Source organism: Sarcophilus harrisii, chromosome 4, assembly GCF_902635505.1.
Source record: "Sarcophilus harrisii chromosome 4, mSarHar1.11, whole genome shotgun sequence".
Lineage (NCBI taxonomy): Eukaryota > Metazoa > Chordata > Mammalia > Dasyuromorphia > Dasyuridae > Sarcophilus > Sarcophilus harrisii.
In genome coordinates, this window is record NC_045429.1 from 452,256,725 (window position 1) to 452,400,026 (window position 143,302).

The following is a 143,302-nucleotide window of genomic DNA, read 5'->3' on the forward strand; positions in this document are numbered from 1 at the left end:
GCTAGGAAGACTTGACTTCAGGCTCTTTCTCTGGTACACACTGACTGTGATAAGTGGGTAAATCACTTGTCTCTCTGAGACAAGTCCACAGGAAAGATAATGACCTGCGTTGTGAGTGGGCGTTTCCTTATCCAGAGTTCTCTCAACCTGAAATCACAGACCCAGTCCCTAACCTTCTCCTCTGGAGGGATAGAGAAATAGAGTTATCTTTACTCCTGGGACTCAGTCTTTACCAGGCACTGGTTCCATTGATAGCCCCAGTGATTTTCATGGCTGAGGGCGGGAGGGAACCTTGGGGCCTTGACTCTGATGAGCAAACATTGGACTCTTTTGGCCTGGCTGGAAATTTTCCCTCATCAAGTGTGACAAATTAGGCGACGTCTGCGTTGCAAAGCACGTTGATGTATTGGTGTTCTGTGGAGCGTGCACCCAAGCTGTAAGCGGACACTCCGGTGCCTCACTGTGGAGCAGTGGTTACTGGGGTAAAAGGACAAAGGGCTGGATTTGCATCTGCTGCTAGAAATGCGCATGTCGGTTTCTTAGGAGTGGGGGTGAAATGACAAATAAGGAGGCCCTCAGTCAAGGGTCTGGCCCTTCGTGGTAGCCCCGAGATGTGTGGGACTGAAAGCTTGCTCTGTTCTAACTGAAAACTCACCTGGGGTCCAGAATCATAGCTCAAGCAAGGTCCAATCTACATGATCCTTCTTTGAGCAAGGTTCCCACCCAGAAGTTTCTCCTGGGACCATTCATTGGTGTATGGCTCATCCCAGAGGGATGCCCCTGGGAACATCTGAATCAACCTCATGCTTAGATCTCCAAAAACAGGGAAATGATGCTCAGATTGCAGGTTAACGATCAAGTGAATAAGGGACCAGCTTTAGGTTACCTGACTGCAAATACAAACAAAAAGGATTTGTACTAGATCCCCCAAATGGTCAAGATAATTCTCCTTCCTGCTCAACTATGACCCACCTCTGTCAGGTATCTCTGGAGTCTGTCAGATTTAGAATATCAACCTAGGACTGAACCCCCCCTCCCAAAGAAAAAAAGTCTCCTTATGGTAAGACCCACTCACTACAAGGAGTGATACAATTCTCCCTACTGCTCTCGGGTTTAGGAGCCTCTACCCTTGGGGACTCTAGAAGGTGAACCCTTTTCTATTTGTTGGGTCCTAACATCCCATAACTGGTACAGACTTCCGAGCTTGAAGAGGCACCTTGATTGGGCCTTGCCCCCAAAGGCAGGAGAAAACACTAAAAAAAATTAAGTCAACAACCCTTCCTTTCGATAATATCTACACTTCCATGACCTACACTGTTTCCCAGACTTGTAATGCTACCCTGGCTGGGCTAGGGGAGAAAGGGACCTGGAGCTGATGGGAAAGTAGATTTCTTTCCCATAGACCTGATGAGTCCCTATAACAAAAGTTATAGGTTTATTCCTTCCCATCACAGTTCTCTCCTTTTCTATTATTTCTCAGTCCTGGCTCTTGTCTGATACAGGAACTTCATGTCTTGTTCTCAGGACCTTGAAACTTGGAGTTCTTGAACAAGAAGTTACTTTGTCAAGGGAACTTTTAAAGAGGACCTTGATGCTTCCTAGAGAAGAAAGTAAAGATTATAAATGGCTAGCTTTTTCCCCATGAAAGGTGCACATGTGTGTGCATGTGTGTGATATTTTGCTTTGTGTGCACGTGTGTGTTTTTTGCTTCTGTGAGTTATGTGTGCCCCCTTATGTCTGTCTAGATGTGACACAGCCTTTCTTAAGACTCCCAGCTGCTCATACTTCCCTTCCAGATTACTTTATATTTATATTATTATTAAAGAGGCGACTAGTTGGGATAGTGGATACAGCAGACTCAGGAAAACTTGAATTCAAATCCATCCTAAGTCACTAGTTGTTAGACCCAGAGCAAGTCACTTAATCACTGCCTGCTTCAGTTTCCTCATCTGTAGAATGGGGATAATAATAGTCCTACCCTCTGGGAGCTGTTGTGATGATTGAATGAGATAATAATTGTAAAGTATCTTGTAAATCTTAAAGCTCAATATAAATGCTAGCTATAATTGGTGCTGTTGTTATTATTAATTTGATGTATGCTTACAAATGTTCTTGTTGCTTACCTCCATTGGAATGAGAGGAAGGATAGGTGCATTCTTTGTATCTGTCTCCCTAGTGCTTAGCACAGTGCCCGGCACATAGTAGGTACTTAATTTGATTGCCTGATGATCAGAAAAAAATCTTTAAATTCCTCCATTTGATCAGAACCTTCTCTCCATCCCTTTTTTCTTACACCTCGATCTTCATCAACCTAGATTTGTTGTTTTCGGGGTGACCTCCAGGTATTGCCATAGCCCCCACATTTCATTTCAGTTTCTTCTCTCTGAAATCTTGACCTTATAGTTGCTGGTTCAATCCGACCCTGTCCTCTCTGCAATCCCTGGTCTGCTCCCCTGCCAATGGATATCCTTTGTCCGACTCTAAGCCTGGACAACTCCCATACACTTGCTCTGCTCGCCTTCACGTATTACTGACCTGTCTTGGAGGATTCCCATGAATCCTCTGAGGCTATCACCTAATCTCCACCTGACCCTCCCTGCCACAAAACTCTTACCACGCTTTCTTCACTTAATGTCTCTCCCATTTCTCATGACCTTTCCTTCTCTCCTCACATCCCACACCATAGTTTCTGACTTGCGTCTCAGCAGAGAACTTCACTTCCTACTCTCCTGAAAAACAGAAGCCAATGGCCATGGGCCACCTCCTTTCTCCTACTCTATATTCTCCAGATTCCTTGAAGTGAATTCTCATTCTCTTCTCCTTTATTCCAGTCTTTGAGGGGGAAATGCACTTTCTCCTTGAAAAGGCAGCCACTCTCCATATCTCTTTGAGAGAGATATCTTCTATTCCCGATTGCCCTCATAATCATCCTCACAGCACTTTCTAATTTTCACCCTCTCCTTTATCTATTGATTCCCTCTTTATCATCTAAAAACACACCTGAATCTCCTTAATTTTTTGTGTAATCTCCATCCCTAGCCAAGAGTCAAACTCCAAATGCCATGAATTTGCCGGCCAACATTCTGTGTCACTGGTCGTGACTGCTCCAGAGGCCTGAGGAACCTCTAGAGAGTAGGGAGGGAACACCCATGTGTGTTGGGCCATGGAGCTCTCCATTATGCCTGAGGAAAAGACCGAGAATTCAGCCGAGGGCAGTTCTTTACTCGTAGAAATCACCTGGGACAGAGATCTAAACTGGCAAAGGGTGAAGCTGACAAAAGAGGAGGCTAAGAGTCTTTGAGATCCAATTGCCACCAGAGGAGAGATTTCATGGCAAGTTGGAGAAATGATCATGGAGAGAGTAGAAGGGAATACTCGGCTGCACAAGCAGGAAAAGAGGAAAATTCCTACCATGGGGCAATATTTCTATCCCTTATGTCTGCTGGGAGAGAATTATATTCTCTCCTTCTGTAAAGGGAGGGAGAATGTAAAGGATTGGAGAAGAACATTTCTACCTCAGAAATACATATCCAATGTCTGCAATTTCTTTCTTTAAAGGATAATTGAGAATACAACAGGAAAAAAAAGGAGAGAGCTTGAACAGGGAGTGGGGGGAAGAGGGAAAGGTGGGGAGAATATTCAGTTTTATTAGAGAATGAAAATGCTTGCAGGAAATAATAAAGAGCAAGACTGAAAAGGTGGGGTGAGATCATCATGTGTGTGTTTGCAGTGGGGAGCTTGAATACCAGGCTAAAGTTTAGAGGCAATAAAGAAGATTAACTTTTTTTAAAACAGAAAAGTAAACATCAATAGGCAGGAAAATCAGCTCTGGCAGTATATAAAAAAGGACAGGTAGGGGAGGATGAAAACAGAAGCACAAAGGCCAAGGTATGGAGACTATTGCCACATCCTAACAGGGAAGTGGGGGGCAGAGAGGGGAGGTAATTGGGGAGATGGGATTGTTGGGATTTGGCAACTCTGAAAAGGGAGGTAGAGGAAGGACATAGGAGACTTGTGAAAATGGAAGGACAGACATGAAGTCAGAAGGAACTAAGTTTTAGGGGGAAAGACTTGGTGTGGGATATGTTGAATTAAAGAAATGTTGCTGGGATCCGTAGGGGAAATGGAGGGGAGTAGAAAACAGATTTGCAGTCAGCAGAGACCTGGGTTTAAAGCCAGCATCTGATACTTAACTGTGATCACAGGTAAGTAACAATTTCTCTGAGGTTCAATTTTTTCCCCAATAAGTCCTGGCTGAAAAGATTGTTGTGAGGAGATAATAGAAAGTCATTCTTGAGTAAGAGCATAAAATGGGGATAATAAAAAGTGCTTACTTCAAATGAGAATCAAATGAGAAAACATTTGTAAAGCAACCTGGTATATAGTAAGCACTATATAAATGCTTATTCCTTTTCCTCCTCTTCCCACCTGTGTGACCTTAGACAAAGTCACTCAACTTAAAGGGTGGGAGATCTTTAAGATGATGGGGTTGGACTAGAAGGTCTCTGAAGCCTTCCAGGTCAAAATCAAATATCCTGTGATCTCCATCTCAAGGTAGGCTTTCTTGTTCTTGCTGATGTCATTTCCTTGTTACTTTTACCACTTGAAAATATCGGTCTCGGTGTTTTGGTATCTTACATTTGATTCTATCCTGGCTTGTACTCTCCTCTGGTTGTTTTGTGTTTGTGATTCAGCTAGACCACCATGTCTTAGAGCAGAGAGACTAGGTCTTCTAGGATAGGATTAGCCACGCCAATGGGTCAGTACATACCAGAGAGAACAAACAGGATGATAAAAATCCCAGAGTCCATGTCATAGATGGATTGATTGAAGGAACAGGGAATATTTATTCTGGAGAAGAGAAATGGAGGGTATAGAACATGTTAATTGTGTTCAAATATTTGAAGGCTTGTCAAGTAGACCTGTTCTCTTTGGCCTTGAATGTCAAAACTAGGAGCAAAGTGAAAATTGCAGAGACAATTTTAGCTTTGAATGCAGGAAAAGCACCCTAATGGTTAGAGCTGCCCTCCCCTTCTCCCCCAACAGAATGTGCTTCTTTGGGAAACAATGAATTCTTTCTCTTTGCAAGTCCTTAAGCAATGCTATCCAATTCCAGAGAAAGAACTAATGAAGTCTGTATTCAGATTGAAGCATACTTTTTAATGTATACATATACATCTTGCTGCACAAGAAAATCAAATAAAACTAGAAAGAAATGAGAAAGAAAATAACATGCAAATAAACAATAACAAAAAGAGAGAAAATATTATGTTGTGACCCACCCTCAGTTCCCACAGTCCTCTCTCTGGGTGCAGATGGCTCTCTTCATCACAAGTCCATTGGATCTGGCCTGAATCGTCTCATTGTTGAAGAAAGCCAGGTCCATCAGAATTGATCATTGTATAGTCTTGTTGTTGCTGTGCACAACGATCTCCTGATTCTGCTCACTTCACTCAGCATCAGTTCATGGAAGTCTCTCCAAGTCTCTCTGAATTCATCCTGCTGGTCATTTCTTACAGAACAATAATATCCCATAGCATTTATATAGCATAACTTATTCAGCCATTCCCCCACTGATGGGCATCTATTCAGATTCCAGTTTCTAGCCACTACAAAAAGGGATGCTACAAACATTCTTGCACATTTGAGTCCCTTTCCCTCCTTTAAGATCTCTTTGGGATATAATCCCAGTGGTAACACTGCTGGGTCAAAGGGTCTGTACAGTTAGATAACTTTTGGAGCATAGTTCCAAATCACTCTCCAGAATGGTTGGATGCATTCACAACTCCACCAACAATGTATCAGTGTCTAGTTTTCCCATATCCCTCCAACATTTGTCATTATTTTTTCCTGTCATCCTAGCCAATCTGAGAGATATGTAGTGGTACCTCAGAGTTGTCTTAATTTGCATTCTCTGATCCATCATATTGTAGAGCACCTTTTCATATCACTATAAATAGTTTCTATTTCTTCATCTGAGAATTGCCTGTTCCTATTCTTTGGCCATTTGTCAATTGGAGAATGGCTTGAATTCTTATAAAGTTGAGTCAATTCTCTATATATTTTAGAAACGAGGCCTTTATCAGAACCTTTGCATGTAAAAATGTTTTCCCAGTTTATTGTGAAGCAGACTTTTAAAAAATTATTCTTATTTGTTTGTTTTTTGGTCTGTTTTCTTTTGCAATATAGCTAACATGAAAATGGTTTACCTGACTGCACAGTATGATTTCTACCAGATTGTTTTGTCTTTTCAAGGAGAAGATAGGGAATAAAGGAAACAAAATCATGCAACGTGAAAATTTGGAAAAACAAACTGTTTAAAAATGTATGTGTTATTGTGAAAAATAAAACAAAAATTAAATGTCAAAAAAAGGAAGTCCTTAAGCAGATGATGTTTGGATGAATGAATGAAGGAATAAAAAAAATCCTACATTTTAAAGCACTTACTATGTTCCAGGCAAAAGACTATCAAGTTAGATGGGGCCTGCCTTCGAGGAGCTTCCATTCAAATAGGGGATGACAAGGCATTAAAGGGACCTAAAGTTGGAAGAGGGGAGGGGAGGAAGAGTTTGGAAATGACTGGGAAGTCAGGTAGCAGTCAGGTTCCAGGTGTCCTAAGGTGAAGTCCACTTGTCAGAGTGCGGAACATTAGAGGCAGAATTCCCATAAGAAGCGACAAAGGGCCAGAGGGAGGTAAAAGAGTTTGAAAATAGCCTTGAAGTTGACTAGATTTGGGGTATGTTAGCATAAGCCTCCCTTTAAGTATGAGAGGCTCCCGAAAGCCCCTTCCAACTCTTACATGTGGGATTTTTTGGTCCATACAAAGCAAGTTAGACCTACACAAAAAACTGCGCGCGCGCGCACACACACACACACACACACACACACACAGAGTACTGGTCCTTGGCACAGTGCCTAGCACATGGTAGATGCTTAAGAAATGCTTCTTAATTTGATTTGCTGGGTTTGGAGCTAAAAGCCACTCTATTACTTAAACGTCTTAGATTATGTTCTCTGTGTTAAACATTTCCGCGGTAATTAGGCTGAGGGGAAGGGGAGCAGCTGCACAGGGGGCGATTTAGAGGTTTGAAAAGCTTGGAGGCAAGAGAACCGGATTCAAATTCTGCCTCAGACACTTACTCGTTGTGTGATGATGAGCAAACGCGGGGCGGTTAGAGGAACCGGGTTCAAGTCCTCCCCGGTCACTTTCTACCTGTGTAGAACCAGCCAGCTCTCCCTCCCCGCTTCCAGATGGAAGGTTAGGGGTGCCCTGGGGTTTGAAGTTCTCCGACCCGCTGAGCTGCAGCCGTGTGTGTGAGTGTGTGTGTGTGTGAGTGAGTGTGTGTGTGAATGTGTGTGCGCAAGTGTGTGTGAGAGAGAGTGTGTGAGTGTGTGTATGAGAGTATGTATGTGCGCGCTAGTGTGTGTGTGTGTGCGCGAGAGTGAGTGTGTGTGAGTGTGCGCGTGTGTGTGTGCGCGCTAGTGTGTGTGAGTGTGTGTGCGCGAGTGTGTGTGCGCGCTAGTGTGTGAGTGTGTGTATGAGAGTGTGTATGTGCGTGCGCTAGTGTGTGTGAGTGTGTGCGCGAGAGTGAGTGTGTGTGAGTGTGCGCGAGTGTGAGTGTGCGCTAGTGTGTGTGAGTGTGTGCGCAAGTGTGTGAGAGTGTGCGCGAGAGTGTGAGTGTGTGTGTGTGCGAGTGTGTGAGTGAGTGTGCGCGAGTGTGTGCGCGCGAGTGTGTGAGTGTGAATGTGTGTGTGTGAGTGTGTGAGAGTGTGTGTGTGTGAATGTGTGTGTGAATGCGCGCGCGATTTCTAGGGGACCAGAACAGGGCTCCTGGATCCCAAGCGGAGCCCGCTCTCCGCGGGCCTCTCCCCTCCCCCCGCAACCCTCAGTCTCCCATCTCGGGCCGTTCCCCCCCCCCGCCCCCATCTCCCATCCCCAGCCAATCCTGGTCCGAGCCCGGGCTACGTTCTGCCTTCTTTCCTCCGGTCTCCTCCAGGAGGCTACGGCCTGAAGCGCCGGCAGTGCCGGGGAGAAGGTCCCGGCTCCCAACCCGCCGCGGTCCCTGGGGGCTGCAGGTAGGGCTGCGGGAGGGGGCGGTGCCGGCTCCTCTCCGGAGGGAATCCCGCCCCGCCTTTCCTCCCCTGGGACAGACCGGCGGCTCCCGCAGTCCCGGACACTGAGGCGGGGGGCACTGAGGCGGGGGGGGCACTGAGGCGGGGGGCACTGAGGCGGGGGGCACTGAGGCGGGGCGCACTGAGGCGGGGGGCACTGAGGCGGGGGGCACTGAGGCGGGGGGCACTGAGGCGGGGGGCACTGAGGCGGGGGGCACTGAGGCGGGGGGCACTGAGGCGGGGGGCACTGAGGCGGGGGGCACTGAGGCGGGGGGCACTGAGGCGGGGGGCACTGAGGCGGGGGGCACTGAGGCGGGGGGCACTGAGGCGGGGGGCACTGAGGCGGGGGGCACTGAGGCGGGGGGCGGGGGGCACTGAGGCGGGGGGCACTGAGGCGGGGGGCGGGGCGGTTGGGGGGCGCAGGAGATGCGGGGGCCCGGGAGGAAGGAACCCCGGGACCGACCGACGAGCGGGCGGACGACTCCCCCTGCACCTGCGCGCGCGCGCGCTCTCACACACGCCCCTTCTGTGGCAGAGGATGCTCGGCTCGGCTTTCGCTTTCACCTGCCGGGCGCCCCTGCCGGTGTCCAGGTCTGGGAGGGGGGAAGGAGAGGAGTCTCCTGGGAGTCGGAGCCAGACGCGGGAGGGCCGGGGGCCAGAGACAGGGACGCTGCCCGGGGGCCCGGCCGGGCTCCTGGCTGGGACCTTGGGGGCCACGGCGAGCCGGGAGAGGACCGGGTTTAAACCCGCGGGCCCGAGGTGGAGGGAGGGTGGGGGGGTTGTAGAAGGGGCCAAACGCCACTTCCCAGGGTCCCGCTTTGTCCCTTGCGCCCCGTATTCCGCTTGGCCCCAGCCTCCTCGTTAAAGAGGAAGGGGAGGATGCGCCCGGACCCCAGGAGAGGGGGGGAGGGTCGCAGGGAGCCCAAGGCGGAGGGAGAACCTGAAGCGGCCGGGAAGGGGCTCGGGACCGCAGGGACGTGGGGCTGGGTCTGCGGGCAGGCTCGGGACAGGTGCTCGGAGGGGACCGGTCACGCGGAGCTCGGCACGTGCGCGGGGTGCGGGTGTGTAGGCTTCGGGAGCCCTTCCTCCCCCCTCCCCCCCATCTCAAGCCCGGTCCCCACCCGCCTGTAACGCCCTTGCCCGAGGCTGCTTTCTGTCCCGAGCCCGCCGCCCGGTGCCCGGGGGCGCGGGACACGTCTCCCTGGCGGGGTGGGGGCGAGGGAACTTCCCACGCAGCTCCCTTCCCTATGGTGGTTCACGCGGCTAGCGGAGAGCGGGCTTTTGGAGCCCCCCCCCGGGGTCAGTGTGAAAGTGGGAGCCCAGGCCAGGGGCCCCGCGCAGTCCCCCGGGACCCCGGTGCTGGGGGAGGAGAGGACAGAGCCCCCCTCCCCCCCACCGCGGTCCGGGGTCCCCGGTCCTTTAATCCACCCCCCCCCCCCCCCCGCCCCAGCTGTACTCTGTCCTTCGGCCTGCGGCCGGGCCCCCAAACTCCGGGCCCCTCGGCTGGAGAGGAAGGGGAGGAGGAGGGGAGGTAGCGAGGTGAGCGCCGGCCGCCCGTCCTCCCTCCCCGGATATTTGCATAACGGAGCGGGCGCCCTCCTTCCCCGCCCCCTCCGGAGCCTGCCTCTCCGCCCCTCCCCCGTCTCTCTTTGTCTCTGTCTCTCGCTCCGTCTCTGCTCCCCCCTCCTCTCTCTCCCTCGGGGTCTCCCGCCGTTTCTCTCCCCTGGCCTTTCACCCCCGGCCCGGGCCTCGCGCGGCCCAGGGCGGGGTGGGGGAGGGGAGGCGGGGTGGGGGAGGGGAAGCGGGGCCGATCCCCTCGGGCCGGGCCGGGGGTGGGTGGGGATGGAGGCGGGGGGAAGGGCCGGCCTGCGCCGGGCTCGGGCCCCTCCGACTCGCTCCCCAGCCGGCCCCTAACAAAGGGAAGCTCCTGGGCCCGAACCTCGGAGGCGAGCGGGCTGCGGCCCGGGACGGGCTGGGGGCCGCGAGGAGGGGCCCGAAGAGCAGCCGCCGGAGCCGCCGCAGCAGGACCCGGCTCAGGTGGTATCGTGGGGAGGCCGGCCCTGCGCGCCCGCCCGCCCGCCCGCCCGCACGGGGCACGGAGCGCGCGCTCTCGCCGGGGGGTGGGGGGCCTGACGGCCGGGCTGGGGGGCAGCCTCCCCCGACCCGACCCGGAGGCTTCCGGCGCGGAAACCCGCCCACCGGCGGCCCCAGCCTTCTCACTCCGCACAATGCCCGGCGCCCGCAGGCGCTTACCGAGCTCTTGCCTTCCCCCGCCCCCAGCCGCGGCGGCCCCCGGGCGCCTTCCCTTACACGCACGGTCCCTACGCCCACAACAAACGCACGTGGGCGCGGGCCAGACGCGCGCCCCGGACCCCCGGCCCGTCGCCGCCCCCGCTCCCGGCGGCTCCCGGGGGCTCGGCCCGCCTGAGCCGGGCAGGACAGGCAACAAACGTACCGAAACCGCTCTCTGGGCGGGCAGACCTCGGACTCGGCGCCCGCAGCCTGGGAGCGAGCCGGTCTCTGCCCCAGGGTGGCGACGCTCGGCTGGCCATCGCATCCCAGATGCCTTCCCCGATGCCTTCCCCATGCCTTCCCCCAGATGCCTTCCCCCATGCCTTCCCCTCAGGATGCTTCCCCAGTGCCTTCCCCATGCCTTCCCCCCTCCCCTCGGATGTGCTTCCCTGCGCTTCCCCATGTGCTTTCCCCATTTCCCCCAGATGCCTTCCCCCATCTTCCCCCTCGGATGGCTTCCCATCTTCCCCTCGGATCGCTTCCCCTCGGATCGCTTCCCCCTCGGATGCGCTTCCCCCCCCTCGGATGCGCTGGCTACTTGTGGCCGGACCTGGGTCCCTCCGGGGCGGCCCGGGCTGCTTTATCCCTCCCTGCCCGGGGCTGGGGGATCTGGGCACCCACCTCCCCGGCCTTGGGCTCCGAAGGGAAAGGTGCCCCACCGGGCCGGGCCCTGGGAAAGAGGCGGCTTCTCGGCCCCGGCAGCTCCGGGTCCCCGGGGCAGGGATGGAACCGCTCGGGAGGCAGCCGGACAGAGAAGGGACGCAATGACAGGAACAGACAGACTTTAGCGGGACCTTTGCGCCATCGAGTCTGATCTGTCCTTCTTTTCTTTCTTTCTTTTTCCCCCTGAGGCAATCGGGGGTCAGTGACTCGCCCGGGGCCCCACAGCCCGGACGTGCTGAGTGTCTGAGGCCAGGTTTGAACTCAGCTCCTCCCGGCTCCGACTCCGACTCCGGGGCTGGTGCTCACTGCCACCCGGCTGTCCCTAATCTCTCCGTTTTCTAGGGGAGGAAACAGCTCCAGGGAACTTGTGACAGAGGATCATGGGTTTAGAGCTGAGAGTGTCCTTAGGGGTGGCCCCTCTCCCCATTTTACTGAAGAGAAAACCGAGGTCCAGCGATCCCAGGGGGACCTCCGAGGCCCTTTAATGCATCCCCTTCATCTTACAGCTAAGGAAGCTCAGAGAAGTCAAACTTGGACAAAGCCATTGAGGCACAAGTGACCCGTCCAGAGTCACACAGAGAGTAAATGGGGAGCAGAGGGTCCGCCCGGCTCTTCAAACCCCTTCTGCTGATCAGTGCTCATGGAGGGAGGGGGGAGTGGTCAAGGTAGAATTAGAACCCGTCTCCCTGGGCTCCAGAATCAGGGTGGGAGGTCCGGCGTGAGAGAGCCTGGTTTTCTGCAAAGCCTGACATTAAAATGAGCCTGGGGAGTGTGCCTTTTGAAAAGCATGAGGTCACTGCGCTGGCAGCGTCCCCAGCACAGACAGGCTGCTGTCTCTCTGCTTGGGGTGCTGGTCCTTGGGCTGTTTCATCATTATTCATAAGAGCGGCCGAACTAACCAAAGTCACCAACTTCCCCAAGATTATGTAAGTGCTCTGTGGCAGTGGAGAGAGCCAGGACGCCTGCCTCCAGGGCTGGGCTCCTTGCCTGGGATCCCTGAGCTCAGGCTGGTGAGGCATCTGTGGCAAACCAACTCACTGCGGCCTGGGGCAGAAAAGCCCAAACAAAGGCACTGATTCAAATGAGGGCTGCACCCTCCTATCATCCACTCTGAGAAGTGCTCTTTATTTGTTGGAAGCTAAGAGGTTGCAGGCGTTTTGAAAAGGGGCCTTCTTCCCACCCACCCCTGCTCCCCATTCTCTTTTCCATAGGCTAGATGGCTGCTTCCTTGCCTCGGGCCCTGCCCTTTCCCCCAATTCTGGAAGTCAGGACATCTTTGCTTCAGAATAAACATCAGCTTGTGCTGGGCGCAAAAGGTTTCCTAGGGAGGATCCAGAATGGCTTTTGTTGTGTATTCCATCTGGTCTCGTTTGCATTAGAAACAGGTAGACTGAGCTGTAACTTTAGAATCCTCCTATTGGTGTGTAAACTTCTTGAAGACAGGGACTGCCTCATTTGCATTTGTCCCTTGTGGAGTTTAGGCTGTGTTGGCTCTTTAGAACTCAGTAAGTGTATTCATTCATCCATCCATCCATCCCTCTTTCCAAGCACTCAGTAAGTACACTCATCCATCCATCCATCCCTCTTTCCAAGCACTAAGTACACTCATCTGTCCATCCATCCCTCTTTCCAAGCACTAAGTACACTCATCTATCCATCCATCCCTCTTTCCAAGCACTCAAAAGTCACTCATCTATCCATCCATCCCTCTTTCCAAGCACTAAGTACACTCATCTGTCCATCCATCCATCTTTCCAAGCACTTAATACACTCATCTTTCCATCCATCCTTCCTTCCAAGCACTCAGTAAGTACACTTATCCATCCATCCATCCCTCTTTCCAAGCACTCAGTAAGTACACTCATCCATCCATCCATCCCTCTTTCCAAGCACTCAATAAGTACACTCATCCATCCATCCATCCCTCTTTCCAAGCACTCAATAAGTACACTCATCCATCCATCCATCCATCTATCTAAGCGATCAATAAGTACACTCATCCGTCCATCTATTCCTCTTTCCAAACACTCAATAAGTACACTCATCCATCCATCCATCCCTCTTTCCAAGCACTCAATTAGTACACTCATCTATCCATCCATCCCTCTTTCCAAGCACTCAATTAGTACACTCATCTGTCCATCCATCCATTTTTCCAAGCACTTAATACACTCATCTTTCCATCTATCCCTCCTTCCAAGCACTCAGTAAGTACACTCATCCATCCATCCATCCATCCCTCTTTCCAAGCACTCAATAAGTACACTCATCCATCCATCCATCCCTCTTTCCAAGCACTCAATAAGTACACTCATCCATCCATCCATCCATCCTATCTAAGGATCAATAAAACATATCCTATCATCCCTCTTTTAAGCACTCAGTAATACCTCTATCCATCCATCCCTCTTTCCAAGCCTCAATTATCCTCATCCTTCCTCCATCCCTCCTTAACACTCAGTAAGTACCTCATCCATCCATCATCATCCCTCTTTCAAAACTCAATAAGTACACTCATCCATCCATCCATCCCTCTTTAACACAAATAATCATCTATCCATCCATCCCTCTTTAAACACTCAATTAGTACACTCATTGTCCATCCATCCATTTTCCCAACACCACTCATCTTTCCATCTATCCCTCCTTCCACTCATAAGTACCTCATCCCCATCCATCCATCCCTCTTTCCAAGCACTCAATAAGCACACTCATCCGTCCATCCATCCCTCTTTCCAAGCACTCAATAAGTACACTCATCCGTCCATCCATCCATCTTTCCAAACACTAAGTACACTCATCCATTCATCCATCCCTCTTTCCAAGCACTCAATAACTACACTCATCTATCTGTCCAGCTATGCATCCATCCATCCATCCATAGTTGGAACCGATCTTACCAAGCTTCTCTTTGGGGGAATCTTAGCTCGGTTTGTATTTTACAGAATTTGGCAATTAGTTGGTAATGCCTAGGGGAACCCTTCTCTGAATTACCTTTTTAAATGATTAAAATAAAGTATATAGCATTATAAAGAGAACTAGGTACCTAGAAACACTTTTATTAAAATATTTAAAAAATAAAGTTCAGGGACCCAGGTTCAGATGCTCTGGTGGTCCAACTCCATAATTTGGCAGATGAGGAAACAAGGCCACAGAAGTGATTAAGGATTAATGATCTGGAGCCAGGAAGCCCTGGGTTCAAATGTGACCTCAGATACTAACTGCCTGTGTGATCTTGAGAAAGTCACGTGGCCTCTGTCTTCCTTAGCTATAAACTGGAGCTGATAACAGCATTCACTTGCTGTCAAGTTAAGCCAGATAAAGTCTATAAAGTGCTTCTAAACCTTTTTTTTTTAAGGGAAAAAAATAGATTGACTTTTTAAAAATTAAAACTTCTTATTTTCAAAACATATGCACGGATGATTTTTCAACACTGACCCTTGCAAAACCTTGTGTTCCAAATTTCCCCTCCTTCCCCCCACTCCCTCCCCTAGATGGCAAATAATCCAGTATCTTAAAAATGGTAAAAAAAAATACATGTTAAATCCAATATAGACACACATATTTATACAATTATCTTGCTGCACAAGAAAAATCAGATCAAAAAAAGAAAGAGAAAAAACAAAATGCAAGGAAACAACATCAAAAAGAGTAAAAATGCTATGTTGTGGTCTACACTCAGTCCCCATAGTTCCTCTCTCTGGGTGTAGATGGCTCTCTTCATCACAAGATCATTGGAACAGGCCTGAATTGTCTCATTGTTGAAGAGAATCACGTCCATCAGAATTGATCATCGTATAGTCTTGTTGTTACTGTGTATAGTGTTCTCTTGGTCTTCTCACTTCACTCAGCGTCAGTTCCTGTCTGTCTCTCCAGGCCTCTCTGAAATCATCCTGCTGATCCTTTCTTATAGAACAGTAATATTCCTTAACATTCATAGATCACAACTTACTCAGCCATTCCCCAACGGATGGGCAGCCACTCAGGTTCCAGTATCTTGCCACCACAAAACCTTAAAACTCCATGTCAATGCTCTTCTTTTCATAGAATCATAAATTTCAATCCTGGGGTGGGGAGACCTTTAGGAGTTTCAGTAACTTGACTAAGGTCACACAAGCATCAGAGGCATAATTTGAACCCATATCCTGAAACTTTAGTCAGTTCTCTTGCCTTTGAACCTGTCCAACTCTCTCATTTTTAGATGAGGAACCCAAGGCCTGGTGGGAGGGGATTTTGGAGGTCATTTAGCACAACACCCTCATTTTACAGTTACTATCTAGTCCAAATCCAGCCCTCTGCCTTCTGCAAGAACATGCTCCCCTGCCCCATCTCACCCCATCCTCTGGGCATATGTGCCTTTTCAAAGGGGGCTGGCAAACTTTTGACACTTGACTGTCTAAATAGTTGGCTGGGCTGCTTGTCCTCCTTTACATTCCCTGGGCACTATTTTTAAAACTCTGTCCTGGTGAGGGTCATATTTAGCTCATTCAGGGGCATGTCCTTTAAGTATAAAGCCTATTTTTGTTTTTCTTCACATTTCTGCCAACTCTAGATGCCCAGGTGCCAGCTCTGATTTTCCTACCCCCTCTTCTCTGGGCCACCTGACCTCTCATGTGATGTGAAGTCATTCAGTGAGCACTTTCCAGAGATAAGCTTGCCTACCTACCTTCCTTTCTTCCTCCTTCCTTCTTTTACCTTTTTCTTTCTTTTCTTCCTTCCTTCCTATCTACTTAACTTACTTTTCTTTCTCCCTCCCTCCTTTCCTTCCTTTTCTTCCCTCCCTCCTTTCTTCCTTCCTTCTTTTTCTTCCCTCCCTCCCTCCTTCCTTCCTTCCTTCCTTTTCTTCCTTCCTTCCTTCCTTTTCTTCCTTCCTTCCTTCCTTTTCTTTCCTTCCTTCCTTCCTTTTCTTCCCTTCTTCCTTCCTTTCTTCCTTTTTTCCTTTCCTCCTTCCTTCCTTTTTTCCTTCTTTTCCTCCTCCTTCCCTCCCTTCCTTCCTTCTTCCCTACCTTCTCCTTTTAAAATCTATTTTATTTTCATTAAATATAAAAATATTAGCATTCATTTTAAAAAAATTATTTCCAAATTCCCTCCCTTCTGTTTCCTCCATTTCTTGAGAAGGCAAGCAACATGAAATCATGTAAAACATAGTTTTATATTAATCATTTTGGAAAAAAATACAGAAAAAACCCCCAAGAAAATAAGGTTGAAAATATTGAAACATATTTCAATCAATACTTCTCTTTCTGGAGAGGAATACATTTCTCTTTGTCGTGGGTGCTTTGGAATCGTCTTGATCAGCATAGCTAATTCTTGCCCAGTTGATCCTCCTTACAATATTGCTATTACCGTGCACAGTGCTCTTTGGATTTTTCTGCTCACTGCATTTAGCATTAGTTCATATTAGTCTTCCCAGGTTTTCCTGAAGCCATCCTGCTCGTCATTTCTTATAACACAACAGTATTCCACCACAATCCTATACTAGGATCTGTTGAACCATTCTGAAGTTGATGGGGCCCAGGGAGACATTTCTCATGCCTCCCTCCCAGGCTGGAGCTTGTGTATGAGAGTGAGCAGTGCAGAATTGGAAGTCAGGAGACTGGAGGTTTTGTCTTATAGCTATCATAGCTCTCGAGCTACAACTTCAGTGGCCATATGGCGTAGCATCCCACCTCCAATTTACAGATGAGGAAACTAAGACCCAGAGAAGTTAAGTGATCTATAAGATCATAGATCTAGAATTGGAAGTAACTTTAGAGTCCATAAAGTCCAATCTTTTTTACAGGTGAGGAAACTGAGGCCTGAGGTGCTTAAATGACTTACCAAAACCACTCAAATAGTAAGCATTGGAGGTGGGATTTGAACTTGGGTTTTCTCACTCTACAGATGACCAGAATTCAGTGAGTGGGTAGAAAATAATGTCTGTTTTTTTCAGTTTTCCCATCCAAAGAAATGGGGATAATCACTTTTGCTCTTACAAAGAATGGTGGGGAAAAGGCTTTGTAAGAACTCAAGCACCATATAAACTTAACCTGTTATTTCTGAATAAGCCTTTCAGCCTCAACAGAGGAAAGTCAGATGTTTCATAAATTCACTTTATTTTAATTTTTAAAAGGTAATCAGCTTTGAAAGTTTCATGACTTCCTAAGTCTCAGAGAAAGAATGTTTTGTTCATAGGATTATAGATTTGAAACTGTAAGAGAACTTGGTGGATGTTTTCCATGTGGATTAAAAAAAAAAAAGAAACCTATTTTTCTTTGCTACAAGGAGGTAAACAAAAAAATCACCTATTTTGTGTCAAGCACTCTGCGAAGCACTGGGGCTACAAAGTAAGGCAAAAACAGCCCCTGCCCCTCAGAAGCTCACAATCTATTGGGACATATCTTACATACAAACAAACTATTAACAGTAGCACTTGGAGGTCCTCTCAGTGAATAGATACTAGCATTAAGGAGAACAGGAAAAGGCTCCTTACTGAAGTCATTTACTGGGAATTGATTGTGATAAAAAAAAAAAAAAAGCCAAAGGTCATCACAGGAATCTTCCTTTAAAAATCCAAAAACTAAGAACACCAGCATTTATATAGCACTTACTATATGCTTTACAAATGTCTCACTTAATCGTCACAATAATCCTGGGTGGTAGGATTATTATCTTTCCCATTTTGCAGTTGAGGAAATTGAGGCTTCATATCTGAGGCAGAATTTGAACTTCAATCTTACTTGCTCCAAGGTTAGCACTCTATCTAGTATGTCACCATCTATCTCAAAAAAAAGTTTGAAAGTAAAACAAGAAAAGGAAAGAAGGAAGGAATGAGAAAGGCAGGGAAACCAAGAAAAAAGGAAAGGAAAAATGTTACAAGCACAATATAATGTAGTATAGATGAAAAAAAAAGTCCTAGATTTGGAGACAGAGGGTCTGTCTGAGAAACCTGTAAAATGAAAACGAAAGGGCTAAGACCTTTCTTTCTATCACTTATCACTTTGAGGACATAGTCCTAGTAATGGGATTGCTGAATTGAAATAATATGAATAGTAAATTTGAGTAAGATTTTTTTCCCCATAGAATTATTAACTTTTCCTAAGAGTTCTTAAGTTTTTTTTCTAAGTTTTTCCTTTTTTCTAAGTTATTCTTTTCTTCTTTCATCTTTGCAAATTTGTTGGGGATGAGATAAGACCTCAGAGTTTGAATTTTTTATGTCTTTTAGCACAGATCTGTAGCATTTTTGCATGTAATTATTGTTCGAATATGATCTTTTAAAAGTCATTCATATCATTTGACCAATGAGGGAATGGCTCTTCATCTTTCATATTTGTGCTAATTCCTTATGTATCTTAGAAATCATATTTTTCTCAGATATTTGACACAACTATTTTTTCTTTATTTGGCAGCTTTTCTTCTCATTACTAGTTGCATTGTTTTTGTTTATGCAAACGGTTTCTTGCTTTTATCTCATTTAAATGGTTAGTTTTGATTTTTGTGATTTCTTGAATCCTTTTCTTGGTCATTATTTCTATCCCTAATCATACATAGTTGAGGAAGGTGCCTCTTTCAGTTATTTTCAAATTTTAAAAAATGATGTGACTATTAAATTTCTCTTGCTTCTTGTTCTATAGGGTATAAAATGCTAGTGTACAATTGTTTTCTGCCAAACTGCTTTCCGGTTTTACCAGCAGTCCTTATTGGATGGAGATTGCTTCTAGAAGTTAGTATTCTGTTCTTATCTCCTTTAAAAAAAGTTAAACAGCTGTATACAACACCAAGTATATGTCTTTTAAAGTAATACAAATCTTGAATTCACAAGAATTATACAACATATAGTTCCTTTGTGTGGATTTTGAGCTTGATACTCATAAACTCAGAGAGGAAAAGTAGTCCTTCTTTGATTTTATAGGAATGGTGCTAGAAGACATTCTCTCTGTAATTCCTGGAGACATGTTGTTGTGTCCTGTTGAATGATTAATTCATTAATTAATCCAGTCATTTATTAAACAAGCATTAGTTAAATATTTGCTATATACTAGTACAGACTCTCTATATCTATATATGTATATGTATATATTTATATTTACATTTATTTATTTATTTTGATAAATCTCTTTTCAAAGGGTGGATGAATGCAGTTGGCTTACTAAGTGGCACGGTGAATAGAGTGCCAGGCCCAAAGTCAAGAAAACATGAGTTAAATTTAGCTTCAAATACTTACTAGCTGTGTGACCTTGGGCAGGTCACCTAACCCTAGTTGCCTCAGTTTCTTTATTCGTAAAATGAACTGGAAAATGAAACGGCAAACCCTTCCAGTATCTTTGTCAAGAGATGACTGAATGGCATCATTTCCATCGCAACTGAAATGATTAAATAACAATAATAACAACAATCCTTCTTCATTGTTTGAGACACAGTTTAGGATAATCTTCCTAGTTTCTCTTCCTTAGATGTGGAGGATGAGACTTAATATAATTATTTTCAAGGTTTCTTTGTGCTACTGGAAGAACTTTGGAATTTGGGGACTTATGGGGACCTTAGAGATCACATAGTCTTCTTCCTTCATTTCAAATGAAGAAATGAGGGCCCAGAGACAAATCACTTAACAGACATGTAGCAGTTCATTCAAGGTTAGCAGCTAATTAGCAGCAGAACCCAGATCTTATGTCCTGAAGTCTTCTGTCTTACAACAATAACGAGATTTATTCATTATTAAACTCTGCTAAGGGGAAGTGGGAGTTGGTTAAAATAAAAACCAGTAGCAGGAAGCAGATGGTTAGAGAGGAGCAGTCCCTCTTCTTCATATTGAAAATACCCACAGATTGAACTTCCAGGAGCCAAGGTGGCAGAATAAGCAGTAAATCACCATAACTCTCCCATATTCACCTCCATACAACCATAAAGTAGTTCCCCCAAACAAATCCTGGAACAACAGAACCAGCAGACAGATGGTGTGAAGCCACCTTTTAGCCCAAGAATCTGGAAAGGTCACCCAGAAAGATCTGTTTCAGGCAAAAGGAGAACAGACTTCAGGATGGGAAGTATCCCAGTAAGTCAGCCACAGCCCCATCTCAGCAAAACAGTGGAGAATACTGTGAGAACACCACAGCCTTCACATCCCCAGCACAGCCAGGGGAACAGGCAGACTCCACTCTGAAAACCACAATATACTTTAGCATGGCAACCTCTGGGCAAACAGGCAGCCTCTAGTGGCCAGGCATCCTGTGCTTCAGGGCAACCCCAGCAAATGTAGGAGCCTCAGCACGTACAGACACCAGCTCTGAGATTCTGGATCAGCACCAGGTGAGTTATCACATCCCTATGGCCTCCAGCAGGGTCAGCCTCCCAGTGCAGCAATAGAGAGGAGGATTCTCTAGGAGCCTCAGGACAACATCAGTGCGAAACCAGGAAAACCACTTGCTTCCATCTGGGGGCAGAGTGGAAATATAGAGGAAAGGGAAAAGGTTAAAAAAAATGATCAAAAAACCCAAATGGAACAAAACAACAAAATCTGACCATAGAAAGTTATTGTGGTAATAGGGAAGATTTGGTAACAGGGATATGGTAATAGGTAAACTCTAGAGAGGACAATTAGTGTCAAAACATCTCTGAATAAGACCCCAAAGAAAAACAGGAAGTGCTCTCAAGCCTAGAAAGAACTCATGCAAGAGCTCAAAAAGGAATTTTTAAAAATCATGTAAAAGAGATAGAAAAATTGAGAAAAGAAATGAGAGTGATGCAAGAGAATTATTTTTTTAAAAAAGTTGAGGGGCAGAACCAAGATGACAGAGTAGACAGGTCTTTCTTTGAGCTCTTTGTGGGTTCCCTCAGATCAACACTAGATCAAGCCTCTGGATGGATTTGGAGAGACAGAACCCATAAATATATGGAGTGTAACAAATTTCCAGCAGAAGATATTTTGGGAGAACTTCAGGAAAGGTCTGACTTAGTTGGGCAGGGGAGGGGAGGTGGCCCTCTGCATGCAGGGGGATATCTCTTGGGAGGCTTTTAGCCAAAATATAGCAGCATTGGATACTCTGTCCTGGTTTAGAAGCCAGTGGATCAGCAGTCCAGCTGTGAGACCTCCAACATGGTTACAGAAGGCAAATGGTGAGTCCCTGAACCCCAGCATAAGGTGCTACTTGGCCATGTTCACCCAGCTAGTAGCCCTAAATAATTTTCAACATTTAACCTTGCAAAACTTTGTGTTCTGAATTTTTCCCTCCCTTCTTCCCACTCCCTCCCCTAGATAGCAAGTAATCCAATATATGTTAAACATGTGCAATTCTTCTACCCATATTTCTACATTTATCATGCTGCATAAGAAAAAAATCAGATTAAAAAAATGAGAAAGAAAACAATGCAAGCAAACAACAACAGAAAGAGAAAATGCTATGTTGTGACCCACACTCAGTTCCCACAGTCCTCTCTCTGGGTGCAGATGGCTCTCTCCATCACAAGACCATTGGAACTGGCCTGAATCATCTCATTGTTGAAAAGAATCATGTCCATCAGAATTGATCATCACATAATCTTGTTGCCATGTGTGATGATCTCCTGGTTCTGCTCATTTCACTCAGCATCAGTTCATGTCAGTCTCTCCAGGCCCTTCTGAAATCATCCTTTGATCGTTTCTTATAGAACAATAATATTCCATTACCTTCATATATCAACTTATTCAGCTATTCTCCAACTGATGGGCATCGGCCCAGTTTCCAGTTTCTGGAACTACAAAATTGTTGTACATATATGTCTTTTCTTTTTTATGATCTCTTTGGGATACAGATATACTGCTGGATCAAAAAGTATGCACAATTTGATAGCCCTTTGGGCATAGTTCCAGATTGCTCCCCAAAATGGTTGAATCAGTTCACAACTCCACCAACAATGTATTAGTGTCCCAGTTTCCCCACATCCCCTCTAATATTCATCATTATTTTTTCCTTTCATCTTAGACAATCTGAGAGGTGTGTAGTGGTACCTCAGAGTTGTCTTACTTTGCATTTCTCTGATCAATAGTGATTTAGAGCATCTTTTCATATGATTAGAAATGGTTTCAATTTCTTCATCTGAAAATTGTCTATTCATATCCTTTGTGCATGTGTCAGTTTTTGAGATGGGTCTGGGACATCCAGTTTGAAATGTCCAGTAGGCAAGTGGTGATATAGCACTGAAATTTGGGAGGATGGGGCTGTATATAATATATAGAGAGATAATAATGAAACCCAAGGGAACTGCTGAGGCTGTCTTTAATTGGAAAGTGATAGATATGAAAAAAAGGACATCGACACTTTAAAATTTAAAAAATGATATATTTGCTGACTAAAAAAGGAGAATGTGTTGCAAGCATAGTACTGCTCATGTTTGATGGGAAAAAGCAGATTTTCTATAAGAAACATAGGAAGTGGTTGATAGACGTTATGAGTACTCATTGACCAATATTGGTGAGTTATGCTCTGTACAGTTGTTCTCTGGAGAATATTTAAGTAGGAAGAATAGCTGTTGCTCAGAAAACTTTCCTTTGGAAATTTATTTCTGGAACTTTTTAGTCAAAAGCCTACAAATAACCCAACCCCTATAAAGTAACGATTTTATATTGATACTTACTTTTGTCACTGACTTAACTATGTGGGCAAATCACTTAACACCTCTGAGTTTCTTATTTGTCAAATGAGCAGGTTGGACTCAAAGATCCCTCAGGGTTTGTGTTTTGTTTTTGTTTGTTTTTTTTTTTTAGTTGTAATATTCCATTACTTGATTTGACCTTGTCATTGTTACTAGGTAGGAATTTCTAATTTTTAATTAAAAATAAAGAGCTGATTGGTTTTCTTAATTTAAGACTTTCCCTAACTCTGTACCTAAGAATGCCATTATTTCATTTCCTGCATTACAGGAATAAAGGAATAAAGGAAAAAAACCAAACCATTCATTCAACCATTCCTCAAGGGACTCCAATGAGGGGGAGCTCACTATCTCTCAAGGCAACCTTTTCTAACCTTGGACAGCTCTCCTTGTAGGGGAAACCTGGCTTATCCATCTAACTCTGGTTCTGCCTTCGTGTGTGAGGGTCTCTTCAAAGTTTCTGAGCTTCTCTTCTCTCATTGGTAAAATACTTATACCACCTACTCCTTCCTCATTCTTTCCCATCTCCATATTGCCAAGGTTTAATAGTGCTGTGACCTTTGAAAACCTTCAAGTATAATGTCCTTTTTGCTGTTCTTTTAGCATTTGGCAGCAGATAGAAATGGTGGGAAGTAGCAAGCATTTGGAGTCAGGCACCCTGGCTCTGGATCTCAGCCGGATCACCTTCCATTGCTAATCTCTTGTCACTTCATGGGCTTATTATCTTCACACGTCTCTTCCATATATGCCTTCTAAAGCTTGGAACATTTTAAGTGCACATTCAAAGCCTGTTGACCAATTGACTTTATCTTCCTGAGGCTCAGTTTACTTTGTTTAAAAAATAAAAAGTGGTTGTTGTTTTGTTTTTTTTTTAGTCTTGCACAACTCTCCATGACTCCATTTGGGGCTTTCTTAGCAAAGATAACTGGTGGAATTTGCCATTTCCTTTTCCAGCATATTTTACAGATGAGTAAATGGAGGCAAACAGGCTGGAGTAACTTGTCCAGGGTCACATACCTTGTAAATGTCTAAGTCTGAATTTCAGCTCAGGAAGTTAAATCTTTTTGACTTGCCCCGACTTCACCTTTGTAAAAAGAGGAGATTGGATGAGATCAGCTGTGTCAAACTCAAATAGAAATGGAGTCCACTAAAATACATAAGAATCCTTTGGGTCTCATATTGACATAGAAATTCACATATTAATGTTATTTATGTCCTACTGCATTTTTATTTATTTTGTCCAGTATTTCCCCATTACATACCTGTGTTTAACTCTCTAGAATAAATAACCTCTAACCCTGAAGGAACTTGTTTTTCTCCTTTTTGTTATCCACAGAGTACCTGGCACATAGTAGGTGCTTCTTGCTTCTTGTTGATTAATGACTTCTGTAGCTGTAATTCCTACAATTATTAGGAAGAGCTCAACAGTTTTTTTGTTTTTTTGTTTTTTTTTTTTTTGGTTTTATACTAATCTAGAGTCCAAACCAAAGGGAGCAGGGTGTCCTTAAAGCATATAAGGAGTACATTTAAAAATGTACAGCTAATATGATTAGTTGTATTATTAATAATAACGGGCACGATACTCATTGACATTTGGAGGAAGGTGGTGTAGTGTACGTAGTAGAAAGAGTGGAAAGTAGGCAGAATGAAACATCTGGACCCCTTGCTGACTGTGTGACCTTGGGCAAGGCAAATTACCTCTCATTGTCTCCATCTTTGAAATAAAGAGTTTTTGTTCTATGATCTGAGCATGGTCGTGAGGTCAAGAGATTTTTAAATTTAATTAAGGGAAAGAGGCAGCTGAGGGAAAGGAACCAGTAGAGGGAATGATTGAAAAAGAAAGACAATAGGAATGATTGATAAAGCAAGGTCCCAGATGAAAGGTGAGATAAGTGTTGCCTGATAGGAATAAAGGGATTCATAGATTGAGGACCTGAGCTAGAATTCTAATTCTACTATTTACCTCTTGTGTGATGTGGAGCAAGTCATTTTCCAGGTCTCGGTTTTCTCTTCTGTAAAATGAAGGGAATGCACTAGATGACCCCTTAATGGCATCTGTCTTCTGTGAGCTCAGCCAGACCACCAAGTATAACACTAGCCAAGAAAAGTAATGGTGTGGGATGGCTAGAACACTGGCTTTGGAGCCCGAAAAACCAGCGTTGGGATTTCTTCTCAGACACTTATTAACCGTGTGATCCTGGATAGGTTACTTTGGTTCTCTTTGTCTCAGCTCCCTTCTCTGTTTACTTTTTACTCCCAAATTTATGGTGCCTGCTGACAGACAATCTGTTCTGAAGTTCCCCTCAACTGTGACATTCCACGATCTATGTTCTGAAGTTTTTCCTAGTGAAGACATTGTGTATTCCGTATCCTAAAGTCCCTGCAGCTGTGGCATCCTATATTCTTTGGCCTAAGGTCCCTTTCTACTATGACATTCTATGTTCTAAGGTTCCATCTCTTCTGGTATCTTTTAAAATCCCTTCAAGACAAAAAGTTATCAAGCTGTGCATACCCTTTGATCCAGCAGTGTCTCTACTGGGCTTATACCCCAAAGAGATACTAAAAAAGGGAAAGGGACCTGTATGTGCCAAAATGTTTGTGGCAGCCCTCTTTGTAGTGGCCAGAAGCTGGAAAATGAATTGGATGCCCATCAATTGGAGAATGGTTGAGTAAATTGTGGTATATGAATGTTATGGAATATTATTGTTCTGTAAGAAATGACCAGCAGGACGAATACAGAGAGGATTGGCGAGACTTACATGAACTGATGCTGAGCGAAATAAGCAGAACCAGGAAATCATTATATACCTCAACAACGATACTGTATGAGAATGTATTCTGATGGAAGTGGATTTCTTCAACAAAGACAAGTTATAACTTAGTTTCAATTGATCAAGGATGGACAGAAGCAGCTACATCCAAAGAAAGAACACTGGGAAATGAATGTAAACTGCTTGCATTTTTGTTCTTCTTCCCAGGTTATTTCTACCTTCTAAATCCAATTCTCCCTGAGCAACAAGAAAACTGTTCGGTTCTGCACACATATATTATATCCAAGATCTACTGTAATCTATTTAACATGTATAGTACTGCTTGCCATCTGGTGGAGAGGGTGGAGGGAGGGAGGGGAAAAATCGGAACAGAAGTGAGTGCAAGGGATAATGTTGTAAAAAATTACCCTGGCATGGGTTCTGTCAATAAAAAGTTATTAAAAAAAAAAGAAACTTAGATTATCTCAGAATAAACAATAAAAAAATACATAAAAGTCAAAAAAAATAAAATCCCTTCAAGAACTGAGTCCTTTCAGGTGGGACATTCTGATCCTAGGTATTCTGCGTCCTAAAACCCTTACTAACTCTGACATCCTCGTTCTAAGGTCTCTACCAGCTCTCTAAACTGTGTTCCAAAGTCCTAGCTTTTAGTGTTAATCTTCTGTAATTCTGAAGTCTACTTTACAGTTACACTGTATTAGCCCTATTTGGGTCAATCATCCAAATGGTCCTAAAAGCGCACCGGGACAGTTTGGGACTTGTCCACTTGGGCAGTCCACGCCGTGCTTAAGCTTGTTCATGATTCTTCTCTCCCCCAGCCAATGGGGAAGCTGCCAGACTGCTGGCAGGCATTTGCCACTCCACCCTCATTCCAACCAAATCACAATCTTAACCGCTTTCTTCTCCTCCCCAGTGATGGTAGTGGAATGACAGTGGCAGTGGGAATGCCTCATAAAATAATCATTACAAAGACCTTTCCTCTTAATAACTGTAAGGATGATTATGGATAGCTATTTTATATATATTTTTAAAAACTTATTTTATTATGGCTTTTTATATACAAAACATATGCATGGGTAATTTTTCAACACTGACCCTTGCAAAAACTTCTGTTTCAACTTTTCCCCTCCTTCCCTCCCCTCTGTCCCCTAGATGGCAGGTAGTTCCATACATGTTAGATATGTTAAAGTATATGTTAAATACAATATATGTATACATATTTATACAGTTCTCGTGTTGCACAGGAAAGATTGGATTTAGAAAGAAGGTAAATATAACTTGGAAAGAAAAAACAAAAATGCAAGCAAACAGTAACAGAGTAGAAATGTTATGTTGTGATTCACACTCATTTCCCAGTGTTCTCTAGGTGGCTGTAGCTGGTTCTGTTCATTACAGATCAATTGGAACTGATTTGGATCCTCTCATTGTTAGAGAGCCATGTCTGTCAGAATTGAGCATCATATAATCTTGTTGTTCCGTGTACAAGGATCTCCTGGTCCTACTCAGCATCAGTTCATGTCAGTCTCTCCAGGCCTCTCTGAAATCATCCTGCTGATCGTTTCTTACCAAACAATAATATTCCATAACATTAATAGACCAGAACTTACTCCTCCATTCCCCAAATGATGGGCAGCCACTCAGTTTCCAGTTTCTGGCCACTACAAAGAGACCTGCCACAAACAGTTTTGCACGTACGGGTCCCTTTCCCTTCTTTAGTGCCTCATTGGGATATAAGCCCAGTGGGATAGCTATTTTATATTGAGGAAAATGGAAAATATTTTATATTGAGGTTCTCCAGCCAGGAAACTGGGCCGAGTCTAAAAAGATGACATTAACTAGGGATAAGTGTAGTTTTCTACTTGGGTTCAAGAAATTCACTTCCCAGGCTCAGGATGGCTGAGACAAAATGCCTGAATTTCCAAACTGGAGATTCATTCCTATAAAAAGTGTGGAGGAAGGATTGGATTTTCTACCCTGAAAGAGACAGCCACACATCACAGAAAAAGCTACTGAAGTAAATTCTCAGGGCCAGGGGCCTATTCCCGTTTTGCCACTATCTGTCTGTTGATAAAGCTCCTGGGAGGAAGGGACTGTGTAATTTTTTTGTGTACCTGGTACCTACCGCGTGCCTTGCCCAGAGTGAGCCTTCGATACCTGTTTGTTGATCGCTTCTGTTTCCTGGGGTTTAGCTGCCTCCCTCACGCATTGCCTTACAATATACCGGCTCTGGCTCCCCTGCTGGGCTGTGTTCTGAGCCACCCGATGCTTTGATGGCATCGCCTTCTGTGAGCTCAGCCAGACCAAGTGTAACACTAGCCAAGAAAAGTAGTGGTGTGGGACGGCTTTGGAGCCCGAAAAACCAGCCTTGGAGTTTCTCCTCGGACACTCATTAACTGGGTGACTCTGGAGAGGTCCCTCTGGCTCTCTTTGCCTCAGTTCCTTTATCTATGAAATGGGGATAATAATAGAACCCGCTTCCCAAGTGAGGGCCAAGTGAGATAATAACTGTAAAGGGCTTATCCCACAGCTTGGCACGCACGCTATAATTGTTAGTTATTATTGTTTCGTGGTTCTACATCTTAGCTCCGGACTGCCTGTGGGAGGGGAGGGACACTTGTGGGATTGCTGGCGTGAGAAGCAGCTGATTTGCGGCACGCCTGGGGAGGCAGACTGGGTTTGTGGGAAGAGGAGTGACTGAAGTTCTGGGCCTCATCCTGCTGCTGATGGGCTTGTGCCTCCAGCTGCCTCGGACCTTGTTTTACTCCTTTGTAAAATGCTGATAACAGTACCTGGCCTGTTGGGCTCCCAGGGACTCCTTCTCTTGTGTTCCCAGAGCTGGGAAAGGGCTTTGGAAAGCATCAGACCCAAGATGTGAGGGGTCAGTCTGACCAATGTAGCACTCCCCCTCCTCGAGTTCACAGGCAGCCGTAAGAGCAGCCACAGAGTGTCAGAACAAACAAGCCAGTGTCCAGAGAAGCAGCTGGGGGTGAGGTGGGGAGGGGGCAGTGGTGAGGCAGTCAAAGTGGTTTTCACAAACAGGTGGGAATCCCCACCCACTGATCTGGCTGAGAAAGGGCGAGTTCCAGGAGAAGGAGGGAGGATCCCAGTCATTTGGCTGGAGAAAGGGAGAATTCCAGGAGAAGGAGGAGGGAGGATCCCCGTGATCTGGCTGGAGAAAGGGAGAGTTCCAGGAGAAGGAGTAGGTAGGCTAGATGAGTATGGTCTGGTGAGGGATGGCGGCCAGGGAGAGGATGTTCCAGGGCAGGCCAGGATGGAGGAGAGCAGGTGAAATCTGCAGGAAGGCTGTTGGTTGTCGGAGACAGGAGCTCCAGTTCCTCCCTTGAAGTTCCTCCCTCTTCCTGGATTCTTGCCTGCTCCCTTTCCCTGCTTCACCTGGAATGATCCCTGCCTGACCTGGGCTGGAGGCCCAAAGACCATCCCCTCCTTTACCTTTCTTGATGGAGAAAATTAATTAGAGAATTACTTATTTCTTACTGTCAGATCATCATGCCCTGATTCTCCTTCATGCTGGTTATTATGGTTACAATCAGGTTATTAAAAAGTGTATATTAATATTCATAAAATGATACTATTTTATTGATAATTTGTTTTTTTAGAGTTGTCTGGCCCTGGGGAAATCATTAGACATTCCGTGCCTTAGTTTCCTCATCTGTAAAACGAGGGAGTTGAACTCGATGGTTTTTTTCATCTATGCTGCTCTGATCGTTTGACCTTTGTCGGGAGGTGGATTGGATCTAGATGAGAGAGAGTTGGACAAAGTCTCACTTTCTTCTCCAGAACTGTCTGGATCCAGTGGCCAGAGATAGATCATGATGACTGGAGAAGGCCCAGGAACAAAGAAAAATAAAGGGCGAAAGGTGATTAGGAGAGAAGATGGTTCAGCACAACAACTAAGTTTGAACAACATATTCATGGTCCCCAGCTTCTGCAAATAATGGAGGGAGGTGGATTTTTTTTTCTCTTCTTCCAGATCAAACTTGAGGAACAGAGATCTTAGAGTTGGAAGGGCCGTCCAGGGACATTGATTCCAACAGTTTCATTTTTTATTTAAGGAAAAGAAGTCCCAGAGATGTTAAGCCATGTCATAGGCTATAATTTGCTCAGTCATATACATATATGTACACACACATATTAGATATATGTATATAGTGTATTATGTATATATATATATATATATATATATATATATATGAATAACAATTTATGTTATTATGTTGTATATACACACATATACAGGTTTAGTGGATATGGTCTTCTGTGCTCCTCAAGGAAACATGAGATTTTCCCTTTCAGTATGTTCCAACTTACCTTGATCACACGAGCTGTCCATTAGGAGAAACTAGTGAAATGCATTCTGGGGTAGTGGAAGGCTCTGGAGAAACGTGTACTTTGTATAAGAAATTCTTGGTCATCAGTCTAGGAGAGACCTTTAGAATCTCAAGTACATTGAGGGGTCATCTAGACACAATCTTTCTGCAGACAAATGAATGAATGGGATTTGTTTTGTGTTGACTGGACAAGGAAGCATGCACAAAGACTTGTCCAAAGTCACGAGCTAGGTGGGGAAAGAGCCGGCTCTGGGACTTTCCAAGCCTTTTCCGACCTTGGCCCAAGCCTTGCTCCTAATTAGCATGCTTATCCAGTTTCCAAAGGTCTGGCTGATTAGAGACAGCATTACAAGGAGGTGACTGTCTGCTAGAGGCAGCCAAAAGGAAATAATGGAAATGATACCCAGTACGAGGGGAGATAATAAAACTTAACTAAGTTGACATGTTAAGTCAGAAATCCCCACAGTCTGAAACCCTTCAAACCAGCTCCTCCCATGTCACCAGACCAGAAGGAGCGACTCTGATAACGGGGACTCCTCTTCCTGAGGATGAATGTCTCCTGGGCATCTCAACACGCCCCACCTGTTTCTCTTTCCTCCTAAACTTTTCCCTCCCAAGCGCCCACCTGGTTGATAGCACCCCATCCTCCTGGTCACCTCTGCCCCCGACCTTTTTTTATCTCAGACTCTTCTCTTCTCTCCAAATCCAGTCTTTCTCCAGAGCTGAGAGACAGCACGGTGAAGGCCTTTGCTTTTCAGGGAGGGGACAAGCTTTCTTTCTGGTCAGGCTGGTCGTTTCCCTCTCTCTGACATTTCAGGCAAGAGACGCCAAGGATTGGTTGGCAAATCAAATGGGGGTGCATGGACATGTCCAGCAAAGTCAGCGGGGGGACAGGCTGCCCCCCATCCTCTGCCCTCCGCCTCCATCACTGTTCCCTAACACATACGTCTGCACCTTCTGCACCTCAGAAAAGGCATCGGCTCGAGGGGAGGGCTCAGAGCCCATCCACTCCAAAGCCCTCGTCTTACAGAGGGGTAGACTGAGGCCCAATGAGGGGGAGAATTGCTTCAGGCCTCACAACCAATCATTGTATGAGGCAGGAAAGGCAGGCTGAGATGGGAAGCCCTCGCCGAGGGTCACGGGGGCTATGAGCCTCCCAGGTGGGTTCTTGGTGCCCTGGCTCCAGGTCAGGATAGGGTGTTTTGGAAGCACTAAATCTGATATGGAAGCTGATGGTTTGTGGGGGAAGCTCTGGGGCTGTGATCCTCCCTGGGGAGCAGTGAGGAGCCTTGACATTTAGCAGGAGCTGAGTTGTGGAGAGAGGTTTAATCCAGAGCCTTGTGACCCTGAGAACCCAGAGGAGCCCCTTCATGATCTCATTCACCACTCAGTAAATATCCATCAGAAGCTGCCTCTGTCCAACATGAGTGCCTATATTTGGCTTTGAGGGAGACAGAAAAATAAATCGTGTTGAACCTAATTTTATGGAGGTGGGGTAGCCTGGGGGGGGGGGAAGCCATGGCTCTGGAGGCAGAGAACCTGGGTTCAAATCCCCCCATTGGTGTTTGGGCAATGTCAGCCCCCTGGTCCTCAGTTCCCTCACCTGTAACTGGACTAGGTGATCCCTGAGGGCCTTTCCAGAACTTTTTGAGGACCAGGAGGTTGTGACATTGCCCAGTCTCTTTATCTGTAACTGGACTAAATGATCCCTGAGCGCCCTTCCAGAACCAGCCCCAGCCTCCTCTGCAAGTACCTGCACTTTGATGCAGAGAATGGCAAACACACCCACAAAAGGGTTGAGTAATAGTTTTTCCTAGAGGATGAGATGCTGGTGGCTTCCCAGGCGCTGGCCCGGAGAAAGGGTGTTATCTCGTACCTGCCATTGTTCTCTTGGGTCGTCTCTGGGCCCTCGGGCCGCATTTTTCCTCCAGCTGCCAAGCTGGGACCTCACTGAGCTCTTCCTTCTGGCTCCTGCCCCGCTGCTGCACACAGAAGCCCGAGATCCGTCTCCTCTGTTTCGTTCCCCCGGTAACTCGGCTCCAGGTCTTTTGTCAGCATTAATTATAGAAACTAGCAAAGCACCCATGGGCCGGCTGCCTTCTGGGAGCTTTTTCCGTCTCCCCCATTGCCTTTGATGACCCGGCTTCCCCTTTGCTAGGTCCAGAACTCGGCTCTGTATTTTCGCTCATTCAAATGTCTTTGTCTTCGTCTTCCTGTCTCTGACATATTTGTTTGAGATTGTATTGTCGGTGCTTAGTACGGTGCCCAGTGTAAATATTATTAATCCCCTAATAAATCTTTCTTTCCTTTTTCCCCTTCCTTTGTCAGCTTCATTCCTTTTTTTCCTTTCCTCCATTCTTCCCTTCTTCCTCCCTTTTCTCTTCCCTTTTTCCTCCCGCTTTCCTCCCCTTTTTCCTTTTTTCTTCCACCTCTGTTTCTCAATCTAACACTGCTTTCCTTATCTCATTCTTATTGTAAGCTCTGAGTGACGGTCCCAGAGCCACAAGCTGGACATCAGCCATGTTGGCTGTTAAGTCAGAATATTCTAAATTCATTTCTGTTAAAAAAAAAAATACTCCACATTTGGGCTTCTAGATCTCCTAAAAATGAACATCCCTTAAAATGAAGAAGGTGGAAGTGTGGTAGAGTGGGTGGGGGGGATGGTGCTGGAGGCAGATCTAGTGAGACTTGCTACCTGTATGATCTTGACCAAGCCATTTCCTCTGATTCCTCGGGATTGGACTCTGAGATGCCTTCCCATCTCTGTGGATCCTATGGATATGCTTCAGGGGTCTCTCCTAGATTTAGATCTAAGATCCTAAGGAAATGACACCACAGCTTTCAAAGTTTAAAGAAGAGTAGAAATAAACCAGAGTTTTAATGCATTAAGCAAACCATTCTTTTTTTTTTGTTTTGTTTTGTTTTTGTTATTTGTTTTCCTTTTTTATTTGTTTTCCTTTTTTTTTTTAATTTAATAGCCTTTTATTTACAGGATATATGCATGGGTAACTTTACAGCATTAACAATTGCCAAACCTCTTGTTCCAATTTTTCCCCTCTTATCCCCCCCACCCCCTCCCCCAGATGGCAGGATGACCAGTAGATGTTAAGTACATTAAAATATAAATTAGATACACAATAAGTATACATGACCAAAACATTATTTTGCTGTACAAAAAGAATCAGACTCTGAAATATTGTACAATTAGCTTGTGAAGGAAATCAAAAATGCAGGTGGGCATAAATATAGGGATTGGGAATTCAATGTAATGGTTTTTAGTCATCTCCCAGAGTTCTTTTTCTGGGCGTAGCTGGTTCAGTTCATTACTGTTCCGTTGGAAATGATTTGGTTGATCTCGTTGCTGAGGATGGCCTGGTCTATCAGAACTGGTCATCATATAGTATTGTTGTTGAAGTATATAATGATCTCCTGGTCCTGCTCATTTCACTCAGCATCAGTTCGTGTAAGTCTCTCCAGGCCTTTCTGAAATCATCCTGTTGGTCATTTCTTACAGAACAGTAATATTCCATAATTTTCATATACCACAATTTATTCAGCCATTCTCCAACTGATGGACATCCATTCAGTTTCCAGTTTTTACCACTACAAAAAGGGCTGCCACAAACATTCGTGCACATACAGGTCCCTTTCCCTTCTTTATAATCTCTTTGGGATATAATCCCAGTAGTAACACTGTTGGATCAAAGGGTATGCAAGTTTGATAACTTTTTGAGCATAGTTCCAAACTACTCTCCAAAATGGTTGGATTCGTTCACAACTCCACCAACAATGCATCAATGTCCCAGTTTTCCCGCATCCCCTCCAACAATCATCATTATTTTTTCCTGTCATCTTAGCCAATCTGACAGGTGTGTAGTGGTATCTTAGAGTTGTCTTAATTTGCATTTCTCTGATTAATAATGACTTGGAGCATCTTTTCATATGACTAGAAATAGTTTCAATTTCTTCATCTGAGAATTGTCTGTTCATATCCTTTGACCATTTTTCAATTGGAGAATGGCTTGATTTTTTATAAATTAGAGTTAATTCTCTATATATTTTGGAAATGAGGCCTTTATCAGAACCTTTGACTGTAAAAATATTTTCCCAGTTTATTGCTTCCCTTCTAATCTTGTCTGCATTAGTTTTGTTTGTACAAAAACTTTTCAGTTTGGTATAATCGAAATTTTCTATTTTGTGATCAGTAATGATCTCTAGTTCTTCTTTGGTCATAAAGACCTTCCCCTTCCACAGGTCTGAGAGGTAAACTATCCTGTGTTCCTCTAATTATTAATAATTTCATTCTTTATGCCTAGGTCATGAACCCATTTTGACCTTATCTTGGTGTACGGCGTTAAGTATGGATCAATGCCTAGTTTCTGCCATATTAGTTTCCAATTTTCCCAGCAATTTTTATCAAACAGTAAGTTCTTATCCCAAAAGCTGGGATCTTTGGGTTTGTCAAAGACTAGGTTGCTATATTTGTTGACTGTTTTATCCCTTGAACCTAATCTATTCCACTGATCAACTAATCTATTCCTTAGCCAATACCAAATAGTTTTGGTAACTGCTGCTCTATAATATAATTTTAGATCTGGTACAGCTAAGCCACCATCATTTGATTTTTTTTTCATTAATTCCCTTGAAATTCTTGACCTTTTGTTTTTCCATATGAACTTTGTTGTTATTTTTTCTAGGTCATTAAAATAGTTTTTTGGGAGTCTGATTGGTATAGCGCTAAATAAATAGATTAGTTTAGGTAATATTGTCATCTTTATTATATTTGCTCGCCCTATCCAAGAGCATTTAATATTTTTCCAATTGGTTAGATCAGACTTAATTTGTGTGAAAAGTGGTCTGTAATTTTGCTCATAAAGTTTCTGATTTTCCCTTGGCAGATAGATTCCTAAATATTTTATATTATCAGTAGTTACTTTAAATGGAATTTCTCTTTGTAACTCTGACTGTTGGATTTTGTTAGTGATATATAAGAATGCTGATGACTTATGTGGGTTTATTTTATAACCAGCAACTTTGCTAAAGTTGTGGATTATTTCTAATAACTTTTTAGCAGAATCTCTGGGGTTCTCTAAGAATACCATCATGTCATCGGCAAAGAGTGATAATTTGGTTTCCTCATTGCCTATTCTTATTCCTTTAATCTCTTTCTCAGCTCTTATTGCTAAAGCTAGCATTTCTAATACAATATTAAATAGTAACGGTGATAGTGGGCAACCTTCAAACCATTCTTTTAAACACAAAAGCCTGGTCGTCTGCCCAAGCTAATTTATTCGCAAATTTGTAGTTTTTTATTATAGCTGTTATCACTTAGCTAGAGATAGGAGCTTTTCTCTTCTTTCTGAATAATTCATTAAGAGACTGTTTGGGTGGGACTAAGAGAAGGATGTCTGAGAGTGGGGGAATGAGATGGTCTGAAAAAATGGGGAGATGGGGTGGAAGGCAGTCGGTGGTCTGAGGGAGTGGGGGAATGGGGTAGGAGGCAATCAGTGGGCTGAAGGAGGTGAGGGTTTGGGGGGAAGGCAGCTTGTTATCTGAGGGAGTGGGGAAATGGGGTGGAAGGCAGTTGGTGGTCTGAGGGAATGGGGAGATGGGGTGGAAGGCAGCTTATGATCTGAGGGAGTGGGAAGATGGGGCAGGAGGCAATTAGTGGGCTGAAGGAGGTAGGGGTTTGGGAGGAAGCCAGCTTATCTGAGGGAGGGGGGAAATGGGGTGAAGGCAGTTGATCTAAGGGAATGGGGAGATGGGGTAGAAGGCAGTTGGTCTGAGGGAATGGGGAGATGGGGTGGAAGGCAGCTTGTGATCTGAGGGAGTGGGAAGATGGGGCAGGAGGCAATTAGTGGGCTGAAGGAGGTAGGGGTTTGGGAGGAAGCCAGCTTATCTGAGGGAGTGGGGAAATGGGGTGAAGGCAGTTGATCTAAGGGAATGGGGAGATGGGGTAGAAGGCAGTTGGTCTGAGGGAATGGGGAGATGGGGTGGAAGGCAGCTTGTGATCTGAGGGAGTGGGAAGATGGGGCAGGAGGCAATCAGTGGGCTGAAGGAGGTGGAGGTTTGGGGGGAAGGCAGCTTGTTTGTTATCTGAGACAGTGGGGAAATGGGGTGGAGGCAGTTGGTCTGAGGGAATGGGGAGATGGGGTAGAAGGCAATTGTGGGCTGAAGAAGTTTGGGGGGAGGCAGTCTGTGGCTTGGGGAATGAGGTGGGTGGGTAGTTGTGGCGGTTGGAAGCCAGAGCTGCAGGTGAGGGGCCCAGTTTGAAGCTGTTCCCTTGAGCAGCAGAAAAGCAGCCTGACCAGATGGGAGAGCTGCTGTTTGCTTTGTTCTCCCAGAGAGCGCATACTGCACACTGAAGTGCCCTCATTTTTTGTTCTGGTTCTTTTTTTCAGCAGGCAGAGGTGGAACTGGCTCCAGACCGGGCCGAGGTTGGGGGAGCGAAGCTTGGTGAGACGGGAAATCTGGCGTACCTGTCCCAGGTCTCCGAATGGTAGAGGAAAGGTAAGGCCCCCTCCTGTAATGTGGCTCAGAAAGGGAAACGGCTTGGCCACACAGTGGCAACATGTGGATCAGAATCCGTGGCTCCTTCCTCCTGGGCTAGTTCCCCTAACACCGGGGGGAAGTTTGAAGTTCTCCAGTTCATGGGCTTCTCCCTCTTCCTTCCTTTTCTTACTGAGGCTCTTTGTCTCTAAAATGGGCATTTTCCAGCTGCCCTCCTACTGGCCAAGGGAGGGACTGGGCGCCTTTGATCCGGGGGGAGCCTTGCCTTTGTCGGCCTGGCCGCCGGGCAGCAGGTGCACCTCAGAGATGTTTTGCGATGGTTTCTGGTTCAGCCAAACTCTCCCTCGGCTGCACTGTCGCTTTGCACAGGTGGCACTGTGCCCAAGGAAGCTCTTTGTTTTTCTGTCCTGCCTTTTAAATGCTTTGGAAGGAGGTTGGATTTTCCCAGCTCCCACTGCAGCCTGAATGGCTGGAGGACTCAAGGCGATCCCCTGGCAACAGTGAGCCAGATTGGGGAGGGCTTCGGCCTCGGCTGCACCTGCTCTGGTGGTCAGAAGGAGGTAGGTGGGGTGGGCTCTGGCTCCCCCAGGACCGGGAACGTGCCGACGATGGAAGCACAGAGCCAGGAAAGTGGCAGAGCATCCGGCAGCCTCCCTTGCAGCCCTTCTCCCGTTGCTGACACGTGCCTTTTTCTTATTACAGAGGGTTTTAGAGACAGCCTTTCCCACCTCCTCAGGTGGTTCTCTAGGATCTCTCCCCTCCTTTGTCCCCCAAAAGGGCAGTGAGAAATATTTTGGTACATGTGGGACCCTTGTGGTTGAAAGGTGTTTGACAAAACTATCAGACATTCAGATTTGAAAAGAAGCTCAGAGATCCTCCAGTCCAGTGAAGGTGAGGGGACTGATGGTCAGAGGAAGAAAGGAAACGTGTTTAAGCATGTACTATATGCCAGGCGCTGCACAAATAGGACCTCATTTGGTCCTCGCAGCAACCCTGTGTTTTAGGTGTTACTGTGATCCCCATTTTACAATTTGGGAAACTGAGGCAAAAGAGCTAAGTGGTTTATTCAGGGTCTCACAGTTATTAAGTGTCTGAGGCTGTTTCTAATGCCAGGCCCACTGCTCCATGCAGGTCCTCCAGGGGGCTAGTGGCGGATCTGGACCTGGGATCCGGACTTGGGATCCGGGCTCCTACATTTATTGACCAATGCTTTCCCCCCATCTGACACTTCCTCCCACTGGCTGTGCCAGAAGCCAAAAGAATTCAGTTACATTTGAAAAGAGAGGCAGCTCGATCCAGTGGAGCGGGCTGGAATCTGGAGCCGGAGGCCGAGGTTCAGATCCAGTGCTGGATCTGGCACTAACTGGGTGAGCGTGGGCGAGTAACTTCCCTCCTCTGGGCACTGGTTTTCCTCTTTAAAATGGAGAGGTTGAACTGGAGTCCTGTTGGAATACATGGGAGCCACCTGGCAGTGGCTGCTGGTAATCCAACCCAGAATGGATCTCCTGGTATGAGAGGGTGATACAAGGAGACTGAGGGGCCGTTGCCTTTTCTAACCTCCCTCCTCTTCCCTCTGTCTCCAGTTTATCTCATTCCCAGTCCCCAACCCCTGTGTCAGCAAAGGTTGCACCACAGCTCCTTCCGATGCTCTGATCCACAGCTGGGGAGGCTCTGACCTGCCCCTTTACCTGTGATCCTGAATCCACTGTGAGCACACGATCCCTCACCATGTGCCCGGAGCCTCGATCTCTCTCCGTTGGTGCAGGAAACGCCCCTCCCTCCCCAAAGCTTAGCTTACGGCCCGGCCGCAGGCCGCAGACTGGGCCCAGGAAGGCCCTTGGAAGTCACCTGGGCCAGCCCTTCCATTCATCAGATGAGGAAACTGAGGGCAGGACATGGCCGAAGGAGACAGGCCATTAATTAGAGAGCTGGGATTCCGGTCCGGTCTCTGCTTCCAGAAGTAGCATTCTTCGCTCTTGGCCATGTTGCCATGACGGTGGCGTTCAGTTTTCGAGCTTTGCTGTGTTTTCTCCTGGGAGACTTTTCTAAGTGTGTTTATATAAGATCCTCATTACCAAGACCAAGGAGAAAGTCCCCATTGTGACTTCTTCTCCAGTGTTCCTGTTTCCCAAACGTCACGGCTAATCACACGCAGGCTTCAGTTCTTGGTTCTAAAAGGGCGGGCCAGCTGGGTTCTTCTGTGGCTGAGAGCCCGTCTCCACCCATCACTGCTCTGGCTGCGCCGTGTTAGGACCAGACTCTGCCAAATTGTCTGGGGAACCAGCAGGGGACCTTCCAAAAGAGGCTTTCTGAGCTGCCTGAATATGGCAAAGGAGAAGTTGTAAGATGGGCTCCTCTAGGGTGAAGGAAGCCAAGCCATCAATTGGAGGGAGGATGGAAATCTGGCTCTTTGGAGAAGACCTTTGCCTCTCACCCTGGGCTGGGACTAAGGGGCCAGAGTGAGCTTTCGCTGAATGAGACTCTAGGGAGAAGGTGTCAAAATTGGCTCTGGAATGGCTCCGGTGCAGACAGGAGTGTCCTGGGTAAGGGACTGGACCATGGAGGCTCCAAGCCTTGTTCCTTCATCAGAATCTGATCCACCCTGGGGGTGTGACACCCAAACTACAGCCCTGGAGTCCTGGAATCACAGCATTTCCTGGTGGGAAGAACCTGAGGCTGCCTCCAAGTACTTCAGGATCTCCTCAGCCTCTGCTGCCGTCCCTGGGCTTTTCTTCTTCAGGCCAAACACCCACAGACTCCTGACTTATCACTGAGCTTACATCCTTCTCAGGGCTCTAGGTTATCTACTCCACCCGTGGCCCAACCCACCTTTTGCTCCCTGGTGGAACTTGAAGTCTACTAAACCTCTCAAATAAACTTCTAGCTAATGTCTCCTTTCTCGTGCTTGTGAGATTTACTTCTTGGGCCCAAGAAATAGCAGAGGGACCCAAAAGCATGGAAAAGGCTGAGGTTAACCCCCATCCAGTAGGACTGGATTCCTCTGTCAGGGACCCTGTTGGGCTAAGAGAAGCGAAGCTCAGACCAGTGGACCCATGGTGGCTTCCCAGCACCTAAAAGCTATGGAATGGGTGGGGACAAGAATATTCGTGTTGGGGTACTGCTATTTTCTACTTGTTTTTACCTCCAAAAAAAGACTGACGGTCTGGGATCTTTATCCTACAACTGACCTTCTCAAGTTCAGGAGAAATGGGTTCCCACACTGCTTGTGAACACTGGGGATTCCTTCCCTTTTTCCCCACTCCCAGTGGGCACCCGTTTGCTTTGGCCAGGTCACATTGGTGAATAAACTCTCTTCCATTGCCTCCTCGCCTCAGTGGAGGATTCCGATCGCCGAGGAGAACTTTCACGGGTCATGTGCCACATATATTATTCATCCACTTTGCTTTTCCTGTGTGGATGGTTAACCTAATATCTTTTAAATTATTAAAGATTTTATTGACTTGGCTTGTTTTGTTCCAGGATGTGATGCAATTAATACAATGTCACCTATGAATGGGGGCGTTTGGAGAATGTCACCATGAATGAGGAGTCCTTTTTCCATTTGGCCACCGTGCAGGACAGCTTCTGTAATACTGGTGAGTACCTTAAGTGAACTTGTGTCTTTTCTTTGGGCTTTGTTTGGTGTCAGTTTTCAGCCAGTGAAGCTTTTGTTATAGATGGAGTTGCAGCCATCATAGCTTCTTGGAGACATTTGTTTGAAGAGTGATATTAAAGGTTTTCCTATCAAATAAAATGATTTTTTAAAATCAACACTAAGAAGATATAGTGGGGAACCTTATTTTTAGTTAATTACATGCTTTTAAAAATGTAGTTTGCTGAAAGAAATCATCTCCAAAGACCTGGGCTTTTTTCAAGTTCTTATCAAATATATCCTTAATGTCTGTGTAGATCATTTTAGATATGTTTTGTAGTTATGAAAAAATAGACATAATGTTATAGTAGATGGTCTTTTTTCTAAAAGAAAAAATATTTCATATATTTTATTGACTTTTTTATACCATCTACTGCTTTTATGGTTGTATCCCTCTCACTCTTGTAATCAAGAGCCATCCTGTGTAATAAGAAAAAAAAAGAGTTTAGCAAAATTAATTTTTATATCAAAAAGTAAAACATTATATGTGATATTTCACACTCGTGGTCTGTAAAAATGTAAAGGAAAATGCATTATCATATTTTTGTGGGAGTCAAACTTGGTCATTGTAATTTTGAAGCATTTGTGTTATTTTTCTGTTCTTTCCACTTATGTTGCTGTATTCATTGCATATAAAATTTCCCTGGTTCTTTTAATTTCATTTTGTATAAGTTCATATGACTTTCCCTCTGTCTTCATTATGTTCTTTATTTCCACTGTATCAGTGAACCCAGATTAATTGAGCCATTCCTAAATTGACGGAGAAAGTAGAGATCCATCAGTTAGGAATGGCTCAGTTAATCTCTACTCTGTCTCTGTCTTTGTTTCTCTCTTTTTTTCTCTCTGATACTGTGAAAAGTACTGCTATATGTATTTTGATGTATATAGGACCTTTTTTTGTTGTGATTGATACCTTTGGGATTATATTTCTATCAGTGCAATATTTTTTAAAGAGTATATATATATATATATATATATATATATATATATATACTTTTTAAAAAATATTGCATCTGATGGATCAGGCCATCCTCAGCAACGAGATCAACCAAATCATTTCTAATGGAGCAGTAATGAACTGAACTAGCTATACCCAGAAAAAGAACTCTGGGAGATGACTAAAACCATTACATTGAATTCCCAATCCCTATATTTATGCACACCTGCATTTTTGATTTCCTTCACAAGCTAATTGTACAATAATTCAGAGTCTGATATATATATATATATATATATATATATATATATATATATATATATATATATATATATATATATATTCACATTCTAAGGATAATTCCAAATTGCTTTCCAGATTGGTTGGAGCAATTCACAGCTCCATCCCTGATGCATTAATCAGTCTGTCTTTCCACAACCTCTATAACACTGACTATTCTCAACTTTTGCTAACTTGCCAATTTTCTGGGTGTGAAATGCAACTTTAGAGATGTTTTTATTTGCATTTATTAGTGGTGAAGAAATATAAAAGCAAAGCAATGAGGCAAATTATTTTTTTTATTTTTTTTTTATTTAATAGCCTTTTATTTACAGGATATATACATGGGTAACTTTACAGCATTAACAATTGCCAAACCTCTTGTTCCAATTTTTCACCTCTTACCCCCACCCCTCCCTAAATGGCAGGATGACTAGTAGATGTTAAATATATTAAAATATAACTTAGATACAAATAAGTATACATGACAAAACATTATTTTGCTGTACAAAAGAATCAGACTCTGAATTATTGTACAATTAGCTTGTGAAGGAAATCAAAATGCAGGTGTGCATAAATATAGGGATTGGGAATTCAATGTAATGGTTTTAGTCATCTCCCAGAGTTCTTTTTCTGGTATAGCTAGTTCAGTTCATTACTGCTCCATTAGAAATGATTTGGTTGATCTCGTTGCTGAGGATGGCCTGATCCATCAGAACTGGTCATCATCTAGTATTGTTGTAGAAGTATATAATGATCTCCTGGTCCTGCAATGAGGCAAATTAAATAAAAAGAATCAAATAATTGAACTCAATAACTAATGTCTACCCAATATAAGTTTGAAAATATAAATTGCTCAGGAAGGAAATCCCTTTTTGACAAGAATTACTGAGTTAACAGGAAAGTAGTCTAGACAGAAATAGATATAGAGCATTTTACACCATGTATTACAATGAATAGCACTTGCTATCAGAGAGTTTATATTTTTTAGGCAAGACAATATATAGATATAGAAGGGTTTTATGTTCTTCTATTCTTCAAATAGCCCAAGTAAGCACCCTACCCACTACTGAACCATTTACCTTATTTAACCTCATCATAGGCTTTAAGATAGTGGGATAGTTTCTAAAGTTTCTTCACAAGTTACTAAAATTCTTTCATTTCTTTAATTAATCAACTAGTTCCAAGACTTTACCTCAGTTTGTTAAATACAATTTATGAATCAAGAGAAGCCGCTTTTCCCCATAAACTTTTATTCATCTCTTTATGTACTTTATCTTTGGAATAGATAAATATCAAGGTTACCGTCTATATGCTCTAATAACAGCATAACTAACACCAGAAGGAATATATAATTAATTTTAATTTTTTATTTAAAATTATTTATTATTTATTTTTATATTTTAATTTTAAAATAATTTAATAATTAATCCGAGGAAGGTTAGAGCTAAAGTCACTTATAACCAAGCCTAAAACTGACTACTACTCATTTCTGGAAGCATATTCCAACCACTCCATTCTCTCAGGATACCAATTAAAGTCTTTTCTCAAAAACTCCCTTCCTAGTTACTTGCAAGATAAGAGCTAAAAGTATTCCCTTAGGAAAGACGTTCTCTTCATCTTGATTGTTTTCTGTGTCCCATTCTGGCCTTCAGCAATGTTGACAACTTTCCAAAACGACAGGTTTTCAATTCTGTTGTCCTGTAAAGATATGGTAGCAGCATCTTGTTACATAGGTGAATTGGTATTTTAGGACAACTATCAAAATATTTATGCAAAAAATATAAGGTAAAATTTTCCATAAAGGGATTAGCTGCTGTCGGGATCAAGTCTACAGAATATGAGCCGCTCTGGGGATCTGGCAGGGCTCCATGAAGAACGTGATGCTTTAGTTGACTTGAAGGAAACTAGGAATTCTAAGTGACCAGAACATTGGGCCTGAACTCAGAATGGCTCAATTTCCTGAGTTCAAATCTGACCTCAGACACTTATTAGCAAATTTGCCTCATTTTCCTTGTTTGTAAAAGGAGCTGGGGAAGGAAATAGCAAACGACTCTAATGTGGGTGGTGGAGGTTAATGAACAACAATAACAGCCAGGGATTCTAAGAGGTGGAGGCAAGATTCCTGTTCTAGGTAGGGGGGAATAGGCCATGTCTTTGTGACTCTGGACAAGCCCCTTAACTTCTTGCAGTCCCAGGGAAGTCATTAAAATTATTAAATCGAGTAGACTAATTAAGTTGCAAAAAAAAAAAAAAGCCTGTCTCTATTGGTAGAGGGAGTTTGCCCACCGGGAGTCTTCTCTCCTGAAATAAATGGGCTTATCCTTCCTCATTAGAAACTTGAAAAACAAAACACGTATTTTTAAGAAGGGAAGGAGGTTTTAGGGCTGTGTTGTGAATGCTTGGTCTGTGATGACTCATGCTCAGGAGTAAAACAGCTGTGGGAAGAAATGAGTCCTTGTTGACTGAACCTTCAGGTGAAGAGAATGCTTGTCTACCCAGTTCCTCCCAGTACGCCGGCTGTTTCCCAAATGGCCCTTTCTCTGGGCTAAAGATGTTTTTCTCTCTCCTCTTAGTCTCCAGCATTGTCTTCCTTCCTAGGGGCTCTCAAGGACGGGGGGCTTGGAGTAGATATGGCCCTCAGACAATCGCACGTGTTCAGCCAAAAGAACTGCCTTCTCTGTGTGATCTCATGGCTCAGGTTGCCAATGATGAGATCACAGTTTGTCTGGGCCTGTGGAACTTTGGTCCGTAACCTCCCATCAGTTCTACGCGGGGGGTCCGTCCAGTACTGGAGGCCTTATAGGCCAGGGATACCAGTGGAGACCCCTCTCTTTTCTCATGTGACTAGTCATCCCTGCTTCCCGCCATGCATTGTTCTGATGGCAGCTCAATCTTTCTACCCTGCGGCTTGCTCACACCCACCATGTGCTGCTATATTTTCTCCTCATTTATTAAGTGCCTACTATTTAATGCGGTTCAGCACACTAAGTTTGCTGTTGGAATTGTTGGAGATACACAGACCAAAAAAAACAAACTTTAAAACAACCATTTCTGCCTGCAAAGGTCTTACATTAGTCCCCAGGGATGGGTGAGAGGGAACAAAACGTCAATAGAAAAGAAAATACAAAGTAAGAAACTTCAGGTGTAAGTCATTAGCTTATGGAATATTTGTACTTTGGAAGTTGGCAAACCCTACAAATCGAAGTGCAATTTATTATTTTGTTGATCATCTCAGACTCATGAAAGTGATGGAGAAAATGTTAATAATGCAAGTTGAGTTCTAAAATGTGTTGTGTGTACATGTCAGCCCCAGATGGTTAAAACGTAACCAGGTTGAACCAATCCTCCCAGTGAGGGGTTCGTGGTGTGGTGGTGATCCTGCTTCCTGCAGGAAGTGGTACCTAAGTTAAGGCTTGAAGAAAGCTGAGAATTCTAAAATGTCGAGGAGAGAGAGTTTGCCCTCCAGATGTGGGAGCTGTCTTATACAGAGGCATGAAGGCACAAGATGGTTTGAAGAGTTTGGGGAACAGCAAATGGGCCCCTTTGGCTGAAATACTGAATATGTGAATGCACAGAATGTCAAATAAGTCTGAAAGGAGAAGGGTGGTAAAGCCAGATTATGAGTAACTCGAAACACTCAGTAAGAGGAAGCCAATGCACACTCTTGGCTAGAACAACGGCAGGCTGAGGATGGTCCTTGTAAGAATATTTGGGCAATTATTGTTGGGCACATAGAAGAGAGCTTCTGAGATCCCTTTCCTGCCTCTGGGAAGCTGAGATTCTGGGAGTGTCCAGAAGATACAAGCTGGGTAAAAGGTATGGGGTCCTTCAGGTAATTTTCATGTGTGATTGATATAGCATATACATTGTTTGTTTCTATTGCAATCCTTCAATTCCCCTCTCTACCCCACCTCCATCCATCCATCCATCCATCTATCTTTTTCTTTTTTTCTCTGTCTCCCCTTCTCTCTCTCCTCTTTCCTGTCTTTTCTCCCCTTTCCCTCTTTACCCCATTTCCTCTCTCTCTTCTTTCCCTTTTTTTCCTCCCTCTCCTTCTATCTCTTTCTTTCTTCCTTCCTTTTCATCCTTCTCACTGTCTCTTCTTTCTCTTCCCCTCCCTCTCTGTCCTTCATCTCTCTCCTTTCTTTCTCTTTCTCTATCTCATTCTCTCTGTTTTTCTTGATGAAATTGTATTGATTTTTTTTTACATGACTAAAACTTCTCCCAGGATCCCTTTCCTCCTCCTGCCAGAGCTATCTCATATAACAAGACCTTTTTTTTTTTTTAAGAAAGAGGAATTAGAACAAAAATATAGCTTTTGCTGATTTTTCTCTTCCTCATTTTCTTTCTTTGAAGTAAATATGTGTTGATAGCCCCCCCCCCCTTTTTGGACACAATCTAGAAATCCTAATGGAACCCTTTCCCCCTCTCCTTTCAGAGAGTAGTCTTTTACTGCAATTTATTTACTTATTTGATATTCTCCCTTATCCTTACCCTCAACCCCCATTAAGAAACCACATATGAAGTTACGAAATAACAAAGGGGAGAGAACTTTGGAGGCTGAATGTGGATGCACCTTTTTTTTTTTAGTTTGCCTTTTTTTCTTGTGGTTTTTCCCTTTTGTTCTGATTTTTCTTTCAGAACGTGACTAATATGGAAATATGTTTAAGATGATTGTACATGTATAATCTATATCGGATCACTTGCTGTTTTGAGGAGGGGATGAGGAAGGGAGGAAAGAAGGGAAAAAAAAGGGGGAGCAGGTCAGCCAGACCAAGCGATCTATTGCCAGGACATGGAGTGCTCTGCAAAGAAACTGAGGGAGGTGTTCTGTCCTCCCTTGTCTCTGAGGCTATACTTGGGCGTTAGAATTCTGTAGCATCCTGTTTCTGATCATTTGTTGCTGTTTTGTCCATTTATACCATTTTCATCACTGTGGTATATGTTGTTTTTCTGATTCTTCATAATTTCAGTTCCTTAGAGACTAGTATAGACAAACATTTGGTTCAATTTAACAAGCACTGTGCTGGATATAAAGCATACAAAGACAGAGATAGACAATTCTTTTCCTCAGGGAGTGGCCATTCTATATAAGCACACATATTCACATATATACAATAGCTGTAGAATTCATCCATTGGTATATATTTCCACATGCACATACCACATTATAAATGGGAGCAAATGGCTACACATAGTTTTTTCAGTTAACAATTTTAAAATTTAATTAATTGATTAACAATTATTTAATTTACACAATTATAAAATATTAAACTACATAATTTAATAGTAAATTATTTAATAATAATAAAATTAATTAATTAATTAATTTTAAAATTCTCCTTTCCAATGGAAAAAAGTTAAAAAGCCTTTATTAAAAATATCATGGTCAGCCAAACAAATTCTCCTAGTGATTATGTCCAGTAAATTCTACATGTTGGATCTATTTTTTCTCTGTCAAGAATGGCTCTTGGTCATTGGCTGGTTCTCTCTAAAATCATACTTGGCCATTGTATTGATCAGAGTTCTTCATCCATACAAATACATGTACCTAATTCATCTGCCAGCATACATTCACATCCTTCCCCTCCAATGCACACAGGTTTTTGTTGTGTAGTCATTTTCAGTTGTCTCCAACTTTTCATGATCCCATTTGGGGGTTTCTTGATAGAGATACTAGAGTGATTGATCATTTCCTTCTCCAGGTCAAATGGGGTGGAGTGACTTGCACAGGGTCACACAGCTAGGAAGTGTTTTAGATCAGATTTGAGCTCAGGAAGATGATTCTTCTTCACTCTGCGCCTGGTGTTCTGTCTACTATGATGCCCCCTCGCTATCTCACACAGACATGAAGGTAGTTGCGAAATTCCCACACAATTCCCACACAAGCACATGTGCCTACACACATTTGTGAGCTCCTGGAGGACAGAAATTGCCTTTTGTTTGTTTCTGTATTTCCAGTGCTTTGCAAAATGCATGGCATACAGTAGGCACTTAATAAATGCTTATTGATTGAACTATGTCCACCATCTGGTTCAAAGACCCAGACCTAGAATCACACTTTTGATTCTTATGGTTAAAAGGTTTCGTTTTTGAAGATTATTTTTCCCTCTGTCCTCTTCATTATTTTAATATTTCAGGGATTTGGGGCAGCTTCTTTGGAAGAATTGTATTCTCTTTCCTGAGGATAGGGCTTCTTAACTTTTTTGGTTCCATGTATGACCCAAAATGACAGTTCATTGTAGCTTATGCACTCCATTTCAGGAGGTTTTTAAATAACAAGAAATGCTAAGACTCATTTTGAGGTTAGTGAAAATCAAGATGTAGCTCTTCTTCCCATTTGAATTCTTGGATCTCCAGAAATCTAGTTACAAACCCTTCTAGGTAGTATATAGACCCCAGGATAAGAATCTCTGCAATAGGATCGAGTCCTTGGGCTTTGAGATAATGTTATGGCTGGAAATTTCATTATTCTTGGAGATTGGCTTCTCGTAAGGTAGTCGGGCTGGTCGCTGGGCCTGTTGTGACATAGCTGATCTGATTCCCGGGCTACAGAAACCAACCACCGCCGCCAGATCCATCCTCGAGGCCCTTAAAGGTTAGCCAATGCGCCAGAACTCCTATTCTACTTGTCAGCCTTCAGGAACCAGACGAAGCAAGCACAGGGCCCCTTCTCAGTTATAACAACACTTTAGAGGAAGACTTTGAAGATGGGAGCCTGAGATTTCCGTCTTTGAGCGGCTATTCAACAAACATTTAAGTGTTTATTACCTATCAGGGACTGTGCTAAGGTTGGGGGGTACAAAGGAAAAAAATCCTCAGTCTAAGGAGCTCACATTTGATGGGAGGAGCAGGGAAACAGACAACATATAACTGACTAGATACATGCAAGATACATACGGAGTGAAGGGAAGGGAATCTGAGCGTGGAAGGCACAGCAGCTGGGAGATCCAGGAAAGACTTTCTGGAAAGGGAGGAACTTGGCTCTTACAGGAAGCCAGGGGAATTAAGAGGCAGAGGTAAGAGGCGGAGCATCACAGACATGAGGGCACAGTTAGCACAAAGGCCTGGAGATGGGAAACAGTGTTGGGAACAGCAGCATTAGAATTTTAAGCTTCAAATATTGGCCGAAGAGTTTTGTTCCACTTTCTTGATCTTCCTGGATCCAGGGATGGAAGGTACAACTCTTGATAAAATAAGAACTGAAAAATAAAATAATGTCAACTCTACTGAAATTTTTTTTAAAATAGGGTTGGGGGGAGGGGGAAACATTACGGGAGCAAAAAGCCACTTCCCCAAATAGGAAATGAAAGAGCTCCCACATGATCATGTAAGCTTGTGGTTCTCCTGTGTCTTGGTTAGATGAGGCAGAGCACTTAACTCTGAAGATAATAAGCATGATTATTTATTTCCTGCCTCTAGACCAGGATCCGTATTGTCTTGCAGGGCTGTGTGCTTTTACTCTATCAGAAAGCTACAAGAATTTGACTCAAATGTCAGAGATTCTTAGCACTATCTAGAAGCTTCTCAAGCTCAACAGAGCAACCTCCACAAGGCCATCTTGTGAGAACCATGACTACAGGGCATTGACCTGAAAAAGGGGACACAGAGAGTACTTAAGCTCCATCCCTAGGGGAGGTCTTCTCTCTACTTGTTTCCTTTTTCTCCCAAGCATGTTGTATTTGGAAAGCAGGGAACTGGAAAGCTCTGAGAAGCCTTTGTCCCTTTTGAGAGCAGGTTCTAAGTTAACACTGCCTCTGAGTCCTAGGCCACAGAAACTGCTTTGTAATTTATAATTTTGTTGGGCACTTATTAAACATTTACTGTTTATGTACCAGTGTGTTAAGCATTTAGTATGCAAAAAAAAAAAAAAAAAAGAAAGCAAAAAGTGCCTGTTCTTAGAGAGCTGACATTTTACTGAAAGAAAATCATTGGTAAACAGACCGATTAGCATTTGTTAAGCCTCCACCATTGTACCCAGCCTACAAAGTCAATAAATGAAATAATCCCTCCTCACAAGGAGATTACATTCTAGGAGGTGATGATAAGGAAATAGGAAAATATAGACAGCATACATTTTTAAAAATCCATCATTTTGATGGATTTGTTCTAGTTTTATTTCTGTCCTCTTCTCCAATTTCATTTCCATTTCCTTCAAATTCTACCACTTTTCTGTCCCCCCAGAGTCTGGCCAGTTAACATCTCATCAACGTTAATTAACATAATTAATTTGTACAAAAGGCTATTCAATTTCACTCTGTTTACATTGCTATTCCATTCCTTCCTCCCTTGTTAATTCCATTCTTCCATTTCTATCTCATGCTGTCCCAGCACTTTCTGGCAGAAAAGTTGGGAGGATTTCATCGCCTATGAATTTCATTGCTTTGATGGCTGTGCCAGCTCCCCCCTCCCCAGGCCCACATCTCTAAAATGTGAAATATTGTCAGTTTGGAGCCTTAATACCAAATGTTTTCATTCAGGGAAGATTCTAGTAGTGGTACTCATATTCCTGGAATCCAACGATGACCTGGGATCTCGGGATCACACATGGGAAATCAGTGTCTCCATAAGGCCTTTGTAGGATGAGGAATGATGGATGTTGCCTCTGTGAGCTACTCTTTCTTCCCCAACCTCCCTGTGAATTGATCACCCTCTTTCAACCAACAGACCTGATCAAAGGGATCCTATGGAGCTCCACTTCTACCCGAGAAGTTCCCAATGCTAAAGTTTATTTTTAGGCTATTGATTGTGCGCCATATCAGAGAAAGTGTGATCTGGGAGCAAAGCGCGATCACAGTAGCACAAAGGAGGTGTGAGAAGCGCACACAAATCTAAGACATCTCCGTTCCAAGTGGTTTGATGACCTATTTGTGGTAGAGCCTTATGAGCTCAGGTTGGACCTGTCAGTCACAGTTGGACACACTATACCTTGGCGAGCAACCCCCCATCCCCCAAATCATGATGTCCTTAAGGACAAACAACAGATGTTTCCCAGAGTCTCCAGCTTAGGGATCATGTATACTTTAAACAAATCCTTCTTCACTTCTGTGATGAAAAGATTCAGAATCATGGAATAGAGGGTGGAAAAGTCCTAAAAAGTAGACATCTAGTCCAAATCATGTTCTCAAAGAATCACTCACTAAAATATATTCTACAGGGGCAGCTGAGTAGCTCAGTGGCTAGAGCACCAGCCCTAAAGTCAGGAGGACCCAAGTTCAAATGTGGCCTCAGTCACTTCACTCCCTGACTGTGTGACTTGGGCAAGTCACTTAACCCCAATTGCCTCAGCAAAAATAAATAAAATAAAATAAAATATACCTGAGAAGTGGCCATCCAGTCTCTACTTGAAGACTTCCAAGGAGAGGGAATCTATCACCCCTTGAGTCAGACCATTTTCTTTGTAGGACATCTCCAGGGAGGGAGTTTTTACTCACCTCTTGCTTGCATCTTCCAACCATTGCTTCTGGTTTTATTGGTTGCTGTTTTAGTGGATTTAAAATCAGTTAGACCCAGTGCTACAGTAGAGCAGACACCAACCTCCTAAGCTCCCGGATTCGCCATCTGCTTTACAGATTTTGATTACATTTTGCATGTCCTTTTCTACCTTCTCTGTATAGAATGGGCATTGAAATTACAAATGCATTTACCATAAGCTTGAGTGAAATAGTCCCAGGAAGACAAGGATGATGCAAAATCAAGCATGGAGTACACAACCCTTGGGACCTTAGTTCAACAGGAAGACTTTGGTGGTCATATATTGGGTGGGATTTTCTGTTCTTTGGCTCCTTGCCCTTATAGTGGAAGATTGGGAATCAGTCGTTGGGTTCCTTCATGGTTTCAGACATGACATAGTTTACCCTGAGCTAACCTGCACTCCATTACTCAGTCTTCTTGGTGGGATTTGGTTCAAACCTATACCTACCAGGAGCAGGAGAATGAAAGGACACATCCTCTGTCTTATTGGAGAAACAAGATAGACAGACATGAAAGGGTCAGATCTCCCAAGTTTGGAGATTTGGGCAATGTAAATGTCTAGGTCTTTCAGTTCAGTTATCCCATTCTACAGATGGTGAAACAGGTTTTGAGAAGAAAACTTTGCCTAAAGATAATATGTAAATGATTCAGGCAGTGCGATTTAATGGAAAGTGCCTTGGCTCTGAAGTCTGATGATTTAGGTTCAAATATCACTTCTGTGATTTACTGTGTGCCATTTGAACAAGTCGCATAATTTATTATAGCTTTGTTTTCCTTCTCTGTAAAGTGAATAATTTTGACTATATTGTTTCTGAGGTCCCTTCCAACTTTAGATCTAGGAGCTTAGGATTCTGAATGGGATGAACAGGAAGGAAGTCAGATGTGGACCAGAGTGCTTGCAGATGGATTCACAGAGGAGGAGGGCCATGAGCTGAGTGCCATTACTCTGGGGTTACTTCAGAATCCTTAAGGCCTCCAGAAAGCTAGCCCAACTAGCCAAGGAGAAAAAGCGATCTCGTATGGCCAAATGGGAAATTTGATAAAATTACTTATTCATGGGGAGAATAGGGTTGCCTCTGACCTTCCCCAACAAGGTGCAGTTATAACAAAGCCTGATCCATCAGGGTCTTGCTGCTGGCTCAGACTGTGCTATTGACATGGAAAATTTAAATTTCATAAGATTATTTGAAAACAATCTGGCCAAGTGTCTTTGTAGACATGATGAAGAGATGCAGTTTAATTAGAATTAATTATACTCTAATAATTAATTATAATTATTACAGTATAATTATTAGTGAGGCAGTGTGGAAGAGTAGATGAAGTTCTGGATTTGGGATCAGGAAAACCTGGATTCAAATCCTGTCTCTGATGTGTTCTGCCTTAGTGACCACGGGCAAATCCGTGAACTTTTCTGGATCTCCGTTTTCTCATTAGAGGACTAGAAGCACTCCTAGGGCTAGACCCAAAGACTAGCCATTAATGACTCAATGTCGCCTTGTAGTGCCTGTAGGGGAGTTCCCTCAGGATCTGGCTTTGGCCCTGTTTGCTCTCCCGTCCAATTTTAAATCATCTTCCAGTGTGAAAAGTCTATCTGTAACATTCATCAGCACCAACAAAAATGCTGAATAACACAGGATACATTGCTTAAGTCTAGCAGCGTATCCATACCATAATGCCCCAGAAACGTCATGAATATTTACTTGTTGATCTTGAGATACTCGAGGCCATGTGGGCACAACCTCCTGATCTCATAAATGAAACACCCAGCTGGCGAGTTGTTGTTCAGCTGTGTCCAGCTTACCCTATTTGGGGTTTTCTTGGCAAAGATATTGGTGTGATTTGCCATTTCCTTCCCCAGCTCATTTGACAGATAGAGGAAACCAAAGCCAAAAGGGTTAAGTGACTTGCCCAGTATCACACAGCTGGCAAGTGTCTGAGGCGGGGACTCAGGAGGATTAGTCTTCCTAACTACAGGCCTCATGCACTGTCCCCTGGGGCCCACCTAGCTGCTTGGAATCAGATCACCTGAGTTCAAATCTTGTCTTTGACACTAACAGTATAACTTTGGGCAGATCACTACACCTCCTTTTGCCTCATTTTTCCTCATCTGTCAAATGGGGAGGTTGGACTAGATCACTCCCAGTTCTAAATCCTAGGCTGCCAGGGAGGTATTGCGGGGAATGGGAAGAATAGGGAAGATCTGAGTTTTCGCCCTCGGATCAACCATTAACTAGTATGAACCTTGACAAATTACTACATTTCTCTGGGCCTCCTATCTCCATCTTTCCAAATGAGGGAGTTGGAATAGATGGCTTCTCCTGGCCCTTTGCTGCCTCTGTAATTTCCTCAGAGACTCCTTGCTTAGCCCTAGTGAGGACCGAGTTTTTTCTGCATAGTTCTCCTCCCAAGCCCTTGATATTTTCCCTATTCCATGGGAGTCTCACTCATGTCTTTCTATAAGTCTCCATTACAGGAAAACTACGTCTGATGGGTCTAGTGCACTGGAAACATTTTTCTGCTTGTTTTTACTATTTCAAGGTCACCATTTGGTTGTTATCTCGCATTCTCTGTGCACTCCCATTTTCTGGTCTGAAATCCAGTCCCTTCATTTTATGGATGAGGAAATTACCTGCCCAAGATGACAAAAGTCATAAGTAATAAGCATGAGATTGGAACCTAAGCTCCTGACTCCAAATCCGCCTACCAGCACAAGGGTTAACACCCATAATCTCCTCATTCTGCAAAGAAGTGCGGCTGAATTGGAAGAGAACATAGTGTTTAAATCACTTCTTTGGTCTCAAGCATGGTCGTCATAACTTCATTTCATTTGGGGGGGGAGGGATAATATTTTGTGTTTTTCACATTTCATTTTAATTTTTTTTCAATTACGTGTTTTAAGATTTCTTTATTTTTTAATTTTGAGTTCCAAATTCTCTCCCTTCATCCCTTCTCTCTTCCCTCCTTCAGAAGGTAAGCCTTTTGATATAGATTATATATCTGTAACAGACTCTTCCTCTAGAGGTATATAGCTTTATTCATCATAAGACCTTCAAAAGTGTTTTGGATGATTGTGTTGCTGGGAATAACTAAGTCATTCACAATTGATCGTTGTACAATATTGCCGTTATTTGTACAATGTTTTCCTGGTTCTCTTCCTATTTCAATTTACATCAGTTCATGTAAGTTTTCCCAGGTTTTTCTGAAAGCATCTTGCTCATTATTTTTATAGTACAATAGTATTCAATTGAAATCATATATTATAACCTGTTCAGTTATTTTCCAATTGATGAACATCACCTCAATTTCCAATCACAGTATTAATTTTTTTAAATGTAAATTTTATGGATATCTTCTTTGTGTTTGCATTACATATATCTGCCATTGGACCTTTTCTTTTATTAAAAAAAAAGCATTTTATTATAGCTTTTTATTTACAAAACATATGCATGAGTAATTTTTCAACATTGACCTTTACAAAACCTTCTGTTCCAAATTTTCCCTTTCTTTCCTCCACCCCCTTCCCTAGATGGCAGGTAGTCCAATATATGTAAAATATGTTAAAATATATGCTAAATCCAATATATGTATACATATATATACAGTTATCTTGCTGCACAAGAAACAGCAGATCTAGAAAAAAAAAACTTGAGAAAGAAAACAAAATTGTGAGCAAACAATAACAGAAAGAGTGAAAATGCTATGTTGTGGTCCACACTCAGTTCCCACAGGCCTCTCTCTGGGTGTAGATGGCTCTCTTCATTACTGAACAAGTGGAACTAGTTTGAATCATCTCATTATCGAAGAGAGCCACGTCCATTGGACTCTTTCTTTCACCCCTCACAAAAAGCTATCCCTTATCCAAAGATTTTTTTTTAAACAGAAGAAAAAAGTTCAGTAAATCTCAACAATATGTTAAAAAAAAAAAAGCATGTCATTATATGTAGTACTTTGTACTCAAGGTCTCCCTCCCTTTGTAAGGAAGCAAGAGAAGGAAGTCTGTTCTTTGGGCCCAAAATTGATTACTCTAATTTTGCATCTTTCCTTTTCTGTTGTCATCCTTCCTTCCATCCCCATTGCTGCAGTCTTTGTATACGTTGTTTTCCTGGTCCAAGTAGAATTCCATTCCATTTATGTGCCATAGAGTTGTTTAGTCATTTCTCAATTGATGCCCCTCAACTTTGTTTCCAGTTCTTTGCTACTACAAAAAGTTCTGCTAGAAACTTTCTGATACATATGAAATTTTAATTTGTTGAACTTTTTGTGGAATATTCGCCTAATATCCATTTCCCATTGAGCAGTGACATCTTCACGTGAAAGGCATAATAAACACCTTAGTCACTTTCGTAGCTTAATTCTTAAGTTCCTTCTGCAATGGTTGCCTTCCATTAGAGCTTTACCAACAGCACTACAGCACCTCCAACACTGATTATTCCCACAATAGGATACTTCATAGAAGAAGAAAAATAATATTTCTTAGAAGGAAAAATTTTAGATCTAGAATCTCAAGGAAAAAAGTGAAAAGAAAAGAAGTAATAAAAGAAGAATAGCACTTCCAGATTTCATATGATACTATAAAGCAGTAATTATCAAAACTATTTGATCCTGGTTACAACTTTATATAAAGCTGGGTGGTGCAGTGGATAGAGTGCAGGAAGATTCGTCTTCATGAATTCAATCATGGACTCAGTCATTTACCAGCTGTGTGACCAGATACTTAGCACTGTTTGCCTCAGTTTTTGCATATATAAAATTAGATGGAGAAGGAAATGACAAATCATTCCAGTATCTTTGCTAAGAAAACTCCAACTGGGTCATAAGAGTGAGATAATAACTGAAAAACGACTGAATGACAGCAAACAACATGGATAAGTAGGTCAGTGGAGGAGCCTAGATCAATAACAAGTCTTTGATCGACCCAAAATACAAATTATTTAGAGGAAAAAAAGAATTGACAAGAATTGCTGGAAAAATGGGAAAGCGTTTTGGGAGACATTAAGTTTGGGCCAGCATCTTTCATCACAGATCACAACAAGCTCGAAAAGAATATATGCTCTGAGTGATAGAGGTCATGCTATTTTTTAAAAAGTAGAAGACAATCAGAGCTGGTGTTTTTTCACAGTTTTGACTAGAGGGGTGAGTTCTTAACCAAACAAGGGATAGAGGCAAAAGAAAAGGTCAACTAGATGACTTGATTATACAAAATCAAAAAGGCTTTTCTTTTTCTTTTTGAATGAAGTTCACATGTAAGCAACAAGGGAAATCGTCTCTGGAAAAACATCTCTAATATTTGTGTTTATAGAAAATATCCTTAGATCTAAGATAAAGGAAAGTGACATTTATTAAGACTAGAAACGCTTACAGATTATTTTTCTTGCCTTCTCAATGGGTGGTGTAGAGAGAAGTAGAAAATTTGGAACTTAGAATAAAAAAAATCTCAATTTTTAAAAAAGGAAAGACCCAATAGATAAGAGATCCAGTTCCCTTTAGAATAAAATCACCATAATCATATCACCTACCTCCTGGGGTTGTTGTTCCCAATATATTTAACATATATTAAAGTTATATATGTATATATATATATCCCATATACTTTACGTACGAGCACACTACATATTCTCTATATGTTTATGTGGATGAATGATTATTCACAGACTTTATATTCCTTTCTTATCCTCTGCAAGTAGAGGTTCGTATATAGTGAGCACTTGTGTTGATGGAAGTCTGATTGCTTATGTGCTTAGGGAAAACTCCATCTTATAAAATATACATAGACAGTGAAAAGAGTTATTAACTTTAAAATGTTTTATTGATGTCGTTTGCTTTTATAGCACATTCGTTTAAAAAGTATACCCTAAACACAAGGTTTTGCAAGGGTGAATGTTGAAAACTAGCTTTGCATGTATTTTGAAAATAAAAAGCTATTATTTAAAAAAAAAAACAGGATAAAACAAAGAAAAAACTAGACCCCATCCCTGTCTCATAACAAAGACATAGAAGAAGCTACCCTTAAAAGTAGCTGTGAGGAACAGGATGGTGTAGTGGTTAGAGGACCTGCTCTCTATCCAGGAAGACCTGGGTTCAAATCCTGTCTCAGGACACAATCTACGAGACCCTGAACTTGTAGTCACTTAGCCTCTTGGTGCCCAGAGCAACTCGAGGAGTCTTTGAAGGGGCAAGATTGAAGCGGCTGAAGGGATTTCCTAACCTGGAACTTCCCGGTGTTAAGTGAAGTTACTGGTCCAATCTCTGTCTGATTCAAATCCTTCTAGGCCGGACTCTGGGTGAAAGAGAAAGCAGCCGTGAGGGCTGTATTTGTGCCAAGGTCAGATTGTTCCTCCCAGAAGGAGCCTGCCCTGGGCAGGGCAGCTCGGAGTCTCACTGAGGTTTCTGGAACACCCTGCGGAGGCCTGTGGTGGCGGGTCAGGGGTCAGCCCGAGCCAGGGCCAGGCCTCGGGAGGAGACGCACCAAGCAGCCACGTCCATGGCAGTGAGGGGGGTGGCAGTTAGGCCCGAGTGTGGCGGCCCATGGGTTTGTCTCCAGGCACCGTGAGCCCCGTGCAGGAGGCTCGGACCCTGCTAGTGATTAGAGGGTGGGTTAGAGAAATGGAAACAGGGAGCCCGCGATTCCCAAGCCTTCCCCGGACCACGCCGATCTGGATAAGTTTACATTGTCTTCCTGCTGGGACTCAGTCTGGGGTCAAATTTGAGGGGGGTCGGCGAGGCCGTGGGAGCTGAGGACACTTACAGCCACAGGCATCATACAGGCCAGGATGTGGCTCCTTGGGTACCAAGGCTGCAGTGGCCGAGGCTCAAACAAACTACTTACGCCAGGTTCCAGACCCACATTCTGCAGCTGATTTCTTAGACCCAAGCTCGGGGTGCCCTCAGCAAGCCCAGAAAAGTAGGCCATGTTGCAGTTAAAGTGAAGGAGGAATGAGGGGACAGTGTCGCCCGATGGTCAGAGCACTTGATTTGGATTCAGGGGATTTGGGTTCGAATCTCTCATCTACCTGGGACTGGTCACTAAGTCTGTCCCCCTCTGCCACATGAGGGAGTTGAACTGGATTTTTTTTTTAATTAAAGCTTTTTATTTTTCAAAACAGGCATGGACAGTTCTACAACATCAGCCCTTGTAAAACCTTCTGTTCCGACTTTTCCCCTCCCTTCCTCTACCCCCTCCCCTAGATGGCAGGTGGTCCCATACATGTGAAATATGTTAAAATACATGTGAAATCCAATATATGTATACATATTTACACAGTTATCTTGCTGCATGAGAAAAATAAAATCAGAAAAAAAGCTGAGAAGCAAAACAAAATGCAGGTAAACAACAACAGAGAGAGTAAGACTGCTGTGTGTTCCACCCTCAGCTCCCACGGTCCTCTCCCTGGGTGCAGATGGCTCTCTCCATCATTGAACAATTAGAACCGGTCTCAATCATCTCATTGTGGAAGAGAGCCACGGAGTTGGACCAGATGGCTTCCCAAGTCCCTTCTAGGTCCTATAGATTCCCAAACCTTGTATTGATTGGAGGGGGCTGGGATTGGGATCTGCTCTTAGAAAAAATGGCTCTCACGAGTCTTGGTTTCCCTCTGATGTTCCCTCCTTCCCTAGACCACCTTGTGTTTCTCCAGGTCCTCCACATGTTCATACCCATATTCTGCCCCTAGTAGAACGCAAGCTCCTCAGAGGCAGGAGCAGTTTCTTTGGGCCTTCCATCCCCAGCAGGCAGCACCTTGCCTGTGGGGGCCCAGTCAGTGACCTTGACTGACTGGGCTTTGATTGAGAGCCCCAGGATTGACTGGGCTGGCTGATCTCTCGGAGTCCTTTCTGGTCCTGACCTTGGATCCTGTGAATCACACCAATTACTACAGCAAGTCCTGGGTCACGTCCAAATGGAGTGGAGCTTCCTCCATTGGCTCCATCCCTTTCCTGGACCTGTACATTGAGTGCCAGCTTCAGAGCCGGGCCCAGAGCTCCTGTCAGAATCTTGAGCATGAGCCAGAGGCCGGGTCCTATTCTCTCTCCCGTTCTTAGTGGCTCAAAGGGAGAAGCCAGCCTCGGAGCTCAGGTTATAAGACGAATGCCTTTTGTTTGTTGTTTTGGTGCTTGTGGTTTGGGTTGGCTTCTGTTGGAGGAAGGAGACGGCTTCTTAGCTGGAGAGTTTGGTTACCTGGAAATCTGTGAGCTCGCGGGCCGGGCGGCGTGGCAGGCTCTGTGCTCGATAAGATCTCTCTGGTGGCTCAGCTGGAGCCAAGCAGGGCTTCCCAGGCCGGCCTGGAGAGACAGGAGGTTTGGGCTCGTTAGTCAGGGCTGCCTTGGTTTCCCCAGAGCAGCCGCCGCCGGGGAGTGCCCCTGCTACCTGCCCCACTGCAGCCTGTGCCAAGCTATCTCCATGGAAGCAGCCCAGTCTGGCCCCTCCAGACAAACTCTCCTGATGGGAAGATCCTTTGGTGGATCTCCCCTCTCTCCTCCAGAAGGGAAGGAACAGATCTCAGGATCACGGTGCTTCACTGGAGAAGTGAGTTTGAAGGGACGGGGGTTAGGAAGGGAGGGAGGAACGGTGGGAACGGGGACAGGGGGTTCCAAGAGAGAAGATGGGCCAGGTCCTCTGGGCTCCTCACTGACTTCTGAGTAGGAAACCAGAGACCAGGCGCTTCTTCAGAGCAAGGCCGGCTCAGGCATCCCTAGGGCCACAAGAGGTGTGCTAAGTGCTTGTTGGTTGGGAGGACTTAGTGTTGGGATTTAAGAGGAGCTACCCCAAGTGACTCCCAGAGCCAGGGACCCAGAGACTGACAGTTGAGGGGAGACGGGCTGTGGAGGGAGGGAGGGTGGCTATCTTTCCGGGGATCTGGCACGGTGTTGTGAGAATGGGTAGTCAGGAGGCTTCGTTTTATTGCCTTTATCTGTGTCATTTTTACTAAGTCACTTTACCCAGGATCGTAAACTTTATAGGGCATTTCATGGAGGGGGAAGTGGAGACTTCTAAGAATTGCCATGGGGTTCGCCCAGTATCACAGGGTTTCGGGAGACAAGAGCTAAGCCATGAAATCACAGATTAAGACCCGGAAGAGATCTTTGAGGTCAGTGGGTTTGCCTGCTGATTTTGTAGGGGAGAGATCGGAGATCTAGAGAGGCGTCTTGCCCAAAGTCTCACACTTAGCAGGGAAGAGTTGGGTTTGGAACCTTGGGCTCTGACCCCAAATCCGGTCCTCTATCAATGTTCTTCCCTGCCTCCGATATCTCTCTTGACCTCAGTTTCCTTCAAAAAAGTAGCTAGCAGTACCATCGACCTTACCAGGCTGCCATTAGGCGTATTCCTGGCAAGACTTCCAGGGCCATGGAAATGGTGGACTATTATTATTAATTTCTAAAAATAAAACCTGACATTTTCCTCCATATTGCCTTTTTCGCCACTCCCCCTCTCTTCTTCTGTCTCCCTTCTCCTCCCTCCTTTCTTCTCTCTTCTTCTCTCCTTCCTTCTCTCTCCACATATAGATTTCTAGCCTCATTCCCACCAGTTGGGCATGGGCACTAGGGTCTTTCCTGGCTCTCCCAAGCCCTGTGTGCCATGACCCTCCTGATGAACCTCTGGACCCCATCTCAGAACCATAGTTTTAAACGCATTAAATAAAATGCTAATATTAAAAAGGAAACTAATTGCATTCAAAGAATGATCATGGTGATAAGACGTGTTTCGGGACGGCGGGTTCAGAATCCCCAGAAACAAGCGTCCCTTGTAGTTCTTGGCATCCCGGCACCCGGGACTCGGTTCTGTAGCTCTTGGTTCTTGGTCACCCAGGAACTCTTCTGGTGTGGAAGGCTGCTTTCCCCCATGGATGTGTCCCTTCCCAGCCCACCGCCAGAGACAAGGATGGAAGAGCATGAGTCTGCCCTTCCCCTTGGCAGAGCTCTGATTCCTGCTCCTGTCCCTGGATGGTGCTCAGTGAATACTTGTCAAGCGAATGAATAAATAATTGGACTTGGTGCTTTTGGTTGAGCTTAAGGACAGAAATGACTAATAGGAGTCTTAGAGCTAAATTTAAAATGTGAATAATTTTAAGTTCTGTGTTAGTGTGTTCTGTAAAACAGAGCCTTGTGTAGGAGAGATGGCAGGCTTGATGGATGGAAGTGTCCTTGGGTCTTTACACGGATGTGACAGACACAATCAGACACGCAGGGACTTTCTTTGGCCGCCACCTCCACCACCCTTGGGGAAGAAAAAGTGCCATAAGGATTGCTTTGTCCTGGTGGTAAAGTGGTGGCTGAGGGACGCAGCAGTGGTCCCACCTGCACGCCTGCAAGCTCACGGGAAGCATCCTTGGGACCAGAATTCTCATGCAAACCGGGGCAAGATCCTCTGCTCTGTTCTCCCTGAAAGGACTGGATTAGATGGTAGGGTAACAGGCAGTGGGAGGCACAATGGACAGTGCTGGGCTTGGAGGCAAGGAGGCCTGGTTCAAAGCCAGCCTCAGGTAAAGTCTAGTCATATGACTCTGGGGGAGTTATTTTTGCCTCAGTTTCCTTAATTGTAAAGTGTGGATAATATTAGCACCTACCTCACAAGTAGGTGAGAATCATGTCTATCAAAGTTCTCAGCCCAGTTTCTGGCACATAGGTACTCCCTAAAGTTTGTTCCCTTCCCCTTCTCTGATATATCTAGAGCTGGAAGGAATCCGGGAAGTTATTCTCTACAACCCACTTACTTTACAGATGAGGAAACTGAGGTGAAGGGAAGTGCCTGGCCAAGGTCAGCTAAGGAGTAATTCTCAGACTTCTAACTCCAAAGTTAATGCTTCCAGAGGTGTCCTCCCAGGACACTTACTTTACTTAAACAAAATGGCAGTGATATCACTGTTGGTCCAGTTTGGGTTCCCTTTTCTTGGAGTCCCATGTAGCCCTAACTCTATGTTGCTGTCACGTTACAGGCAAGCAAAAGACTTTGCACTCTATTCCACCCACTATTTTAGATTTTATTTGGGATCTCCTATGCCATCTACAGGGATATCTCTCTTTCATCTTGAACTGGTCAGGTTTAATTTTTGAATCCAAGTGAAATTGCATTATGTTACCAAAAGTAGTCCTGACATGGGGATTATAATTCCCCAGCACCTCCCTTCCCCAGGCCCCACACATACTGTTTTCCTTTTCTCGCTTCTCCCCACCGCATCCCTCTTTTGAATATCTTCTCCTCTTGGACCAGAGAAGAGGAGGGAATGGAGATGTCCATGCTCCTCATCCCAGATGCCAATGCTCCTCATCCCAGATGCCACCTCAGATAATTCCAAATTCCCACAGCCTGGAGCTGAATTAATTAAACATTCAAACTTCAGTTTTCCATGATGAGGAGTCCCCATAGACTCTTAGTATCTCCTAGTGGCAAGGGGCTTTCTTGGACTGAGCAAGAACTCCTCTGGAAGATGTCCGGCAAATGGTCCAGCAGGGACATCTTCCAGGGGAGTTCCCGCTCAGCAATCTCTAGGAGAATCCCGAGGCAGCTGAGTCTGACTCTGGAAAGCTTTCGTTGCAGGAGAACATTTTTCCATGTGTCAGGATCAAGCCCGTCTCTCTGTAAATCCTATTCCTTGCTCCTGATCGTGCTTCCTGGGCCAAGCAGAGTTCCACTTGACTGCCCTTCAGATCCCTGGAGGGAGCTGGTGAGCCTTCCCACGGCTCCTTCACACACCTTCCCCATCTCCCTCGGAGGTTCAACACCCCCATCAGTGATCCCTGAATGACTTAGTCTTTCCTGGCCTATCATGGGGCTTCCAGATCATGATCCTCCAGGAGCACCGCGTCCAGATGTGTCCTGACCGGGGAGGGCAGCTGGTGCCCTTGCTCAGGGACACCTTTTCTCTCAAGCAGCCAAAGATCACTAACTTTCCTGGGCCTCGGGGAGCCTGAGGTTCCTTTCTCAGTGTTCCTTTCTCACGAACTGTCCTCTGGCTGTGGCTTGTACAGCAGGAGCTTATAAGCTTATATCGCATCCAAGGGAAAACTGTGAGTTTGTCCCTGTTGAATTTTATTGGCTCAGACAGGACCCATCATTCCAGCCTCTTGAGGTCCCAAGTGTTCAGAGAGCTCTTCCGGCTTTAACTTCACCCAGTAGTTTAATAAGTAATACGCGACTGCTTCATCTATCATTCATCAAATTTGAAGAAAAAATTCCAGGGCAGGACCAAGGAAAAACCCTGGGACAAGGTCCTGGGAACCTCCCTTCAGGATGACCTCAGCTTGTTAGTCACCATTATGCAAGTTCTGTTCCTTGGTCCGTTTCAAAACCACCCGGCTAGTCCCTCTTGACCAGGAGTATCTGAGGGAGCCTCAGTCTATGGCGCTCCCCCAACCTCCCAGCCTAGAGATCCAATAGCTATTAATGTGTGCCGGGCAGTGTCCTGGGCCCCAGAGGCACAAGTGCAAAGAATGAAACAGCCCTAGTCTCGGCATAGGAGCTTCTGTTCCAGTGGCGGCCATAGATACGTCTGTAAGTACGTGAGACGTGACTGTCACATGAATAGATACAAGAATTGTATGAGTAAATGCAAATAGCTGTAAGTATGGGCAGGTTGGGGAGAGAATCAGGAAGGCTCTGTCTGGGAGGGGTCCTTGAGCTGAATCCTACGGAAGAGGGGGCAAGTGTGTGCAGATGTGGGGACCAGATAATACAGAAGCACAGGAAGAACAGAGAGAACACCAGTTTGATTACCCTGCCGAGTCTGAGGAAAGGAGCAATGGCTGGGGAGACTGGGAAGATGCGGCTGGGGAGGCTGGGAAGATGTGGCTGGGGGGAGGCTGGGAAGATGCAGCTGGGGAGGCTGGGAAGATGCAGCTGGAGAGGCTGGGAAGATGCAGCTGGGGAGGCTGAGAAGATGTGGTTGGAGAGGCTGGGAAGGGCTTGAGTATCTAAATCCTGCAGGTGGTGGGAAGCCTGAGAGCTGATTGAGTAAAAGAGTCTCATGTTGGCAGAAGTCAGGATAGGTTTGTAGTCAAATGACTGGGTTCAGATGTTATATGTGGTATCGTAGGCAAGGCACTGGGCTTCCTGGGCTTTGAATGAGAGGAAGGTCCAGCACTAGGTCCCCTGAACATATGGCTTGTTTCATGTCGGCTTTTCATGGTCATCTCTTCCCTCTAAAATCCTTTTTATTCATCTTATCTTATTCCAGCCCTTTAAGGGACGATTCTAGAAGTTTATTAGTAATCAAAATGAGGTTTATCCCAAAAGAACTCCAGAGTGACACCTTCCTGTTGTCTGACTTGTGACGCCTTTCCTGGTCTCCCTAATTTTAATTTCCTGGCAATTGGCAGTTGGGGCAATTGGGGTTAAGTGACTTGCCCAGGTAGTAAGGTAGGTAAGTGTCTGAGGCAGATTTGAACTCAGGTCCTCCTGACCTCAGGGCTGGGACTCTATCCACTGCGCCCCTTAGCTGCCTCCTTCCTAATTTTTCTAAAAACATCCTTGGCTCCACAGTTAGGTTCAGTAGCATGGATGGGGGTGATGGAGGCAGTGTGATAGAATCTTAGATGTGGAATTGTGAAGATCGTGTATTTTAAGATCAGCACGAGACAGGAATTCAGGTTAGGGGAAAATCGTCAGTCTTTATTCTCAGTGAAGAAGGATCGGAGGTGGAAGAGAATCGGATAGAATGTGTGCAGTGGTCAAAAGTGCTCGACCAGCAACACAACCAGCAGCTCGGAGTCTCAACCCAACTCCCCAGTTCTTCCTGTCCCCTCTCTGCCTCCACCCACAAAATTCATTTCCTATACAACACATCAGGACTTGCCGGAGAGGGAGGACCATTTTTATCCAATCATGGTTTAAAGAGTATAGTGCATCAGCTCAAACCTCAGCCCATTACATCTCCCATTTCTTTTATTTTAGAACACCGGTGGTCATGCCATCCCCTGACCCTCAGGGGGTCAACCCCCGGAGGGATAAGCCTCCTTCTCAGGGAAGGAGGTGAAAGCAAAAAGGAGGTGATCACAGCCTCCCTGACTTCTCAGAAAAGGCGGTGAAAGCACTAAAAAAATGATCATCCCCTACCTGACATCCTTCAGGAAGGGAGATGAAAAGCACCAAAGGGAAATGGGGGAAGGGTTTCGGCTGAAGGGTCTTATTGGCACAAACCCATCAGCATGGGAGGTATTCCAAACAGAAAACGGAGGTTATTAGGGATGACCTCCCTCAGTCATAGGCCGATGTGGTTAACAAACATAATTGTACAGCAAAGCGGAATAGCAAACAATATAAAATAACATGGTGTTGGAAAAGATCACCAGGTCCTGAAGGTGGGTATGTAAACAAAACACATAATTTCTTCAGGCCAGAGATAGTCCAAAACCAATCTTTGTCCATTTTTCAATGTCAGGGAATCCAATGATCCCCATTTTTGAAGTCCTGAAAAGTCTTTTTTGTGTTAGGAATCCAATGATTCCAGCAAATTTTTAAGTTTTTAACAGTCTTATCATTTCAGAGAATCCAATGATTCTGAGAGTTTTCCTATGTCTCAGAGAATCCAATGATTCCATTTGAATCCAACAATTTTGATGTCCATGAGTCAAACCCATAACGCACGCTTTTCAATGGTGGAAATCAAACAGCACCACCCGTATTTTTGGTCTTCTCCTTTGTTTCGTCTGCTCCGTCTCTCTCGATGGACAATGCAAATCAGCCGGGCACCCATCTGATTCCTTTCCATGTGAGATACAAGAAACCTCTTCCCAAAGCAGTTAGCCATCTGGTCCTTTCCATTTTCCCCCTTTCGGCCCTTCCACATCACCGGCGATTATTAAAATAGTGGAGCGCTCACGGACACGCCCCTTGGTGGGATAAAACCTTAGCCGGAGCCAGTGCATCTTTGTCAAAAATCAAAAGTTAATATAAAGGTGATTTAGGTTCTTTGGGTTACCGGGCTCCCCTTTCTTTGTTTTTGGAGTAGTTCAATATCTCTGTTTTCCCTACTATTTCCTGTCCTTGAGGATTAAAAAGGTATGCCCGTGGGTTTGGGTTTCTTATATTGGCACAAAATGTGCAAATGTTTTAAGATAAAGGACCATTGTCGTTTTTAGTTTTGGCACAACCCTAATGGAAAATGCTTGTAGAGGGTTCAGGACCACTGGTGTTCTTTTGCTGGCATTGCAAAAGGAATCCTGAAAAGGTGTCTACCACAACATGGAGAAAGAAGACGACCAAAAGATTTATATGGGTCACATCCATTTCCGATTTCTTAGGTTCAAACCATGAGGGTTTTTCCCGGGAGGTAGGAGATGGAAAGGAAGGCAACGACAGGCTTTTACTATTCCCTACTTCCTCTCTTGTTATTCAAATTTAAACGTAAAAAGCTCGAGGCCTGATATTTTTGAATGAGATCCTGAGCTTCTTTTAAAAAAAGGGTATTTTAAACATAGTTAGAAGGCTATCTGCCTTTGAATTTAATCAAATATGGGACCTGGTCCACTATGAGAATGGACATCAATATTAAATTTACCTGGATGTTTTCATTCTCTTGAAGTTTCAAAATGATATATATTGAGGCCAAATTTTATTTGGCTGGGGCAACTTTGTACCCCACCTACTGAATACCAAACGATATTTTATGTCTCCTGGATAATAAGTAAACTAGAATGATCTAAATTCATTCTGGAGGGACTGAAAAGGAGTTCTGACTACCTCTTTATAGTTAGATTAGAATAAACAGCACAAATTTATGTTTGGATGCATCCGTGGTTGTCCTGAAGAGGAACTTTAGAAACTTTTTCTTCAAAGTCCATCGCCAATTATGTAAAGTCTGTTATCTTTAATGGAGACCCATGTAAAAAATTTGGCCATGGTAATAAAATTTGCCACTTGGCATGTTCCAACACACAATGTGTATTGGTATGGTGTATTCTTATCAGGTCTTGTCCCAGATAATTGTACGTCGAGTGGCCTTTTAAAATTCTAGCCACAACCTGGGTGGTAAGGTTTGATCTGGTTGTGCGGAGGTTCACCCATTATCACACTGTTCCTTGTGAAGGACTGCTGGGGTGCCTCTTGTGTGGCAAAACGATATTCCCAAGGGTTTTTGGTGCTCTTTTAACCACATTGGAAAAAAGCCGTTCAACCTCTCAAAGCCTCTTGAGCTTCTTTTGTGTGGCGTGGTGAATTTAAAAGCATTCTCCCTTAAAATGCTATAATGGTTGTAACTGATGGTGTCAAACCAACACTGGTGCATCCATTGGATATCTCCTATCAATTTCTGAAAATCATTCAATGTGTTTAGCTTTTCTTTCTTAAGGAGAGTTTTTTGAACTGTAAGCACCTTAGGTATACGTCATATCCTAAATATTGAAAAGGAGCATGTCTTTGAATTTTTTCTGGTCTATGTATAATTTGTAATTCCTTAGTGTTTCTATGGTCTTTTGTAATGTTAAATTTGTTCCTCAGGTCACATCCCAAAATGTCATCCATGTAATGTAATAGCATCTTTGGGGAATACTTTTCATGGAGCCAAAAGAGCAACATACATTTGACACATAGAGGGGCTGTTTTTCATTCCCTTGGGCAAAACTGTCCATTCATATCTTTTATAAGGCTCAGCTGTTAACGCTGGGCCCGAAAACAAATTTTTCATATTCCTCCTTTCCAGAGGGATAGAATAGAAAAATCTAATATCTATGACCCAAAGAGGTCATTTCAGGCAACTGAGTAGGAGATGGGAAGTCCAGACTGAAGAGTTCCCATAGTTTCCATCTGTTCATTCACTTTTCTTAAATCCGTTAACATCCTCCATTTTCCAGATTTCTTTTTCACAACAAACACTGGGGAATTCCAAGGACTTAGAGAAGGTTTTAAGTGTCCTTGGTCAAGCTGTTCCTGTACTATATCTAATAAGGCCTGAATTTTATCTTTACTTAAGGGCCACTGCTCTATCCACACTGGTGTATCAGTTTTCCATTGGATAGGAACAGGTGAAACCTCAGCAAATCACCTCTGAACCTCAGTTTCTTCCTCTGTAAATGAAGATAACACTTCACATGGGAGTTAAATGAGATAATGGGTAAAAATCACTTTGTAAATGTGCAAAATAAATGCTATTAGAGTTTGTTTTTATCCAGAACTAATGCCATGAACTCATTGAGGCTAACTACTCTTTTATCCCATCTCCTCTTTTACCCTGAAGTTCAGTTCCCAGTTACTCACGAGTTGTAGATTTAGAACTGGAGGAGAACTAAGAAGTCAGAAAATCTCATTTTATGGTTGAGGAAAGTGAAGGTTAGAAAGAAGACATGGCTTGCCCAGAGTTATGCTGGTAAATAGTAGAGTTGAGATTTTAACCCCCCTCTCCAGGACTTTCCCCACACACACACACCCATTCCTCAGACTCCAAATCTGGCATGTCTTTTTATTGAGTAGAAAAAACTAAAGTAGATTAAAAGCTGACTGTTTTTGCTTTGTTTCCTTTGTGATTTTCCCATTTCCCAATTTCCCCTTTGTAATTTTCTCCATGTAGGGAGTGTCACTCCCTGAATTTCTTCTTCCCCAAGACATAGGCTAACTCTCCCTTACAACCTCTCCCCCCTCTCTCTCTCTTTCTCTCAACTCTCTGTCTCTGTCTCTCTGTGTCTCTGTGTGTGTCTCTCTCTGTGTCTCTGTGTGTCTCTGTCTCTGTGTGTCTCTGTCTCTCTTAACTCTGTCTCTCTATCTCTTTGTCTCTGTCTTTCTCTCTGTCTCTATATCTCTGTCTCTTTGTCTCTACCTCTCTCTGTCTCTGTGTCTCTGTCTGTCTCTCTCAACTCTGTCTGTCTCTGTCTCTCTTTCTTTGTCTCTGTCTCTGTCTATCTCTCTTTGTCTCTGTCTCTGTCCCTTTGTCTCTATCTCTGTCTCTCTGTGTCTCTGTCTCTTTCTCTCAACTCTGTCTCTGTCTCTTTGTCTCAGTTTCTCTCTCTATCTCTATTTCTCTCTGCCTCTGTCTCTGTCTCTCTTCTTTCCTCCTCCCCCCCCCCCCCCCCCGACACAAACACAAGTTCCTTCTGAACTTAATGAATCTTGGCTCCTGCCATTTATTTTGTTTTCTTATTCCATTACTTCTCTTTAAAGACCACCTAGACAGCAATTCCTTGTCAATGGCAGCAGGAAAGACCATGATCCCATACTCTATGTGGGTCATTGAAAACCTCTCCTTGCCTGCGCGCTTTCTGGGAGTAAGAACCTTGGTCTCTGGTTGTTCTTGCTCTCAGCACTTGGTCAGGTGGGTGTTCAGCCGTGTTGGTCCTTTTAGGTGGAAACCCCAACTTTTCCTCACCAAAATTGTTTCCTTCCTCTCTCCCCGCTTTTCCCCCAGAATGAGAGTTTCCCCATCATTCTCTTTGAGAGCTAAGCCAGTTATTGAGGCAGAATCTGGTCCATAGGCTCCAAAATGCTGGCAGAAGAATGGAGATAACATGAAGTAGTCGATCCAGTGAAAAGCTGCTTGACCTCGACCCTCCCTCCCAAAGGCCTGGGCTGGTGCCCCCAGTGCCTGAGCTGCAACTTTGTGGATAGATGAAATCTCTTTCAGCAATCTCCTCCCTCTTTAGTTCTGCTCCAAAGCCGGAGGAAAAACAAAAATGAGGCTAAAAATAAAGTTCTCCTCCCTGACGGAGGAGAACTGAAATTTTGCGCTGTCACGGAGCCGGATTCAGACCATCTCAGCCCCCATCCATCCTGTTCCCTCCCCGTTTATCTCAGAACATCCATAGCCTCGCAGTTGAGTCGGGTGAATCTTGGAGCTGGTGGCCGTGGCCCTTGGGGCCAGAGCGGGGAGAACTCGTTTCCAATGAAGATTTGGGTTTTGACCAGATCCTTTGTCTTGTTAGACCTGACCTCATTTCTGTGGGGCCCCTTGGGTTTGCATTAGTTAATCTCTTCGGTGAGCATTGCCCAGCTGAGGATGTTTTATAGCTTCTTTTTATGTGGCAGAAAAATCCAGAGAGAACAAGGGGGACTGAAATCCTTCAGATTTCAGTCAGCATGAGAAAGACTAAATCTTAAGAACTTTGCGTCAAGCAGTTTAGATAATTCTCTAACCTAAAAAATGGATTCGATGGGATTTTGCAAAATTTTGGGAATGGCAATAGAACATTTACTTTTCTTCTCACTCTTGCGCTTATCACCATAATAATCATCCTTGTGGTACTGATTGAGAATATGAAAAATTCAATAATAGGTTGGACAAATTAATAATAATAATGTCTCATAAACATTACTGGTTTTTCACAATCACCCTGTGAGTTAGGGAGCAGTTATTTCTACTTTACAGTTGTGGAAACTGAGGCTTAGAGGTCCTACTGGGGTACTATTGACTCTAGAATCAGATGGTTAAATCCTGCCTTAAGTCAGTTAATCTCTTAGAGTCTCCACTTCCTCATTTGTGAAGGGAGAAGGGTTGGGTTGAGGTTTAGGGTTATGCAGACACCTTTGGGATCCCCTCCAGCTCCAGATCAGGGATGCAGAGTAATTTATCCACGGTTACCCAGTGAGCCTGTGGCAGTGATGTCTAGAACTCAGGCTGGTTCTCTCTCCAGGACCCCACACTGGGAGCTTTGGGGGAGAGATGTCTGCACTGGGAGGCAGAAAATCTGGCTTTGACCTCCCCTTCTCCCTACCCCTGAGACCTTGATAAATCCCTTAACCTCTCAGTGCTGCATCTTCCCCATTAGCCTGGAAGCTCCTGTGGGGACCGGATCGTCTTTTGCCTTTTTTGTGTCCCCAGCACTTAGCACAGGGCCTGGCACATGGTGCACACTTAATAAAAGGCTCAATTGATCTCTAAAAGGAGGCCTTTGAGCCCCTGGAGCCTCCACCTGGGACCCTGGGACCCCTTCTCTGGTCTCTGGCAGATTCCAGAATGAGTTTTGGGGGCTCAGTGGATGCCCCTAAGCCGAGGGGTTGAGTTTGGAAACGTTAAGTAGGTTTTTGCTGGAATCTTTCCTCACTCGTAAGGGCTGCAGAGCTCTGCTTGGCATTGGGCTTTATTGCCTTATATTTATGCTTCGAAGGGAATGATGTGTGACTGAAGAATTTCTGGGGGCGGTGATAAATGTGGCCCAGGCACACACACACACATGTACACACACACACACTCACACATGCACATGTACACACACACGTACACACACACTCACACACGCATGCACACACACACACACATACAATTAGCTGTTGCCACAGACTCTTGAAATAATTCAGGCTTCCAAGTGCGGTCATGTTTTTGATGGATGAGACAATGACAAACTCACTTCTCCCCTCTCTCTGCCCCGGATGCTCACAATGATCCAAGTGTTTCTGGGCTGACAGAACATGGCCCATCCTACATTCCTGCTGGGTCACAGCATTTTAAGCTCAGAAAGGACCCCAGGCCATTCAGTCAGATCCTGACCCTTCTCCAACATCCCCACCAAGGAGCTGGCTAAAGTCCAGTGAGTGGCTCCTGAGGCAGGGGGAGCAACTGACTCGTCCAGGATCGCACAGCCAGGACGTGTTAAGTGTCTGAGGCCAGATTTGGACTCAGGTCCTCCTGACTTCAGGGCTGGGACTCCATCCACTGCGCCCCCTGACTGCCCCCCTGCTGCCATTTGCAAAGTGAAAAACTGAGTCTTAGAGTGATGAAATGACTTGGCCAATATTGGATCAGTCATGAGAATCGGTCAGGTTTTGAACTTGGGGTCTGTGATTAGCAAGATCAAGCTTAAATTCTCTCTTATGGCTAAGCACCCTCATTTTATTCAGCTGTTACCCAAAGGGCAGGAACTCCATCCCCTTCCTCTGCATACTCCCCGTATCACCTGTGGCAAGGTGGTTAAGGGGATAGAGTGCCCGACTTAGAGTCAAGGGGACCTGAGTGCAAATTCCGCGTTATATGCTTACCGTCTGTGTGACGGGGCAAGCCAGTTAATGACTCAGTTTCCTCATCTATAAAATAGAAATAATATCAGCCTAGGGTCGTGAGATTGATGAAATGATAGTCATACAATGCCTTGCAAACCTTACAGTGCCATGGAAATGATGGCTATTAAAATGGTATTTCCATGTGGCATATGCCATCTCAGTTGTGGTTGGACCAGGTATTCATATCTTTGAACCCATTTATTTCCATAATGGTTTCTCACAATTACCCTGTGAGTTAGGGAGTAGTTATTTCTATTATACAGTTGTGGAAACAGAGGCTTTTTTTTTAAAATTGAACTGAATATAAAATAAGAAAAAACAATAGAAAAGGAAAATCAAAAACAGAACAAAACATTGTCATGTGCCCAGCAGAACATCAGGGAGGATTCAAAATATATAACAATAAATTTCCATTTCGAGAAAGCATATATAATAATAGAAAAGATTTTAGTTATGAATGTTCATCTCTGCTTTCTTGTAGGCTATTCTTTTGTTCTCTGCTGTGCACTTTTTATATATGTACATACATACATACATATATACATACATACACACCCATCCATGTGCTCATATATACCTACCTTTATATGCACACATATTACATATATACATACATACATGTAAACATGCATCTAAAGCTAAATTAATATGAATGACATAGCATGTAGATTTCTCTCTTGATTGAATCTTTAAATGTGACTTTGTCTGAGATCAATGATTACCAGCCCTATTTTTTTCCTTAATTCTACTCCTGATCCTTGTCAAAATGTTTGTGTATATCTCTTCTTCCCTATCCCTACTAACTCTTCTACTTTAATTCTGCTCCTTAACTCGTCTTGCTATTCCTTAGCCTCCCCCAGCCTTGGAACCCTTCCTTATCTTCTTCTCCATTGTTTCCTTCCCTCTTCATTCCATTCCCATTAATCTACATTGTAGTGTTACCTATTTAACCCATTCCCAATGGGAGTAGCTTTGCAGAATTATGAACCCTCTTCTCCTTCTAATATCTCTATTCTTCCTCTATACCTCACTGGTATACCATGATTACTATTTTTACCTTAATTCTGTCCCAGTCTTTCTTTTGAGCTACCCTATTGCTGATGTCAATCTTAAACATACGACCTACATTTCCATGTAAAAGAACATAAGCAATTTACCCATATTCCATTCCTTGAAATTAATCTTTGATGTTGACTTTTATATATTAAATTTTCTATTAAGTTCATGTTTGGTTGAGACAAAGTCCTGAAAATCTGCAAGTTTGTTGACTGTTTTTTTTTTCAATTCAATATTATGGACAATTTTGCTGGATATGATATTTTTGGCTGCAGGCCTAGTTCTTTTGATTGCCAGTATGTTTTTCCAAGGCCTGCAGTATTTAATTGTAGCTAGTGATAAGTTCTATATAATTCTAACATATTTGAGTTTTTTTTCTTGTTTCTTGCAAATTTTTCTCTTTGACTTTAGGGTTTTGAAATTTGGCAATAATATTTCTATGTATTTTCTGTAAAGGATCTCTTTGAGGTGGTGATTGGTGGATTTTTTTTAGTTTATTTATTTTTAATATACATTGTTTTATGAATTATGTTGGGAGAGAAAAATCAGAGCAAATGGGAAAAACTATGGAAGAGAAAAAAAACAGAAAAAGAAATGAATATAACATGTGTTGCTTTACATTCAGTCTCCTTAGTCCTTTCTCTGGTTGCAGATGGCTTTTGCTGTCCAAAGTCTATTGCGATTCCTTTGGATCACTTAACTACTGAGAAGAACCAAGCCTTTCATAGTTGATCATGGCACATTCTTGCTGTTACTGTGTACAGTATATTCCTGGTTCTGCTTGTTTCTCTCAGCATCAATTCCTTGTAAATCTTTCCAGGCCTTTCTAAACTCAGCTTGTTCATCATTTTTTAATAGAACAATAATATTCTATTACTTTCATGTAGCACAACTTGTTCAGCTGTTCCCCAATTTATGGGCATCCACTCCTTCTTTCAATTTTTTGCTAGCACAGAAAGAACTGCTACAAACATTTTTGCACCTGCACATCCTTTATGATTTCCTTGGGCTACTGTTGGGTCAAAGGGTATGCACAATATCCACATTGCTCTTCAGAATAGTTGGATCATTTCACAACTTATTGGTAGATCTTTTTATATTTCTAGTCTCTCCTCATGTTCTTACTCCAGGACAATTTTCTTGGATTATTTCTTGCATTATTGTCAAGATTCTTTTTTTGTCAGAGCTTTCAGGTAGTCCAATTATTCTCATATTTTTCTCTTCTTGATCTGTTGTCCAGATTTGTTGTTTTTCTTCTAAGATGTTTCACATTCTGTTCTTTATGTTTTGTTTTGTTATTTCTTATTCTTTTATGGCTTCATTGGTTTCTCCTTACCCAATTCTAATTTTTGAATAATTATTTTCTTCTGCATTTCCTTTTCTAGTTGACTAACTTTCCCCCTCATAATCTTCTTATTCTTTATTTTCAGGTTTTTTTTTAGTTTTTCCTCAGTTTCCCTTGATTCTTAAAGTATTTTTTGAGTTCTTCTATAAATTCTCTCTGGGTCACCATTAAATTTCAAATTCTGCCGACAGCCCTTGAAAACCATAATATGCTCCTGCCAAGTCTTCTTGAGCAATGGGTTGAACAGGCTCTCTGTCAGACAATGGAGATCAAAGACAAAACTGAACCAGTCCTTGCCTTAAAGAAACTTATATTCTATTAGGGGAGACCAGTAAGTGACTCTTACTGGTTAATGGCCCTGGCAAGTGCTTAACCATCTTGGGGCCCCATGTACCTCTCTAAGAGTAGAAGTAGCAGAGTAGCTCTAGGCCCGAATTGGTGGAAGATATTTCCTCGTTGTCAGTTCCTTATAGGAATGAAATCCTGTCCCTGGTTAAACAATAAGGAAAATAAGAATAAATAATCATGTCGGTGACATCACAGACTATTATCTAATCTGACCTTTTACAAGTGTTTTTTCCTCTTGGCTCCTGTGAGTCTTTTTGCTAATCTTGGGAGATGAAGAGGATGAGTTCATAGGATGATAGACAGCTGGGAAGCTGTCCTATCTAACAATCAATGTACAGATAAGGAGCCTGACGAGCTGAGGGATTTGCTAAAGATCACCTAGATAGTAGATGGCAAAACTGGGATGTAATAATGGTGATGATGATAACAACCTTAAAAACTAGGAATTCTGTAGCACTTTTAAGATTTACAAAGGTAGGGGCATGTAGGTGGTGCAGGGGTTAGAGTACCAGCCCCCAAGTCAGGGGGACCTGAGTTCAAATCTGGTCTCAGACACTTAACACTTCCTGGCTGTGTGATCCTGGGCAAGTCACTTAACCCCAATTGCCTCAGCAAAAAGCAAGACAAACAAACAAAAAAAAAGATTTGCAAAGCTCTTTACTTATATTGGTCCCCTTAGGAGTAGATACTATTATTATCCTATTTTATGAATGAAGAAACTGAGACTGAGAGTGGTTAGCTAAGTATTAGAGGCAGGATTTGAACCTAACACTTGTGTGCCTAAGTTCAGTGCTCTTTCCACTGTGCTATTCTGAGGACATTTCAGATTATAGGAAAGGAGATGGGAACAGGGATTTTAATCGGTATTGGATAATCCAGGGTGAGGGAAATCCCTCCACCAGTCCAGGTCGAGCTCCTAACTATCCGTGTCATAAGACTGACAGGGACACCGATCAACTTGCCCGGAGTGATATAGCCGGTCTGAATCAGAACAGGATTTGAACCCAGTGCTTGAGCTTCAGTGAAGTTCACCGACTCACCTTCATTTAGAAAAAAGTGAGGACTCTGCAGGCAGAATGATTGTTCTGCCTGGCCCCTGCTGGGGTGGGTCAGCCCGGGGCTGTTTGCCTTGAATGTTTGCCAAAGTGGCTGGAACTCTCTCCCTGGGCCGTCCCTTCCCCAGCTTCCCTTCTGGAAATGAAAAGTTTCCATTCCTTTCTTCTTCTTTCTGCATGAGGAGTGCTGAGCAAACACTGGCTTTCAGGAGATAATCTCCAGGCCAAATATTGACTCCCTGGGAAGGTTCGTTTTATCCTCCGGGAAGAGAGCTGGACTTCCTCTCTTTGGAGTTGGGGGTGGGAGCCAATGTTAGCAGCCCCCAGACGCAGTGGGCTCCTGGGGAGGCTTTGTCCCCCAGCCTGCACCCTCCAGCAGTCAGTCCACAGACCACCCAAGATCCCTGGTGGCCATTTTCTCAGCTCTCCCCTCTGCCAAGGCTGCTGGAGCTCCAGGCCATGATTTGGAGCCAGTTTTGCCCAGGTGTGGGCAGCGAGGAATGGGCATCCTGAGCGTGCCCTCTGGGGAGAGCAGCAGCTCGAACTGATGAAGTCTTCCTGGCTTGTGGGAGGGGAACAGGTGGTAGCAGACAGGTCACATGTCAAGATGCTCCCACCCCCACACTCCAATAGTAGTTGGGTCAGCTCTGATGCCCTGGTGGATACTGGGAGGAATTGGAGGTCATAGGGACCCCTGAGGTTCACTTGGCCACAGTCTGAGGGGGACATGGATAAGAAGTAAAGGGTTCTGGGACGGCCAACAGGATTCCATGTCCCAGAAGAATCAGTTCAAGAAACTGAGTTTGTTTAGCCTGGGGAAAATTTGGAAATCATAATGGCCGTCATCCAGTGTGTGTGACTTTGTGTCTTTGCCATTCTACAGTGGGACTTTGCCATTCAGTATATCCTGGATCGGCATAAGAAATGAAATGGGAATTTGGAGTAGTTTTGTGGAGACTACACATATGTGAAAGCCAGCAGATGACACTGGAAAAATTTAGAAACTCAGAAATCCAGGATTGTTAGAAAAAAGGTTTTCTGATGCACTCTGACATCATGGGAGAAAAAGTTTAGTCCTTATATGGTTTCCTAAAGGAACGTGAAGGTGAAGGGTCTACCCCATGGATTTTACTTGGATTTTCCAGATTGGAGGGAAGGCAGTGGGCCCCTAACCTCTTCACCCTGGGGATAAATATATTTGAAGAGCTCTCAGGTGGAGGGATCAGATTTCTTTTGTTTGGTCTTAGAAGGCAAAACCAAGAGCAGTGAGTGGGTCCAAGTTTGCTTTCAGTGAATTTAGATTTGATGGCAGAAAAAACTTCCTCACCATGAGAGTGGTTCCAGAATGAAAGGAATCTGTCAGACAAGGCTGGTTCCCCCTCTTAGAAGGGCTTCAGGCAGAGACCGGAGGGCCACTTGCTGAGGAGGTCTGGTGGGACTTTCTTTTGGACATGAGTTAGACTGAGAGCCAAATTGGCCTGTTCTTATCACCATGGGCAGTGCCTGACTCAAGGGCTGGAAGCAAGGCCAATCTCCGCACTGGTGATGAAACTAAGGCTAGTTTGTGATCAGAGATCAATTTTCCTCACTCCATGGATTGCAGTCTTTCCATTGTCACAGTTACTTCCTGTTATTTATCAAATAATTAAGTCATTTTTTAAAATACTATTTTATTTTCCCCCATTACATGTAAAGACAATTTTTAACATTATTTTTGGCAGATAGATATAGATATAAATTTTTCCAGTTATGTGTAAAACATTTTTTATATTTGTTTTTGAAATACAGCTTCTCTCCCTTTCTCCCTCCCCACCTCCCCACTTCACCTCCCTTTTAGAAGGTACATGTGAAGTTATGGAAAATATTTCCATAAAAGTCAATTAGCATTCATTTTTTTAAAAAATCTTGAGTTCCAAATTTTTTCCCTCCTTCCCTGACTTTCTCCCTCCCTAAGACAATAAGCAATTTGATAGAGATTATTTATGTAATAATCATGTAAAACATTTTTCCATATTAATCATGTTATAAAAGAAAGAGACAAAAGGGAAAAAAACCAAAGAAAGTGAAAAATAGTATGTTTTGATCTGCATTCAGCTCCCATCAGTTATTTCTCTGGAAGTGGAGAGTATTTGTCACCATGAACCCTTTGGAATTGTCCTGAATCATCGTCTTGGTGAGAATCGCTAAGTCATTCACAGTTGACCATTGTCCAATATTGCTGTTATTAGATCATTGAGTTTTACATTTAGACCGGAAGAGTCATCTAGTCTAAACTCATTTAAAATTATTTTTGGTACTGCTCTTTATCTTTTGTTTTTCTATAACCTACACTTCCCAGTGTGTCCCTCTTCTCTCCCAGAATTCCATTCCTTAAAATGAAGAATTTAAAAAAGATTTTAAAGGGTCATTGAAGCTAAGTAACACATGGAAAAAGTTTGACATTATATTCAGTGTTCCATACCCATAGTTCCCCAGTTAGGCAAAGACGCAGAGAAAGGGTCTTCTCACGTCTCTTCTTTGAGGACTAAGTTAGTAAACATGTTTTCCCAGGATTCTGTTTTCATTGTATTATTATTTGAAGTCTCCTACATGGCTGTGTTGTTGCAGACAGTGTGTGAATGGTGCTTTCCTGGTTCTGTGTACTTCACTTTGCATCAGTTGATGGAATTCTTTGAAGCTTCTCTCTGTTCACCATTTCTTACCACACGGTGGTGTACTCTGTTTTTGTAGCCATTTCCCAGTCATTGTCCACCCATTAATTTCTAGTTCTCTGCTTCTGCAAAGATCATCGCCAGGTATAAGGTTTGGGAGCATACACATACATCTCGAAGCTCAGGCAGAGTGGACACCATTCCACATGGCTCCCCAGAATGCCCTTCATTTTATTGATGATGAAAGAGAGGTTCAGGGATGTGGGAACTGGCTTGCTTCAGTGCACCCCAGAAGTCAGACCAAAGATTCTCCCTGTGTCACAGATTTAGCTTTGGAAGGGACTTTCAGTCCATCTTGCCAGTCTCCTCATTTTACAGATGAAGTATCAAGAAATGATTTATCCAACGGAACAGAGGTAATGTGGCCAAGATGAAATTCTAAACCAATACTTTCTCTCCATGGTCCCATATGGCCTCCTTCTCTTCTTATAAATCCCAGATGTCCTTTTAAGACAGCTACTACTTCTAGTTCAGTCCCATAACAGGAGAGTTTTTCTTCCATCAAAAGCTCTTTTTAAGCTATGAATACCGCCAGCTGGTTCCTTACTGAACATTTCTCTCCCCTGTACCTAAGGTCTGTGCTCCTTTTTTAGGGGGGTAGGGGACTCAGGAAGAAGAGAAGACACTGACTGTTCTCTCAGGAGCTCACAGATGTGTGAATGGATGAGGTGAGAAAGGGGTGAGGAAGCAAGACCAATAGGACAGTGGGGGATCAGCTTCTTGCTTTTGAGATGCTGAATTTGGGTCTCGTGGACATTCAGAAAAGGAGCAGCTCATTACAGGCTGGGCCAGAAGACTTTGCAGAGCCGGTAGAAGTGGAGCTGTGCAGGGTGGGTGGTGGGATTGAATAGGGGAGGAGAGGTTGCCCCAAAAGGACAGGAAGTAGGGGCATTATCGGAACGTTTGGCTGCCTTGTCTGTGAAAATTCTGAGCCTTGTGGACTCCCCTCCCCGTCCCTTTACTCCTTTTTGGATAAATGACTAACTCCCCATCCAGCCAATGACCCTTACATCCCAAGGACAAGACGTGGGTAATGAGCATTGGGGGCAGGCGCGCGAGACCATCTTATTCCCAAGGGGCTTTGGACCTGGGGAACGTGATCATGAAGGGACAACAAAAGCAAAAGAGACCCTGACATATGACAGTTGGTTGGAGACACGGGATGTGCAGCATAGTGAAGATGGAACTGGGATGTGGGGCAGAAACATGATAATGGTCACCAAGTAATTGAAGGGCAGTCATGTGAAAGAAGGATCAGGCTGTTCTCATTGGCACTGGAGGACAGAAATAGAAGTAGTGGGTGGAAATTTGAGAGGCAGGTTTCTGATTGGGTGTAAGGAGAAACTGCCTTAACAATTATCCTGATCTTAAAAGTAGAAAGAGCTGCCTGGGGAGGTAGTGAGTCCTCCATCACTGGAAATGTTCCAGCGAAAGTTGGGTGGCCACTTTTTGGAGATGTTGTGGAGACACTCCTTCAGGTCCAAGTTAGACTAGACCAAACTGAGATCAAGCAATTCAGGTCATCGGTTTGAATTATTATGTACATACTCTCAGCCACGTACTGTGGCCAGTGCTGGAGAGACAATGACCAAAATAATCAAATGAGCCCTGTTTTCTGGGAGCTGGGATTCTAAGAGTTGAGACAATTATTGTCATTGAAAAACTTGGGGAAAGGAGTCAACCTGCGCCTGGTAAATGTACCCCACTGGCCACTGCCTAGTTAAGTATACCCTTGGCAGTGACTGAAGGAAAGTTGTGGGGATGAGACGTCAATCTCTAGCTGTGTTTACAGGCTCACTCTTTCAGGGATAAAAACCCCACCTCCAGGGTTTCTGGACAGATGGAGGATGGAGAGGTTTGCCCTCCTCGGGAAGCAATCACCTCTCTGGGAAATTCTACTCCCTGGATACTGTGGTAGCCACAGTAACACATTTGAATTATTTAGGGGCAGAGCTGCACTTCACTTTGAAGAGCTCAAAGTTCATGAAGGATCTGCCTGGGATCTTCAGGCTTTAGGTTTTCTTCTTGACTGAAATTGCATGTGACCTAAGAATATTGCAGGGCTCAGGAAATTGGGGTCACAGAGACCGGTGGTCATAAGCTAGCACTGGGCAACATGACTGTGTGACGATGAGAGGTGCCGAGAAGAGGAAAATGCTTCCCTGTTTGGTATTATAAAAAGCCCTCACACGTATCAAATTATAAACTCTGTCTCTCCTTCCTATACATCAAGATGATCAAAGTGGGAACTGTCTCTCCTTTCTTTTCCCTCCTTTTCAAAGTATACCTTTATCATTCTCCTCTTTGGAGCTATCCCTGATGTCCCTTGTAACAAGGTTTTACCTCTGTTGAGAAAGAGGAGACTCTGGAATTTGCAGCTTGTAAAGGCTTCTTCCTAAAAGAATCTTCTAAATCTTCCTGAGATTCTAAGAATCCTAAAGCTGGCTCTGAACTACTTCTTTAGTAGCTGTACCTTGATTTCTTTAAAAAATGGTCATCTTTTATTTTTATATCACTTTCATTTCCCCATATAGGTTCTCTTCCCACCAGAAAGCCATTCCACTTATTAGAGAATTTTTTAAAAGGGTGGGAGGTCATTACAACCTAATATTATCTATTACGTCTAATGGTGTATATATAGTGTTCCATACCCACAGTCCTCCCCCAACCCCTGCAAAGAAGGGAGAAGGACATTTCCATAGGTCTTCTTTGGAAATGAATTTGGTCACTATAATTGTACTTTGTTATAGTCATTGTGGAGCTTGTTTTTTTGGTTCTACTTATTTCACTCTGCATCTTCGCATCAGTTGACAGAATCAGCCAACAAGCAATTATTTAGCGCTTACTATATGCCTGGCTCTGGACATACAGTGACAATACTGGGATAGTTCCTGCCCTCGAGGAACTTACATTCTAAAGGGATACATAGGTAAGTAAGCATATGTGAGATAACCACAAGGTAAATTTTTGCCAGTTCAGAGTTTTAGCATGGCTCTGCGTATTCATCGTATTCATTCATTAGCACAATATATATTGGAAGCATGACTTAAAACCCAAGTTTTTCTGGCTTCAAAGTGGCTGTCAAGCTGTCTCCCTTTTCAGAGAGAATTTTTAAAAAATCTCACTACTTAAAGGGACAAGAATTCTTTAGAAGGTCCTTTCTTTTTGTGTGAATTGGATTGCTGAGAGTTGACTATTATCCATGTACATTTCAGAAAGCAATCCTAAAACATTAGCAGCTGTGTTGATGATTCCTTAATGCCCTTTTAAAAATGATAGGGTATCCTACTATATTTGTCACTCACAGGCATCTATTAGATTTGTCAGCAAACTATTTCCTTGTTTTCTCCTTTTTCACTTGAACTTCTGCCAGTCGTATTTGAGGAAGGAAAAATAAAATGTAATTAGCCTTTTATGCTTCTATAAGTTTTATTATCATCTTGTTCTTTCTTGAGTGAACTAGTTCTTAGGAGCCAAAGACTGATACGTTCCAAAGTTAAGAAGATAATTTCATCAGAACTCTTGAGTCTCCTGGCCAGTGAAGGGGAAGTAGCCAACTCCATAGGCTGGCTCATCAGTTCTTCCTAATTCTATTTTGTTTGACCTCTGTTTAGTCCTTAACCTTAGGACTTAGTCCTTAAGCTAGGTAAGGATGAAGGGAAAGCAGCAAATTCTGATCTCAATCGTGTTGTAAATTAACAGTCAACAAAACTATCTCATAGTGTTTTTTTTTAAATAGAGGAAATCAAGAAAACAGGCTAGACCGAGGAGAATCAGAAACAGAAGTCAATAACTGTGTATTAATAAACTGGAAAACACAATCTACTTAGAAAAGAAATTCTCATTTGATCAAAAACTGATGGGAAGGCTGAAAAGAAACAGCCGAAATTAGGCTTAGTCCAATACTTTGCACCATACGCAATGGTCCATTCTATTTTTTTTTTTTTTTTTGACCCAGCAGGGCTTATATCTCTTTTTTTTTTTTTTAATTTAATAGCCTTTTATTTACAGGATATATACATGGGTAACTTTACAGCATTAACAATTGCCAAACCTCTTGTTCCAATTTTTCACCTCTTACCCCCCCTCCCACCCCCTCCCCTAAATGGCAGGATGACCAGTAGATGTTAAATATATTAAAATATAACTTAGATACATAATAAGTATACATGACCAAAACATTATTTTGCTGTACAAAAAGAATCAGACTCTGAATTATTGTACAATTAGCTTGTGAAGGAAATCAAAAATGCAGGTGTGCATAAATATAGGGATTGGGAATTCAATGTAATGGTTTTTAGTCATCTCCCAGAGTTCTTTTTCTGGGTATAGCTAGTTCAGTTCATTACTGCTCCATTAGAAATGATTTGGTTGATCTCGTTGCTGAGGATGGCCTGATCCATCAGAACTGGTCATCATCTAGTATTGTTGTTGAAGTATATAATGATCTCCTGGTCCTGCTCATTTCACTCAGCATCAGTTCGTGTAAGTCTCTCCAGGCCTTTCTGAAATCATCCTGTTGGTCATTTCTTACAGAACAGTAATATTCCATAATTTTCATATACCACAATTTATTCAGCCATTCTCCAACTGATGGACATCCATTCAGTTTCCAGTTTCTAGCCACTACAAAAAGGGCTGCCACAAACATTCGTGCACATACAGGTCCCTTTCCCTTCTTTATAATCTCTTTGGGATATAATCCCAGTAGTAACACTGCTGGATCAAAGGGTATGCACAGTTTGATAACTTTTTGAGCATAGTTCCAAACTACTCTCCAAAATGGTTGGATTCGTTCACAACTCCACCAACAATGCATCAATGTCCCAGTTTTCCCGCATCCCCTCCAACAATCATCATTATTTTTTCCTGTCATCTTAGCCAATCTGACAGGTGTGTAGTGGTATCTTAGAGTTGTCTTAATTTGCATTTCTCTGATTAATAATGACTTGGAGCATCTTTTCATATGACTAGAAATAGTTTCAATTTCTTCATCTGAGAATTGTCTGTTCATATCCTTTGACCATTTTTCAATTGGAGAATGGCTTGATTTTTTATAAATTAGAGTTAATTCTCTATATATTTTGGAAATGAGGCCTTTATCAGAACCTTTGACTGTAAAAATATTTTCCCAGTTTATTGCTTCCCTTCTAATCTTGTCTGCATTAGTTTTGTTTGTACAAAAACTTTTCAGTTTGGTATAATCGAAATTTTCTATTTTGTGATCAGTAATGATCTCTAGTTCTGCTTTGGTCATAAAGACCTTCCCCTTCCACAGGTCTGAGAGGTAAACTATCCTATGTTCCTCTAATTTATTAATAATTTCATTCTTTATGCCTAGGTCATGAACCCATTTTGACCTTATCTTGGTGTACGGCGTTAAGTATGGATCAATGCCTAGTTTCTGGCAATGGTCCATTCTAAAAGGACACAAGACTTTCATATTAAAGATCATATTATTAAAATTTAGAGAAACAGATCATATACCTCTAACAACTGTGAGTAGATGTCTTCTTAACCACAAGAGGTAGAGATAATTAGAAAAGATAAAACTTACATAAAACTTAAAAGCTTCTGTACAATGTACCTTAGGAAAAAAGGAGCATCTGAATGGAAAATTTCTCTGCTAAAGATTTGATGTTCAAGATATATAAATAATTAACATTTATGCGAGTATATATGATATATGTATATATGATCAAAAGCTATTTCTCATTGGATAGGTGAACTAAAGATACAAATTAATAGTTGAAAAAAGAGAAGGAACAAAGAATAAAAGATATAAATAGTTGAAAAGAAAGGAAGTTGGAAAGAAGAAAGGAAGGAGGAAGGGAGGATTTCCTCTAACTAGGACAATAAGGTATATGGATAGAAAGAGTTTTTAGGAAAATGGAGAACTTGGAGACCAACAAAGAAATGTGGTCAAAATTTGCAGATTGTGAAGATACCTTCTCAACCTAAAAGAAATCGGAACAGATCCAAGGGAGGATTGTCTTGTATTAACAAGAATTGGGTGTATTTCAGAGTCCGGATATCAGAGGCAATTAAATGAAACAATTTTGGGACATATGATCTGCTGCAATTTCTTCCCTCCCTTTTTTTCTTTTCTTCCCTCCCTTTCTTTTTTTCCTTTCTCACTTTTCTTTTTCTTTCTCTTCTCTTCCTCCCATCCTTCCTTCTCTCCCACTCTCCCATTCTTTTTCACTCCCCCACTTCCCTTTCTTCCTCTCCCTCCTTTCCTCAGTTTTCTTTCCTTCCTTTTTTCCTCACAGCTTTCTCTCCTTCCTGTCCTCCATTCTCTCCTTCCCTTTCTTCTTTGCCTCCCTCCCTTTCTTTTTTCCTCTCTCACTTTTCTTTTTTCTTCTCTTCTCTTCCTCCCTCCTTCCTTCTCCCACTCTCTTTCTCATTCTCCCACTTCCCTTTCTTCCTCTCCCTCTCTTCTTCAGTTCTTTCTTTCCTTCTTTTTCTTCTTCCTTCTTTTTTTCCTCACTGCTTTCTCTCCTTCCTGCCCTCCCCTCTCTCTCTCCTACCTTCTGACAGAGAGGAAAAACAATTCATTCTTCTATCCCACACAATCAAGTTTAACAATATGCACGATATTCTACACCTATTGTCTGCCACCCCTGCATAGAGAGAGGGAGATTCATTTCCTCCTCCTTTCTTTGGGACCAAGCTGGATCATTGTAGTGCAGTAGGAAACAATTTTTCTGTATAGAGAAGACCGATTCTTAGATTCTTGTATTCCTCTGTCTGGACTTAATTTAAAACCGACAGATCGTGGACTTCTTTTAAGAACCCCTTTTCCTCTTCCTATTATATCTGTTCCCTGTCTCCCCATCTTTGTGATTGTTTCTGTTTTTGGAAGTGACTTCTAGTACTTGCTGTTTAGTATTAATTGAATCATTTTGTGTGACATAAAGGACTCTGTCTTGTTCTCCTCCGAGTATTACTCCCTTCTCATATGATCCCTGGACAGTAGCTCCCCAGGGGCTAATGAGACCATGTAGTGGCTTAGGTTGCACTTGTATCTCTTTTGGCAATCGGTGAATAATCCAATAAAACATGTATCTTCCGAATAAGCACATTCAGATTGTACATTGCTGATCTACTGATTTTTCTGGGCTTTGGGGACTAGAATATATCAGAAACAACATGGGCATAGCCTGCTCAGTTCTGGATGAGAGCCACGGGTGATAAGAAGTGGGAGGGACAAACAACATTTCTAAGGTCCTATTGAACTGGTTTTTTAATTAGAATAGCAGATTTTTAAGGCCAGATGGTAGGTTGAAGGTCAGGGCCACAGAGATGTTGTAATATTAAGTAAAAATGGTAGATAAAGGAAACTTTTCTTTACTCTTAATAAGGGAAGGAAACTAAAAAACAAAGGAGGGCTTAAGTTATAACAGTTTGCTGCAAAAAGTTACCTTGTTGTCCTCAAGGAAAATATGAGCCAGACCTAACTAGGTAATGAAAGGATTGTGACCCTAGGGCTTGTGGGTACTGTCTCTGTGGAAGATATCAGAGAGCAGCAGGCAAGGCTCTGGCCCTGGTGCTGACGTGGCCTTTGGTGAACCATAGGAAAGATGGATGGGGATTGTTTGGCAATTATTTATCGCAACAAGTGTCTCCTCTGAATATACCCAAAGAGCCAAAGTAACTGTCACAGAATGGTTTAGAACGCCTTGCCAGCCTGTGTTGGGTATGGGGGTGCCCAATGTGATCCCTCTCCCCACCATAGTTGATGATCCAATCAGAATCATTGAATCACCAGGTTAAAAGTTTGTTTTCAGCTCATACATGAACAGGATTCCCTTCCATGGAATTGCAGCATGGCAGAGTGAATAGTTTTCTCCTTAGCCAAAAAGACTTGCGTTCAAACCGTACTTCTGATATATGCTGGTATTGTGACTCTAAGCAAGTAATTTTACTTCTTGGTGTCCCAAGTAACTTTTTTTCTTTTTGCTGAGGCAATTGGGGTTAAGTGACTTGCCCAAGGTCACACAGCTAGGAAGTGTTAAGTGTCTGAGACCAGATTTGAACTCAGGTCTTCCTGATTTCAGGGATGCTGTTCTATCCACTGTGTCATATAGGTGCTCCCCAGGTAACTCTTTACAGAGATTCTTATCATTTGGAGCACCAGGCACATCAACTGAAACAAGTTTCTTTTATTATAATTTTACTTCGAAATAAAATTTTTCATCCTCTCTCCATTTTTGTTGCCTTAATGGATTAAAAAATATCCCAGTGTCAGTGGACACAGATTGCTCATTTGAAGTATTCTTAAATTCTGGTCCTATTTAAACTATTTTTTGATAACTATACTTATATATGATTAAATTCCTCTGCCATGCCATATATTTTATGCCTTCAAAACCATTATTCTAAAACAGGATTCATAGATTTCCGAAGACTTCATGACACCAACAGATGCAGAACCCTTGGTTTAAGTTGCTTACAAAAAGACCATGCAGGGACAGCTAGGTGGCTCAGTGGATAGAGCACCAGCCCTGAAGTCAGAAGGACCCAATTGCCTCAGGAAAAAAAATTAAAAATTAAATTAAAATTAAAATTTTAAAAATTAAAAATTAAAAAAATAAAAAAAAAGATCACTCAGCATTGCTAGATAAGGGTCCTTATGATGATGAAGCCATCCACCATCAATGGATGAGAAAGAAGGATTTCCCTTTATACCACACCCCACAGCCAAGGGGCTATCCAGCCTTTGCTTAAAGCCCTCTAGCAAGTAGGATACACGACCTCCCAAGATAGGCCATCCAGCTTTGGGGCAATTCTTAGGATTAGGAAGTTTTTCTTGTATTGAGTTGCATTGAGTTTTCCAAGTTCCTCTTAGAAACTGCTGACTCTTACTCCTATTTCTGCCTTTTGGGATCAAGTAGAACAAGTTTAATTTATTTGTCCTCCATGGGACAGCCCTTCAGATGTTTAAAGACAGCTATCTCATCCCCCTGGTTTTCTCCAGTTCCTTCAGTCAAATCTAGTAGGGAATTATCTTGCTGTCCTTCATCATCCTGTCTGTCCTTCTCTGGACCATTTTATCAATATCCGTGCTGAAGTCCCCAGGACTGAATACACTAATCTGGACGTAATTGGGTCAGGAAAAACACGGGATGGACCAACACCATGTTAGCCGTGAACACTGTGTGCCTGAGGTTGTATCAGGTTCTGAGGGAGCTGCCCCACCACATTATGGCTCACTGACCTTGTAGTTTGCTATACGGTACAATAATGTTATTTTTCATCCTTTTGAGCTGACACAGCTGCTGTTGATCCAGACTGAGCATGTTGTTTCTGTGTACCCAGCAGCGTGAAGTTCTCATGTGAAATTCTATTGTTTTTGTGTCCTTTTGGGGTGCAAAGGATTCTGGGTTAGTCAAGGAGGAAAGTGATGAAAGTTAGCTTGTTGGCAAGTCATTACTTGGCCGTTTCTTGTTCATAATAGAATTGTATCCCAAGTGTCTCTCCCTGACACAGTGTATTCTTTGCAACCTCCTCTAGGCTCTATTATGTTGTACTTTGCATATGTCCAAGTGAGCAAGTCCCCCTCCCCCCCTTTTTTTTGTTGAGACAATTGGGGTTAAGTGACTTGCCCAGGGTCACACAGCCAGGAAGTGTTAAGTGTCTGAGACCAGATTTTAACTCGGGTCCTCCTGACTTCAGGGCTGGGGCTCTATCCAACTAGCTGTCCAGAGAGTCCCTTTTAAGGTCACTTTTGTTTTGCACATATTACCAGGTCTAGAACACCCGAGGCTGGTTCGGGGACCTTGGCTGTCATTGGGCTGCGGCACGGTCTCTCACTGGACCCTGAGATGCATAGTCTGAGGCCTGGTCCTCCTCCACCATTCAGAAGAACAGCTCTGCAGAAAAGCACCAACTGGCCAGTGATGTGGGCCTGCTAGTAATCGCTGATGGAAGCTGTGATCCTCACTACCATCAGGTGAGGTGGATGCTCATATTATTTCACAGATAAGGACACTAAATATGAAAGAGATAAAGTGAGCTGCTCAGAGTCACACAGCTAGTATGTGTCTGAGGCTGCATTCAAACTCAGATCTTCCTGATACCACATCAGTTAAAATTAGTCAATTGAAAAGCATTTGTTCCATCCCCTCTATGAGTCAAGCACTCTGCTGAAGCTAGAAAGAGAAAAAGGAAATAATGGCCGCCCTCATGGATCTTACATTCTACTGGGGGAGTCCTTGTTTACATACACAAATAGAGAAAACTATACATTATTAGTAGAGAAGAAAATTAAAGAGTGCAGACAAACAAAATTGCTCATTTCTAAATACAACTCTTTACAGTTGGGAAAATAACAGCATTTGAGAGCTGAGCAGGGTAAGAGTGACAGACTCTGGCTGGAGAACAGGCTTTATCGTTGCAAATTCTTATCTTAGCATGGGCTGGACTTGTTTCCCTAGAGGCTTGTGTGAGCCCAGACTGTCCACACTGGCCACCAGAGCACAGTGAAAACACTACATTCCCAGCTAAAGAATTCTAGATCATATTTCATCCATGGCTCCCTAAATATGCAAGTGGACTCCATGGCATGTTCCAACTAGAGGAGAACTTAGACATCATTTAGTCTGCTTCCCTCCCTTGAGTTTTATGGGTAAGGAAACTGTGTCCCTGAGAGGTGGATTAATTCATCCAAGGAGACAAAACTTGGCCCAGATGGGCCCAGAACTTAGTGCACTTGATTTCCATTTTACTTCACTTTCTCATACTAAACCATAGAGCAAATTATAAAACAAATGGAAGCCTATGAAAATGGAGGAAAAAAGTTTGCGTCTCCGATATCTTTCCCTGCCTTGAGGGATCACAGAATCCCGAATCCAGACCTGAAAGGGGCCCTCAGAGGCCGTGGAGGCCATTTAGTCCCCAACTAGCCTAGGAATCAACTGAGACCCACAAAGGTTGTGATTTTTCAAAGGTCATACAAGTAATTAGAGGCAGTACTGGGAGTCAGTCCCAATCAGGGTATCATAGATTTAGAAAGGATTTCAGGGTAGATTAACCTCTTCCCATTACAAATGTGAAAACCAGGACCTGGGGAAGGGGGAGAGGGTCAACTCAATATCCCAAGGTGCCATTCCAGGGGTCAATTTTGAACCCATTACCCTCTGACTCTGAAGCCTGTGTTCCAAATACCAGAAGAGGTCTTTGGACCTCAGGCACTATCCTTTCCATTATCTCTTGCTCTTGGGTTACATAGAGAATCTGAGCAGCCAAGATTTGGAAGAGATGGTAGAAAGAAGCTAATCCAACCCAGACTTGAACGTCCATCCTCTTCCAACATCTCTGATCATCGGAGATTCTCCCTCCATCTGCAATACTTTGGTAGGGAAGATGTGGGGACTCAAGTAGCTGGTTCTGACTTTGGAGAACTTGGGCTGAGAGTTTTTGTTGATATTGAGCCTAAGTCTGCCATTTAGCCTCACCGTTCTCTCTTCCATTAAGCAAAATATGTGTAATTTCTTTTCATATGCTAGCGCTTGTTCTGTTAGAGGGCAACTGTGATGTCTCCAGGATAGATCTCTGGGAGACTTGGGGGATTTTTTTTTCTCTTTGATTTTTTTCTTTTACAAATCAGTCTCCAGCCTGTGCTGCCCACCTGGAAGTCCCAGATTCAGAAAGTAGCTATTTATTCTCACTTCCTTCACACCTTTGAGAATGGGAGAATTGAGAATGTCATATTTATCTTGCATCAGCCCAAGTGAAAAAGCTTGGCAGTTGCATTTGAAGGCAATCCTTACTAACATTCAAGTTGGTCCAGGATTTGAGTCCCTTGGACTGCATTCAGAAGGCACTGTGCAAATATGGTTTTGATTTCTATCAAAATTACAGCCTTCAGTGTTGAGCAACATTTCCACGGGACCAGAAGTGGCAAGGGCTATATTGAATTAACTTGTTTGAATTTATGATATTGGTAGAAACTCAGAGACTTCTGAAAACAGGGGCTTGGTTCCAGGCACAGGCGGGCCCGTGATGTGGCCGGTTCTGGGGAGAGGTGATTGGATGCAGCCGGCCTGGCCGGGCGCTGCCGAGGGCCTGCTGCGGTACCTAGCAGGAGAGCACGCTTGCCACTGTGGCACTTCTTCCCCGCGGTGAAGGGTCACCTTCTATGGACATGTTTCACGATCACTTTGCTGACACCTGGTTTTCATTTTTCACTCATTTAGCATAATTTCAAGACCATCTCTCTGTTCCTTTGAGGAACAAAACCCCTTCTATTCTTCATTTGCCTTACTGTATCTTCAGTTTCACTATTTTGTACTTGGGGAGATATTCTTCCCTCCCACAGTCCCCATTTCCTTCATTAGATGACCAAAATGTAAAAGCCGACTATTATCACTTCTCGTATTTTTCTGCACCACCATTTTCATCCACGGCTTGTTCAGCAGACAGAATAAGGGTGTTGGCCATGGTGCTAACTCAGCCAAGACCTCAGTCACGTCTCCATGGTTCCTTTCTATGTGAAAGCTTTCCTGACCCCCCTGCCCCAGAGGCCAGGGCTTTGCCCTCCAAAATCATCGTAATTATTTGTAAAATCTTTTCCATTTCCCGCACACGTTCCTGCATATTGACTTTGCTGTTAGAAAGGCAGCTTCTTGAGGTAAACACTTGTTTCATTTTGATTCTGTCTCCCTGGAACCTGGCCTAGTAGGTGTTTATTTTGGTTTTTATTGTTTTGTTCTTTATTTTTTCTAGTAGTTGTTTAATAAATGTCTGCAGACTGCCCCCAGTTAAGAAAAGCTCCCCGATCACTCTCCAAGGTTACACACGGATGAGTTCTGAACGATGAGGTGATTCAGGCCTGTTCCAGGGATCTTGTGATGGAGGGAGCATCTGTACCCGGAGAGAGGCTGTGGGAGCGGAGGGTGGATCCCAGCACAGCACTCTCACTCACTCTTGTTGTTGCTCTTTGCTTGCATTTTGTTTTCTTTCTCCTTTCTTTTCCTTTCTTGGTCTCTTTTCTTCTTGTGCAGCAAGATCATTGTAGAAATAGTGGAAAGATTACACATATGTTTAACATATACTGGAGTATTTGCCGAGTGGGGAGAGGGAGGGGAGAAGGGAGAACACACACCCTTGCAAGGTCCATGTCTAAGGTCATCAGCCCGCATTTTGGAAATGAAAAGCTTCACTAAAGTAAATAAATGAGACAAGAAAGGAGAAAAGCTCCCCTTCCCCTGTCGGGGACGTGAGGCGGGGCAGAAGGCCCTGGCGCTGCTCCTGCTTATCTCTGTGCCCCAACAGCGCGTGTTCCGGCTCCTCGCCGGCAGCCGCAGGCACTTGCTCCCTCTGGGAGTCCCCGCGGCCGGGATGGGATTCGGGGCCTGAGGCTGCCTGGGTGAGAGCTCCCGAGGCGCGGTTCCGGTGAATGCTGCGCTCGGGCTGCGGAGGCCTCCGCCCTGCGGCTTAGCTGTAAGCAGAAGCTCCTTGGAGGCCGTGGAGGCAGGGAGGCCCGAGGAGCCCAAGGGACCCGCTCTGCGAGCGCAGCCTCGGCTCTGGCTGACAAGGGTTAATGTGGAGGCCGCAGGCCTCCGCTGCCCCAGGAGCCCCGCCTCGGGCTCCGCACCTGCTCCCGGCGGCCTACCCCGGGGCGCCGGAGGCTTCTCCATTGGCCGCCTGCCATGGGTGGGCCAGCCTGCGGAGGCCGGAGTCGTTGGCGGAGGAGCCGAGGGAAGCAGGACCTTCTCGCAGGTCAGCGGCTGGGGGGGGGGGGCCCTGCCGCCAGGAGGCCCTCCCCTCCCCCGCCCATCCCGGTCCCAGACAGGGACCCAGCCCGAGGGGGCCGCTCCTTGCAGGCCCCTCGGCCCCCCGGCCCCCCCCTCCCTCCGCCTGCCCTGAGCCCGCGGCTGCGCAGTACTTGCCCCGCCTGGGCTGTGCGCCCCAGGGGGTGCCGGGAGCTGCAGCAGAAGCGACAGAAGCGGAATGGCCCGGGCGGCTGAGGAGGAAGGGTCTGCGTGCGAATGCTGCCTCAGGCCCCGCCCAGGCTTGGCCGGCTGCTTTTTCCCCCACGGTGAGATGAGACCCGTGGCAGCCCGTGGGGGCCGCTAGGTGGCGCGGTGACGGCGCGGCGGCCTAGGGGTCGGGAGGATCCGAGTTCGAATGCGACCCCAGGCGCTTCCCACTTAGCGGCCGTGGGACCCCGGGCCAGTCACGGAACTGCCTTGCGGGCCAAAGATAATGGTAACAATGACGGCGCCTGCTTCCCAGAGGCGCGGGAAGGGCACAAAGTGCTTCCCAAGTCTTATTATTATTGTGGCTTTTTATTGACACTATGCAGGGGTGACGTTTCAGCGCTGCCCCCTCCTGCCCCCGCCCCCGCCCCCGCCCCCAGATGGCGGGCAGCCCCATACGGGTCAGTTATGTTAAATGCAACATACGCAGACACAGCTACACGGTTATGTGGCCGCACAAGGGAAATCGGAGAAGGGAAACTTCCCGCGGCTTAACGCCCGTATAAACGCCGAGTGCCTGCGCGCATGCGTGCTGGAAACAAATGGGGGGCGTACGGATGGGGAGACTTCGTGCAGAAAGGGGCCCGCTGTTGCCTGGTCCTCACACAGAGCGCGGCGGGTTCGATCTGGAAGGGCCTGTGCCGGGACACGGGGGACAGAGAAATGTGCCCCAGGTCACGGTGCAGCTGGGCTCCCCCCTCCCCCCACCATGGGCGCCCCCAGAACCCCGGGGCGCGTGTTCTCCCCTCGGGCACTGGGAGAGCGCCAGGTTCCTCTTAATGCGCATGCGCCCCTGGAGGCCAGCAGCCCCCTCCTTCTCTCCGCCCCCTCCGGAGCCCCTCGGGGAGGGCGGCTTTGGGGGGAACCCTTGCTCCGGGTCGCGGTCAGACCCGGGGGGGCGGCCGTCCCGCACAGGGGCCAGGCTTGGGAGCCCAGCCAGGCCGGCTCTAGCCAAAGGCCCCTCCCCCTGGCCAAGCCCCCTCCCCCTGGCCAAGGCCCCTCCCCCTGGCCAAGGCCCCTCCCCCTGGCCAAGGCCCCTCCCCCTGGCCAAGGCCCCTCCCCCTGGCCAAGGCCCCTCCCCCTGGCCAAGGCCCGCCTTGTCTCTGGGTCTCAGTTTCCTCCCCTGTACAATGAGGCCGTCAGGCGAGGGCATCTTCACGAGCCCTTCCCACCTCGATGGCCACCAGATCCGTGAGAGATTCGGTTCCGTTACTCCCTCAGTGGCCTTGCTTCCCACTGTGCGTGTCCTGGTTGGAGGCACTGGGAGAAACGGGAATCACGGTCTGGGGGAGGGGCAGCAGGAGGTGGCCGGTGTGGGGATTCCGAGCTTAGCCCGGCGGCTCTGAGGGAGGGAGGGATGTTGATTTGGAGAGAAGGCACCAGCCAGGATGGGATCACATGGTCCGTCCGTCACCATCACCTCCCTGATGTCAGGCCCTCTCCCGGAAGGAGGACACAGTCAGAATCAGCTCGGGGATGGACCCTGGGAATCCAAAACCAGAAATGGAACCGTCTCTGCTGTCTCTCGAGGAGCCTACATCCCATGGGGGAACACCTGTCATACAGTCGCAAAATCATTTGGGGGAAAGGCCCTCCTAGTTAGGAGTCAGGAAAGGCCTTGTAGCAGCCCCCCAAATCAGCAAACATTTCTTCCAGGCACGTGCTGGGCGGTGAGGATGCAAAAAGGGCAAAACACGGCCCTGGCCTCAAGGAGCTTCTGCTCTGACGAGGGAGACAACATGTCAGCAGTCTGGGCAGAGCTGGCCGCGTCCAATGGGGAATGGTCAACAGAGGAGCTCACTGGGCTTAAGCGGGACGGGGAGGAAAGAGCCCCCAGGAGACAGAAGCAAGGGGAGAGCAGCATAGATGCCCCGCAGTAGGTCCGCTTGCTCAGGAGTGGAGGAGTCATATCTGACTCTTCGGCCTCTCGTTCTTTTCTTCCACATTTACTCAGTTTGAGTCATTGGTCTGTACGTTGTCTCCTAGGCTGTAAGCTTCAGAAGGACAGGGCCCAGGCTTTTCTAAATTATATTTGCACCTTGTACTAGTAGGTTCTAAATATTTACAGAACCTACAGAACAGTAGGTCTAACTATTTTCCTTTCTTTACTGAGGTAGGACACTTGTGGCTACAGGGCACTGTTGACCCAGGTGCATGTGTAAGTTACTTTGCTGATCTCTCTTGCTCTGTCTCTCTCTGTCTCTCTGTCTCTGTCTCTCCATCTCTGACTCTTTCTGTCTCTGTCTCTCTCTGTCACAGTCTCTCCATCTCTGTCTCTCTCATCTCTCTTTCTCTTTCTGTCTCCATCTTTGTCCCCCTCTGCCCTCTGAATCTTCTTTGTTATCAGGCCTGTAGATTTAGAGCTGAAAGAAGCCTTAAAGTCTGCCTGGCCCAACTCCTTCATTTTACAGAAGGAAACTTAATAAATATTTATTGACTGACTGACTGACTAGACAGCCAGATGCAGGATCATATAGAACACTAACTTCTGAGCTGGAAGTGACCTCAGAGGCCACCTGGTACACAGTTACATTGCTCGATGACTTAGGTCTTCTCAGCAATACGATGATCTAAGACAATCCCAGCGGACTCGTGATGAAGCGTACCATCCCCCTCCAGAGAACTGATATTGATTGAATACAGACTGAAGCATGCTCTTATTTAGTCTTTGTTTTTTCCCCTCTTTTATTCAAGTCTTTTTGTGTAAAATGATTACTATAGAAATATTTTACATAATTGCACATATATAACCTATATCTGCTCGCTTACTGTCTCAGGAAGGGGGAAGGAAAAAAAGGATTTAGAACTCAAAACTTTAAATCAAAATGTTATAAGTAAATAAAATATTAAAATAACAAGAAACAAAATCAAAAATCATGATTGCATTTTTGCCTAATTAAAGAAGAGTTCTTCAGAGAAAAGAGGCATCCCTTTATTTGATCCTACAGGACCAATGACTAGAAATGATAGGCAGGACATAACAACAGTGTAATTTGTGCCAAAGTAGCTACCTGATGAGGGAGTGAGCTCCCTTTCTTTGACTGGGTTCCAACAGAGGCTGAGTGACAGCTTCCAGGATTGCTCAGAAGGGTTTTGTGCACTAGGTGGGAGGCTGGCTTTGATGACCCGTGAGATCTGAGAGTGTAGTCAGCGACCTTTCCAACTGCTTCTATGTCCAGACGGTCACACCCTTTAGGATGAAAGTTTCAGTCAGTGTATAGTGATGGATCGAGGGAAGGCTGTCCCAAAATGGCAGTTTTGTTTGCCTCACCCTAATGGGATTGGGTTCAGAGCCCTGAGCCTTTGACCTACGAAAATCGATAATTTCACGCTTGTTTTCTCCACTGCTCCTGCTTCAGTCCAGGTCACAAAGGCTCCAGGCTTTCTTTGTCACACTCAAGGCCTTACTTTGAGGTCTGTCTTGACTTTCATGTTGTAAGGTGGCTTTGGGGGAGGCAGTGTGCCTCCCCTAGTGGTTAGAGGGATGGACTTGGAGTCAGAGAGTCCCTTGTTCCTTTTCCAAGACTCTTTACTGACTGGGTGTCCCCAGCCATGTCACTTTCTCTCTCTGAACCTCAGTTTTATTATCTGCAAAATGGGAATAGTGGTAGCACCGACGTTTGATAGATTGAAACCTGGATAGATTGAGTGTTCCCTTTCTGTGATCTCTTTTGGAGTTTCGTTTTGCTCCATGGAGATGCCTCATCCTTCTTCTTCGCAGAGGTGGGAGACTCTGGATGCGGAACATCACATAAAATGTCAAGTCTTTTACAACTGGTTGATTCTGCTTAGCCATCCGCCAACTCCTTCCCTTTCTGTTCTTTGTTATAAATGTGGCTCACTAGGAGAAGGCAGGACGTGTCAGGAAATGTAGGTGACGCAAGAGCAAAAGCAGTCAATAAAAATTTTAACTTTCTTTAAAATTATTTAATATAATTATATATTACTGATATGTTAATATTTTATTTTTATTCATTTTTATTTGTATATAAATTTTATTTTATTAATTTTTATTTAGATGTATTTTTAACATTTTATCATTTATTTTTATTTATATGTAAAATTTTTTAAAAATCACCTCACCCACAAAAATTTTTTTGAGGATCTAGTGAGCTCATACATAGACAGCAGTAGGTGTAGGGCGGATCCTTTTTTGAGAATGAAGGACAAGAGCCTGTATATGAAGTACTTTGCAGAAGTTCAAGGGCTCTGCAAACATTAGCATATTATTATCACTATTTTAGAGGTGTAGATGTGCCGTGAGGTTCTTTGGGGAGCTCATCCAGCAGGGATGATGACCTAACCCTAACTCTAAGCGTACTTGCCCCATCAGGATCTCCCAGATGAAGAAATTCCCCCTGCCATGGCAGAGTGGCACTTTGTGGGAGCTCTGACTGTGAGGGAGTTGCCTGGGCATTGAGAGGTTTGATGAATTGCCCAGAGTGGGTGAGCCAGGACCTGGCCCGGATTTCCCTAGCTCTGAGGCTGGCTCTGGCTGTCGGTGAGAACACATTCTACCACTGGCTCTTCCTTGTTGCATCAGCTTCGCCAGCTGGTGGGAGATGTGCCAGATGCAAATTCTGTCCCCCAAAGACCAGGAGCCACCGGAGGGAGCCCTGTGCCATTAATGTTTAACCCTGGGCTCTGAGCCGATGCAGGCACCTGTAGCCCTATCCTGGGCCACCCAGCTCCGGCCCTCCTCTCCTTCTTAGGGCTGGGACGGCTCCCGAGGGCACTTTCCCCTGCTCCTCTCCTTTTGTGGACACTTGACTAGGCCCAGATGGGGAGGCCGGCTGCCTCCAGAGAAAACCCCCTCCATCTCTGAGGACAAGGAGCACATCCCGCTGGTCTGAGGCCATTAGCCAGCTGCAGGTAACGGCCGGTGGGATTGGGGTTCACAGGAAGGGGCTACGACCTCTTCCTTAATTCCACTCTTAGATTCAGTCATCTCTTCAGGGTATTCTAATTCCTGGTTCTCGACCTTATCAACTGGTTGGCTTCCTCCCAGAATTCCTCGCTTTTCTAGTCTCCTAGGGTCTTCCCAGTGGTGGGCCATCTTTCGGTCATTAAACTATTCTAGAACTCCCTCTCTCTCCCCTATTCTTCTAAAATAGAATTTCACAGTTTCTTGCAAACATTGTGCTCTCACTTTCCATTCTTCACCTCATTTTCCCCAGAGGAAACACACTTGACCATAGCATCACATGTTCATTCAGTTTCTATATCTCTATCTATATATATCTTTATGGTATATTTTACCATAAAGATAGTTTTCAACATTCACCTTCGCCCAACCTTGTGCTCCATGTTTTTCTCCTTCCCCCCTCCCCTAGATGTCGATCAATCCAATATAGGTTAAACATGTGCAATTCTTCTAAACTTATTTCCACATTTATCGATATTTATTCAATTTCAAGCCTCCCGATGAACATTTGCCCCGAGGCAGCTTCCAGTTCCCTTTGCTGTATTTCTTTGCCTGGCACACTTTGGGTATTTGGAAACGCCTGTGTTATTGGGGTAGTCGCAGGGCTTTTTAGAAGTGGGACGAAATTTAAGAATCTAGAGATTTTTCGGTCTGTTCTTTTCCTCCCCTTTCCATACCGTCTTCTTTAAATTAGTAATAAACTTTCCCATAGGCTTCCAAGTGACCAAGTGAATCCCTTTCCTGGTTTCCCTTTACTCTCCCAGGGCTGGGCCATGTTGCTTTTGAAATAAAATCGAGTTGGAGAGAGTGGTGTTTACCCTAGCGATGATGACATAAGAATATTCTACTGCTCTACTTTTGTATCACATTTCATAGTTTACCAAACATTTTTATAGACATGATCTCATTTCCCCTGCAATATCCTTGTGGGGTAGACAGCCTTATTAGGCCTATTTAGGATTAAAGCCCGTAACTTTATCACCAGACAGAACCAAACAGGCCAATTATTTTATAGGGGATGAAACTGAGATGAGGGGACTTTTTCCCAAGATAATACAGGCAGTAAATGGCAGAGGCAGGATTTGAATCCAGGCTGTGGGATCACTGATTTGTAGGGCCCTTAGAAGCCATCTGGTCCAACCTCATTCTGCAGTTATTAAACTAGCAATAATAGGAGCAGCTAGGTGGTATAGTGGATAGAGCACCAGCCCTGAAGTCAGGAGAACCTGAGTTCAAAGCTGGCCTCAGACACTTAAAATTTCCTAGCTGTGTGACCCCTGGGCAAGTCACTTAAGCCCAGTTGCCTCAGGGGAAAAATTAGCATTAATTATGCACCTACTCTGTGCTGGGGCAGCTAGGTGGTGCCACAGGGCACAGAGCACTAGGCTTAGAGCCAAGAAGACTCATCTTCCTGAATTCAAATACAGCCTCATATGTTTACTACCTGAGTGACCCTCGGTAAGTCACTTAATTCTGCCTCGGTTTCCTCATCTGTAAAATGAGCTGGAGAAGGAAATGACAAGCTACTCCAATATGTCTGCTGAGAAAGCCTTAAATGAGGTCTGAGAGAGTCTGAACAAAAATGTGCTGGGTACTATATGAAAGGCTGGCATTGCAAAAAAAAAAAAAAAAAAAGTCCTCAGGGAGCTCATCATCCCATGCAAAGCCTTTGTAAAAATAAGATTCAGACAGGATTAATGGGAGATAATCAGCAGGGCGAGGAAGATGCTGGGGAAGAAGCTGGGAAAAAGTCTCATTGATGCAGTGATGCAGAAGATGGCAGCTTCCCTGAAGGCCTGAGAAAGCCCATGGTGACTGCTTGAATTTGCTGAATTTTAGTGAACTGTATAAAAGTTCCAAAGGTGCCATCCTGGCGCCCTTGCAAATCCTGACCAAAGGTACCGGACACTGTTTGGGTTCAAAGTACTCAAAGCTCTTAACCAATTGCCCAACAAGTATGGACAAAGTGCATGCTGTTCCAGTTTTCAGGGAGATCGTTCAAGGCCGTCCCATTGATTATTGGTTTCTACCAGCATTGCCAGTAAGATATTCTTTTTTTTATTTAAAAGAAATTTTTTTTGGCTACAATTTACATTTCCCACAGCAGCTCCCCTCTCCTTCTCCTCCCAGAGAACCATCCCCTCAGACAAAGAAGAAAAGAAAGGGGAAGAAACCCAGTTCAAAAAAACCTAAATCAGCTCATCAACCAAGCATGATGGTATTATGCATTATGTTCCATATCCAGAGTTTCCCACCTAGACAAAGGCAAGAGGGCAGTGTCTTCTTAGAAAGCAATTCTATGGTCTCGCTTTCTGCTCTTATCCCTAATTTCTGTGTCCTTACCTTTATGAGGGCCTCTTCCTAGGCTTTTGGTTTCAAAGGGACTTCATGGCCATGGGATCAATCTAGATCTTACAGGGATCTTACAGATCCTCTCTTCCAGCACTCAAGTTCATTACAAATTCCTGAGATCTTTTCCAGGCTTTCCCGATCTAAAAGCCAGTGCCCTACAGCTCACAGGGAATCCTAGAATCTCCAAGTCAAAAGCTATGTCATCAGCCATCTAATCCAAATGACCCCTGAACAAGAATTCTCAGCCTATCAGAGGCTGCATGCAGGTTCATGAGCTGCCATATTATTTCCTTATCTTAAAAAATTAAATCACCACAGCCATCTAAAACATTGATATTTCAGTTACGTGGAGATGAACAAAAAGGAGGATGGCAAACAAATTGATAAATTCTATTGCAAGAGCCAAGAACAATTCTATTATGATCATAAAAGGTATAAATGAGGACAGCCAAAGAAAACCATTTAAAAAATGAATGGGACCAAATTACAAAAAAAAAAAAAAATCAACATCACAGCCATCTAAAACATTGATATTTCAGGTATGTAGAGATGAACAAAAAGGAAGATGGTAAACAAATTGATAAATTTTATTATAAGAGCCAAGAACAATTCTATTATGATCATAAAAGGTGTAAATGAGGACAGCCAAAGAAAACAATTTAAAAAATGAATGCGATCAAATTGCAAAGAAAAAAATTGATCCTAAAAAGGAGATGTGGCAAGATACACTTCCCACCCCATCCTTTGTAGGTCCTCAGATATGAAGGATTCCATTTACTGTCAGTTTTTTTTTTTTTTGATATATTACAGGATATTGCTGGATTTTCCCCTTCCTTGTTTTTCTTTTCTATTAAAAAGTTCTTTGTTATAAGAGATAGCCCTCTGAGAAGAGGGAGAGGAAGAGATATAAGTGGAAACCCAGACAACATATAAATCAAAAATATTAGTGAAATATATTTGATAAACGTAATCACAGAATTGCCCTGGTTTGTTTGATCTGTATGCCTTTGAAAATTTCTTTTTGTTGTTTTTTTTTATTTCTGTGTAGTTTTTAATGATGTTCTCATTTTTTCTTCTTTTTTCATCTGTCACTACCCACTAACTCTTGTCTTCCTGCTGCCCTCCCTCCCTCCCCCAGGAGTCTGAGCCTGACACCTTCTCTCATTTCTTCCCCTTTACTTAATAAGGGGTGAGAGACCAGCCTGTTGTTTGTTTCGGTGACCACAGATGGTTCCTGTGTGACTGAGAGTGACTTGATTATTTTTTCCCCTTCTCCAACTTCTAGGAGTGATTTCTTGTGCTGGGCCCAGGGACACTGTATGCGTCAGTATGGTCCATATCAACTTCTTCAAAAAGATTATATATGGGCTCCTGGCCTTTGTCCTCTTCCTCACCATCTGTGTGTGGAACGAATCGAAGAAAGGGTACTCGGTGTCCCTGAAACTGGAATCAAAAAACTTCCAGCTGCCCAGGAACCTGCAAGTCCTGGCTCGGAAGCTGGGGCCCAAGCCCGTGTACGTGGCCACGATGGCGGACTCTCCAAGGGGGAGCAGCGTGCCCGGTGGTGCCAAGGACAGGCCTCAGACCGAGAGGTACAACAGCAAGGTCTGGGACGAAGACAGCTCCTCCAAGAACCTCCCTCCCCGCTTGCAGAAGGTCAGGAAGAACTATCTGCACATGAACAAATATAACGTGACCTTCAGAGGGGAGCGTCAGCCCAAGAAGCTCAGTGAGGCGGCCTTGCTGTGTCAGCTTGCCAGTCGAGTGAAAGTCTCCATGATCGAGGCCACAGACTTCCCCTTCAACAGCTCCGAGTGGGCAAGCTCTCTGCCCCAGAAGAACATCCGGGCCGCCTTTGGGCGCCTGGGCACATGCGCCGTGGTGTCATCCGCCGGCTCCCTAAAGTCTTCCAGCTTGGGCAAAGAAATAGGTGAGCACTGCATGAGGGAGCCTAGTCCTTATGAATGTGGAGTCCTTCTGACAGGAGGTGGTCAGGGAAAGCAGTTCTGATCGTGCCTCACCCCTGGGAGTGGGATCTCGGGCGAGTCACTTGCTTCCTCAGGGCTTTCGTTTCCTGCGGTGGGGATCTCACGATGACTCAGGTACTCTCTAACTCCCACACTTTAGAACCTACCACAAAAACACGGAAGCAAACAATTGAGGCAAAAGTGACCTGTAAGCTCTGGCTCCCTGAGTCAGTCAGGCCTTCTCTTAGCTGAATGAAACAAGTAAAGTCAAATCAAGTCCACTTATACTTATTAAGCACCTACTGTGTACCAGGCAAGGGGCTGGGAACTGGAAATACAAAGAAAGGTAAAAACAACTTCTGCTCTTAAAGAGCTTACAATCTGATGCACACGGCTATGTTCAAACAAGATCATGAAACCAGAAAGATAGAAGATAATCACAGAGGGAAAGCACTAGATTTAAGTGGGATTGGGAAAGGCTTCTTGAAGTGGAGATCTGAGCTGAGATAGGAACTGCCTAGCAAAATGTGGAGATTCTTGCTGAAATCTCCAGCCACATTAGATCATTGATTTTAACTAAGCCCCAAGGTCAGAGGCCATCCAGTCCAACCCCCTCATGTTACAGATGGGGAAAATGAGTCCAGGAGTGTTGCAGTGGCTTTGGAGTCTGGTTTCCCGTGACTTTCCAAACCGCTCTGATTCTCCGTCTCCTAGACTGTGCCGCCCTTGTTTCTGGGAGAGGCGTTCTGTCACTAATAAGGGAAATGAAACACCCAAGATCTTAGGTGGCAAGGAGAGAATGCACGCAGCACACGGTGCCGTATTTCCAGGGGCTGTGTTTTTCATCACTCGTTGAGTCGAATCAAGCCAAGGAAAATAATGAATGGGGAAATTATGATCTTAGAAAGATGGAGACATGGGGGTTGGGGGGAGTGGTGAGGCAAGGCAAAGGAGGTAATAGAGCAGGTAGTGATGTCATATGTCTCTTTTTCCTTTCTAAATGGAAAGCCAGGAAAGCAGCCCTCACGGCAAATGCAGGAGCACAAAGGAGAAAAAAAAATTGGACCCCTTTTGGGATCCAGAAAAGATGATGAAACCACACTCCCCCAGCCCGCTTCTTCCCAAGCAGACATTATTTGCAAATGGGAATTCCCAAGAAGCACATGGACCCAGGTCTTTCTGAGTCTATCCATTCATTACAAAAAATGGATGATCAACTTAACATTGGCTGGCAAACACAAATAATATTCCAAATACAAATAAACCTCTCCAAATGGAGCTGTGTATACAGCTGTAGACTCTGGTTATGCACAGTTTGTTTTTAAAAGATGTTCAGCAAATAAGGTTTTTAACAAATAGAGAGCAGAAGGAAGCTTATTAAGAAATACAAAGAAGCAGGGGAGTATAGATGGTAATTTTCATATGTATCTAAAAACAAAAACTCTTCAGGAGGTCGGTAGTCATATTTTCAGGTTTCTTTATCCATGGAAGTATTCATGCACGTCAACTTCATAATAGAACAAAGAAAACGATTTTAGTTAACATGGCAGTAATAAAATTGTTCCATTTGTATCCCTCAGAATTTCTTTTGGGTTTTTTCCTGTGTTTTGCAATGGTTGATTGATGATCTTTTTTCATTAATATCACAATTCAAGAACTTGAGCACTCTTCTCCAAGAGGAAAGCCAGCAAAGTAAATGAACACAATCAGCCAGTGTACATTTCCCTGTGTCCTTAAAATCCATCCGTCAAGGGATAAGAAACAATCTTGAAGATTTATTTTTTTTGTTTTTCAAATGAATTTTTATTTACCCAAATGCTCTGAAAGGCTAATGACCAAGCTTAGTCTCAAAGACTCTCCTTGCCTTTTTTTACAGAGGTGGGGGAATATGGGTACAGAATATAGCATGTCAGACTTTTTCCAACATTGGGAAGTATTGCTGAGCTTCCCCTCTCCCCAATTTTAGTCTTCACTATAATTGATGATTTTATGGGAAGCGGAGTGCAAAGGGAATTAGAGTTCTAAGCCTGGCTGGCACCAGGAGACCTATATTTAGAGTGTTTAGAGTTAAAAAACCTGGATTTAAATTTTATCCCTATCATTTACTACCTTGTAACTTTGGGTCTGTTATTTCCTCTCAGTGGATCTCATCTTCCTCATCTGTAAAGTGCCACATGTTGCCTGGAAGAACTCTAAGGTCAGATCTATGGGCCGAGGAATCCAACCAGATTTCCTTGTAATAAGGATATCCAATTTCCTAGACTCTTTTCTAAAGCTAAGAATGGAGTTGCTTATGGAGTGAAATAGGAGGGTGAAGATGGAGACATATTCACAGTGAGGAGGAAAAGAAAATAGACATACCTATACTTCCAATTGAATTGATTTTGCCAGAAATCAGCAAATATTCCCTTCTGTTTGTTCAACACTGGGCTGGCCTTGAAATATGGAGGCAAAAGTTGAACAGTCCCTCCCTTCAAGGGATTTACTTTCTAATAATAATGGAGTCATTATGTATAATAAAAGTATATGCAAATAATATATAAGATAATTCTTCGGAGGGAAGAAGACACTATTGGCTAGAAGGATTGGGGAAGACCTCAATGGTCTTTGAATTGAACTGTAAGGAAACAAAAAATTTTAAGAGGCAAAGATGAAGAATCGGTAAATTCCAGGGATGAGGGATAGCCCATTACAAAGGTATGGAGATGAGAAATGGAGAGGAGGAACAGCAGGAATGCCACTTTAGCTGAACCAAGGATGGCAGTCCTGTATAACTACATGGACCCAGGTCTTTCTGAGTCTATCCATCCATTACAAAAATGGATGATCAACTTAACATTGGCTGGCAAACACAAATAATATTCCAAATACAAATAAACCTCTCCAAATGGAGCTGTGTATACAGCTGTAGACTCTGGTTATGCACAATTTGTTTTTAAAAGATGTTCAGCAAATAAGGTTTTTAACAAATAGAGAGCAGAAGGAAGCTTATTAAGAAATACAAAGAAGCAGGGGAGTATAGATGGTAATTTTCATATGTATCTAAAAACTAGGGCTAGAAAGGTTGGTTTAAGCCCCATTGTGAAAGCTTTAATTGCCAAATAAATAGGATGAGAACTTGAAAGTTGTCTAGACTAACCCCCTTCATTTTGCAAATGAAGAAACTGAAGCTCAGGAAAGTTTGAGGGTTTGTCCAAGATTAGAATTGTCATCAGCTTGTTATTTAGCTACTTCCTCTTCTTTTAGCAAAATAGAATGCTTCCTCTTATTAGAGAATAGAAAAAACAGGAAGAAACTTCAACATATCAAAAAATATTGTATTATATGTAATATCCTACACCCATCTCTGCAGACAACGATCTCTTCATTAAGGACAAGTTGGTCATTATGAAATTTACTCTATTCCATTTCCAGTATTTCATTGCTATTATACTTTCTATTTATATCATTGTTGTCATAGTGTTTATATGGCTTCTCTGGTTCTGCTCATTTTACTTTACCTCTTTTTTTAAAAATTTAATTCTTATTTTTCCTCAATTATATGTAAACAAGAATTTTTTACTGTTAATTTAAAAAAATTTGAATTCCATATTCTTTTTCTCACTTCTTTCTAATTTTCCTCCTTGAGAAGCTAAGAAATTTGATAAAGATTATACATGTTCAGTCATGCAAAACATTTCTATTATTAGCCATGTTGTAAAAGAAAACAGAACAAAAGACCAAAAAATAAGCAATCAAGAATAATAAAGAAAATGAAAAAAGTATGCTTCAATCTGCACTCTCAAGACTCCATCCATTCTTTCTCAGGAGATGGATAGCATTTTTCATCAAGTGCTTCAGAATTGTCTTGTATTATTGTATTGCTGAGATGAGCTTAGTCATTCACAGTTGATACAATATGCTGTTACTGTGTACATTGTTCTTCTGGTTCTGCTCATTTCACTTTGGATCAGATCATGTAAGTCTTCCCAGGTTTTTCTGAAAGCATCCTGCTTGTCATTTCTTAGAGCACAACAGTATTCCATCACAACCAAACACCACAACTTGTTTAACATAGTCCCATTGATGGGTACTCCCTCAATTTCTATTTCTTTGCCACCACAAAAAGAGCTGTGTTACATAATTTTTTTCCTTTTTCTTTGAGCTCTTTGGGATATAGACCCAGGAGTAGCATTGCTCCTAAGTCAATGGGGATATATCTATTTATAGATAGATGTGGATACACACACACACACACACACACACACACACACACACACAAAGTTAATGGATGAGGCTTTTATCAGAGAAACTTGCTATAAATATGTCTCAGTTTCCTGCTTTCCTTCCAATTTTGGCTGCATTGATTTTGTTTGTATAAAGCTATTTTAATTTGATGCAATCAGAATTATCCATTTTATATCTCGTAATGTTCTCTATTTCTTATTTATTCGTAAATTTTTCCCACATTCATAAATCTGACAGGTAAAATAGTCCAAGCTCCTTTAATTTGCCAATGATATCATCCCTTATATCTAAATCATGTACCCATTTTGACCTTAGTATCCAATGTAAGTTGCTGGTCTATATCTAATTTCTGCAAACTGTTTTCCAATTTTACCACAAATTTTGTCAAGTAGCGATTTTTGTTTGTCCCCAAATCTTGGATCTTTGGGTTCATCAAATACTAGATTATTATAATCATTTATTACTGTATACTGTGTCTCGTTAATATATTCCATTGATCCACCACTTTATTTTTTAACTAGTACCAGCTTGTTTTGATGATTAGCACTTTGTTATACAGCTTGAGATCTGGTATTGCTAAGCCATTAAGCACACTAAAACATCTCCTTTCACCACCCCATTCTTGTAAGTCTTCCTGTGCTACTATTATTCTATTATTCTAATTCACTAATTACTTTTAAATGGTGGTGTTCTCTTAATCTTCACTGAATTCAGGGATTTTATTTTAAGGAATAGTTTTTTAAAAAAAGCCAAGAAATCTAGAAAACTTGTTTTTTAGCTCAGAGATTTTGGAATAAAGAGTCAGTGCCTTTGAGTTTTGACCCTTGCTTTGCCTCTAGCCATCTGTCTGACTTTGGATAAATTATTAGGCTCTTTGGGTCTTAATTTATTCATCTGTAGCATGAATCAGTTGAACTAGATGGCGTCTTTGTCACCTTCTGTCACTAACATTTTGTGGGGTTTGGGATCCTTAGATGGCTTTAGTGATTGTTATCATGACTTTATAAGGGAGATATCCCTGTCATCTCCCCCTCACCTGTGCACTTGCATGTTCTGACTCTGGTTCTCTATCTCAGCTCACTCACTGTCTCTTTCATATTCCTGTGATTTACAGATAGTCATGATGCTGTCATGAGATTTAATGGAGCACCTACAAGAAAATTTGAGCAGGATGTAGGACAGAAGACAACCTTTCGCCTGGTCAACTCTCAGGTAAGACAGTTTGACATGAAAAACGAGAGAATCATCATGCTCAGACTGGCTTGGGTGGTGAGTCTAGTTAGCACATTCATGCTATCTTCTCTGAATGACATTAATTAAACTTAATCAATTTAGTTTGTATAACACTTTGAATTTAATTAGTATTTTTTAATCACCTGAAGAGCGCTTTGGGGAAAAATGGTTTTGGAACATCATGGATTTAAAATAAAAGTTAATATTTAAGAAAAATATTAAATTTTCATTGCTACCTTTCTAACATTACCCAATATATCAATCACTATTCAGTCAACTGACAAACATTGATTAAGCTCCAATTATGTGCAAGATATTATATTCTTTGAAAGTAGAGGAGTTTTTGCCTTTCTTTGTATCCCGAGGATTTAATACATTTTTGGCAGTAAGATAGGTGCCTAGAAAACATTGATTCGGGCTCTTAGTATAATAGATCCTCAGAGAAGGAGCTTTCCAGTGTGGGCTGATCTCAGGGAAGACTTCATGGAGGAGGAGGGCTCTTAAAGCTAGAAGAGAGAGACTTTAGAGAATGGGGAAAGTATACGCATGTATATTTAGAGAGTACTTGATGTAATAGATTTGGAATAGAAAACACCATCTGCATCCAGAGAGAAAAACTGTGAGGACTGAATGTGAATCAAAGCATAATATTTTTATCTCTTTTTTAAAAATTGTTGTTTGTTTGTTTGTTTTTCTTTCTTGTGTTTCTTTTTTCCTTTTTGATCTGATTTTTCTTGTGCAGCATGATGCATATGGAAATATGTTTAGAAGAATTGTACATACTTAACCTATATTGGATTTCTTGCCATCTAGGGGAGAAGGGTTGGAGGGGAAGGAGGGAGAAAAAATGGGAACACAAGTTTTGCAAAAGGGAAGAGTTGAAAACTATTTTTGCATATATTTGGAAATATAAAAATCTGTTAAAAATACTTGGTATTTAGAGAATAAATCCCTTAGAAAGTATGATCTCTTCAAAGCATATTTAGCTACATTGTAGAGGGCCTTGAACACCAACCTAAGGGGTTTGTTCTACAGAATATAAGCTCCCCAGGGTGTGGGTCTATTTGGCTTCTGTCTCTGTGTGCCCAGAAACCAAGCCTGGCACAGAGCAGGTGCTTAATCAACACTTGTTGGTTGTAGATGCTTGTTGGGTACCAGGCTTCTTGCTGAGTCCCGGGGGTAGAACATCTATCTAGATCGCTGCCAGTTCCTATTCCCAAGGGCCTCCAGTTCTCTCTGCATCCTCCCTGACTGATCTGAGAGCCACCATTTCTTCCCTTCTCCTCCTCATAGCACATATATTTTTATGTGTATGTAATTTTCCTGGTTCTGCCTACTTCACTCTGCATCAGTTCACATGACTTCCCATGCTTTTTTTTCTGTAGTTTCTTGTGGCTCAAGAACATGAGATATTTATTTTTATGAGAATTCAACTTGAGTCAACAAGTATTTATCGAGTCCTGACTGTGTCCCTTCAGTTCATACCTCTCTGCATCCCCTATTTTTGATCCAACAGAAAAATAACTATTTCCTCCAGTAGGGTCAGCTAAATGGAGCAGTGGATAGATCCTCAGTTCAGATCTAGCCTCTAACCCTAGTGTGACCTTAGGCAAGTCACTTCACCCTGTTTGCCTCAGTTTCCTCATCTGTAAAAGGAAGTGGAGAAGGAAATGACAAACCACTCTAGTTTCTTAACTAAGAAAACCCCAAGTGAGGTCACAAAGAATTGAGCATAACTGAAACAAGTGAACAACAATTTCTCTCCAGTAGAATTTGTATCTTTAAACAAGTGATGCAGTTGTGATGATTCTGGGAAAGAGTCAAGTTAATTAAGTTCAGGAAGCATGTGCTGAGGTCCCCTGAGTTCCTGAGAAGGGAAAGACTCAATCTCTGAGGTCAGATAGTTAATAGTCTGATAGGCAGGAGCCCCAGGTGCAAATGATTGGAGAGCAAGGGGGAAAGCTCAGGATCTCACCTTGGGAGAGCTCTGCCTCACAAGAGACGTTACTCCTCTGGAGCCGAGCTCCAGAAAGGACGGAGCCCATCAGCCCAGCCTCTGTCAGGACGTCATGGGATGATAGAACTAGAAGGAAACTGAGACGCCATCTATCCCTGCCCTGCGCCTTCATTGTACAGAAAGGGCCAAGGCAAGGCGAGAGTCGTTCTCTCCTCCAAGGGGCTGGGATTGTGATGGGAATACAGGTTTCTCTTAAAGTATTAAGCATCCCCTTCATCCCCCTGACATATCAGGGTGTTTTTTGTTTTTGTTTTTTGCCTTTACTGGTTTAGAGTGATTTTCTTTCTTTTTTTCTTCTTTAAAATTTTCTTTTTGCACAGCCTTCATTTCTAAATACATTCCTTTCCCTCCCCGACCCAAAAGGCCATCTGTTGTTCCCACGTTTTTACCCAAACAGAAACATGCTGTATCTGACAGCATGTGAAGTGTTTCACCCCATAGTCCCCCACCTCAACAAAGAAGGAAGAGAGGTTCACATTCCCATCTCTTCTTCAGTAACTCAGTAAATATTTCTTTTTTTTTTTTTGTATTTCCTAGATACACCATGGATTAATTTTTTTAAATAATTATAACTTAATCTTCTTTTTCTTAAAATATTTTAATTTATTTCTGGTTTCCAACATTTTTTACTTTTTAAATTTTGAGTTTCACATTCTCTCCCCATCTCTTATTCCTCTTCTACCCATTAAGAAGGCAAGTACTATATCAGTTATACATGTGAAATCATGCAAAATATATTTCCATATCAGTCATGTTTTTGAAAAAGCAAGAAAGAGAGAAAATTATACTGTAATTTACACCCAGGTATTCACTGGTTTCTCGCTAGAGATGGAAGTAATTTTTTCTTCAAGAAACCTTTAATCAACATTCTAAAAGCATTATGGGATTATGATTGGAATACAGGTTTCACTTAAAAGTATTAAGCACTCCCCTTACCCCTAGTGACACATCAGATTTCATTTGCCCTTATTGGGTTGGAATGACTCAATAGAATATATATAATTTTAAAGATATACATTTTATATAGAATATATAATATATAAATACATAAATATATATTATTAAATATTATTTATAATGTAAAATATATATTAAAATATAAATTTAAATAGTATTTAAATTTCACTTAAAAATATACTTAGATGAATATGCATTATCTTTCCTAATAGAAGGTAAGAACCTCGAAGGCAGAAACAGCCTGATTTTTTTCTTTGCATCCCCATGGTGCTGAGGGCCCAATGGCACGTTTCAGATTCCTCCTGTTCCCTAAGAGTTCTTTATTAGGCAGTGAGCTTCATGTTCCTGGAGGTGTTGGAGCAGAGCTGGCTGGCTCTGGAGGGCATCGCTACATTTGGTGAAAGGTTGGACTAGACAGCGGCGGCCCCTCCCGTGTATGGGATTCTGGGGTTTTGTCCAGATTAGAAGTATCTGTGAAACTAATTTCCACCGAGGTGTGAGTGACAACTTGTGAAAAGGTGACCCAAGGAAATGTCATTCGTTTTTTTTTTTGTTTTTTTTACCCACGTGCCTGATTTCCCATCTGTACAAACTTTTCCATTCGAAACCCTCCCAGGAATATCTGTCTGGAAAGGGAAATCTTAATCCAAACAAATGTCTTTATAATAGTAGATTTCCAGGCCCTGGGTTGGACCAGTGGAACAGGGCCCTTCTCATCGCTTGCATAAGCAGCCCCCCAATCTGCCTGGATCTAAGGCCTGTCCTGCTCAGGATTATTGATGCTAAGAATAAGTTCCTTGGAGCCCTTTGAGACTGATTCTCCTCCAGTGCCTGGAACTGTGCCAGTTCAATGTGGGCAGCCCATTGTCCAGCTGGTGACTGATGAAAAAATACATAAAGATTCTTTCTCGTTCTATCCTCTCGAGAGCCAGAGTGATGAAAACCATGCTGGAATATGGGACTTGGTCTCTGTGCTTGGCCTCGGGCCTGAGACCGTTTCCTTCCACATATAGTGGGATACTCCAGTGTCCACTCCCGTCCATTCCAGCTCACGGCGTCAGGGTGAGGAAAGCCTTTGTCTACTCAGTAAATGGCAACGCCAAGAGTTGGCTCTTAGTAGCCTCCGCCCCCCCCCCCTCCTCTCAGTTCACTTTCCTTTAGCATTCCACCAAGTGACCCTCAAACTAGTTGCATTCACGGGCTTTCAAAAGTCAGGCTCACTGACTCAGAGGCAACAAGTTGGATGGAGGAGGCCGGATAAGGCTCCAAGATGAAACCTTTCAGCATCTCCTTCCCTTGGGCTCTTGGTCAGCCCTTTGCTGCCTAACTAGCCTTATACCCAGGCCTCCCCTTCTGTGGCTCCCTCAGGGGCTCTTTCACTGCTGCTGAGCCTGGCACCCCATTTCCTATCTCCACACTTTTGTGTTGTCCATCCCACATGCCAGGAAGGGAGCTTTCCTCACCTCTGCCTGTTGGAATAGGCTCAACGTGAGTCCTTTCCTTCCTGCCCTCCCCCAATATCCTCACTTCTCCTACATTGTGTGTATTTTATATGTGTGTGTATGTATATGTATGTATGCTATCCCTCCCCCCCCCAAAAAAAAAATAAGCTGCTTGGGGGCAGGAACTCTCGTTTTTGTATGACTGGCGCCCACTGTAGCGCTTTCCCCTGTAGGTTCTTACTATGACAATTATAGATTGACTCAGCGTTTTTATTCCTACAACTAGATGGCACCGTAAATAGTGTCAGGAATTCAATGCAGCCTTGGACACTTCCTACCTGTTACCCTGAGCAAATCACTTAATCTCGTTTGCCTCAGTTTCCCCATCTGTGAAATGGCTGGAGAAGGAATGGCAAACCACTCCAGTATCTTTACCAGGAAAATCCCAAATGAAGTCACAAAGAGTCAGATATGTTTAAAAGGATTGAACAATAACAACAAGGAGGGGATAATCTTTTTACTTTTAATAACATTCTCCGTTTGAAATGGGAGTTTCCCCAAGTATTTTCACATCCATTATTTCATTTCAGCTTTATAATACACTTATAAATTTTATATTACCTTAATTTTTAAAATTATAGTACATATCTCTTTAAAATACATTTTATTGATGATGCTTTTTAAAATATATTGCACTTCTATTTTTAGCCCAGCCCCACCCCCATCAAATCCTCCCATGTAACAAGAAAAAACATTCCTTATCACAATATTTTGTTCTAATGGTTCCTCACCTCTTTGCAACATGAGAAGGGAGAGGAGAAAGCGATAATGATAAAAAGATAACCTTAAGACCAAAACTAGGTGGTTTTTTTTTTCCATTACTCAGAGTCAACTTCCTCTGAGTCATCTTTTTGTTTACACTAGCTCTGTTTCTACCCCACCACTGTCTTTTTAGTATCAGAATAGATTCCGTTTGATAATAATCTTTTCTCTTGCTTTCATGTGAGCAACTCCCATATATGGTGCACAAAGGAAGGCGAAGATCATGTGCACCTGTAAAATGGGAGTGGGGCTCCATGGCTTCTAAGATCCCTTCCAGTTCTCAGTCTTTTTGAAACTCTATGTCCTGCTTCTCTCCATCACTGAGTTCAGTTCAGAGTTCTGAGATACAAAAAGACCATGGCCAGATTGAGAGATTGCTGGGAACCCAAAGAGTTTTTCTAAAGGAAAAAGAATATTAAAGTGTATGGCAAAAGAAGGCTCCCTTCCCTCCAGAATGAAATGATACCAGTTTGGCAGAAGAGCGAAAAGGGCTCCAGACCCTGAGCTTGAGGTGCCCTAAAAAAAGGTCCTGCTGGAAGATGAGTGAGAAAAGTGGGAAGGAGAAGCATTGCTAAAAATGAATCGAAGAGAAGGAATTTCAGAGGAAAATGCAAGCAAACTGAGCAGCTTTGAATGGAAAATGAGAAATTTATTAAATGCTTTTTTAAAAAAAGCAAGCTGTATTAATAAAGGCATGTTGCCGCAGAATTCTCATTTTCGGTTTTATGTTATATGTGGAGATCGTTATTATTTTGGTAATCCTCAAATTCAGAATAAAAAGACTCAAGCTACAAGACAGAAAAAATTATGATTCAAACTATCTGTATTCTCTTTGATAATATATGTTCTTTAATTCTATAAAAATAGAAAATGATCATTTGAGCTACAAAAATTGACAAAAAAGATGCTTCAAACTACAGAATAAAAAGAAGAAAGTGGGTGCTTTGGGGAGGTGTTGGGTTCACCCTCCTTGGAGCACATCAAGCAAAATCTGGAGAACCAGTAAGCAAGTTGTCAGACTGGGCGAGAGGCCTTTTGGATAGACCAGATGATGGTAATCTCTTTGACTTCAGCCTCCCTGATTTTGTGAAACCCATGCAACCCGACTCAAAATGTTATTAAGAGGAAGTGGCGTGTGTCTTCGCCTTCTTGGAGCCAGAACTGTTTTTACTCTGTCCACAAATGATGAAAAGCATTTAGCACATACTTCTCTCGTGTTTCTCCTTCCCTTCTTTCAGTAAAGTGAGAACACTGCCTAATTTTTAAAAGATACAAATAAATGCTGATGAAAAACCACTTTGACATGTTCTGTCCAACCCAATAACTCTTAATCCCACTTTCATGTTGCTATATTTTTTGCTTCTGTGAAGAGTTATTTTTAAAGAGCAGGGACAGCATTAAGTCAGTAATGTACATTGCTGAAGGTGGCTTGTGGGGCAAAGGGAGGGAGAGAACGCAGACTGTGTGCCGGGAGTCCTTAGTCTTTTTTGTGTCCTTGGTTCTTTGACAGCCAATAGACCCTAACATTTTAAAAAGGCTTAAAATAAAATATGCAGAATTTCAAAGGTTATATTGAAAGATAGTTATTGAAGAAAAAGGAGGAAGAGAGAAGAGAAAGGAGAAAAAAGAAGAGAAGAGGAAGACGAAAAGAATAAGAAGGGGAAGAAAAGGAAGGAGGAGAAGAAGAGGAAGGAGGAGATGAGGAGCAAGAAGAAGAAGAAGGGGAGGAGGAGGAAGAAGAAAAGGATGAGGAGTAAAAGAAGAGGAAGAAGAAGAAGTAGAAGGAGATGAAGAACAAGAAAAAGAAGAAAGGGAGGAGGAGGAAGAAGAAAAGAAGGGCGAGGAGTAAAAGAAGAAGAGGAAGAAGAAGAGGAGAAAAGAAAAGAAAAAGAAGAAACAAAGTGAGTCTGATGGTTCATGTGATATTCCATTCCCAAGACTTCCCTGATTTTGCAGCCAAGAAGAGGGAAGTGTATTTTAAAAAATGTTTTCATCAGGCCATTATACTTGTATGTTTCTCTCTCTCTCTCTCTCTCTCTCTCTCTCTCTCTCTCTCTCTCTCTCTCTGTCTCTCTCTCTCTCTCTCTCTCTCTCTCCTCTCTCTCTGTGTGTCTCTCTCTTTCTCTCTCTCTCCTTTCCCAGTAATAAGCCCAAATTGACCTTTTTTGCTTTGGTTCCTCCTTTCTGCCTTCTAAGCAAGACAGAATGAGTCTCTCGTGGACGCAGCATGCCTTCAAAAGGCCATCATGGCCCCTGCAGTCTCTTCTGAGCTAGCCATTTCTGGGTCTTTTATTTGCTCTTCATGTGCCATAGACTCCAGATTGTCCTCCTTTAGACTATATATTTATATATTTCCCCTGAGGCAATTGGAGTCAAGTGACTTACCAGGAAGTGTTAAGTGTCTGAGGCTGGATTTGAACTCAGGTCCTCCTGACTTCTGGACTGGTGTTCTATCCACTGCACCACCAGCTGCCCCTGAAAACTGTATTTTCTGAAGCTTTGGAAGGTCGTGTGTCACCCCAGACTCCTTGGGCACAAAGTGCTGAAGTTTGTGCCTCACCTTGTGTTGTTCAGTTGGGTCCAACTCTTTACCCACTTGGGGTTTTCCAGTATCTCCAGATACTGGAGTAATTTGTCATTTCCTTTTCTCCAGTGTGTTTTACAGATGAGGAAACTGAGGCAAACATGGCCAAGTGACTTGGGGTCAAACAGACAGAGTCTGGGGCCAGATTTGAACTCATAAAATTAAGTGTTCCTGACCACTTAGGCATAGGCCTGGGGAGGCCTGGCACTCTAGGTACTGTGGTGCCCTTGCTGCCCACGAGGACACCTGTAAGCCCGTATTTTCTCTTCTTTCTCTCTCCTCACAGTTGGTGACTTCGGCCAAGCACAACTTTCTCCAGGACAGTTTATACAAAGAAGGAACTTTAATTGTGTGGGATCCCTCTCCATACCACTCAGAGGTCCCGGAGGTAAGTGGGAGCTCTCCAGCGGAGGGCGATCAGAAGGGGGATGACCCTGCTGAGTGACTGCACCTTAACGACTGACTGAAGGGACTGGCGCTCTCCAGCCTGGACAAGAGCAGGGAGGATGTAACAGGAACCTGGTACCCGGCTTCACACACTCGGTGGGCTGTCCTAAGGAAGGGGGACAAAACTAGTTTGCTTGACCCCAGAGGGCTGAATAAGGAGCAGTGGAGGAACCTTGGAGGTGGTGGACAGGGGGAGCTCTCCAGAAATGGGGTGACTCTTCTCTTCTTGCTATTCATGAGTTCACTCTCACTGGAATTTTGTCCCGCTCTTTTCTGAATCCTTCAGCACTGAGATTCCATTATGGTTTGCAGTGGTCACCAAAGTATTATAGCCACATTAGCAGAAAGAGCTTGTCTGTCCTCAGGTGTGTTCCCCAGGTATTGTATGCTCCCTACAACAAAAAGAAATCCCAAGATCATAATAACGAAGCTAGACTATCCAGTGTTTGAAGAAAGGGAGACCTGGGAGATGAAGTGGTTGCCCAGCATTGCTGGAAGAATGTGGAATAGCCAGAGTCTGTTAACATGTATTTATTAAGAGCCCGGCACGGTGCTGGGTGCCAGGAATGCAGAATTCTGCTGTCCTCAAGGAGCTTGCGGTCTAACTGGGGAGGCAACACACTCACATAGGTGTAGTCAAGACATGTATGTGGAGACCAAGACCGGTGTCCTCTTTTTTCCAGTGGTACAAGAAACCTGACTACAATTTCTTTCAAAACTACAAGCAGTACCGCAAAGAGAACCCCGATCAGCCCTTCTACATCCTCAACCCCAAGATGCCGTGGGAGCTTTGGGACATCCTCCAGGAGAATTCCCCGGAGGACATCCAACCAAACCCCCCGTCCTCAGGGATGCTCGGTGAGTTCCATCCAGGAGTATATATGAAACTGGTCAATTGATAAGAATTTACTAGACCTCAATGGCCGGAGATTATGCAGAAACAAAAGCCTCTGTCCTCGGAGAGCTGACTCCGTGGGGCTCATAGGCTAGCAGTGAGTATCCAGTAACTAGTCTGGAATTGAATTGGAGGGGACAGTCAGTGGAGCAGAGTAGATAGTGTCAGGGAGTTCTGCCACCAATGCTCTTAAGTCTCGTCTCACAAAACTTCTTCCTAATTCAGCCTCCACAGCTATACTGCCTGATAGAGTGGGTAGTGGACTGGGTGTGAATCCTGCTTTAGAGACTGACTAGCTGGGTGACTTCACCACCCTAGTCCTCAGTTTCCTCCTCTGTAAAATAAAAGAGATTGGATTAGGGAGATTCCGGGCTTCCTCCTCTCTAGTTCCTATGGTTTAATTCTGTGGCTCCAGATCCAGTGTTCTTTCTACCATGTCATATTGTTTTTCTGTGTTGGAAGATTAACTTTCTCTCTCTCTCTCTCTCTCTCTCTCTCTCTCTCTCTCTTTGTCTCTGTCTTTCTCCTCCTCTGTCTCTCTTTCTTCTCTGTCTCTCTCTCTCTCTCCTCTGTCTCTCTCCTCTTTCCTCTCTTTTCTTTATCTTTCTTCCCTCTCTCTGTCTCTGTCTCTCTGTCTCTCTCTCTTCTCTGTCTCTCTCTGTTTTTGCCTCTTTCCCTCCTCTCTTTTTTCTCTCTCTTCTTCCTCCCTTCCTCCTTCCCTTCTTCCCTTCTCCTCCCTCTCCCTCCCTCCCTTTCCTTCTCTCCGTCTCTCTCAGGCATTGTGATCATGATGAGCTTCTGTGACAAGGTGGACATTTATGAATTTTTGCCCTCAAAGCGCAAAACGGACATCTGTTACTACTACCAGCGCTTCTTTGACAGCGCTTGCACCATGGGGGCCTACCACCCCCTGCTATTCGAGAAGAACATGGTGAAGCACCTCAATCAAGGGGCAGATGAGGACATTTACCTGAGGGGGAAGGTGACGGTGGCCGGCTTCCGGAGCGCCCGCTGCTAGGCCCGGGCTGGCTCCCGCCGCTTCGCCTTCACCTGCCCCTCCTCCTGCTGACCGGAAGGCCCTTCCTGAAGGGCATGAGCTGCCCGGAAGCCTTCCCTCCACTGCCGCCCTTCTGGGGAAGCCCTTTCCTTCCCTTGGAGTCCTGTCGCTTCTGCCACATCCAGCGGCCACAGGGAAGCTGGAAGCCAGTCAGGTAGAGCAGGCAGAGTCGGAGAAGATGCTTCGCCCCTCCTGCAGCCGAGCTGAGGGATTGTGGGAGCCCAAGGGCCAGCACATCTACAGAGAGCCCTGCTCCAGCAGGCCCCTGCCAAGCTCAGGTGCAAGGCCCGCTTTCCTGGCCAGCTGCGGCCCTTCCTTCTCTACCCAACCCAGACCCGCTCAGGTGCCTGGTTGGGACAGCCTGGGGCAGATCCACAGTGTGGGGATTCGCACTCTCCCCCAGCAGACAGTTACGGAGTCCTTGGGGGCTTGGTAAGGTTTATTAGCTAAACATTAAGCCAAGAAAGCAGCTTCTTTTTTGGTCTCAAATTTGTTCCTTTAGGGAAGTAAGCAGGTAGCAGTATAACTTCCCACGTCCCTTGATGGGATCATCAAGCCCCCCTGAGGAGGCTGTCTCCCACTTTGGAAGCTGATCTCGGGCGGGCCCGGGCTATTCTGGGACCAGGAGCTCTGGTTCCCCTAAGCTGTTCTCTGAGGTTGGGTCCCAGCTCTGCCTCTTTCGGGTTGGGGGATGTCGGGCAGATCACGGCATCTCCCTGAGCCTCAGTTTTCCCATCTGTAAAATGGGGATAATAAAGCTACCTACCTCACAGGGTTGTTGTGGGGCTCCAAGGAGAGAAATGTCTGTAAAGTGCTTACTAACTGTAAACTGTTCTCTGAATGTGAATGGATCTTGTTAATGGTTTGTTTTCCTGTATAGTGATTGCCCATGTTCTCTCTCAGGGCTCCCACTGGAGAGAAGCGATATGTATTTTTAAACTTGCAGTGTTTGGCTGATACGGAGTCACAGTTCTTAGAACAGGTCTAGTCTAGGTGTTTGTCCCTGAGGTCTGCTGATTCCCAGTGGATTTCAAGCAGTCCGTGCCCTTGGATGAGACAGAAATGGCACCGTTCTTGTCCCTGAGCTCTGCTTGAAATCGTGCATTTCCTTTGATTATGAATATAGGCAATAAAATAAGATTCCGAGAAGGGATCCACAAGTTTCATCAGACTTTCTAAGGCGTCCATGACACAGAAAAAGCGAAGAACCCGAGTGCGGGCCCAGCCCTCCCCTTACCCAGCATTCCAAGGGCGCTCCAGAGAGTTTACACCATTTTTCCAAGTTTCCGCAGGCAGGAAATAGTGAAGTCGCAATTTACTTCCTGGTCTTCTGATGCAGATCCGGCTTGTTTTCTAAGGTGGGGGAGTCTTCGTCCAGGCTCCCCCATCTGTGAGAGGAGAGAGAGCAGGAGATGGGGATGGTGTGCGTGCAGACCAAGTCAGGCAAGGCCGGGGATGAGTCAGGTACAAGAGAGCTCACCGAAGAGTCACTAAATGGAATTACAAGTAACAAATGCTCCCAGAAAAGTTCCCAGTCATGGAGAGTGGGGAGGCTGGATTATATTTGATTTCTAAGCTTCTGTTTCTATAACTCAGCCTCCCATCCTCTTTTTTTTTCCCTCTGAGGCAGTTGGGGTTAAGTGATTCCCAAAGTCACAAAGCCTCCAGCTCAGATAGGATATAAATTTTCTTTAAAAAAAAAAAAAATGAAAGAAAGAGAGAGAAAAAGAAAGAAAGAAAAAGAGAGAGAAAAAGAAAGAAAGAAAGAAAGAAAGAAAGAAAGAAAGAAAGAAAGAAAGAAAGAAAGAAAGAAAGAAAGAAAGAAAGAAAGAAAGAAAGAAAAGAAAAGAAAAGAAAAGAGACATCCTCTGAACTTTGAGCATTTCCTACTCTGTTCTCTGACCCATTGGCAAAATAGTTCTGATACTTGATTCTGAGATACAAAATGCAACAAAATGAGATTATCAAGGTATTCAGTGGGCGTACTGAGATAGCAGCTGTGTGATGGTCAGAAACCAAACTTCCAGACAGATGTTCTAGTTAATTTAAGGAAGCTTCCTGAAGGGGTAATATTTTGAAGTCTATGTTTTTCCTCTATATGGTGAAATAAGGTGAAATAAGATTGAAATATAATTTCTGCACTGTTGGTCTCTTGAGATAGCTAATGATGACTTTAAAATTTCCATGACTTGATGCTGTGGGCAGGTCTTGTTGTTGAATAGTTTTTTTGTTTTAATTCCCAAATTGAAATCTGTCATCCCACAGCATTATCTGTCTGATCCTTTCAACTAATTATGTAAGCTTCTAGGGTGGCTTAGAGTTGCAATAGCAGACTCAGAAACTTCTGGGTTCCAGAATTCCTGAGAAAGCTGTGGAAATTAACTGGGAATAGCCAAAGAAATTGTACAAATTTTAATAAATTTTGTTTTGTAAAAGTTGATTATTTTCTTTTTTTTTTTTTTCTGAACTTTAATATTGCCAGGATACTTCTTCTACTTTGCAGTTTGCTCCACCCATTATCTCTAAGGTTAAATACAAAGCCCTGGGTTTGAAATTTAAAGCCTTTTAATGCACATGTTCTTATATTTACGCATTCATTTGGCATGTATAGCGTCCCAAAAATCTTAGTGCAGTTTGAAACTCTTATAGCATCTGAAAGCTTCATTTTTGCCTTTGTATTTCCAGCATCTTGCAGTTTCCTGACACACAACAGGAACTCAGCCAATGCTTGTTGATTGGCTTTAAAGGCCATTTATCCAATTCCCTTATTTGCGAAAGAGGAAAATCAATCAATCAATAAACATTTATTGAGTCCTTGCTGTTGCCAGATGCCAGGCAAGGCACTGAAATGACAGAGACCAAAATGAAGCTCTCCCTGTGCCCTCAAGGAGCTTCTGTTCTAGGAAGGACACGGTAGGTACAGTAGGGAGGTCTCTACAAAATCTACGTAGAGTAAATGTCTAAATGCAAGATAATAGCTCCTGATGGTTGGTGTTTGAATTAAACTCTGAAGGAAACTAGGGCTTCAAAGGGGGTTTGAGAATGAAGAAATGAATGAATGAATGAATGAAGCCTTTCTTAAATACTCTATTGAATTCCTTATTCAAATATAAATAAAACATGGATAAAAACATACAAATATATATAGGTAAAATACACAAATATAAATAGAAAAATTGATATACAATTATACACAATATAAATATAAGAAATTGCTAGGTTATCCCCTCAGAATATTGCCTAACAGGAGAGGCAAAATAGTTTTTAAAAAATATGTAGAGGAAAATAAAAGCTGTGCAGGAGAGGAATACAAAAAGAAAAAAAAATCTGATATTATTGTGTATTTTGATGTATTATATATATATGTGTGTGTGTGTGTGTGTGTGTGTGTATGTGTTTGGGGGGGAGAGAAGAATGAAGAGACTGAGAGACTTTCCAGGTAATTAGTCCATTTAATTATGGGCTAGCAAATAATAAATTGTGTTCAGTCATACTTTTAGAAACCTAAGACAAACCTTGAAGACTGTCAAATAATTAAATATCTTTAAAAGGTGGGGTCTCCCTGGGGGTGGAAATCAATTCTGATTGATTTACAGTCAGTTTTCAGTGCCTCCTCCTGAGAACTGTGACCTGATCATGAGTCTCGGCCGTCTCCAGCAATCTGGACAAAAGAATATCTCTACCCAGACCATGGTGGCTAGTTTTCTTCTCCATAAACTGGGTCACCCAAATTCTAATAGAAAGTTCCAAGGACAGAGGCTAATTTTCTGCCTAGACCAGATTGTGTTTGGATTCTACCTTCCTTTTGCAAAGCAGTTTTCCAGAATCCTACAGCTAGTAGGTGATAAGTGTCTGAAGCTGGATTTGAACTCAGTTCCTCCTCGCTTCAGGGCTGGTGCTCTATCCACTATGCATGGATTCTATCTTCTAGCTGATTGGAGTCCCATCCAAGATTGAGAAGCCAGTACCCAGAGGATCTGGGCAATCTCATTCAGAGACTAGCAAAATAATTTACAGTGGCTGGCTTCTAAACAAGGAAGTAGGAACAGAAAATCTTAATCCTAATTTAACAATTGGTTATTAATATAAGAGAAAAGTATTTCTCTATATATTTATATATGCCCACACAACAATCAATAAATATCTATTAAGCACCTACTATGTGCCAGATGCTGTGCTAAGTATTGAGAAGCAAAAGACAGTTCCCAAGGATCTCATCATCTAACAGGGAGACAACATGCAAACAAATATATACAAAACAAGCTAAAAATGAGATGAATAGAAGATGATAGAAGGAAGGCACTGGAACTAAGGGTTGGGGGAAGGCTTGCTGCAGAAGGTGGGATTTTAGTTAGAACTTAAAGTCAGTAATTAGAGTGAAGAAGAGAGCATTCCAGATCCAGGGGACAGCCGGAGAAAAATGCTCATTGTAGAGAGATGGAAAATCTTGTTTGTGGAACAGCCAAGAGACTGGATCAAAGAGATAGAAGAAAACTGGAAAGGTAAAAGCTTATGAAAGCTTTGAATGACAAGCAGAGCATTTTGTATTTGCTGCGGGAGTTTACTCAGTAGGAGGATGACATGATCAGACCTGTTCTTTAGAAGAATCACTTTGGTGACTAAATGGAAGATGGATGGATCAGAGTGGAGAAGAGACGTGAGCTAGCAGGCTATTGCAGGGGTTTGGGGGTGAGATGATGGGGGTCTGTACTAGAGTGGGAACGGCTCAGAAGGAGACCTTCAAAGGTGAGATCAGCCATTCTTGCCGACGGCTTGGCTATGAGGGAGTGAGACACAGGGAGGAAGCCAAGATGACTAAACTGGGAGGATGGTGTTGCCATAATGGGATGGGAATGGTTTAGGGGGGAAGAGAATGAGCTCAGCTTTGGACGTGCTGAGTTGAACATGTCTACCGAACTTCCAGGATGAGAAATCTGAAAAGCAACGGGGGATGTGAGATCGGAGATGAGCAGAAAGATCGGGGCAGGACAGGTACATGTGAGGATCCAGCAAAAGAAACTGAGAAGGAGCAATCTGGTTAGAGAATAAGCAGGAGTTGTCAGGGGTCCCTGACACAGGTCAGCATAGAAATGATCATTAAATCCAAGGCATCTGATGAGATCCCGGGTGAAATAGTGTTGAAGAAGGAGAAGAAGCTCTAGGACTGACCCTTGAGGGATGCAGTGGTTAGAGAGTGTGAGGAAGTCAGATGGGAAGGAGGAAAACGAAGAGAGAGCGATGGCCCAAAAACTAAAGGGAAGATGGTTTCAAGGAGGAGATGGGGATGGACAGTGTCAAAAGTCGGATCTTTGCCAAAAAATCTGCACCCTCCACCACCCCCATCCCCATCCCATATTCAGGGGGAAGCTTGGGAAAGCTGCTAAAAATCAAGGTGAGTCAGAGAAAATGGTCCCTCCCCACCTCAAGGAGATGGAGAATGAACCCAGAGCAAAAAAGGAGGACATCAGTGGAGAAGGAGCATGAGAAGGCTGTAGCCACTCCAGCTGACGAGGTACCACCAGTCAAAAAAGCTGTTGTTGTTACCGAAACTGCCATGAAAGCAGTTCTGACTCTTGGTAAAATGGTGGCTGTGGACCAGCCAAGAAAGGGGCCCCCCATCCAGAGCTAGCATCACACCCGGGAAGAAGGGAGCCAGCCCCGCCAAAGCAGCAGCAGCCTCTGTCTTTTATTATTATTATTATTATTATTAAAGCTTTTTGTTTTTTAAAATATACGTCCACAATTCTTCAACATTAGTCCTTGCAAAACCTTGTGTTCTAATTTTCCTCCCCTTCCCCCACACCCTTCCCTGATGGCAAATAGTCCATTTTAAATATGGTAGAAATATATGTTAAATCCAATATATGCAGACACATTTATACAATTATCGCAGCAGCCTCTGTCTTGAGGGGTAAAAAATGGGGACGGCGAATCCTAGGAGACATTGAGATATGGAGGAAGAAGTATTTGACTCGCCCAGAGCCATAAAAATGGCAGTAGCCCCAGTCAAACATGGCCCTTTCCCTGATATTTGATAAGACTTCGGGGGGTTTAATCCTGATCGCTGACAGAACCTTCTGACAAGATAAACAAGGAGTCCAGAGGTTTTGGGAAAACCTGAATGACCTTTCATGGATGGAGCCCGGCAGCTTTGACTGGAGGAATGTTCCATGTAAACATGTATGGTGACACGTAGGAGTTCAGATTTGTCAATGAGATGTCTTGAGTTTATAATGTCATACCCCATGTACAAAACCATTTCCCCCCTAAAATACCTGTAGTAGTTTTTTGTTTTGCTTTGTTTTTAAGCCCATCCCTAGGTTATTAACTACATACATGGTGGATACCAGGTGATGGAGACTTGGTCTCAGTCAGGGCGGGCCCGCAATTGGATAAAACATTTTAGTCAAGACTGAAAGACCTACTTTTGGGGACTTACACTGGGAGAAGCACGGGGTCCCCCACTGGAGGGATGTGCCCAGTGAGCTCCTTTGCTGTTCAACCAAAAAGTTTTACAACAGGGACCTCACAACAGAATCCTAAGGGAAGTGGGAAGGACCTTCAGTCCACCATCATGGGTTTGGAGCTTCTGCCAATGGGTCACCTTCGGTGAAATCTGAAAGACAGTGGGAATGAGAGAGTATGAAAACCTCACGGAAGACGGGGCACTTGCCAATTGTATTCCAGGCCAGAATGGAAGGAAATAAGAACAGATGTGAAAAGCTTTTCTTCTCTGAACCGGACCCAGAAGGGCCTCTCCATACTCTTTTTCCAGATGGCATTTTCTATTCTCGGGCTCATTTTTAGTAGGATCATTTCTAAGCTCTATATGCCTTGTAAGCCAAGTATAGCCTTCATGAACCACATGGACTAATTTAAGAACCAGATCAAAGAATCCCAGAGTCAGGGAAGCTCGGAGACCATTACCCTCTGTTTATAGACCAGACCACATACAAACTGTTTATAGACCACATACAAACTTACAGCCTGTGCCCATTAATTCCAATATCATCAAAGACTTTATCAGGTGCACATAGCAATTCTCAACCACCCTTGCCAAGTTCTCGACGACCTACCCAGGTATAGAAGCCACCTGTAGATTTACAAATACTGTCCTTTGAAATGATATGTCCTAGAAAGTGTCAGGCTTTGGGCTCATACTGCCCATCTGGAGAAATTTACAAAGCGTTCCCACACTGCTTGCCCTCGGTAGCAGGAGCACCTGTCCATTCTGCTGGCATGGCTAGCCTGCACCCCTGACCCCCAGGGATTTATTGGAAAACAAAACTTTAAAGTGAGTCGGTCGAAACAGAAAGCTGGTGAGATTAATGGTGATGGCAGATGCCTAGTATTTTTTTGAAATGAAGTTAACAAAAAAAACAAAACTTGATTTTAAAAGCTTTAATTAAACCATATAAATACAAACATTTTACTATTCCATGGTGAATAAAAAAGATGATTATATAGGAGTTTATTAACTATGAAGTATGAACTATTAAATTTAATAAGAGTAATAAAATGTCCCTGTTTGAATCTCTTTAATTTTATTTTTTGGATTTCTCTGTGCATTTTTAAATGTTTTTTTTTTGCATATTTCTACCCACTAACGACTCTCTTCCCACTTCCACAGAAGCTCCACCTTGTAATAAATAAATACAAATCAGAAAAATACATCAACCCAATGCTCGAATCAGAGATTTGATGTTTTCTTGCTTCCAGGAAGTGTGTGTTGGGGGAGGGGAAGGCTTTATCAGAAAATTTCTTGAGTCACAGGGGGTCACAGCATTTGTTGATGTTCCATATGCAGTGTGATCTTAGGTCCCATAGATTTAGACAGACTCTTAGGATCCCTCCCAAGTTCATCAATGACCCCATAGTTTTATGACCTTTAAAGGCCAGATTCAGATTCAGATTAAGAAATTCTTTAATGTGGAGGAGGAACATCAGCAGTCAATCTCTACTTCCACCTCAGTGCCCATATCCCTGTTCTGCTCATAGATACCCCAGGATGCAAAGAAGCCATTGTTAACTCTGACCTGCATCCCCATTTCTAATCCTTTGTGGTGTTCCCTTCTAGTTCTGACCTTTTAAGAGTTTATGATTAATCCACCTTCCCCACCCCTCTCCTCCTACTTCACCTTCACATTCAGCTCTGTTGCTTTGCCAGTGATTGTTGGGAGTCTGGCTCCAGGGAATGAGCTCAGTTGGTCTTGAAACTGAGCTTTTGAGAAATGTGATGTTTGTTATGGTAACTGGAGAGATGACTGAATTTATTTGCTCAGACATCTGCTAGGCTAGGTGGGGGATGAAGGAGAAAAAAGTGAAGAAAGAACCTTCTCTCTACCAAAACTTAAACAAAGCAAAAAACAAGTCTATTCCTGCCCGCTCCCCCCACCCCCCCACCAAGGGGAATATACTCAATAACTTTTCAAAAGTTTTGGAATTGTGCAATTAGTCGTAATTACAGGCATAACTGTGGAAGGTATCTTAGATGTCACTTAATCAGCAAGATGATTTGCAGATCAAGAATTGAGGTTAAATCTGCTCAAGATTAGATGTATGCAATGTGTCAGAACTGAGATTTGAACCCAGGTCCATGGCCTCTAGAGCTGGTGTTCTTTCTGTTGTACTAGTCCAATGGGCAAGAAAGAATCTAAAATTGCACTATGTTCAATTTTATTTTTTGTTGTCTATTAATTTTTGTCATCATTGAGTATATCGTTATCTTGATTCTGTTTACTTTGCCTTATTTCATGTTTTATCATGCTTTTCTGAATTCTTCCAACAGTATAATATACCAGACTCTGTTTAGTCATTCCCCAATCTATAGGAATTACTTTATTTGCAGATCTTTACTACTACCAAAATTGCTATTATGAATATTTTGGTGAAAATGGGACCTTTGTTTCTCAGCCTTAAATCTACAAGGGGTTGTTTATTGTTGTTTGTCCTTTGTTCTGGAAGAGTACGTGACATCAGGGAAGTGATGCCATATCATGCAAGTGAATTGGATTTAAGTAGGGGAAGGCTGTGCAAAGGATCTGTGGAATCACAAGGTATGGAAATTTTCATCATTTTTAAAACATAACTTCAAATTGCTTTTCAAAATTGTTGAACTAATTTCAAGCTCCACTAACAACACAGGAGTTTTCTTATCTTCCCATAGGCCCTCCAACATTAAATATTCCTATCTTTTGCTTTTTTTATCTTTGCCATGTAGGATTGAAAGGGTCCTTAGATGCCAAGGACGCTCTCTTCTTACAGAGGAGAAAACAGAAATATTAGCAGGTAAGTAATGTCTAGGGTAATAAAGCTATCAGAGTCGAAGGAAGGACTTGCATGTAAGTCTTCCTGACTCCAGATTTTTTCCTCTCCACACACTCTGCTACCTTCATACATTACATTAGTGAAGCATCTTTGATGTAACCATTCTCTTATGGAGACCAGTGCAAGCAAAAGGGAAATAGTTTATTGAACTCAGATCTGTTCAGGGTTCTACCTTTTATTATTCTTTATTCTGAACTATGGAAGCTACTGCCTGATGGGCACCTAGGAAGAGGGCTCTGGGCATAGCCAGCGAGGGTTGCAGCCCAGCTGCAGATGAACCCACAAATCAGTGATAAAACTGAAACTCTCATCTACGGCTAAGGGAATTCCCCAGGGCTTGTGGTTTTGCCCAGCATCTTCCCCAGGTGGTAGAGAAGTTGTAGTAAGATGTCGGTGTCTCTAAGCATTTTGAACATCTGTTAATGTTTTTGTACCTTTTGGTTGTAGGGATTGGGATTTACAGGGGGAAGTTTGTTTTGGGGGCAATAAGCAGGATCCTGTTCAAACCCATCTCTTGCTGGTATTATTGATAGTATAACACCAGCAATGTTTTGTTTTTCTGACATCGGAAAAATATAACGTCAATCGTGTTCAGTGGGGCATACCGAAAAAAAATAAAGTATAAACCTCCCAAAATGCCCACTGCTCTCTGGGCTTGTTTCATTTACTCCAACTTACTCCCCCACTAATAGGTCTAAGTTCCTAATAGAAACTACCACCACATGACTACAATTACCTCTCTTAGGGTCTTGTGGGTAACTGTGCATAGGAAATATATTTCTGCTACTTACCTCTCTAGTTCTTGAGCCCCCATCCGATGTGTTTTTCATCTACATAATTAGCCATTCATAAGATAATGCATTCATTCATTGTGTGATATTTTTACAATCCAAAATTCACAATAATGACCACTTTAGATAATAAACATAACAATTTGTTCAATAATGAGGTAAAAAGGTTACTATTATGGATAATAATGCAGCACATAAGTAATAAAATGCATCATAATAAACACATAAATTCAGATCACATTCCTCCATCAATTCAACTCTATAATTAGTAGGCAATAAACATTTATTAAGTGCCTACCATGTATAAGGCAGTTGGGTAGCACAGTGGATAAAGTCCCAGGTTTGGAATCAAGAAGACCTGAGTTCAAATCATTTTCTTTTCCAGCTCATTTTACAGATGAGGAAATTGAGATAAGCAGGTTAAGTGACTTGCCCAGGGTCACACAGCTAGTAAGTGTCTGAGGCCAAGGGAACCAAGGAAGACGAGTCTGGGTCTGATGCTGTGGACACTATGGGACCCTTAGCTGCCCCCAAGAGAGCTGGTGCTGTTCCATCCACTGGCAGCTCTCCAGAACAACCTTGAGAATAATGATGTTAACAAGATGGGCTTCTGTCAAAGAGAGACTTGGGATAATTAAAGATGTTCTGCCATGTCCTAATTATGGGGGAAAAAAGCAATGGCAGCTTATTAAATATTTACATTATTCAAAAAGTGAGTAGTGAACAGCACTGAAAGCAAGAAAGCCTGGATTCACGTCTCACCTCCGACACAGGGTCTGCGATGGGGGATGTGGCCCTGTTGTGAGCCGGGCTGTGAGCAGCTCTTAAAAGGTTCAAGTTTCTGAGAAATTGCCAGTCCGCATTGGGAGGGGAGCTCCCTCCCGTGGGAGCTCAGAGAAATCCGTCATATCTTTGGTCCCAATCTCGGTATGCTCGAGATGCTGGGCCGGCTCCCGAGCCTAGAGCTGCAGCCAAGCCCATGACTCCGGCTTTGGCTCGGGCTTGGGCTCTCAGTGATATTTTTGGTGGGGATGTGACAGAATTTTCCACTTCTTTAGGTTATTGCCTTTACCCAAATAGGCCATGAGCCTCACGATCCCTCTGGAGTACTAAGACAAACTCCCAGGACTTCAATGTATGGCTTGCATGACTCATTGGATGAACAGGATTATTTGTGGGTCAAAGAAAACAGATATGGCTCAAACGGAGCCCAAGGAAATGTCTGAAGCCTTTTATGGAGAAGGTTCTTCTTGAGACTCTCGCGGCGACTTCCAGTTCTGCTCTGGCCAGAAAGGCTTCCAACCAGCATCCTCTGGGTGGCTCCTGGTGAGTAGTGTTCCTAGTCATTGCTTCTAATGGGTGAGTTGGGGTAATTGGCTCTCCTGAGGCTTCCCCCACCTTGCCAAGATGGTGGCAAGATACGCTTCTGGGTTCCCCAAGGATTCACTTGTAAATCTGCATCTTTCTCTTGGTCCCCAGTTCTTTAATGAAGGCATCTTTCGTGTCTTCTCTTGCCATTCTCCTCAGGCAAAGGCAAGACCTGTTGCTCTGGATGATAGTACATAAATCAGAATCACAGAATGGGAAAATCTGAGTGGAGACAAATCTCCGGACGTTGAGTAGCTTAGTGCCCCATGGGCAAAAGATGGCTTTTACATCATGTCTGACAGGTCATCATCCATCCAGACATTGAAGAGCTCTAAGAAAGGGGAGCCCACTCCTCCCCAAAGCCAGCCGTCTCACTTTGGACCACTCTGGTTACTAGGAAGCCTTTCTCCCCCTGAGGTCAAGTCTAAATTTGTCTCTTTGCAGTTTCCATCACTGTCTTTACTTCTACCCTTTGGAACCAAAACAGAGCAAGTCTACCTTCCTGCCCCTAGTTCTCCCAACAAAGAGGATCCTTCAGTATTTTTAATCCTTTTAATTTGAGAACTCTTGCAAAAAAAAAAAATTTAAATGGGGCCACTAGGTGGGGCAGTTGTTAGAGCACCAGCCCTGAAGTCAGGAGAACCTAAGTTCAAGTCTGGTCTCAGACACTTAACACTCTCCTAACTGTGTGACCCTGGGTGAGTCACTTAACCCCAATTGCTGAGAGAGAGAGAGAGAGAGAGAGAGAGAGAGAGAGAGAGAGAAAGAGAGGGAAGGGGGGGGGGGGGAAGAGAGGAGAGAGCTCCTTCCCTAGGGCTCCTGCTGAGATTGATGAGTGCTATGTCCCTCTATATTAGGCCAGCTTCCCCCCATGCTTCACTCCATTCCCTGGCCTTCATTTGCCGGCTGTCTTGCTCCCATGCACACACACCCTCTCTCTCCATCCCTCAATTTTCAGCTCTAGAACCATAACCAAGTTAATGTCTCCATCATCACTGGAGAGCTTGTGTCAGTCTCCTTCCCAGTAGTTTCTCTTGATCTTCCTTTAAGCTTTTCAACCCCAAATGCCTCCCTCCGACCTCTTCTAACTTTCTATGTATTGTCTTCTTCTAGAACAGGGACTGTTTTTAATTTTGAATTCAAATTACAATAAAAAATTCAAATCTACATTGTACATGGCAATAAGAAGATTATATGATGATCAGTTCTGATGGACGCGGCTCTCTTCAACAATGAGGTGATTCAGATCAGTTCTAATGGTCTTGTCATAAAGAGAGCCATTTGCATCCAGAAAGAGGACTGTGGGAACTGAGGGTGGATCACAACATAGTATCTTCACCTTTTTGTTGTTGTTCGCTCACATTTTGTTTTCTTATTCATTTTTTCTTTTTGATTTGATTTTTCTTGTGCAGCAAGAGAATTGTATAAATATGAATATATAGACATATATGATTTAACATATAAAAACAAAATTCAAATCTAGGTATTTAGCAATGTGCTTGGAAATTTTTAAGAACTTAATTTTTTTTCATTTTTTTCCAGCTATTTGAAGGTCACCACCCCACCCCACGTAATTTTCCTGTCTCTGGTGAGCTTTCGCAGTAAAGTCAAAACAAATCCATGCTTCAACAAATATTTTGGATGGTTTGGCTAACACTGGATGACTGTCAGGATTCCAAAAGAGCTTGACAGGCTTGTACATTGGCTCAAATTGGAAAAGACAAAATTTGAAAGAGATCATTGTAAAAGTTTATGTTTAAATTAAAAAAAAATCAACATCATAGGAGTGAGATGATGAAGGTTTGATGAGAAATCAGGTTATTGGAAAAGAATGTGGGGGCAGTGGTGGATTTCAAGCTCTATGTGGGTCCATGCTGACAGAACAGCCTAAAAAAGAGCTAAGTGGGGGCAGCTGGGTGATGCAGGAGCAGCTAGATGGTGCAGTGGATAAAGCACCAGCCCGGAAGTCAGGAGGAACAGAGTTCAAATCTGGACTCAGACACTTAACACCTCCTAGCTATGTGACCCTGGGCAAGTCACTTAACCCCAGTTGTCTCAGAAAAAAATAAAAAAGCTAAGTGCCTGGGCTGTGTTAAAAAGAGGCAGAGCTTCCAGAAGAAGGTGGCTGTTCCATGGTCTCCATGGTCTGGAGAATCATGTTTCGTTCCGAGCAGCACCATGTAGAAGCGAGATGTATGAGCTCAGATGCAGAGCAGAGCAACCAGGTTGGTGAAGGGTCATGAGTCTATGTTACATGAGGACCAATTGAAGGAACTTGCCCCTGGGAAAGGAAATCTTGGGGGTAGAGTATTGTAGTTGTCTTCAAATATTTATATTACATGGAAAAGGGAATAAATTTGTTCTTTTAGATGTGGGCCGTTAGGAGACATAGTGGACCTGGCCAGGAGTAAGGAAAACCTGAGTTCAAATTTGACCCTAACATTTGCTAGCTGTATTATTTTGGACGGGTCGTTTAATTTCTGTTTGCCTCAGTTTCCTTATATGTAAATGAGGAATAATGGTCCCTACCATCAAGGATGTTGTAAAGATCAAATAAGATAATAATGGCAGAGTGCTTAGCACAGTGTGGCCCATAGGGATACTTGCGTTTGCTGTTATTATTATTAGGCCACAGACGCCAGGTGGAGGAACGATGATGGAAGTTGCAGAGGCATAGGTAGGCTTGCCGTGTCAGATAATCCCTTCCCATCCATCAGAGCCACCAAACAGACAGCATGGACGGCCTCGGAAGGCTGAGAATTCCACATCTTTCAAGGGCTTCTCTCTTGGGAATTTTAATGTTGTGCCTTTTGCTTTGGATTCCTTTTGGTAAATATATTCCGATTCCACAACTGAGACAGGAAATCGAATAACTAGAATGATCCAGTTCTTGTCTGCCCAGAGGGAGTGAAAGGGCCCTTGGAGATCTAGTTCAAGCCTCCAGCACCATCTGGTGGTATATAGAGAAGGTGCACCCCGAGTCACCCTATTTCCTAGGAGGCATGTGCTTTGTGTATCTGCAAATTGGGAGCTGCTGTGGATAGGGACGTTTAGCCAATGGGGTGCATGAGGGTTCCAGGGCTTGCCACACCCTCTTCAGGACTTCCCATCCACCTTTGGTGTCCCTCTGGCACCCAAGTCTCGCCTGTAGCTCCAAGAAGCTGTAGCACGGGCAGTGGCCACAGCCTAGTAGGCCATCTTGGTCAATGGGTTGGTCCAGGTTGAGGATAACTGAGCAGCCTGAAACTCATGGTGAGTTAGGGATAGGTCTACCCCAAGCACGTGAAGACTTCCCGGATGGAATGGGTGGATGAGAACAAATTTGTTCTAAAGACCATGAAGGCAGTTGAAGCAGACACCGGGGAGTGCTTAGAGCTTGGTCAAACAGGCTTTAAGGTCACCCGGGGCATCCCGGGCCATTGCTAGTTGTCTGACTTTTGTTTTACAACTGGACTTCAATGACTGAAAGAATGAGGTTGCCCAGCTCTGACTCACTCAAATCCAATTCATGCAGGAGGCAAGACATCATCCTGCGATGTCACTGGTCCTCTTTGAGAACAAAGGATAAGCAGTATGTATCCATCTCTTTATTCTGCATTTTATTAGACCCTGCCCATCACAACAATGTGCTGCATCCCTTTTGGTTCTTGATTGTCGCCCAACGTATCCACCAACCCCACCACCCTCATCCCAGCTTTGTATCTTGTGTAAATTTGATGAGCATCCCATTGAGGGCTTCGGCCTCATATAAAACTAGGAAATCATAAAGACCAAAGATAGAACTTTTTTCCATGACCCATTTGTGATTTCTATGGGTAGTAATTCTTATTTTAGACCTCAGAAAATTCAGTAAGTGGAAAGAAAGCCTGAACACAAAGAATAAACACATAGTAGCTGCAGATCCCCAGCTGCAGACAAAAGAGAGTGCTGGTCTACCTCGTGGAGCCATTGAGGGGATCAAAATAGATAATGTTTTTGAAACTGGCGTGTACACAATAAAGCATTCAACAAACACAAGGGATGAAAGATCATATTAACTAAGGAGATATTGAAAGGCAAAAAATTGACTTGAGAAAATTCTCTCCTTTCCCCAGGAGTCTTTTGATAGCTGTTTTCATCTCTTGAGAAGCCCAGTTCTTTTGTCTTTGCTCCTCTTGCCTGCTTAAGGACCCCTGAGTCTACTGATGCTTGGATCAGAAAGAAAATTTGAAACTGAAGAGTTACTGTGTCTGCCCTATTCTGTCCCTTCTCTTGGTGTGACTGCTCTGGGCAGCTTTGTTCCTTTTTTCCTAGCAATTCACCCATAATCCTGTGTTACATAGTTGGTAAAACTGCCTCAGTTATGTAAAAGAAAACTGACTTGTGACAAAGACTGAAACAGGAACAGGATCTAGGATCTGAGATCAGGACTTGGAGAGTTCTTTGAAATCACCTAGTCTGAATCATTACTTTTACAAATGAGGGAAGTTGTAGAGAAGATGTTAACCTGTTTTGGAGAGATCTTCCTCATCCCCATCTCCTAATGTACTTAAAGGTCTAGTTCCTAACCCAATGATGAAATCAGACTCCATGGAATATCTTGGGCCCATTTGTAACCAGCCAAATTCTTCCTGACTCACCTAACTGATCTCACCAGGAAAACAGTAATTGCCAGTGCTCCGGGAATGACTCAATGAATCTCAGATATTTAGTCCAACTTGAGTCTAATGAAGAATTTCCTCTAAAACACATCTGACAAATGGCCATCCACCTTTGGTGAGAACTCTCCCAATAAAATAATGTCTACTTTGCTTCCTCCCTTCTACTTTTGGAAAGATCCTTCAAGCAATAGTCACAGATCTCAAGGCCATTCACCATCCTAGACATCCTTCTCGGGATGTTGTCAAGTTTATCAATTTCCTCCCCAAAATGTGACATGCAAAACTGAATGCAATATTCTAGATCTTGTCTGAGCAGAGAAGAAGGTAGTTGAATAATCACCCCAATGTAGGATGATGAATTCTTTCTCTCTACCCCACAGCCTTCACATCCCCAACTCTACTTCTCCAGGGCAAACATTTCTTTTCTTACTGATTTTCCATACCGAATTCCTGACCACAACATGGTCAGAGGGACCACTGCTCTCTCTGAGGCAAAATTCCTCATTTTCTCATCTTCCCTTGAAGAGAAGTGCTTTATGGAAAGAAGTTTGGGTTAAGAGTCAGGATAATGGCCAATTGACAGCGTGGCACTTTGGTACTATTATTCTCCCTCTAAGATCTTCTTCCAGATCACCTTGATGTCATATTTTGACACTTAGCCTTTTTTATATTGTACTTTATAGAGTTCTCTTTGCTCATGTGTTTTCTTCTTGTATTCCCAACAAACTGATAAACTCCTTGAGGTCATGGACTCTGACAGCAGGCTCTCAATAATTATTTGTTGAATTGAATTGACAAGTGGGAAAAGTGGTTCCCATCTCCCCTTTCTCAAATGCTGCTCTGACTCCAATTAGTTTGAGAATATCTCAGAGTAAAAAATACCAATCAATGAATAAATGAGTCAATCAACAGACAAGCACCTACTATGGGCCAGGTACTGTGCAAATCAATGTTAGTACAATGTACAAGCTGAACATTATCTTCACAAATAATATTTTTAGGCTTTGATAGTGGGTTATCATGGAAAGAACATTTACTTTCTTTGAAATAGAAGGACCTGAATCTGAATATCAACTCCTGTCCTGGAAAGAGTTACCTGTGTGACTTTATGCAAGTCATTCAAACTCTCTGGACCTCATTTTTCCATCTGTCAAGTGGAAATAGGGGAGGTTAATGACCCTTGTTACGTCTCCTCCAACTCTAAAACTTAGAATGCTATCTTTCTTCTGAAGTCTAAGGAACATATAATACCTATGATTTGATTTATTCTGACAAATTGTGGGTTTGGGAAAACTGGGATATAATTCTAATTTCATAAATGAAGAAACTGGGGACACAAAAAGGTTCACAGGATTACAAAATCATATATATAGAAATGACCATTTGATAGATGAGAGAGCTTAAGTGTTTCACCTAAAGTCATACAGATAGTAAGCAGAAAAGTCAGAATTTAAACTTAGATCTTTTGACTACAAATCCAATTCCCTTTTAAAGTAAATTACCCAACAAGGTCACAATCTATTGTAGCACAAGTAGGACAACTCCTGCACTCTCTTTCTTCTTTCTCTCTTTCCTCTTTCTCCCTCCTTCCCTGTCTGTCTCTCTTTTTCTCTCTGCTTCTCCCTCTTCTCCTCCCTTCTTTCCTCCCTTTCTCTATTCTTTCTTTCTTTCTCTGCTTCTCTAGCTCTCTTTTTCTCTATGTCTCCTTCTCCTTTCTTCCCTCCCTTTCCCTCCTCCCTCTCTTTCTCAGACCACTAGTAAGAGATCCATTATTGTTACATTTGGTAAAAAAAAAAAAAAAATGGTAATTTTTCTTTTCCTACAAACTAAACAGAATCCCTGTGTGTGGATGGTGGTAAATGGGGAATGGCAAGTCCAAGAGAATTACTAGAGCCTTAGTTGTGTTTTCTCAGAGGTCTGATTGGAGTAGGAAGACTCCAGTATTCAGTATGATAAGGACACTAACAATGAGAAATCTAATTTCCTAGAGATTGAAATATGTTGTATTTGGGACCTGGGACAATTCATTCTCATTTTAGGGCTTTGAATCCTTATTAGAATCAAGACTTGAAATCTGGAAGTGTTCTCAGAGATGATCTAGTTTATTTGTTCTCAACCAAGAATCTCATCAGTGACAAGTGGGCATCTAACCTCCAAAAGAAGATATCCATGAATGATGATACCACTGACTCCTGAGGCTTCTACTCTTTGGTTATAGCTCTAATTGTTAACTAAAGTTTCCTGACATCAAGCCCAAACATACCTTCCTTCTTCTTTCACCCATTCTTGCTTCTAATGCTGTTGTCTAGGGACAAATTTTCCCGTATTACATTACCTTTTAAACACTGAATATATCTGTCATTTCTTCTCTAGATCTCTCCTCAAGGTCATAGTTAGTATAGCCCTTTGGATAGAATGCTGCCATTAGCGTCAAGAAGAGCCGAGTTCAAATCCTGATTCTGATATTTGCTATCTTTATAACTCTATTGAAATCACTTAAATTTCCTGAACTCTGTTTCTTATCTGTAAAAGGAAGACTTGGACTAGATTGCATAGTGGATAGAATACTGGAGTAGGAGTCAGGAAGACCAAAATTCAAATCTAAGCTCAGATACTAACTAGCTGTGTGACCCTAGGCAAGTCATTTAACCTGTTTGCCTCATTTTCCTCATCTGTAAGATGGTACCAAATTGGCTTATGATAATGGTTATCATTTGGCTGATTTGGTAAATTCTTTGCCAGATCCTAAGGTTATCATATCTGGAATTCTGTGTAAAAAAAAATTGTTGTTTTAGGATATAGTAAACTGCAAAGCAGATGTTATGCTGGCTGTGTTTATTTGCAGTATCTGCATTATGGTATGGAAATTTTCAAATTTTTATGACTTTTTATGCTTTTCTTTATAGTAGGAGAGTCAAAAGAACTTATTTTCTGCTAAAAAAAAATAATGTGATCTTAAGTCTTTCAAAAATTATAATAATATTAACACCTACCTCCTAGAGTTGTTGTGAAGATAAAATGAGATAATAATTGTAAAGTGTTTAGCACAGTCCCGGGACATAGTAAACAAGATATAAATATTGACCATTTAGCTATATTATAAGATGGTCTTTGACATCCTTTTCTGCTCCAGACCTGTGATCCTCAAGTACTCTAGATTTGAATAATCTAATAACTTCTAAAGTAGGCTCCCCTTTAATCCTCTGGACATTTGAACTGTAGACTCATATTTATGTCAATTTTAGAGAGAGTGAATGACCACTCAGTTGTCAAATGTCATAGATTTTGCAGAGTTTAAGAGTGACCATAGACCTTCTTAAGACACTGAGTATGTATGGTCAATTATTAAGACACTAAGTACTTACATTATAAGTATGATGAGTAGATTATTATTTAGGAGGTAAGAGAATATGTAATATTTCTTAAAGTATGAGAACAGATTATAAAACACACATGTATTTATATTTTCTGTAAGTCTGAAGAGAGCTCATATTTACAAGGAATTGTGAATTACTCCCGGGCTATATGAGAATATTAGAATAGTTTTCTGATTCTGGTCATTGGTGGGATTTTAGGAAGCTGACCCTTGGATGTTTGTGATGAAATGTAGCCTGGAGAGTTGAATATGCAAGAGGATGAAGAATTGAATTTTGTTTTAAGCAACAGTCTATAATGGTCTTAGCCGATATGTATTTTTCATGGTAGAGAGAGCAGAGATATTTTGTGGTTCCAGTCCAGGGACAATTTGAGAATATATTTGAGGATTTTAGATAAAGATCCTTGGAGGATTCAGGGTACTCCCCGAGTAGAGGAGCCTCTATTTGGGGAGCACAAGCTGATTGAGTCTGAGAATTGACATAAATACAGAGTCAAGTGCCCACAGCCTATTTCTGGTTATTGAGTCTGAATGGGGAAAAGGGAACAAAATTGGCAAATTGGAAGCAGCCCAGCTGAACACTCTCAACATTCCTTTCCAAACAGCTTTAAAAAGACACCTCAGATCAAATTTTGGAGTAGTCGTCAGTAGTAGTTCTCTTATTTTGTATATACTTATTTATGTACGTGTTATTCTTTTCTCACCCCTTACTATAAACTCCTTGCCAGTAGGGATATTTTTATTTTTGTCTCTGAGGAGCCAGGCAATCACTCTGGAATAAAGAAGACACTTAATAAATTCTTGTTGATAAATAATAACAACTAAAATTTATATAGTGCCTATTGTGTACCAGACATTGTGCTAAAAACTTTACAATTATTAGCATCTCCTTTGAAACCAACCTTCAGAAGTAGGTTATTATTTTATATATTGCATGTATGTAATATATATGTATACTCATATATATATATATATATATATTTTTTTTTTACTCATTTTACAGATAAAGAAATGACACAGAGTGGGTTAAGTGACTTCCCCAGAATCCCACAGCTAGTAAGTGTCTGAGGTCAGATTTGACGGCTCAGCTCTTCCTCACTCTAGCCCAGACCTTCCATTTATTGGGCTGCTTCACTGTCCCTAAGGATCATCTATTCCATTCAAATCATTTTTCAGATGAACTGACTCAAATCCAGAGAAATCAAGTGCTTGAACTCAAATCAGACAAGTAGTTTTCTGGCTTTAAACCCCCTGCTCTCTCCATTGAAACACCTAAGAAACGGTTCCTTTACAATCTGGTTCCATTTGTACAATTAGTGAAGTCTTTAGAAGCAGCCAGAGCAAAGTTCATCCTTGAGGTCCACATCCCTGGATGTGTGGGACGGGTTGAGGGTCACATCCATCCAGCATTCCGCTCATCACACCTCATCTTTTTAAAAATATTTTTATTTTATTATATTTATTATATTATATATAATATTTATAATATATTATTATTTATTTTTAATAATGGCTGCTCTCCTGATGGGGAAGTTTGAAGGGAGAGGATGCAGGTGGTGCAGTGGAAATCAGGAATCGTGTAACCTGTGTTAGATCGAAGCTCTGGAAGACATTAAGTGTGACCTTGGCAAGTCACATCAACTCTGAGCATCAGTTTCTTTATCTGTAAAATCAGGGATTTGAGCTAGGTGAGCTTCAAGATCTACCTCCGTGATCCTCTTGGTCTTTGCAAGCTTGGTCTTTCCCAGGTGTCCCAGACAACATCCATTCAGTAACTAAAAACTAGGTAAGAATGGGAGCCAAAGATGACGTACTGTTCCTTCCCGATAGAATTGCTCAGGAAGGGGAAAACCTTCAGAGTTTCTGCCAGAACAACACTCAGGGACCATCAAAACACAAGCCAGCAGCTGAAGTTTGAGCTGGGAGCTACTATTGGCCAATCAGGGAGGGCGAGAGTGATTTGGATTGAAAGGCATAGTCCAGTAGCTCCAGATAGACAAATGTCCCGACAGTAGAAGGGGAAATATCCACCCAATGTCCAAATGCTGATGTGCTTCTGCCTCCCATGGCTGTCTCACCTCCCCTTCCCTAACTAACTTCCTTTCTCAAATATTCTCCCCAAAAGGAAACACCTATCTCCCTGAGAAGTGAAGATAAAGGCAAAGACTTCGGCTCTTTCTCCACAACAAAGGAGATTTATTTGCCATCCTGAGAAAACAAGGGTCTTTTCCCATACGCCCCTTAACCCCTGACCTAGCCAAACCTTGCACTTTTTCCTGGTTTCTTTCTCACTGAGATCTGGTTTCCTCCTGATGCTTCAGCATCTCTCACCGCTCTCGGTCCACTTTCCTCATTCCTCCTGGGGAAGCTGGAATGCTCCTTACTCCTCATCACCACGTCCAGATTCTCCTCTTTCCCTGCTTCTCTTGCTGAGAATCATTTACTAGGCTCTTCATCGTCAAATAAAAATAATCCTTTGGTTTTTTCCCAGGTCTAGCTCAATGAGACTGTAACCTTTAGGAAAGTAATCAGAGTTTCTTGCTTAAAATGGGCATTTAGAGTGTTTATTGGAATCCTATAATTCCCAATACATTTCTCTCCTCTCCTTCCCCCTGCAGAGAACCATGCATGATAACAATGAATTAAAAAAGGAGATAAAATGTTCAGCATAATGGAACAACATATTGGGAAAATCGTACATTATATAGAGAGTTTTACACCCCCTGAGGTGGGTGGAGAGGGAATAGGAGGTGGGAGATCATATTCTGGCATCCATGTTCCCCTTTCCTTTCCACCCCCTTCCTACACCCTCATGACCCCTTGTCCTTCTGAATTGTAGCTGACAGCTATTCCCAGCCTCCCCAGGAAGGTTGTATTCTATAAGTCAGGTAGATAACAGTTCAGTTCAATATTGGACTGACAGCTCTCAATCTAATCTAAATACTCCCTAAATACAGGGAGAAATCCTGTCTTGTGGTATGACTGTGAGAAAGAACTAAAGGGTAACATCATGTTCCCCATGATGGAATTTGGAGAGCTCTCAACAATTTAGGTATCAGACTCCCAAGAACTTCTCCATCCTCTTTCTCAAACTTCTTCTCTAGTTTCTACCAGGTCCTTTTCCTCTTTTCCTCTGCCCAGCTCTGTTTGCTTGGATTTCATTGATGCAGAGGAATACATTGGGGTTGTCAATTTACACAGATCGGTACCAGCTCTATTCATATTCAACATTTAAGGGCAAAAAAGACTAGAAGCTCCCTTTGGTCTTTTCTGAGATTCTGAGTTTGTGACTGAAAATGAACCCCTTCTAGAAGTGTGCTCCCGGAGCCAGCTCAAACTGACTAGAAAAAAACTAATTGTTAAATTTTCTGTATGAGCATTTACACTTTGGAAATCAGCAAAATGATCACAAATCAGGACTTTATTTATAATTGTGAAAAGTGAAATTGTAAGTTGAAAAATTTTTAGTCTCACAATCTCCCTCTCCATTGTCAAGGTTAAAAAGAATGAGATGTAAGCTTTAGGGTCAGTACAGCCTGGCTGAAGAGAATTACAGAAGGAACCTCAAGTGTTGAAGCTGCACCTGAGTCAAGGGCAAATGACCTGGATTTATGCCCCGGGCAAACAAAATTTTTAATTGAGCATGATTTTAATGAGCTGCATGCATATAAGCTGACACACCTTGCATAAAATTAGAGCCTCATTAACAGAACATATGATGATGTGGCAAGGGGAGGGGGGAACATGGAAACATATCAAAAAGTGCAGGTAATGGGAGTGTCATGAAATAGTAGATTTTGGAAGAGTATCCTCCAATGGATATTCTGAGAATGGGAGAGGAGGCAAGGTGAGATTATGCTGACTTTGGCTTTTGTAAATTGTGTTTATGTGTCCCTCAAAGGGGTACGGCACTCGCTTCTTGTAAGAAATGTAATAAAGTCTTCTTCCACTCACTCCAAGAATTTGGGTCTGAAGTTTTCATTTCTAACATTATTTTATTGATTGAATAGACTTAAGAAAGGAAAGAAGAAAAGAGTAATCATTTAAATTTAAAAATGAGTCATGATTTTCGGAATGCCAGTTGTTAAATATTTACCAACAGCCTCCTGATCCACCTTAGAACACAATGTTTGTTTCTTGCTTTTTATTCAATTTAATTCACCAAATCTTTACTAAATTTTTACTGGATAACAGGCCTTTTTTCTGAATGCTGGGGATAGAAAGAAAAAAATAGGAGAGTCCCTACCCTCTAGGAGTTAATATTTGCTTATAACCTAGATTTTCACACAATATTTGTGTAGACTCTGTAAGGGTGTAACAAGATCTAAAATGGGTGTTAATGGTGGGCATTTGACATACAATTGGGAGAACCCAACAAATATGATTCTTTTTTTTATTTGTATGTAACTAAAGTTCTTCGTCTCTGGGGGAAGCTCAATCAGTGATATTCAGATCAATAACTGGTCCCCAACTGTTTGGCCCTAGAAGCAACACAGGATCTGGAGTCTTCCCTTTCTGGGCTATATGGAAAAGGCCACAGTATATACCCTAATTTGTTTAAATGTGCCCGTTTGATGGCCGTCTATTTAGTTTGCAGACCTTTGCTACAACAGGAAATGTTATTAAAACAAAACCAAACCAAACCCTGGATAGTGTGTTTAACAGTAACATTTCTGGGTAAAGCTATGTACAGTTTATTATTCCCACTTCACAGGTGAAGCAGAATTTAAGTGATTTCCACTGAGTCACCAGAGTTAAGTGTCTTTACTTTAATAACTTTTTGAGTAGTCCTGCAGTGCTTTCCAGAATTGTTGCCCCCATTCACAGTCCCACCAACAGTGCATTAATTAGCAAACCTATTTTCCCTCACAGTCTCTCCAATTACTGTTTTTTCTCTTTTGTCATTTTTGTCAACGTGATGGGGGTAATGCAGAAATTGAATTGTCCTAATTTGAATTTCTCTTACGATTAGTGATTTGGGGCATTTTTTCATTTGGTTGCTGCCAAGTGCTGGGGCTATCTTAAGACATTTATCTATTTACATCAGTTCTTTATGGATTTTGGCTATTAAAACTTTTACCAGGGAAGTTTACTCGTAAAGATTTTTTGTCTTTCGATTCTAACTGCATTCATTTTGCTTGTGCAGAAACTTCAATTTTATGTAAACAAAATGTTCTATTTTATCTTATTTTATCATTTTAATTCATTCTTAAGTTAGAATTCTTCACTTACCGATAGCTGTGAAAATTCTTCACTTACCGATAGCTGTGAAAATTTCTCTTTGTCTTCTCTATTACCTTTTATATTTATGTCATTATTTGGAGTTTATTGTGATATAAACTGTAAAAGACTGGTCTTTGTCTAATTTTTCCCAGATACAAATTAATCTTCCCAGGAGATTTTGTCTAATGTGTAATCCTTATCCCTGTAGTTAGTCACTATGCTATAGCATTTCTCAGTCTTATTTACCTAATCTATTCTACTAATCAAATCTTTTTCTATTTTTTTAACCAGCACCACATTGATTTTTTAAAATTTCCTTTTTATTACCATAAACTTGACAAATATTAACAAAAGCGAACATTTCTCCAAACAAGGAAACATACAAGAGGACGACACACAAAACAGTGAGTATCTATCACATATAACTCATTTTATAAAGTCTATTTCAAATCTGACATTTGAATTCGAGCATTGCCCTTTTTGTCCTAATTTCCTTCTGAACTTCCTTCCAATTTCTCTACTATAGCTTTAAAATAATTATTTATAAATTATTTATTCCTTGATATTTTTTTCTCCATTTTTTTGTTTGTTTCTATAGGTTCTTTATCTCCTTGAGGGTTTATATTTAGTGGTGATATCATTGGAGATGGATATAATTTCAAATTGCTTTCCAACATGTTTAGATCAATTCTACCAACAGTGTGTCTGTCCTCTCATAGTCCCACAAATAACTATCATTTTGCTTTTTTGTCATCTTTATCAATCTGATGTGTGTGATAGAACTTCCAAGTTCTTTTAAAATTTACATTTATTTGATTAGTAGTGATTTAAAAGTTTTTCATATAGATAATAACTAGCACATTTCATTCCTCAAAGTTTGCAAGTCACCTTACAAATATTATTTGATCCTCACAATAACCCGAGGAATTGACATTATTATCCCCATTTTACAGATAAGAGAACTGAGGTAAATAAAGGGTAAGTAAATTCCCTGGAATCACATAGCTAGTAAGGCAGGTTTCAAACTCTGATCTATAGCCACTGAACCACTGAGAAGCTGCATAGACTGTCTTTCTTTCTTTGAGACCAGTGAGAATAATAGCATTTTATAGTGCTTTAAAATTAGCAAGCCCTTATGTCATTTCTTTCTCACAACCACCCTGTGAGTTTAGTGCTATTATCATCCCCATTTTACAAACAAGGGAACCGAGACTGAGTGAGGTTAAGTGATGACCCACGCCAGCAGCTAGCGTCAGACTGGGTTTTAACTCTGGCCTTTTTGATGCAGGACCAGCACTCCCACCACTGTGCTAAGCACCTGTATCAAGTAGCTTTGGCAATTACTGCTTTTCTACTATCGATAGGCACTATTCATTTCTATATTCTTGATTTCTTTTGAGATTAGTGAGTTTTTGCTTCTCCAGAGGACTTCTTTCCAATTCTAAAGTATTTATTTATATTATTTATTATATATTTATATTATATATAATTTATTATACATTTATATTATATATAATATATATACATATTTATAATTTTTCCAATTCTAAAATAAACCTTTGGTTTAACATTGGTATGCCATTAAATTGATAAATTAAG

The 143,302-nt window shown here is 43.1% G+C and overlaps 1 protein-coding gene across 8 annotated transcripts; it reads left to right on the plus strand.

Moving 5' to 3' along the window:
• The first annotated feature begins 7,967 nt into the window (after window positions 1-7,967).
• Window positions 7,968-119,418, plus strand: ST6GAL1 (ST6 beta-galactoside alpha-2,6-sialyltransferase 1). Of its 8 annotated transcripts, none has more exons than XM_031968052.1 (8): window positions 7,968-8,076; window positions 36,193-36,301; window positions 39,782-39,897; window positions 100,616-101,260; window positions 106,639-106,736; window positions 114,866-114,967; window positions 115,710-115,884; window positions 116,698-119,418. In XM_031968052.1, the coding sequence occupies exons 3-8, from the start codon at window positions 39,840-39,842 to the stop codon at window positions 116,937-116,939; spliced, it is 1,320 nt and encodes a 439-aa protein (XP_031823912.1). In that variant the 5' UTR covers window positions 7,968-8,076; window positions 36,193-36,301; window positions 39,782-39,839; the 3' UTR covers window positions 116,940-119,418. The 8 variants fall into 8 exon arrangements, with proteins under 8 accessions (XP_031823912.1, XP_031823913.1, XP_031823914.1 ...); XM_031968053.1 differs by lacking the exon at window positions 7,968-8,076 and adding an exon at window positions 8,550-8,703; XM_031968054.1 differs by lacking the exons at window positions 7,968-8,076; window positions 36,193-36,301 and adding an exon at window positions 87,821-88,024 and having other exon boundaries at window positions 39,799-39,897.
• Window positions 119,419-143,302: the final 23,884 nt, after the last annotated feature.

Bases quoted from the DNA above. Each gene is read 5' to 3' on its own strand.
- ST6GAL1 (XM_031968059.1), top strand. From the start codon at position 99,191: ATGATGGTATTATGCATTATGTTCCATATCCAGAGTTTCCCACCTAGA. The intron at 99,273-100,609 runs ATTCTATGGTCT...CCCTTCTCCAAC, and splicing joins CAGTGTCTTCTTAGAAAGCA to TTCTAGGAGTGATTTCTTGT. The intron at 106,737-114,865 runs GTAAGACAGTTT...CTCTCCTCACAG, and splicing joins TTCGCCTGGTCAACTCTCAG to TTGGTGACTTCGGCCAAGCA.